At 45.6% G+C, this 144,179-nt stretch overlaps 1 protein-coding gene across 2 annotated transcripts; it reads right to left on the bottom strand.

The window, feature by feature from the left end:
• Positions 1-709: 709 nt before the first annotated feature.
• REEP4 (receptor accessory protein 4) lies at positions 710-115,012 on the bottom strand. 2 transcript variants are annotated; one of them, XM_078666371.1, is made up of 9 exons: positions 114,893-115,012; positions 105,071-105,108; positions 33,423-33,495; positions 32,324-32,400; positions 27,157-27,277; positions 17,990-18,103; positions 17,743-17,875; positions 12,947-13,128; positions 710-2,665 (listed from the first exon to the last, which is right to left on the bottom strand). In XM_078666371.1, exons 2-9 carry the CDS (start codon positions 105,100-105,102, stop codon positions 2,600-2,602), a joined length of 798 nt encoding a protein of 265 aa, XP_078522497.1. In that variant the 5' UTR covers positions 105,103-105,108; positions 114,893-115,012; the 3' UTR covers positions 710-2,599. The 2 variants fall into 2 exon arrangements, with proteins under 2 accessions (XP_078522497.1, XP_078522496.1); XM_078666370.1 differs by lacking the exon at positions 114,893-115,012 and adding an exon at positions 114,842-114,863.
• Positions 115,013-144,179: the final 29,167 nt, after the last annotated feature.

The raw sequence follows: 144,179 nt of genomic DNA on the forward strand, positions 1-144,179 counted from the left end.
GAAAACCACATGACCTACAGTTAGCATGTATTACCACACTTTCCAGAGTAAGCTCCAGTAGATAGCCGCATGTAAATGTATACTTGTAAAGCGCACTGTTACTTCATCTCGCAGTGTCCTGGGGCTGTATACCGATGGGGAACCCGTCCTGGCTTTCCCTGTGAGATGGTCCCTCCTGGGCACCCCCAAGGTGAAACCAGGCATCCCCGGCGCTGATAGGGCCATTGTGGAGATTAAGCAAGCTATTGCCCAGAGTTGCAGAGTGGGACCCATGGTTAGCGTAGGCACCTAGGCGAGAATTATCGAGTCCGCGGCCATTGACCCAAGACCCTGCCGCATCGGGAATTGAACCCTGGTCCCGGGCCGACCTCCGCTTCAAGGTCTGCCGCTTCTAACCAGTGAGCCACACTTCTCCACATGTTCACTTAACTATCATGTCTGAAGTAGCTATCTTTGTCACAGTGCAGAAATTATGAGGCACAGCCACAGTAGAAGAGAACAGTGACAAGACTACTCTTGAACACTGCTAACACTGGAGACAACTTGAACAGGTCATAAACATTTAAGTTAGAGAATCGCCTTTTTGCCCTCTGCCCTCTGCCCCCCCCACCCCCACCCAATCACACCACCTTAACCAAAAAAATAATCAACAAATTCTGGGCAGCCTTCGACCGATTACTCGATTACTGTCAAATAAAGGCAACAAAAACACATGAAATTTTTAATATTGCTTAAAAATGTACAATATAGACTTTGGCGTTAAAAAAGTACTGTGGTCCAAGAAATAGAAAGAAACGGAATAAGTCAGTCAAGTGTTCAATTTCAAGTAAAAGGATCATGTGAGAAATAAAAAGCTGGTGTAGAAACACACAAAGAGTGGCCTATAAAAAGTAAGGGTAGAAGGACACATAGAAGTCTCAGGCAGGCAGCACAAAGCTGTCTCGAGTGAGTGTGTACAGGACATACAAACTGTGTGTTTTGTAAATATTTTAAGACTGGATCGCTGGTCCCAGGGATGATCTCCTCCGTGGATTATGGTTGACCATGCAGTGTAGTAGTACTCTTCTGTGATGTAGATCAGGTACCACCGGCTCATCTCATGATGTCTGCATTAAAACGACAGTGCTATACAACACAGCGAGCCATCATTTCCACTTGGGTCAACATTTTCATCATACTCACAAGCTTCAGGAATTCGCCTGTAGGAGGCAGCAAGACTCCTTAAGGAGCAGTTTGCAGTGATACCATTCAGAAACTACAGTTTAGACCTGAACAGTAACTTCTTCCCTTTACATTTAGCTGGTTAGAGACATAAACGCATGACTATCTGTTTAACCCATATGTCATGAAAGAAACTCTGCCAGCAATTAAGTGAAAACTCAGGTCAACGACCAGAGCCTCCCCGATACTGGAGGTTTTTAAGAAGAGGCGTGGGAGGGCCCTTCCTTTAGAAACATAGGACAAGTATGCAACAGTCACATAAATGAATGGCCTCAAGTTGGAGTGCAACTCCAAACAAATATAATGGAAATGAGGTGATTTAGGTTCACAAGTGGAAAAGAGGAAGGGCACAAATGAAAGTAAAAGGGGTAGAGGTTCACAAGTAGAGAAGGACTCGTACATACAGTAAGGGAAAGGTAATGAAGGACAGAAATGCTGGAGGAAATTTCTAGAGAGCAGGTGGTGGGTAAATCTAGTTAAGGAGAATGAATACAGGTGCATGCAGGCGGCAATGAAGGGGAGGGGCTTGGAGGAGAAAAGCTGGTACAAAGGTTGATGCGCTGTGAACATGGTTTCATGCCACACCAGAAAACATAAGCATGTTTATACCCAGTTTCGTCACCATACAGTTCTTCCTACAGAGTGTAACAGATCAAGAGGGGACTGATGAGTACATGTGCAGTGCTGCACGGTTAACCAAACCAAGGATTAGCAACCCCTTCACAAAACACATTAATGGTGCCCCTGAGAGATTACAGTGATTTAGATGCTCCTGGATCCACAAATGCGAAGGACTGTAGTGTCAAAGTTCAAGTAGTAAAGCACTTGATTCCATTTTGAAGAGTGAGGCTAGCTGAGAAGTTAATTTGGGTAAAATATTGCTTTTTCAAGCGACAATGCTGATCTAAATAGGATCTTGTGAAATTCCTCATGTTGAGTTTGGCATCCAAACTAAAATGCTGGGGTGCCAAACTAGGAGTCCATTACTGTAGGCTGGACAGTCTGATTTCTTGAAGGGCATGGCGCAAAGGTGACAAGCAGATTATGAGAGGCCAACACAACCAGGGTCCAGCAGTAAGGGTGGGGCATGTTGGAGGAGGTGGGGTGGATCGAGACCCTGCAGAAGTTACCTCCCAAAGCAGCTCCACAGCCTGGACTACGGAGAGTAAAAGGCACCATCCAGGGAGGCAGAGACTTACTCAAACAGAGAAATTAAGACGGACAGAAATATTTTCTAGCCTCACAACACTCCTTGTCTTCAGTAACGGACTGGGAGCTTTTGTCAAAAGCATCAGTGCCAAGATATACATTTAACCAGGGGGCCCGGCCCATTCCCGGAATAAAAGCAAAAGTGTTCATCATAGAGGTCTCCAGACCACTAGCTGTCCTGGTCTGGCTGTACGACTTTCTTCTTGGTGCGCATCTTTACCATCCTCGTGGAGCCCTATAAACAAGAGACCAGGACATCACATTGCAGTGTTAGATGTAAAAATATCTTGAATAACATTTTTTTCTACAAAAAATAAAAAAAAATGTAAACATAAGTAAAAACAAGCACAAAGACGTGTAAAAAAAACCTAGTTGGTCAATAATAGAGCGGAACACTGGCAGAGAACAAGCAGGGTAGTAAAAAATAAGGTCTAAGTCAGGAAAAAATAGGGAGAAGGGAAGACCAGAACCATGCACCCGTAACCAACAGGGATTGTTAAGTATTAATACACAAACCTTCAGCCTTTCCCTCATATCCAAAAGCCATTTCAACTATCAGCTACCATTCCTAGTATCGGTTAATATAGTTTATTGTACAACAGGAATATCTCATGACATTCTCCTCTATTGGCAGATTTTGATGGTCTGTCACAGGTGGAGGATCAGGTCCTTCGTGTTCAGTGAGAGGTTACTCTTTGGTATAGGGGACACTCATCGGCAGTGGAACCAGGAATGACCACCTCTTGCAGGAAACCCACATCCGGCACAAACCCCCTCCATGGCGAACAGTGTTTGGCAATGGGCAGTTTTTGAAGTGAAAATGAAATTTATAGAGCTCGGCTATTACCCAGGGGTGTCTGGGCGCTGGCTCGCTGAAGAATTGAAGCCGCAAAAGAGTGATCGATTAAAAAGCCAAGTTTTAAGCACCTTCCTAAATGTCAGTAAGTTAATTTCCCGGTTCAATTCAGAAGGAAGAGTGTTCCAGAGTTTGGTCGTGCCAACCAGGAAACTCCTGCTGCCCCAACCAGCCCTTCTGTATTTGGGTACTACCAAAAAGTTAGCTGGGGCGGACGGAAGTGATTTAGTCGGAACATTCCATTGAAAGCTCCGCTTGAGGAACTCCAGGATGATTCCAGGGAGAGCTTTGAAGGCAGAGCCCAGAGCCTTGAAAATAATGCACTTGTTTTTAGGTAGCGTGTGTAGATGTTTTAGCGTGGGTGCAGCAGACTTTTGTTTGGGAATGCCTAGGAGTAGACAGGCAGCGGCATTCTGCACAATCTGTAATTTGGCCAGGCATTTCCTTCTGATGTTAACGAAGAGGGAATTGCAATAATCAACCCTCAATAGGACCGATGTAAACCTTACAATTGTTTAATCGTTTCAGGATGAATGCAAAAATCTTTTTTAGCAGCTTAAGCATGAAGAAGGAAGCCGTGGTTATGGTGTTAACATGGTCCCCAAACAAGAGGAGGTGGTCAAAGGTAACTTTAGCTTGGTTGCCGGTGTGGAGCTAGAATGAAGTGCTGGAGGCCAACATGACGAGCTCAGGTAACGCCCTACGCGCACGGAGAGGTACCAGACCTGAGAACACTTTGGCAGCCTGCACAGCAACCCCTGAATATCTTCCTACACTCTGCTGATGAAGGACAATAATCCTGAAACACCGGTGTCCAGAGTTGGCCTGCAACTTTGCATTTACACTTCGGAACTTTTGAAAAGCACACCCGCTTTGAGAATACTGCATTTACCATGATGCTCTTGGGGTATACCCGCTGGAATGGTGGAGTAGCGTGCGACCTATGGACCTTTAACGAATAGTTTTCTTACCTGTCGGTGTAGTTTTGCAGCTTGAAGATCTTTCTGGATTCACTATGCTGTGCATTATTCCGCGGTCTTGTGGTTGGGTCCGGATTCGTAGTCTTTTCTCTGTTTTTTTTTTTTTTTTCTTTCTTTTGCCCAGGTGGGCGTCGGCGTCACACCCCCTTTGGGTGTATTTCCGGTGACGTCGGCATGCTTCCTGCGGAAGCTCCCACTCTTGGGCGCCATCTTCGGGTTCTTTTTTTCCGTGTTTCTTTCGTTTCCGAAGTAATGGCAATGTTATTCTTAGTTTGTATTTACCGCTTTGTACTTTCAAGTCTATTCTTTAGTTAACCACCTCTTCTCTCTCCAGCCTCATCTTTCTGGCGGAGGTGGGTGGGTTCGCTAGTGAATCCAGAAAGATCTTCAAGCTGCAAAACTACACCGACAGGTAAGAAAACTATTCGTTTTGCAGCGTGAATCTTTCTGGATTCACTATGCTGTGCATAGATTTTGTAGCGGTTTCTCATCTCTGTGGCGGCTGGGTGGAAGATGAGCGTTGGGTGTTGAATATGTGCTGTAGCACCTTCTGTCCCACTTGAGCTTCCTTGTTCATTTGTATGTCCACACAGTAGTGCTTCGTGAACGTGTGCACCGAAGCCCATGTTGCCGCCAGGCATATGTCCTCTATGGGTGTGTTAGCCAGGAAGGCTATTGTAGCGCCCTTCTTCCTGGTGGAGTGGGCACGTGTCCCCTCAGCCAGTTCCTGTCCTGCCCGTTTGTGGCAGAGTTGGATTGTTTGTGCGATCCATCGTGCAATGGTCCTTTTGGTTACTGCTTTGCCCATGAAGCTGTTTGCGAAGGACACAAAAAACAGTTTCGTTTTCCTGTGCCCCTTTGTCCTTTCAATGTAGTGCATGACCGCCCTTCTGGCGTCCAGGGTGTGCAGAGCTCTCTCTGCGCTGGTTGTGGGTTTTTGGAAAAAACTCGGTATCTGTATAGACTGGTTCATGTGAAAATTGGATACCACCTTCGGCATGAAGTGTGGGTCAGTCCTCATCACAACTCTATCGTTGTGTATTTGTATGTATGGTTCTTGTAGCGTCAGCGCTTGAAGCTCGCTTACTCTGCGTAAGGACGTTATCGCAACCAGGAAGGCTGTTTTCATAGTTAGCATCTTTAGGGAGGCCTTGTGAAGTGGTTCAAAGGGCTCTTTCATGAGTTCCGTTAGGACTGTGTTCAAGTTCCATGCAGGTGGCGGCACCCGCTTGGGTGGTGCGATCCTTTTCGCTCCTTCTAGGAATCTCTTCACCACCTGTGATGTGAAGAAGCTCCTGCACGTTTCTCCCCTTGTGTAGGCTACTATCGCTGCCAAGTGAACTCTTAACGAGGATGAGCTAAGGTTCTTCTCCAGTAAGTGCGTCAGGTACCTTAGCACTGTGGAGTCCCTCTTCATCTTATTGTGGAGTCTTTCCTGTCTGCACCATATTGTGAATCTTTTCCATTTCGCAACGTAGCACTTTCGAGTGCTGGGCCTTCGTGCCTCCCGAAGTACCCTCAGGGTGCTTTCTGGTAGTCTCAAATGTGCGAACTCTATGTCCTCAGGAGCCACGCTACTAGGCTCATGCTCTCTGGCTCTGGGTGCAGTACCTCTCCGTTCTGCATGGACAGTAGGTCTTTCCTCCTGCTGAATCTGTGGGGTGCACACTGTGTCATCTCCATGATCTGCGAGTACCAGGTCTGCCTCGCCCACTGCGGTGCGACCAGTATCAGTGTCATGTTGCTCGCTCTGCACTTGCTCAGTACTCTGTGCATCAGTGGTATCGGGGGAAAGGCGTAGGCAAATGTCTTTGACCAATCTATCCATAGGGCATTCCCCAGTGTCCCCTCCTCGGGCTGCCTGGATGCGAAGTTTTGGCATTTTGCATTCTGGCGTGTGGCAAACAGGTCCACCGATGGTGTCCCCCACCTGTCGAACAGGTATCTTGTCTCCTGAGCATTGAGCTCCCACTCGTGGGATGCCGATGTCTGCCTGCTGAGCCAATCGGCTTGTATGTTGTCCTTCCCTGGTAGGTGTATGGCTAGCAGGTCTATCTTGAGAGGGATGGCCCATCTCCATATCTCCTGCGCCAGCGTTGAAAGCGGTGCGGACTGTGTGCCCCCCTGCTTGTTGATGTAGAACATCGCAGTGGTGTTGTCTGTTTGTATCAATACCTTGTGCTTGTACAGTCTTGTTTGGAAGGCCTTCAGTGCAAGGAAGATTGTCTTCAATTCTAAATAATTGATGTGCTTTGTGGCATCCGTCGGTGTCCACAGTCCCCTCACCTTGAGCTCCTCCATGTGAGCGCCCCATCCCTTCAGGGATGCGTCTGTGGTGATGGTCACTGTTGACGTTGGGGGCGTTAGAGGCTTTCCCCTTGCTATGTTCTCCATGGTCCACCATGTCATCTCCTTCTGCACTTCGTGCGTTACAACCACTAGATCCTCCCAACTGCCTGTAGCTTGTGACCATTGCTCCTGTAGCCATTCTTGAATGGGTCTCATGTGGAGTCGTACATTCGGTACCAGGTGGATGCATGATGCCATCATCCCCATGATCTTGCTCGCCGTTCTCACTGTCCGAGCTTGTCCCTTCCGGTAGAGGCGAGTTTCCTTCACCAGCGCCCTCGCCCTCTTCTCGCTGGGGAACACCTTGCCCTGTAAGGTGTTGATCTGTGCTCCCAGGAAGATCTTCACCTGTTCCGGCTCCATTGATGATTTCTTCCAATGGATGGAGAACCCCAGGTTTATGAGCGTGCTGGTCACTGTATGTGCGTGCAGCTTGCATTTCTGGTATGAGTTTGCTTTCACCAGCCAGTCGTCCAGGTAAGGGTATACATGTATTCCCTGCCTTCTTAGGTGCGCTGCGACTGCTGCGAGGCACTTTGTGAAAACTCTTGGTGCCGATTTTAGACCGAAGGCCAGTGTCGTGAACTGGTAGTGGCTTTCTCCGACGGTGAACCTGAGCATGTGCTTGTGCTTCCTGTTCATTGGGATGTGCAGGTATGCGTCTTTGAGGTCTATAGTGACCATGAAGTCCCCGGTCTGCAACTGTGGGAGCACCTCTTGCAGGGAGGTCATTTTGAACTTTTGCGTTCTTATGAATTTGTTCACGAACCGTAAATCGAGAATGGGCCTCATTGTCTCGTCTATTTTTGGTACCAGGAAGTATGTTGAGTATACTCCTGTGTTTCTTTCCTTGAAGGGTACCCTTTCTATGGCCTGCTTCCGCAGGAGTTCTTTTGCTTCTTCCTGAAGGCACTGCAGCTGCTTGCTTGCTAGCGGCTTTCTTCTTGGTTTTCTGCTTGTCGGCCTCGCCTCCAACTCTATGCAGTATCCGAATTGGATAATGTTGAGGATCCATTTGTCTGATGTGATTCCTCTCCACTCCTGGAGGTGGAATCTTAATCTTCCTCCCACTGGTGTCCTGTGGTCGTAGGTGTCTAGTTTGTCTTGACCCATCTGTACGTGCTGCCCCCTGGGATCTTTTTTGTGGGTGGGCACACGGATTTTTTTGAAGTCACTTGGAGGTGGGCTGCTGGCCCCCTCTTCTATTTTGTCCCCGTCCATTTCTCCCTCGAAAGGACTGGCCTCTTTGTTGGTACTGCCAGGGCTGTTTCTGATGGCCCTGCTGACCCTGCGAGTCTGCCTGGTGCGTTTGCTGGAAAGCCTGGTGTGATGTACCTGGCTGGTTTCCGCCTCTTCCGCCGGGCCTCCGTGACGGGGTGCCCCTCTTGTTCCCTCTGAACTGCAATGCTCCCATGGATCTTGCTGTTTCGTTATCCTTCTTAAGTTGGCTGAGTTGCTCATCAACTGTTTGTCCGAAAAGCGTACTGCCGTTGAACGGTGTGTTCAGGATGCTGTGTTGCACCTCCGGTTTGAAACCGGATATCCTGAGCCAGGCGTGTCTCCTTTCCGTGACGCCCATCATCATGAGCCTGCTGGCGGTGTCTGCCCCATCCAGGGCCGTCTTGAGGCAAGAATTTGCAGCATTCTTCCCCTCTTCAATTAGCTTTTCGGCTTTCTGCTTGGCATCCTGGGGCAAGTCCTTCACCAACTGCCCCAGTCCCTCCATGATTTGGTACATGTGTCTGTTTACCAGGGCGTTGGAATTAGCCATGCGCCAGTGGGTCGCGGCATTCCGTTCGATCCTTCTGCCCACCAGATCCATCCTTTTGCTCTCTTTATCCGGTGGCGGGCCCGAGGTAGTGGGTACGTTAGCCCTCCTCCTTGCTGTGGCCGTGATAATGGAGTCTGCGGAGACCGTGCCCTGAATGTAGGCCGGGTCCTTTGCGGCATGCTTGTACTTCTTCTCAGTTCTGGGAGTTACTGCCTTGCATGTTGCGGGCTCCCTGAAAGCTTCCTTCCCCTGAGCCAAGACGCTCTCGAGCATCGGGAGGAACTGGCTCCTCGTTTGTGTTGGGAGCAATGTTTCCAGAAGGAAGTCTGCTTTCTGCTTCTCTTCGTCGAGCTTGAGCTTGAAAGCTGCTGCGGCAGATTGTATCACCGCGTTGTAGGCCCCGATGTCGTCCGGCGGCGAGGGCCTCGAGGGGTAGGTGTCGACCACCTCCTCCGGGCTGTCGGTCTCGACATCGATGTAATCTACATCCTGAAGGTCATAGGGCGCCGACTCTGTCTGTCCTGCCCTCATCTTCCTCCCCATAGCTGTAGCTCTCGTGGGGATTCTCGTACTCCTCCTGGTCGTCGAACACCTCGACGTCCTGGTCTTGCTCGGTGACTTCGGCGACCTCTTCTTCTTCCTCCTCGACCGCCTCCAGCACTGGTGGCTTGGTCTTGTGAGGGATCGTGAAGGCCTTCATCCTTGCGTCGAAATCTTTTTTCCGCTGCATGAAGTTCTCCATTTCTGCCTCGAGGCGCCTTCTTTTCTTTTCCATCTCGGCCGCGTGTTCCGCGTCGGATGGTTCCGCCGCTCTCTTCGACGGATGGCTCGTCCCCGTGCCTCTCGGAGTCGAAGCTTTCGACGTCGAAGCGGATATCGGGTCTCTGGTCGTCGTCGACAGTTTCGGGTCTTTCTCCCTCGTCGATCGATCCTTTTCGGGGACGATTTTCGACGTCTTCTGCTGATCAGCAGCTCTCGGCGCCGGGGACTCCTTCTCTGAGGATCCGCTGGGCCTGGGAGTAGTCGCGGACGCCGCCTTTTTTGGCGTCGGCGCTTTCGGGGTCTTGCCCTCGATTTTTCGAGACTCAGAGTCTCTCGGGTTCTTGGGGGCCGAAGAGTCTCCTACCTTGTCAGAAGTCTTCGTGTAATCGGTCTCTACGACCGTGTAGCTGTCGTCTTCGGCGGCAGCGTTGTCTTCTTCCTCGGAGGACATCCCCAGCTCGTAGAGCGACGGGGTCGGGGCCTTCCCCTGCAGGGTGGCGTGTGCTACCCTCTGCCTCTCTCTCACACGAAGGGTCTTCGGGGTGAAGGCGGAACAGGCGTTGCAGTCTCCGCTTTCGTGGTCCACCGGTAGGCAAAGGTTGCATACCGGGTGCTGGTCTTTCTGCGCGTACTTGTGGTGGCAGTTCCGGCAGAACTTGAACGGCGTGTTGTCCATCCTCGAGCGTCCAGGGCCTCTCTGGTCGCGTGTTCGTCGACGGTCGTCGAAGATCTGGATGGAAAACGCCTTATCTTGCTTGTCCTTCGTCGGTGAAGTCCCCTGGAGTCTTCAGATGACTTCTCCTCGTCTTTTCTGTATTTTCTTTCTTCTTTCTCCAAAAATGTCTGGAGCCCAAACGGGAACGATCCAGACCCGACCGCGGAAAAAAAGAATCTGAAGATGGCGCCCAAGAGTGGGAGCTTCCGCAGGAAGCATGCCGACGTCACCGGAAATACACCCAAAGGGGGTGTGACGCCGACGCCCACCTGGGCAAAAGAAAAAAAAAAAAAAAAACAGAGAAAAGACTACGAATCCGGACCCAACCACAAGACCGCGGAATAATGCACAGCATAGTGAATCCAGAAAGATTCACGCTGCAAAACTTTAGCTTGGTTGTCGTTGTGGAGATAGAATGAAGTGCTTGAGGCCAACATGTAGGTGCCCAAAAGGAGGTATTGCTTCTAAAAAGAAGGACCTCTGTTTTATTAAAATGGAGTTTCAAGCAGTTTGAGGCCATCCATTTCCCAACTACAAGCAAGCAGTTGTGCAAATGCGTGGTAGTATCCATAGGGTTACTAGCCACAGATATCAGGATTTGTGTGTTGTCAGCATACAACACTACCGAGAGACAAAATGATGCAATTAATTTGGCCTTGGGGGCACATACACATTGAAGAGCATAGGGCTCAGTGAGGACTCCAAATCACCTTTGTTTTCTCTTTGTTGTGAAGTCCTCCAGTGCCACAAATAGTTCTTTCTCACAGGGGAAAGATTCCAGCAGTAGTAATGCTCAACCTTGTATTCCAATCAAGGCAAGTCGATTGAGTAGACTGATTAACAGTGTTGAAAGCCGTGGAAAGACCTAAAAACTCCAGGGTGGCATTCCTTCCGGCATCTACTGCTTGTCTAACCTGCTCTAAAGCAGTGATCAAGGAGAGTTTGGAGCGATGACAGATTCTAAGGCCTAGCTTAGTATGGTCAAGATGTCCATGAGTCTCTATAAAGCAGTCTCTGTATTCATAGCCTTTTCTGCTATTTTGGCTGGGAAAGGCTGTCTCGATATGGGCCTATAGCTGTTGGGATCACTCCAATGGGAGGGGAAACTGCCCAACTTCAACATTAGGTTGAAAATAGAAGGTGTGGCGCTATGACTTTGGGAGCCAGGTAATAAATCCTGGGAGGACGGGGATCAAGAGGGAACCCGATTTAGTGCAGATGTTTCATAACTAGAATGAAAGCGAGGGACGAGAAGGAATAAAGGGTGGGTGAGACCGCAGAGATTATCTTGTACCGCTGTGTAAACTGTCGGTGGGTGATCTGGCTCAGCATTGAAAAGTAGTGCCTATCCCACCAAGACGTTACTAGAGAGGTTGTGGTACACAGTCTTGATCTTATCCTGAAAAAAAAAGTAGCGAGGGAGTTACAGAACGTTTGGCTGGAGTTAGTGCTAGTATTGAGGAGAGGGTGTGAAAGCTTGTTTACCGTTGCGAATAGCTCTTTGGTTGAGTCTTTAGCAATTTCTATGGTGTAGAATCGGGTTTTCTCAGCAAGGATAAGTGCTTCATAGGTGGTATGTGTTTGGCTATATGTCTCCCTATCAGTGGAGTCATAATGGAGTTGCCATTTCCTTTCTTGTCGGTGACAATTGCTTCTGCTCCTTTGAGAACCAAGGCTCTGAAGGCTTGGTTCTTTGGTTTTTATTTAAAAAAAAAGTGTCTTGTTTTCAAAGGTGCAATTGAATCCAGGGGAGTGATGATCCAGTGGTTAAAGGCTACTGCTGCTGAATTAGGATAGTCATTTAGCAATAATTCGTTGTGGGAGAGGGCTGACTTAGGTCTCCGATGAGCAGGCTCGCCAGGGGCGGAAAGCTTGTGGCCCTTTAGATTACTGAGCATTATGTAATTTATGCTTTGCCTTAAAGATGACCGACCACTGGATGGTCTGACCAAATCGGAGGAAGAAGTGGTAGGGTTTGAAGAGCGTTGTAGTTGGAAAAAATGCCATCCAGTAATTTTACAGAACCATCTGCCTTTCAACTCCATCTCCACAAACATACAAATACAGGCAAATCACTAACTATCAGGTAAGGCTGACCAATAAGATCCCCCCTATCCTGGGCAGTAATATATGATTAGGCCAGAGCTCTGAAGAACCCCTACCATGGAGAGTAGTAAGGGACCCAACATTTTCCAAAAACCTCTTACCTAATAGCATTAACCGCCTATGCCACTGCTTCTCAATAACACTGCATCAGCAGCAGTATGCATTCAGGCCTACCTTCTGTTGGAGCCTTAATATGGTTTAAAGCACGTTAAGGCCCAGTGCATGTGAAACGCCTTCCTAGGGTTGGCCGTAATTGTCTAATTGAACCACAGCTCTTACATGCCCTGCCATTGGTAACAGTCCTGTGTATGGCATTATTTCACATCGGACCCCCTTCAATCAGCAATAAGTCTAATGAACATTGGTGTGTACAGTAGTATGAATCACAGCACAGCATGTGTAAGAGTTCAACCAAAGGTCTGAGCACCTCAATGTCCAGCTCAACTGTTGTTCTCTGGCAGGAAGTCTAAGCCTAGTGATCTACTGAGCTGCAATACAAGGAAGAGGCCCAGAAACAGGAGCCCCCCACGAATGGGACAAATCCCCTAGCTAAGGCAACCTTTCAAGAAGGACCCCATAACTGGCTTGCTCAACCCAATTCGATCAGTTAGCTAAGGTACCAACTACTATATGTGCCTTCCTATAGACAACAGTTAACCATTCAGTACCTGGTAAAGGTCCAAGCTGCCTATGATAACCTCCTCCCATGAACAGCAGTAAATCAATAGTGGTTAAGGTCTTGAAGGGTAAATCACAAGGACAGCACTACATGGATGAGGCACTACATGGATGAGGATCAGATCTTCTAAAAACCATTTCACAGGCAGCAGTATCGTAAAAAGGCAGCTCCGACAGGAACTCTTTCATGGCAACCAAACAGGGATAATAACTTGTATTCTGCAGTCTACTGCCTGTGATCCCAAGCCCCTGCAGGTTAATCTCAAAGCCTAACTGGCAAAGCCTTGTAAGCTCCTCACCTCTCGAGCCAGCGGCTTCTTCTTAGACACACGCAAGCTCTGGCTCCTGCTCAGCGGTTTGGAGACAGGCGCTTCACGGGTTCGAGCTGTGGTGCGGGCATCCATCACCTCCGAGTCAGACCAGTGCTCGTCCATGGAGTCGCTCTCCTGCCCAGAGTGCCGGCTGGTGGGACCATCATAACCTAATGGGGCAGAGGATATGGTAATCAGAAAGATGGTAAAGCCACAATTACCTGCCCACCCCTGGCATCCACTTCTCTACTGCAAACCCACCTTTTAAAAGAAATAGTACAAAACAAGTCTGAATTTAAAAGATGTGGTGACACACTGGAATTATTAGGAGTGTAAAAGGAAGGGGTAAAGGTAGAAATTAAGTAAGTCTGTGGGTTAGTTCACTTAACAAGCACTCGGAGGTATATTTGTGAACTGAGCCTGGAAGTATCTCAAGTAGTGGTGAAAAGCAAAAATTCCGGCAAGATAAAAAAAAAAAAAAAAAAAAAAAAAAAAAACCCACAAGAACTATGAAAACTTTGAAGTATCATGGCGAGATGGAAAGAAAGCGTGCAAATAGATCTACATGATAGAGATAGAGATGACTAATTTGTTCTGTTGGTTTATTTTTCTGGTTGATACAGCGGTCTTGGTGCTACTCAACTATATGGCATATCAGAACTGTGCCGAATGTGTTCTCAGTGACCAGTTAATATGTTCTGTTCAATGTTGTATTTTACCTTAGGGGACTATTGTGTGCATAGCAACGGCTAAACATCAGTCATATTCGGATAACTCTGCACACCCAAGTGCAGCAGCAGGAAACATGCACAATTGTGTCTTTATTCTTGTGTGTGCTGTTGCATTCTTGCTGATACTAAATTATATAGAATATCAGACCTGCGTTAGATGGGTCTGATGGTACTTTCTATGCGTTATTGCTGGAAGGGGAGTTCGGTTGGGAGCACAGTGATACCACCTAGATTATGTATCTGCACAGAGTTGAATGCATGCTTTGTGTTAGGTCTAACATTTCTTATTGGATGCATGGTACAGGTGTACGAATGCTCTGCTCCACCCTTCTCTCCTTTCCCGGTAAAGGGTCACAGTAAGCCCTGCCATTCTTCTACTTGGATGGTGCGACAGCACAATTTTCTGTGCATGTTTGGAGCAGTCCTCTTTTTCCTGTACACAGCTCTCTCAAGTTAGAGTTGTGTGTGCAGACCCATGTCTTTTCCTCTGCATTCCCAAAATTGTTAGCCTTGCCAACCCTATTTGAGCCCTTGTTCACTGTGAGAAGGCACCCTCTCCCACATTCAGAAGATCTAAGAAACCAGGACACACTTAAAGACGTGTTTGAAGAGCTTTATAGGCCTGCGCAGAAACATGTGCTAAACCAGACTACCTTTACTGATTTAAAAATGGGAGTAGACCTCCAGATAAATGTAGGAAGGTGCAGAAACCCCACATAATGACACATCCAAGGCTTCTGTAGTTTTCCAATCTACTTGTTGCAAAGAGATCTAATTCTAAAGCCGTTTAAATCCAAAAACATGCTACAAGTGGACATCTGGTTTCAAGATTTGACTGTATATCTATAGGGAAGTAACACAAATGCTAACAAATTTAGGCAGCGTTCGAAGACTTACTAGTGTATTTGCTGGGTGTCTCTATACTGAACTAAAATACAGGGGCTCAAAGATTCTCCTTTTTTTATGATGACTCCTACACAAGGATGGGTGAAAGTTGGAGATTGTCATAGAGCTCATTTAAAGAATCCCACAGTCAGCCTAGTTTCCGGATATAAAATATGGAAGTGGGTTTGATGATTTACCCCAACACATAAGAACACATTTGAGGAGCGATTCAAGTGGTTAAAAGATGAAGCTTGGGAATAGCTTTAGGTCGTAAGCCATCATAGGGATAGTGCCAGGTTTTGGGGAAATGTCATCCGTTCTCTTTTCAGGACCAGCTTGGTACCCCCGCTGTAGCTTGCCATCTTGCCTAGTGTTTGGATCGGTCCTAGGAAGCTTGAATCCGGTCCAGGGAAGGCATGGCTTGGCAGTTCGGGCTGGACTGTTCCCATGAGGCACAGGGTCAGACTGATTTGCATATGGCCATGTCTGAACTGGGGTGGCTAAAGAACGGTGATGGATTAAACCCAGATCTGTTGACTGGGTGCGAGTGTTTGATTGGTTCAGATGCTCCGTCCATCACCACCCCCTTTTGTACCGAAGTGTTTGGATCGAGCACTTTAAATCTATTTATTATTTGCCAGTTTCTTCACTTACAGTCAGGCTACACGCTAAAGTGCTAACCCCCATCAGTTTAACAATAGATGAGGTCTAGAATGCTATTCGTGTACTCCCTGCACATAACGCTGCCAGTCCTGATGAGGTCCCACTTGATTTATTAGAGTCCAACTTAGACTTTTGGGCTCCCATTTTAATATTCCATTAAAACACAGTAATGAAAGTTTACATCTTCAAAGCCTGTCCACTGATTGTACCTGTTTTTAAGAACGGTAACCGTTCAGACTTCTAAGTCCTATAGGTCCATTTCGCTGATCATCTCTACAATTAAGATAGGAAGCTGTATATTGTTGGACAGGCTTGTTGAATGGGCAATAGAGTAGAATGTTTTAATTGACTCAATACGGCTTTCCCCCACGTCTAGACACAACGGACCAGAGTCTTAACCTGTATCCGATTGCTGCAAAGTACACTATTGCAAAACAAGGAGGGTTACATTTTTAATTTATGGATCTCAGCATAGCATTCAATAAGGTCAACAGCAAGAAACTTTGGGCTAATATGTTGGAGATGGTGGCTGATCCACAGTTTATTTTTTGCGAGACCTCCTGTTTAACCTTACAGCTTTCATGAGATTTTGTTAGGAGGGTTAATGCACTGAGCACTTAGCCAGGGAGTTCGCCAAGGCTGTATTTTGGCCCGGTTTTTATTTATATTATATATTAACAGACTAGAAAAGTCACTAATAGAGGTTGGTAGGGACATGCCTACTAGTTCTCGTCCAGCCCGGTTCTGCTTTCAGCAGATGGCGCTGTCCTTATTTTGCGCACCGCTTTGGGTCTAGACAGTTTGGTTGATCAATTTGTGGAAATAAAGTATAGCATTGACCGAAGTACAAATATTTCCAACTCTAATATGATAGTGGGCCCATGATCTGTTAAGACTAGATTCTTCTGAGTCAAAGATAATCCTTTTAGTCATGTCACTGTGTTTTCTTATGTGGGAGTTTTATTAGGGTATATATTTTCCAGGAACATGGCTTCAATGTTCGGCTTTATTTCCAGGCTGAGTCGTAAGCCTATTAAAGCCATGCTGATATCTATAGAGCAAAATGCATTTCTGTGCAGCCTATGGTAACAATGTGTGGTGGTATGCCAATGTGACTATCCTGCAAGTGCATGAAAATAAGTTTAAGAATACGCATTTCCCTCCCCCAGAGAGCATCCTCCTTTACCATTCGTGAGGAGTTGGAGCTTGATTATTTATAGGATGTATTGATGTTGTGGCCCTTATTCCTATGAGTTTTGGTATGGGTCCGCCAGCTAAGCATTTTAATATTAAAGGACTATTTAGCCAATGGATTAGTTATATTAAGTGTGGTTTTATTGAGGTTTTTGAACATTCAGGGTCTCTAGTTGTGGAGGATTATACTTGGCCAGAGAGGTTTAATGGTTTGGAAGGCAAGTGAGAGAACACTATTGATTATGGACAAATGTCTGTCAAAGCCTATTTCCTAGGCCAGAGAACAATGTTAATTGAACTATACCTGGTTTACAATATGTCTGACCATCATCGATTTCTTTTAACATGTTTTAGACTGAACATAATGCATCACTCATTAGCAGTTCCGCAAGGTAGCTCTTATGACGCTACTTTCATCCCACACAGCTGTGACAGTATTTCGATTCTGGACACATTGCACTTTCTAGAAAATACTTGGAAAGCTTTAAATTGTTCTGTTGCTTGCCGATAAACATTTTTCAAGTTCAATCTGCCCTGCTTTATCTAATAATATTTCCGGATGTGATGACTTGATTTAAGATAGCTAACTTTGTATCTTGTGAGGCTCATGAGAGGAAGTTTTTATTGACTATATAATGCAATGTTAGAATACTCGCGGTCAGTTCGAGAACGTTTTTATCCTGTATTTTTAAAGTTTTGGGCGGATTTTAACTGTTGTGTGTATGTGTTCTTTTACTGTTTTCCAGCAAAACCGAACAAAGATTGTTGATGATGATGACCCCAACATATTTTTGCCTCAAGCAAAGGAGAAAGGTCTTCTGCTCCACAGTGCACACACCAAGCTTCCACTTACGAAACGGACTACAACCCTAGAATGATCACATGGAGCACCTGATCCAAAATATGGCAACACTTAAGGGGCTCCTATCTCCAGTCTTTGTGGCGTTCTCACGATGGAGAACCAAGGGCTGGGAATGAAGAATGGGTCACCAAGCACAGGAATTTTGAGATTCCACCCACTAGTGGAGTTTAGTCTTCACACGATATGGTACCAAATTCTACCTCGAAAGGGTGTCCAATTAAACACTTGTAGCAATTTCTAGAATCATACATAATGTGATTTTTTTTACCAAAGGGGTCCCAACTATCCAGGGAGGAGAACTATTCATTCCATTAATTTCGTATTATGGAACTTTTACAACAACTTAAAGAAATGGTATGTAGGACCTCTGCCCTTTAGTAATTCTCTCATTCTTGGTCTGGGCCTAGACTGGGCAGCACAAATAGTGGTAAGAAAGATATGGAACTCACCCAGGGGTCTTCGTCTCAGGTCTTGAACATCAGGGTACAGTGGGTCTCTGTAGTGTATTGGAGTATCATCCGGCATCGCCCGCAGGTCCTGCATGCTGAAACTGCGCAGACGTCCAACTAAAGCGCCCTGACCCTGAAATATGAACAAATAAGCACTCTGCACATAGCTGTAGCTCCAAGTCCACAGCAATATTTAATGCAGATGAAAAAGCACCCCCCCATTTGGTAAACAACCCTATCCGTGTACCTTAGATGCAGCCTGCACGGCTGCTGTAGCTGCAATATTCAGTCCTTTCCTCCCAAAGTTCACCATTGTCTCATAGCTCCTCTCCTTAGCTTGGATTATGTAGGCATCAATCTCCTGCAAGACAGCCCCGAAAAAGTATTAGGACGTAGTCTGAAGTTTTAATTCAACAGAGTCTATGAAAATAAACTATTTGATTATTTCTCCGACCGGGCAAAAAACGTTACAGCCCAGTAACTCCCAACTTATTAGTCACAGAATTATTCATAGTGCAAAATCTTGAGAATAGCCAATTCAAGCATTAAAACACCTAAAAGTGAAGAAAGCAAAACATATTGCTGGGTTTGAAGCAAATGTTGGGAAAAGAGTTTTACCCAATGATTGTAATTCTTACAAAATGTAGACAATGATCTACTAGCCCTCCTGGGCAATTTCCTGAAATCACCCACTGCCTTATTAGGAAAATTAGCAAACCTTGATTGCAGAAACAACGAGGTGATTTTTAAAGCACAGACATGCTGTACATCATGGGGGGTGGGGGTCCATGTAGGACAACATTATTTTCCTAGTAGCTGCTTTTCAGTCATTTCTGCCTGCAGATTGCAGACAAGAAGTGTAAATAATATCAGGTGAGAGGACACGTATGGAATTCACATCTGCCGAAGCAGACAAAAGCCCTAAATTAGCAAAGGTCAGAAATAGGGAACGCTACTATACCTGCAATAAGAGCGTCACTAAAAGAAGTCGGGGAAAAGATGGAATCCTAACGACGGCTACAAAGCCTATTTTAAACAAGCAATCCAAGCCAAAAAAATAAATCTCCACAAAACTAATTGACAAACTGTTGCTGCAATGCAGAGTAAACCGGACAGAGGGGAAAACAGCCTTCTGGGAATGGAGGCTGGGAGAGCGCAGAGGCACTTTGGTTTTTTGCACTAAGTCGGCCATTCACATACGATAGGACACCCCACATAAAAAAATTGATGGGACCAAGACTGGTGTACTTACCTCTTGAATCAGTGCTCGAATCATAAGCTTTGCACAAAGTATTTAATTTTGTAACAGATCAAGAACCATCCTCCAAAGATTGATGACAAAATAAAAAGCTTGCTGAACATTGGATTGGACTGTGCTTCTGTAACTGCAAACAATAAATAGGTCAACCGGTGTCACATCTGTCCTTTAGATTATGTTCCCTCATCAGATTCTTTGGACCAACGCCTGTGGGTATTCACCTTAACCATCACAAATGCTGCCTCTTTGCAGAAAGGGCCCAGATAGTTGCAAAAAACATAACCATACAAAGCTTCAATAGGGAATTATTATTGAACAATAACAATTGGTTGGCAGTTTACCTTTATTGTAGATTAGCACGCTGAACCTTTTTCTCCACAATTAAAAGTAGGATGGAAATCCATGCGGAGAAACCTGGCATCAGGAATTACTGTTACCAGCTGGTATTTTCTGCCTGGAATTCCAACTATCAGAAGTTAGAGACCTTCAATGCAGGAGAACCTTAGATATGGTCTTACTAGGTGGAATTCTGCTGCATTGCCTAATCAGAGGGGTTTAACTCTCCCATTTACCACTTGCTCCAAGGGACATAGGTTCTTCTCTGAGAGGTAGGGGTAGAGGAAGGTGAAAAGTTCTCTGGTCTCAGTGGGGCGTGGAGCACTGCCTGCTCTATGCTTGTATCAAAAAGTGGTATGCTGGGTCAGAGACAGGCTTGGATGCGGTTGTAGGCAAAGTCTAAAGCAATTTAACAGGCCACAATTTGACTAGTAAAATCCAGTCTGTCTTTCCTGCGACACAAGAAACCAGGTGTCAGAACAATAGGCCTTTTCTAATAAAGCAGGGCAGAACTCCACATAGGAATTCATTCGACTTGACTCGCAATCGGGCTCTTAATGTTTGCTCTCTGAAAGTAAAACTCATTATTAGCAATATTTTTTTGAAAATCGACAGCAGGAAGGCATCTTTAAAATGTCCGATTCAGGCAACTACAAGGAACTAAAAATGCATCCTACTTTCAAACTGGTCTATTTTACACATTGTGTAAACTGACAGGTTGCTGATGTGAGTCTGTCATTACCCGTTATTTCACTCCATAGGAAGGCTCACATATAAATCTAAAAATGGGACAATGGTTACAGGTAAGTAACTTTTTCCTTTTGCTGCCCAAATCTACTCTACATTCACAGACTGCATTGATTAAGTGGTAACCAACTCTCCCATACCATGGTCTGGTTAAAAAGTGGAAATAAATGTAAGAGGACATATTCAAATCAGCTCTTTTTCTTGGCATGAATGTTAATACCTAAATGTGGACTACGCCCATCTTCTACCTCAATGGTGAGATTACGCATTGGGTCTATACATCTAGTCTAAACCCAGAGTCACACAAGTCAACACATCTGACCTATGACCACTAGCGTACCATAAGTATCTGCAGCATCTATTGCAGGCTAGATTGCCATGTGAAGGTAGGACAGTCTCAGATGACCGAGTTGCCACGCTTTTAAAGTGCTAGAATGGAAAGAACAGGAGGACTTCTTCCATTTCCACACACTGATGTCAATCGGATCTGCTCATTCCTGAAGATTAGCAATATGCAAATTTGATTCCAGAATTCTTTTGTGGCCTTCAATATCTTGCTCTACTTATTGGAAGGTAGGACATTTTTGTAGCTCATGGTGATTGGCCACTTACTAGTTATGCACCCTAGTATGAAATTCACCTCCAGATGACCCTCAACTTATTGGGATTCCTGGGAACAGACTTGCATTGAGCATGATATGTCATCTAACCAACCGTGTCTGGACAGGTCTTTTGAAGTTCCTTTAGAAAGGTTTTTAAACTGCCTTAAGCATGAGTATACACAAACTGGTCCTTTGACTTTGGGATAGAGACACTTGTTGAATAACTGTTAAACACACCTTTTTGATAAATGGTAGTAGCGTAACGCATTGACAGTCTAATATTTTCCGACTGGTGAACCCAAACCTATTTATAATATTAAGTCCTCGCCATAGTGGCTGCCCATTTCCTATGAAAGGTTCATGGCCACAACTGTAAAGCACACGTTTACCAAACCACCACAAAACGAATTACTGGGCATACTGACAATAGAGGAATTAAAAACACCTTAGCGTCGGGGAGAAGAGACAAAGTAGAGCCGAGCGGTGTTGTCGATGCCAGAGTCGGCGCCAACTGATCCGATATCAAGTGTAAACCCAGAAGGACTGTGCATCGGAGCCGAAAGAAGTCAAAGACGGATTCAGAGGGCCCCACTGACAACAAGGGAGGTCCAGCTGGCGTGAAGTCAGTCAAAGCCTCATCGACCTCCTCAGGGCTGAGAGGCGCACCAGAGGGAGGCTGAGCGCCAAAGTTGGCATGAAGGGAGAGATAGTAGTCCCTCATCTGAGCCACAGTGACATGGGTGTCGTGAAAAACTAGAACGAGTGAAACAGACACCCACTCCGATATCCGAGGAATAGGAGGAGAGTCAGGGACACTGCACGGATGCAGTAAGGTCTGGGAAGGCCGCAGCGTTGACCGCCTAAATTACCAGGCGACAGCAAGGACGAAGGACTGGAGGAGCTGGCCCTCAGCGGAAGAGATGACCGCGACCAACGAGGGGCAGTCGACCATCTTGCAGCCACCAGCGTCATGCAGCGCTCCTGTAGCACTGATGACCGAAGCTGAAGATACGAGCTGCACCGTTTGGAGTAAGGGTGCGTAACTACTCACCACAAGGAAATAGGATGAGGGCTTGACATTGTAAACCCCAGGGCATCGAAGATATCTAAAAAAAGCAGTGTGGCATCAACGTCGAGAGCGTCCAAAAATGGCTAGAGGTACTGCACTCCAGATCCACATGGAAGTGCGGAAAGGAAGAAACTAACATCAGGGAAGGGTTTATATGGACTCTAATGACGTCACATCTGGTGGACAACATGGCTACGGAGTCGCTCGGCACCCTCTACCGACAGCACAGAGGTGCTTCTGTAGAAAGATTTTCGGATCCAGTCAGATGCCTGGGGATAATTCTAGGGTAAGGAATCGGCGGCTAGATGTCTCTATCAGGTACAGATGTGAATAATTAGAAGTGTACTCCTGGGTGTCATGCTGCAGAGTTAACAAGTCCAGAATATGAAATAATGCTGAAATGGAGGTATAATCTAGCTTTTGAAAGTGTCTTTGGTGCAGTAAGTGAGTTGGCATTTTCTTCAATTCTGAGAAGCAGCCATCTTCTGAACTGATCATCTTCTTTGATATTTTAGAACTCTGGAGTTCTGGGAAAAATGTGTCCTCCAAAGAGCTTTTCTGTAGTTGAATGGTTTGATGCCAAAGAGTGTGAATGTTTAACTACTCATTTTTATGTTTACTATAAGGGGTTTGGAGCCCGCCCATTGCTCTTCATTTGTTGACTTTGTCAATCTTATTTGGTACCTCCTAATTGACAAGCACTTTCAATGGCACTACCTGCTCTTTTGAATATGGGCCAAGTGCAGAATGATTTACTTTGATTAGTGCCCTTCCGCTGTCCGTCCACTGTGATTGAGGTACTAATTTCTTTAATCTTCCCATCTGTGTTGTTTCTGTCCATCGCAGCCACTCCATCCTGTTGCTTCTATTCCTCCCACCCTCCACCCATCGTCCATGTTGCTTCTTCCCTTCCCACCCCTGTCCATGTTGCTTCGTCCACTCCCACCCCTGTCCATGTTGCTTCTTACGTTGCAACCCCACTCTGGTCTGTGTTGCTTCTATACTCCCACCCCCACCCTCCTGTTGGCTGTGTTTCTTTCCTCCCACTTCCCCACTGTGTTTTTATATTCCTCTACTTCTCCCTCTACACCTATCAAAGTCTCAAGCGGTTCCTCCTAGACAAGCTCTGAGTATATTGCAACCACATATTCCTCTTGTGCTACCTCAGTAAAAACATCACTGCTTGACTCCACAGCATGGTATACCCAGAGCTTTTGATTCAAACTCATTATAGTATCTCATTATAGTGTTTTCCCCTTTTATATTCTGGCTGGTTTTACATGCTGAAATTTAACTGAGGGTGCAAATTTCACTTAAAACTGCAACCCCTACCACTTAAAATTGCAACCCCTGTGCAAACAGGGGTTGGCGTAAATTTAAAGGGCATGCTTATTATGCTGACATTTGGTACAAAGGGCCGCAATTAAATATTGCACAGTCTGTCTCGTATGACCAGTAACTGCCGGGTTCTGGGGCACAGTGCGGATAGTAAAATATAGTTTTGTCAGCTATGCTGGCATGCCGGTGTCCTGGCTTGCTGCCCGTGTGTGAAAAACATATCTTTGTTTCCAGTCAGTCTCCCATGACAGGGTTTGCATCGGAACACAATGCTGGAGAAAATAAATGAAAGTGGAATTTACCTTGGGTGCATTATGGGTTTCCAGTCCAGGCAACAACACAGACAGTCCTCTCCAAGAGTCAAACAGTAAAAAAAAAAAAACTTTGATTTGGCAGAATCATCATGGAAAAATCGCATTTGGTAGTTCCTACAGATCGAGGTTTGTTGGGTCACACCCATTACTTAAAAAATACCAACTACTTTATTTTCCTGATTTGCAGACTTAAAACTAATGTATGTGTCAATGTCAAAGGTTCTTATATAGCACTTTATCACCGTAAGGTCTCAAGGCGCTTGCTTTGGGAACCAGTCCTGGCTTTTCCCTGTGAGATAACCCATACTGGGCATCCCCAAGGTGAAAGCCAGGCATCCCGCCGCGCGGGGGGGGGGGGGGGGGAATTGTAGTGGAGATTAAGCAAGCTATTGCCCAAAGTTGCAGAGTGGGACCCATGATTAGAATAGGCACCGAAGCGAGAATTATCCAGTCCGTGGACATTTGGGCTCAAGACCCTGCCGCGTCGGGAATTGAACCCTGGTCCCTGGTCTGACCTCTGCTTCAGGGTCTGCCCCCTCTAACCATTGAGCCACACTTCTCCACTTCTATGTGGGGCGACTTTTCTTTTTAGCTATCTAGCACACCATACTTTTTTCAGTTACCAAATTTCTTCCCTTTGCTCCTCTTCACTCTAGTGGCACCTTTCGGTTTACTTTACAATTTCAAGGTGAAAACCTCTACTTGTAGCCTGAAACTTCTTTCGGTTGCTGTTGTAAGAAAATGTAATACTTCACCTACCACACTGCAATCTCCTCCTGATGTTTGAGTTTTAGGTAAAAATTATAAAGATTGTTTAGAGGCGCATTCAACTATCTATAGACCATTCTCCATCTCAGTTTGCAGTTTATTTGGAGCATTCACATTTCGCCCCACAAAGCTTTGGTATAAGTGGGCTCTGCTAACATAACATAAAATAAAACATTAAATAAATAAACGCAACATTACACAAAACTGCAGATGTCTCCCGAAGTGCTGGGAGTCTACCCAAACGCAGTATCTTAGGGTAACAAAAGCCTTTGGGTCAAAGTTATGCAAAATTAAGCATCTAGCAAGAAATACCAGAAACCCGTTTGGGTCATATTTCAACCATACTAGGTTTAGTTTTACCTTTTGGTTATTTTCGTGTTAATTTTACCTGCTCTTTTGACCTCACTATACATTTAGGTCCTAGAGGTTTTTGTTTTTTTTTAACCTCAAATCTTCTAACCCTACACAAACTTCCAGAGTAAGGCATGACTGCAAACTTGACCGGAAAGTCCATTTGTGCATTCAATTGAAACCATATTGGTGGCCATGGGACAGCAGTGGTAACAAAGCACCCACATAGGAAAATTCTCAGTTAACACATTCTTTCCCCATTTGACCGCCACAGTAATCCATAAAAAGGCCTCAAACTGTTATTCTTCAGTTATGACAGACAATGGTTGCTTGGCTTTGGATCCTTCAGAGTTTCTGTAGTTCTTTGTTGGGAATCTGTTTATAAGATAATAGCCTAGCTCTGCCGAAAAATGGACTGTAAGTAGCCACAGGATGTTCTAGAATCTCATGAACTGCAGGTCTGAATTCAGCGGCAACACATTTGTGGACCAAAAGTGGGTCATGGATTGAACTATCCAGAGCATTTACTTTCATGCGTCCTGCAGCAGCTACCAATATAGTATCATGTCCAAATTTGTGCGTCTCAGAAGGAGGATGTAAAGCTTCAGATCTATTCAGGCACAGCCAATGTTCTTCCATTCATGAAACACTTGTGGTGAATCCCTTAGCCAACCACTCAATGCAGGATAACGCAAAGCACGTAATTCTGTAATGGAGTCACAATGTAAAATTTGCAACTAGAAACAGCAGAAAAGAAAATTATATTTCACAAATTGTATTAAGTGATAAAGATGGGAGGTGCCAGAGGAATGTAACCCACTACTCATAAAAATTAGACGTGAACCATCTTAGGAAGAGAGTAGGTTCTCCTATTTTGTAAACTCCCCACTTAAATGACTAATTTATGACAAATTTTCTAAAAAGTCACAAATTTCATTTCTCAGTCAAAGTTTTCAGTTGGCTGTGTTGGCCAGTGAATTCAGCGATAAAGTTAGAATAGTTGGGATTTTAGGGGTTTCCTGAATTTGCAGTAGTTTGAACGTGTACGAACATAAAGTGGCAACTTGTTCCAGTAGTAAGGCGCAAGATAAGAAAAGCATTTCCTCCACTACGTGACAGACGAATGTGAGGTACGCTTAATAAGGCTTTGTCCCAGGATCTAAGGCAGCGTCTTGGGGTGTAAGTTTTACTTTTTTGTTGCAGATATAGCAGGCCTTTTCCATTAAGGGCGTTATAGGTAAGGCAACATATCTTAAAAAAAGACCTTTTCTTCATTGGAAGCAAGTGCAGTTCTCTCAGCAACGGTGCAGAGGATGTGCCAGACGGGCGGATAAGAACAAGCCTGGCAGCAGTGTTTTGGACTACCTGGAGTTTGGCCACTAGGGTCTTGTTGCTATCTGCAAAAAGGGTGTTGCCGTAGTCCAATCTACGTATTACCAAGGCTTGTACCAGTCTTACGGGCAGAGGTTGGTAGGCAGGGGAATATTCTGCACTGAAGGCGCATGTTATAATAGCATACTCCAGAGGTGGTCAGAATGTGCTCTTTCATTGTGAGAGCTTGGTCAAATTTCATGCCCAGGTTTTTTATGGCTTGTTTAGGCACAGGCGTAACGAGCAGTTGGTGAGGCCACCAATCGTTTGTCCAAATGGAGGCTGCTTTCCCAAACAACATAATCTCCGTCTTGTCTGTGCTCAATTGGAGATAATTCCTGTTCATCCACTCAGAGATGGCTAACATGCCCAGTGTGAAACAGTTTTTGGCCGCTTTCAAGTCCTGGTCAAAAGTAGTAATGTCTGCCTACCACATACCTACATCCAAGAAGGCTAGCTGTGTCTTCAATCGCCTGGAAGTCCATAAATCGAGTAACTGTAATTATGTATTTTATTTCTAGCACTTAGAGGCAGCAGAAGTGTGGTATGACGACAAGACTCCAAACCTTCTGGTATGCACATAGAATTTGAAACACCATCCCACTTCAGGTCTTGCAAGTACTGTCCAAGAAGCTGACAAACGCACATCATTATCTCTTGCCCATACACTTGTTTATTCACCAGACACATCCTCACCACTTGCCTCTCCATTACAAGCCCATGCCTAGCTGTAGTACTTGCATCTTCTAAAGTGCTGCACTGTTTTGTGCTAGTTCACTCAACTTAAGTCATAAATATACACAGTGCACCTTGTGTAGGCCTCAGTGCAGGAATAGGATGGAGCATAACAAGAATGAGGCATAAGCTGAGCTATGTAAAATGCGAGGTGGTGTGGCTCACTGGTTAGAGGCGGCAGACCCGGAAGCAGAGAACAGCCCTGGAACAGGGATCAATTCCCGACGCGGCAGGGTAGTGGACCAGGGTCAACGGACTCGACAATTCTCGCCTCTGTGCCTACTCTAACCAGGGATCACACTCGGCAACTCTGGGCATTAAGCTTGCCTCAACTCTACAACGGCCCCCCACAGACGCCAGGGATGCCTGGTTTCACCTTGGAGATACCCAGAAGGGACCATCTCACAGGGAAAGCCAGGACGGGTTCCCCAGCGGTCTTCAGTGCCGGGACGCTTACGGGCAGCTGTGCGCTTTACAAATCCCACACATTTACAAAGAAGGTATGACAACCTATGTCCATCTTACCTTTTCTCTTCTGGACAGCGCCGGGTGGATAAATTTGCGGTAGAGGAGACTGGCTCCCTTTGTGTATGGAGAAAGAAGCCAGATAACAAATGCCATCTTTATCTCATAGTAGAATGGAAACCTGGAGATGCAAAGGGGAAAAGACAATCGGCATTCTGAGGAAGAAATAAGCGAGGCAAACACATTCAAGGGGAAACAATCTATGCAAGTGAGGAGTAGGCTGGGTAGGAAGAAATTCTTTGCAAAAAGAGGATATTGATGGACTACACAAGAGACGTTGTCATGGCATCCAGAGATTATCTGCACAAGGAACAAATGCTAATCACTGAAGAATCATTGCGGAGAATACCTCAAGGAACGAAAATGGACCAGGAAAAGCAAAAAAGAAAAAGAAAAACAAACTTGCCACTGTTGCAGTGGACCGGAGCGCTAGCATCGTCCCTGGACCTCCCCCAACCAATAGAGTACCTGTATTGTACAGTCTTCAGTCCCAGAGCAGGAAAAGGTGCTCTGCCTTCACACCTTGACAATAGGTTCCTTAAGCTGGAGTAGGTCGCTCCGACTACAGAAGAGTTTGAACCACCCGTCTAGAACTCTAGTGATACTGTCTTTTTATCTGTAATTAATCCCAAAGTCAAAAATCCAGTTTGCATTGGGAACTGGTAACGCTCTATGGTCCAATAGGTTCCCCACTTGCTGCCAGGAATGCTTAACTGTGACAAGTAATTTCAAGGATAGAGGACATTAATAACAAGTCCTCTAGGGTACTTATAGAGGGCCTTGCCTTAGAAATACATCTATTTCCAACAATTGAGAAGATGGTACACATGTTGGTTGGAAATTAAAAACAAGCGTAAAGCTCATCAGACTGAGATCAGATAACATGTAATAAAGCTATGTGAACCAGAATCCATACTAATGAGCCAGACCAACAACGTGAGCCAGCGGGAGTACAGAAAAAAAGAATAAACAATTCTCATTTAACAAACTATGTTACAAAATTCTTTCATTTGTATTAAAATTTTATGGAATCACAATTTAAGCAAACTACTAGTGATCTAGACCCAGGGCTATGCACACCCATATCCTTGTACATATATTGTCATAAATAACAGGTAGAGAGCCTAGCCTGTAATAGGTGTAGTAAGCTGCCACTTTATATAATGGACCAAAAAGAGGTACACTTTGCAAAGAGTCCAGGCAAACCCCAAAGGAATTAAAGAGGCACAAATGACACCCAAAATGCTCTTTTGTGGTAGTGTGGGCGGGCAAGTTAGGCATATCAGAGGGTGCTAAGCGTTTATTGCACACAAAGGCAGTAAGTGAGAGGCACTCAAAGATATTCAAAACCAATCTATAAAAATAACATACTTTTATACTAATAGATACCAAGATCATCAGAATCAAGTAAGTACCTTCCGAGTTGTACAATTTTTACAGTTTTCAAAAGTTGACAGTGCAATGTTCGGGAGAGGTAAGGTTATCCCATGTGGAAACACGTACTGCATTTGGGTACTTCACAGCGACTTATGGGACCAATCTCCTGGACTTACAGTGAGTATTGGGCGTGGTCAAAGGCAGAACCAACAGGTCACCTAGGGAGGCTCTGGGGGCGTCCAAGTGCAGAGGTGTGTTACAGCGCCAGGTGTCCCTTTCACTTTAATGGGGAACGGTCTGGTTGCAAAGAGGGTGCAAGCTGAGACTGGGAGACCAACAAGAGGGCTCAGGTCTCACGATGCTCGGGACGTGAGGACACGTTTGGTCCTCTTCTCCTCGGGCGAGGGCAGCTGGGGGCAGAAGTGTTCCGTCAGGTTTTCATCACCGGAGACACTCGCGGTAGAGGAAGCCTGCACAAAGAGGCTGCAGGCAGCGTGGGGGAGACCACTGGGGGCAAACACAAGGTGGGCTTTGCCTCTGGAGGGTCAGGAGGAACATGGGGGACCACGCTGGTACCATTGGCCCACTTCAACTCGGGCTAAGGGGCACAGGTGCAGTGGTGCTTTCTGGGGTCAGGTTTGCAGCAGTCCGGAGTCCTCACAGTTCCTTTGGAATACCTGCAGGATGTACGGAAGCAGCACAACTACTCAACAGGAGTTCCTGGGTCTTTGTTGAAGCCAGGCAGACCTTCCATGCTTTTGGAGGCACAGCACCTACAGGACGAGACGACTTTAGCGCAATCTGGCGGGAATAGCAGACAGGCCAGAAAGGTTGGCGCAAAGTCAGTTGCTTCTCCACACTTCTTGCTTCTCGAGCTCTGTGGTTTTTTTCTTCTTAGGTCGGCAGGAATTTGACTTCCTGGTGCCAGGGGCCCCCTAAATACTAAATTTAGGGATGTTAGGGGAGTGTAGGGTAGTAGTCAATGGGCTACTTACCCCTGGTGTCACTACGCCCCCAGATGACCACTGCCTGTGGGAAATGGGCATAACCCTGTCCCAGAGTTCCTAATTCGGCCATCAGACTTTTAAATTGTGCATCCCCATCAGATAGCCCATCTTAGGGGTGGAACTATCCTGAGGGTAGACCCTCCTCTCTAACTACTCATTTTCCTGCCTGTCCTTGTGCTAAATTGGCCCTGGTCAGGGGGTTAGCAGCCCTCACCTCTGAGGGAAGCCAGATTTGCATACCAAAGGCGGTGGGCTCTTTGAAGGTCCCTGCCATGAAATACTAATTTACCAGCTTTCCCGTAGGAGGTGTAAAACATCTCCCTACAGAGCAGGTATTGTTCCTGACCTCCCGAGAGCATGGACTCTCACCCCAGGGGGTCAGAAACCTCGCCTGTGATGGCAGGCTGAACTGGACCAGTTAACCAGCACACTAGGGGGCTGGTAGGTTTCAGGGGGAACCTTAAAGTTACCCTCTTGGGTGCATGTATTAATAAATCCACCACTGGAATGACTGTGGGTTTATTACTACAGGAGCTTAACTACTTTTTCACTTTTTTTAAACTTGCACTGACAATGCAACTGTGACAAGTAACTGGTCACCACTTACTCAAGACTACAAGACTCTGAATGAACCCTTAACTAAACAAATTGCTGCACTGGTTGGCACTCTCTTTATTGGAGTGATGGTGTTTTGCAGTGAGGGTCATTTTACCTTTGGTGGATTGTTCAGCCGTGCCCAAAAGAGCCCTATATTTGGAAACAAAAGGCCAAATATATAAAGACTGCTACATTTTACAATTTGTGTTAGGCACCTTTGTCCAATGGACTACAGAGTGAAACAACTATTCGTAAACCTTGCAGCAAAAGACTTATGAGGTTCTCAGGTTGCCGAAGTCAAGCAAGACTCGTAGGAGAATACTGGCCACGGGACAGGTAAAAATATAACACACCAAAGATGTAAAGGTTTTGGTGGTCAAATTACAGCCCCTTTAATTTTCTGTGTAGAGCACATTTATCTAATCTTTTCAATTTTTTGTAAATAGAAAATTCATTTGTCTTGGAAGATTTGGCAATGGCTGAACATTGAGTTTATTGGGTGTTATTTACTGTGCTGTGCAGTCCCGGAGTTTCTAACATCTACTGTCTCCTTGGAGAGGACTGCTCAGCTTCGCTGCCCCAGGGGAGTAACATATACAAAGGAAGAAATTTGCGTATCCACTCAAAATGCACAAAATGCAACAGAAACAGTCATAGCAAATACAATTCATAGCATACAAGTTACTGCCAAGTAAAGCCAAATTGTCCCAATACCACCCATATCTCGACAGCAGCAGATATCAGGCCACAATGATCACACCTTCAATGTTAATAAACATTTCAACATTAATCCCACTGACATCAAACAGCAATGGTGAGACAGTTGGTGTTTCCCCAAACTCCCAAAGTGTGGTCAGAATGGACATGCATGTGGGGACCTAGCAACAGACGCCCTTTCTAAACTTAATGCTGAACTGCCAATCCAAAGCAGGTTGCTGGTCTTGCTCTCGGCCTGATACAGCACAAGCCCATTGGTTCTGCACAAAATATTTTGGCAAAATGACAGTCAACTACTGTGCGGCGACCTGGAAAGTCAGAAGGTGAAGGCATCATCTCTTCGACATTTTGGCTTGAGTGGAAACTGAATCCGTTCTCTTTCCAGGAAGGCAATGCATAATCAGGACTCAAACTCCCTCCTTGTTTTTCAACTTCTCACAGGGCACCTCATGGGGTACATCACTCTCCTAGATGTGATATTACAGAAGACAGACCACTAAGTTTGCCTATCACTCATGATTTTTCCACCACAAGACAGCACCTAGTGTATCAAGAGATATTTTTATGAAAGAATAAAGGGGGAAAAAAACCTTACCTCAAGAACAGTTTCCATTTTTACAGCCGACATCTTAAGTTGTTAAATGCTGCCAAGTACTTAAAAAATTATTTCTCAGTCAAAAAAAGGGGACCACTGCACAGACTGTGTTGTGTTCCAAGGATACCGGTTTACAAAGGGGGGAAATTAATTGCCAAATAGACACTGCTGTGTGTTCTTAGAAAGTGGAGCTTTTTGGAATCCATACAGGCGCACAAACTGTACACATTTCCAGAAGTAATACTTAATATCAACAGGCAGAAAGCCTGCACTTGCCTGGAGAGTTTTAGAGTAGTTTTTCCAGGCAAGCAGGCAGCATTTACAGTGCCAGTATATAACACCAATTAGCTCTGTTTAACAAAAAGAAGAACATTTTGTATAGAAACTGATTCTGAAAAATGATACTTCGATTGATTCATTCCTGTTCAGTGATCTCCTACATAGATGTCAACTACAGAGAACATTTTCTTGCCCAAGCCATTACTCTACTCAACCAGACCAGCTGTGGAATTAATAAATGAGGCTTTTAAGAGTCACTAGCATGTTCTTTTTGCCCTTGGAGATCATGCAACTGCCTTCCACATCATGTCAGATATTATTAGTTCAACAATGGACCTTCACCAGCAGATCGAGGTGTAGCTGCAGACAGAATTTTGGGGCTCCTAACTTTGTATTATACAAATCTGAGGTGCCACAAGGGTAAATATTCTCATTGTCCCAGGGTGCAAGGGTGGCTGTAAATAAAAAGTCTGCAACCTGCATATTTCAGGTGAGTTAGCGAACTATAGATACAACAACGTGGGTCGACGGTCTTTTATCCCAGGGACAATGTCAGCAGAAATCACAGTCTCTCACAAACAGTCCAACATCTTACCAGGCAATTAGCTGGTCTGTGAAGGTCTCGACAGCCATGAAGAGGGCAAACACAATCCAGTACATCATCCATCGAACCTACAATGGAGTAACAGAAAAATGCATTACAATGTGGGATGAGAATGCTAGTTAAGCCTGGCAGAAATTTTTATTACAACTGTCAAAATTCACATACTCTCCAACTTTTGCTGTGTGCATAATTTTTCAAAATTGCACATTATTCAATGTTGCATATTTTTTTGGGGGGGGGGGGGCAAGCAGGAATTGTAGTTGGCTTGAGTGAGAGCTTGTCTGTGCCAGGTGGCATCTCAATAGGCTTTTTTTAACTTTTATTGTACGCAATATACAAAATGCATGCTACATTGAAAATCATTAAGCGGGATACTCAAAAGCCATACTTCGTTCTATTCGAGTAATTTTCCTATTTTGTGAAGTTACACTATAAGTGTCATGTAATTTAACACCCCCTTAATTCTAGCCCACATAGACGTTCACTGATTAAGTGGGACAGAAGCACAGAGGGGCATGGACGAAGGTAATAACCCTTAGGGGGTCAAACCAGCCTTAGTAAAGATAACAGCAGAAGGACTTTAGGATCAAGTACAGCTGTTACATACTGTAGGTGCATCATGACTCATGTGAAGCCAAGCTGGATGGCTTAACAGTCACATGTTTTGAAGCAGGCGCCCCACCCTTCCCTTTGGCTGCCATCCAGGGGTTTAGGGAAACCGGTATGACAACCTGATCTGGGATCACCTTGCAAGCATATGCTCAAATGTGTTTACATGCAACGCTCCAGGCAAGCTTCAACCAACCACAATGGGCTGCCTCATGAAAAGCAGAAACGTCTGCCAGCCTGAGTCAGGGTGCGTACATACTGTAGGGTAAATGCAAAGTCATAATTATAAAGCCACAACAGTACAGCAACAACAGTGGCAGTGGGAAATGGTGGCAAGATATTCACTCCCAAAGCTCTCACTCGAATTAAACGCCTACACAGTCAGACTCATTAACTAAACTACTAATATTACAATGGGTTCAGGAGAGGACGTATGTCTAACTGAACCCAAACAACCACCCAGCCACCCACTTATACTTACATAGTCTCGGACGTTCTTGGTCTTTACTGCTTTGTATGAGGTGTAGGCAGGGTACAGCAGTCCAAAGACGAGGCTAACAGAAGATAGAAAAACTTACGTCAGAGGACACCGACAATAGGAGACCGTGGAGAAACAAGCAATAGTAGACATTTCAGAAGAACGGAGTTGAAGGAGACAGACGAGTAAAGGAGACCAGGCCAGAAGATGAAAGGCAGAACCTTTGTTACTGTACATAAGGTGAGAAAGGAAAAGGATCAGGTCAGAAGTGAAAGATCCAAGGAGTAGTAGATATAAGGCTTATCAAAGGAGGGATGTAGGCAGAATCATAGGCCTCCAGGGTAAAAAAGTAATTAAAGGAGAAAGGTCAGACATTAGGTTATAATCAGGAAAAAGAGGAGAGATGTAGATTCTGAAAACATGGATATAGATAAAACAACGAACCGGGCCAAAGGCACAGTAAAAAAAGTGAGGGATGAAGGAGAGGACAGATGATTCTGGGGAGAAATAGAGGACATATCAACCAGGAAGGACAAAAGCAGAGATAATTCAAAGAAAGAGAGAATATCTGTACTCGGAGAAAGACAAATATAGTAGAAAATAGACAAGTCTGCGAAAAAAATATAAGAAAAGGGATATCAGCAGATTAGAGTACTGGGGAACAAAAGAGGACACAAACCAGGAAGAAATGTTCAATACACACCATCTTTTGTTGAGAATGACAAGAGAAACAAGTAAAACCAAACTTAATGCACAGAGCACATAAACTAACACAAATTAAGAACTTGGACATCACACTTCCCGAGCAGTTTAATGGAGAGCATTTATTTTTTATTTTTTTATTAATCTGTTTTTTAAATTGGTGACCAGAGAGGTCTTAACCAGATGCCCCATACTGTGTCTTGTAATTTCCCCAAACATTAGGCAGGTTTTTTCCGAAGTTATAACTGGAGATCGACTTATAGAGGTAAAAGTTTCCATTATTGGGACTCCGTTAACCAAAGCCCATTGAATTCTCCAAATATCAATGTGTGGATATCGAGGTCCCTGCCATCATATGGTGACACTAGCAACTGCTGCAAAAGGTTTTAAAACAGAGGTGTGTGTCTCATATGCAGCATGCCTACCTTCCCTACAGATACCACACAACCTCTTCAGTTCCCTTCTAGAAAATAATATACCAGTTAATGTGTATTTTGAGCTAAGAGGCTGGTGGAAGGGTGCTGATAATGCAAAAGAGCCTACACTTTTGAGGTAGCGGAGTTCTAAAAGTAACTTTATTCATCGCCTACTTCATGGCGCTGCTCCATTTTCAACGTGCAGGTAGATTCCACAGCAACTGATAATGAAAAAGCATTTGCAATGCAATAGGTCTCGCATTTACGAGAGTTTAAGCTATTGGCATTGTAAATGACAACGTGTTTTATTTAGGTTTCAAAAACCAAAACATAAATAAAAAGGCATTGTCATTTACAATACCAAGAGCTCAAGCTCATGTAAATGCGAGACCTGGCTGCATTTATTTCAAGTACTGCGGTGTGCCTCTACCATTCCAAGCCATCTGCAACTGCGGACGACCAGGAAAGGGATAGGGGGTGGGGATATATATATATATAGATATATATATATATATATATATATATATATACACATATACATACATATATACACACATACAGACACACACACACACACACTCACGATTCAGCAGAGCTAGGAAGATGAATGCAGGCAAATAGCCCCTTTCATTCGTGGGGGATCCTCTGAAATAACTTTTCTAATCAAGTAACTTTCTGATATTGGGTTTGAATCCCACCATTTAGGTCTCCTCCTTTCATCATTCTAAGGTTGATAACCGGGTTAGCTGATCATAAGAACACCAATTATGCACGCACCGAAGGCAATTAACTTTACTCCGTGTGCGGGGGCGTGGCTAGCCGAGCTGCGAAATGGCCGCTACCTAGGCGAGCTCCGCCAGCTAGTTGATTAATCCTGCAGTTATCCTGCTCCATATGTGTCAGAAACGGAGTATTTGAAGTGTACTGAAGAGGTGAACCTCGGGGACATCGATGGTGTAAGTTCTGAAGGCAGAAGTGCGGTGCCTGTGGAGCTATAGCCGAAGACCTGTGACGTAGGTTGCGACGTGCGGGCTACGGCCGGAGGACGCCGGGCAGCCTCGTACATAAAGTCCGCGGCGTCGGAGGCCTCGATAAGCTAAGGACTGACAATATCTGTTCTCTAGTAGGTGATACCGGGTGGCGCAACGGCGTACACTGAGGGAGGTGTAAGATTATTTGCGAGACTGAGGAGACGCCGAGGCCCTGGGAAGAGGACGGTGGGCGAGTGTGCGAGTGGACGTGAGCTCCCGGACCAGAGGCCGCAGTTGCACAGAAAATGGTGGCATAGTATGAGACGACCGTGCTGCTTGATTGCGGAGGCTGTACACTCAGGGGAGGAACACCGAGACTGTGTTGTAGGTCTGGCTGCTTCTTTTGCCTGCCTCGGAGCGAGTATGTGATTACTGCGTCCACCGTAAACTAACATTGTGAGGCGAGGAAGCAGAGCGAACCGGGAGCCCTCCTGCCTATTTAAGAAGCTACTGAGTCCTGAGGCGTGTGGGTATGGATGCCGTGCTCAGCTGTGACCCTGTTGCAGAGCGTGAGGTGCGTTCCTGTGCACGGCGGAGGCAGTGCACCGACCCGCCGTTTGTCTCGCGAGAAGGCCATGCGTGGAGTCCGGCTGGGCGCATTGATGTGAAACCTTGGCGCGCGGAACTGTGTGCCTCCCTAGCGGTTACATTGGACAGCTCGAGTGGACATCGTAACTGGCGCGGCAGTGCTGGGTCGGGGAACACCACATTGAGAACTCTGTTTTGCGAGTGGGGCTGCCCTGCGCTGGTGCCGCCATTACATGTGGAAACCGATGAGACGATGCGGGACCATCTCTCCCTTCCACGAATTTAAGCCCTGAAGGTACAAATACGGGGAGCAATAGACAGCGCGATGAGGTGTGTTGAGGAGGGCACGAAATCAGTGTGGCTCAGGGGTTAGAGGCAGCAGACCCGGAAGCTGAGATCGGTCCTGGACCAGGGTTCAATTCCCCGCCTCGGCGGGTCTTGGGCTAAAAATTCCACGGACTCGATAATTCTCGCCCCGGTGCCTCCTCGACTCACGGGTTCACACTCTGCGACTCTGGGCAATAGCTTGCTTAATCTCCACAACGGCCCCTCGCGGCGGGATGCCTGACTTTCACCTTGTGGATACCCTGCTATCTCACAGGGGAATACCAGGAAGGGTTCCCTAAGCAAGCGCCGGGAAACCCACTGCGGGTAGCTGTGCGCTATATAAGCTCAACTACATTTACACACCTATCATCTGTTGAGTGACGTTTACAAGCACCGATACAACAACCCCGCACCCCTGAACGCTAATATCTGCAATGGGGAAACAGGAATTGAAGCAACCTAAAATAACTTTCAACGCCCGCAGGTCGACTAGGCAGGTGGATTCAGACACTGGTGCGCAGGGAGGGCCAGACACTGAAACGCAGGCTGGTGCGGAGGGGGTAGACGTGAAGGCACTGTTGGCGGAGGTGCGCACCAGCCTCAGGAGTATAGATTCCAAATTGGATACGCTGAACCAGCAATTGGGCACTGTAAAAACCCAAGTCTCCGCGCATGAGACTAGGCTGGATGGGCTTGAAAAATCGACACGTGGAATTTCATGACTTCCAGACGGAGACGAAGAGCCAGATACTACAAATGGATAAGATGTTGGAAGAAATAAGACCTAAGAACGATAATTTGGAGGCGAGGTCCAGAAGAAGTAACCTCCGAGTAACGGGAATTCCAGAAACAGCCATGTCCAAGATGGAAACGTACATGACTGATTTCCTCCACAAGCTTTTTGACCCGCATTTATCGAACATGTTTATAATAGAAAGGGCGCACAGGACACTAGGCCAGAAACCGCCGGTGGGCGGCATGCCTCGCCCAATCTTGGTCAAGTTATTGAACTATCAAGACAGGGATGTCATTTTACGCCTGGTTAGGGAGAAAGGTCAGATAAACCATCAGGGAAACTCCATTTCCTTCTATCCGGACTTCACACCGCTGGTACAAGCTGCAAGACGCAAATTCATCCCGGCGAAGCGTCTGCTGTTGCAGGCAAAAATCCCATACTCTTTTATATCCAGCAAAACTGAAGGTGTCTCATGATGGCACCGCACATTACTTTACGGATACAAAGTCTGCATTGAAATTCGCCAAACATATCGCTGGAAAACCGACCAAGAAAAAGGGAGAAGTGGATCAGCCCGCTGAAGACAGGATGAGTGACAATGACCAACTTGTTGGGTGTTATTGTACCTTTGTTGGGAACTGGTCATGAACATGAGTTAGTCTGGTGGAAAAGTGCTTCCTGGGTCGTTGGGACCTGAGGGATAACCTCATGGGAACTCATCCCGGCAGGGGTGGGTGTATATGTGATTGGTGTGCTCCCTTATAACAGATGGAGCACTATATGTAACAACCCTAGCCACCCTGCGAGAGCGGGGTGTATGCTGGTCTATCCTCGCCCCCTTTGGAAGGATCCCTATGCAATGTTTGTTTTCTACGGTTAAAGGTTCTGGGGGGATATACTACAACCTGATTGGGGGTTGGTGTGGGTGGAGGGTGGGGAATTGTTTTTTTGTTTCATAGCCATATTTCCATAGCCACATGTGGTGGGCGGTACTTATGTCTGCTTTCGAAGGTGTCGGTGTGGGGAGTAGCAGTGGGCACCTAGGATTTTAAATGATGTTAAACATTATCACTTGGAACGTAAGGGGCTTAAATGATGGACGAAAAGCGAGACTGGTGCATGCATATTTAGCATGGCATAATATAGATATTTGTTTTCTTCAGGAAACGAAAATTAATGTAACACCGTCCCAGAAGCTGAAAAATACCAGATGGGGGGAGATATATTCAGCTGTATACTCAAGTTATGCGAGGGGGGTAGCAATTCTTATCAAGAAAGAATCTGATTGGAAGTGTATACATTCGTACATAGACCCTGAGGGGCGCTTTATTTTGTTGAATGGGCGTTTATGTGGGCGTGAGGTGACATTTGCAGCAGTTTATGGCCCTAACACGGATTCACCCAATTTCTTTCGACAAATGTGGCTGCAGATTGCGGCGTTTGGCTGTGACACGGTTATCTGGGGTGGAGTCTTTAATGCTGTTTTGTCAGATGATGCAGATAGGAAGGGTACAGCGAGGACACTGCACCCGCAGGCGAGGATGGCCCTTGCGGATATCATGACAGATGGTAATCTTTTAGATATCTGGAGAGAACGAAATCCCACACTGAGGGAGGGTACATGTATTTCTACACATCACATGGCCTGGTCCAGATTGGACTTCTGGTTGGTATCTAGTGAGGTGGCTGCCTGGACGACGGCGGTGTCGCACATGGCAAGGTCCCTGTCTGATCATGCGCCCTGGTTGCTCCAACTGTCTATCCCGGGGGTCTCCCCGCGCGCCTTCACCTTGCGACTGCTTCAGAATGCACTATTAGATGAGGCGTTTAAAGAAGAAATAAGGTCAGATATCAACACATTTTTTTATACGAATTCAGGTTCAGTGGACACTTAGGCCACACTGTGGGATGCATTCAAGGTGGTCATGAGGGGGCAATGTATAGCTCGGCAGGCGGGGGGTGTTGAAAGCCATTAGGGGGACATTGGCGAAACTAGAGGTCCAGATAATAGATCTAGAGGGGCTGATGTATTCAAATGCAGATGCTAACACGGCGGGCCTTCTCAAAGCCAAGTTGTTAGAATTTGAAGGAGGCGAACAGAGAGGTTACATTTCTGGGGAAAAATGCAGAGGCGAGGCGTTATGGAGAGGGTGACAGACCGGGAAAAACACTGGCGAACATGATTAGAGTCACTAGAGATGTGTCGTTTATGCAGGAGATTAAGGGAATGGATGATGTGCTGGTGAGAGGGCAATGTGAAGTGCTTAACGAATTCCATAAATTCTACTCTTACCTTTATGAATCACGTGGGGAACCACAATTTGACAAAATGCTTGAGGTCTTTGAGTCCGTTGCGCTTGCATGGTTCAATGATAACCACAGGTTATACATGGACTTACCCATTACCAAAGACGATATAGCGCAAGTGATAAAAAGCCTCCCGCTGAACAAAGCTCCGGGACCAGATGGCTTGACCACTGCTTTTTATAAAGCCTATGTTGATGAGTTGTCGCCCAAACTCCTGGCTGTGTATGAGGAGGCCTTGGAGGCGGAGGTCCTGCCACCCTATATGCGTGAAGCATTGATTATAACATTATTAAAACCCGACAAAGCAGCAGTAGAATTAGACTCCTACCGCTCGCTATCACTAATCAATGTGGATGTTAAGATATATGCCAAACTTTTGGCCAATCGACTGCAGCCAATGCTCGCCCTTCCTGATCAGTCCGGCTTTATTCCGGGTAGATCAACGTCCCATATTTTGTGAACGCTGTTCTCAGTAATACACTACCTACACCCTAGTGTCCAGGCTTTGCAATCTATTTAGATACTACAAAGGCGTTCGACTCCTTGGAATGGACGTATCTCTTCCAGGTGTTGCACCGCATGGGTTTCAGTATGCTTTTTGTAAAGCGGATTAAGTTGTTATATGCTCTCCCCACGGCCCGCGTTAGAGTAAATGGCATGGTTTCGGAACCGCTGCCCATCACCAGAGGGACACGACAGGGGTATCCGCTCACGCCTCTGTTCGCCATAGCCATGGAACCGCTGGCGGCAAGAATACGGCAACACCACACTGCTAGAGGCATTGGGTTTAGTACACAAAGCCTTCTAATATCTATGTATGCGGATGTTGTTACCCTATACATACTAAACCCAGCTGTAAATCTTGACCCAGTGTTGCGGGAGTTTATACGATTTGCTGGTATAACCATAAACTGGGCAAAGTCGGTGATTTTCCCACCGACGGACGATACAAGAGAGATCTCATCCGAGTTCCCGCAACGGTGGGAGGCAGCGGAGGTGAAATATCTTGGGGTGTGGCAGAGTAGGAATCTCCAGGACATCTGGAACCTAAATTCTGGCAGAGCTTATGCCTAACTGGAGGGGAAGGTCGCTATTTGGTCCAAATTACCTCTATCCGTGGCAGGGAAGGTGGCACTGACAAAGATGGTAATCCTGCCTAAATTTCTATATTTATTTGTGAATGTGCCCGTTCCTCTGACCCAGCATTTTTATGGACTCTTGCGCTCGCAACTGCTATCCCGGATATGGGCAAATGGACAGGCCAGGGTGTCCTGGGATCTCTTAACCCTTCCGCTGCGACAGGGGGGACTAGGCGCCTCTGATATGAAGCTATATGCCCTATGCGCGCAGGCCCAGTTCCTCCACTTTTGGGTACACGAGACTCCATTCCACCCACATGTGGCGGTTGAGAGGGACATTATGGCCCCGGTGCCGCTGTCCTTCGCTCTATATCACAAGGCGAGACGTCTAAGAGAGGATGTGGACACTGCTGAGATGGTGAGGTGGGCATGGCGCGAATTGCAAAAGAGGGCGGGACTGCTGCTACTCTATGCGCCATCCATGTTGTTAGAGAACAATCCAATGATGCCGTGCATGGAGGGAGGCAGTGGCAAGGTCTTGGCTGAGCGCCTGAAGTTCAGGACATTTGCGGATCTTTACCCGGATGGCGAGTTTGGGCCTCCCCTGCCTGAAGGAGACGAACAGAATATGTCCTTTGCGGATACATTTTTATATCACAAACTGCGCGCTACATGTCGGGCGCTGAGCGCAACTTTCCCCGAGGCCCCCCCCCCCCCTACGCTGCTACCGCTCGAAAATGTTCTTAAACTGCCTTCGGCTAGGAAATTGGTTACACGTTTATACACTGATGCAGACCACCTACCCGGTTCTAAACCCCAAATCCATGGACCTCTGGAATGGCGAGTTAATAGCGCAACTTACAGAGGACCAGTGCGGCCAACTGGCTGAGCTATCACCCAACTACCTCCTGAGGCTCATCCACTTTAAATTTCTGCACAGATACTACAGGACACCAATCAGTCTACACCGCATGCACTTGAGAGATGATGATGATAGATGCTGGAGACGTGGGTATGCGCAGGCGACGTTCTTGCATGTGGCTTGAGACTGCCCGAAATTGAGTGTATTTTGGGGTGAGGTTTTTGATGCTGTGAATAAGATAGTTGGCAGGGCTGATTCGCCATCCCCACTCATGGGGATACTGGGATATGTACGAGAGACTGTGCCAAAGAGTAGGAAATTACACGCACTCTTGCTACTTTATGCGCGTAGACAGGTGGCAATCCGCTGGGGCAGGAAGAGGGTGCCGAAATTTGCTGACTGGCTATCCGATGTGACATATGGCCATACTCAGTTGAAGCTGTTCTGGGACCAGATGCCTTCCTCTTCACATCCACAGGAAATATGGGAGCCAGTCCCAGAGTGGACGAGATTGACCGCAGAGACCCCAGTGTGTGATTAGGACTTTCTAGGTCATGGTAATGGAATGATGGGACCAGAACTATTGGAGAATGCGGATTTGGGCGTTATGTATTCCGTGAGATTGAAATAGGTATTCACAAGTCTGTGTTTGTATACTGTACAAAACGGCCGAACCTGATATGCCAAGTGATATTAACTGTGTAAGTATGTTTTCTGAAGATATTTGCTGAACTGGCATCAACTGTACACCCGCCCGACCTATATTCTGTACATTGGTAACTGTATATGGACATATCAGATTTGTATTGAACTATTATGAAATACTATGCATACTATATGGGTGCTGGAAACGGCTATTTGTTAGCGGTTGGTTATGTAAGGTAACATGATTTGAATGTTGAAAAACCAATAAACATCATTTTAAAAAAACAAACAAAAAAAAACTTTACTCTGTGTACTGTATAATTTATCGATATAGCGCTGTGGATGGTTAGCTGTCCTCCTCCCCACAGTTTTCCACCAATGAGTGTCCAATGACGTCCTAGTTTTGTCAATGGCCTGTCTGTGGTGTTGCTCGGAAAAAATACCCTTGCGGACAGCTTCCCATCTGTAATGTCTGTTATATTTAGGACCCTTACACAGTTGTTTGCTGCAAGGAAGCAGTCCTTCCCCACGGAGAAAGATGTGCAAAGCGCCACTGGAGGGAACCTAGTTTTCCCGAAAATAAATATGGACAGAGCCACAACAATCCCGCTCTATCATCTTAACATGACACGTTGCTAATCCGTTGAAGGCCGTACGCCTCTCCTGTGGGCACAAATTGCCCCTCACTGATTGAAAATCTCCTCTGCCCCCAACATAGGCCTAACACTGAGGGGTACCAGGCGAGCCAGTGCCTGCGCGTTCAGCTGCAGCCTGGTAAGAGGCCGGGTAATTGGAAATCGTTTTTCAGAACATCGCGAAATGTGACTTAAATGGCAGGGATTAAATAACATATAAAGCGCACATTAAAGCACACATTAAAGGGGTCCGGGCAGGGGAGGAAGGAATTCCGCTCCTCTCTCCACCCTTTGTCTTCTGCAGAAAAGCAGGAGGAAAAATAAAGCAATGACTTGATGTAAAGGCTAGAAACAGGACTCCTGCTGTCACAGAGAAATCGAATCTGTCAGCAATTAGTGTGATCTTAGGAGGTAAAGAGCTTCTCTGTGTTGAACAGTGAATGGAGGGTTAGCAATTATGGGAACTGATAAAAGAATGCGGGTTTTCAACAAACAGGTTAACAAGCGGTACCCCTCCAGCCCCCACCCCGAGTTTTATCCATAACTTGCTGCAGATGTGGATAATGCAGGGGCTGTGCCCAAGCCTCCTGGCCAAGGGTGCACGATTATACAGTGTTTTAGGACAGCGTTGTCAAGGGGGGAGCCCCGGGGAGTAGACACCTAAGGAGGGTGATCGGTTGGGGAAGAGGACACGAGAGTGAGAAATGTTCAAAGTGGGAAGTATAGAAACAAGCAACGCTCGCGGGAAGCCTCGCGTCACCTCCTGGGGTCGAGCGGTGGCTGTGCGCGTCGCAGCGGATTCCTCAGCACGTCCGCCTGGCCCTTCAGCCTATCTGGGACAGCGAAAGCACGCGGTCATGCACGCGTAGGGACAGAAAAATGCACGTGCGTGTGCAAAAAGATGGCGTTGGGCTGTATACATGCGCGTGCATTTTTTTGTCTCTGCGCATGCATGTTTTAGCTTTGCGGCTGGCGAGAGCAGCCATCTTTTTACATCTCCACGCGCGTGCATTCAGCTTTGCCTGAATCAATTTCAAAAGGTCCTCTCCATGGTGAGAGCAGCGCGTGTGCTGCTTTCGCCAGGCGAGACCTAAAAAGAGAGGTGTACAAATTACCATCAGGCAACTTAAGCTTTCACAAATGGGTTGTGAAGTCTACTGAATTCCTCATAGAAGAAACCTTGACAACATAAGGTTGGCAGAATGCATGCGGTGTAGCCCATCAAGACACCTTACATAGATCACTAACAGGTATGTGCTTGAAGAATATCACAGAAGCTGGATAAACACTTTGTAGAAGACATTGGACACTGGCTGGAGAAAAGGATCCTGCAAAACATTGCAATGATAATCTAGGGCGTAATCGAGCTTTCTACTATGGCCTTGCAGATGCTCGTTTGTCATCACTACCCCAAAAAATTGAAAAGAAATATATATTTGTCTGTATTTCTATAAAAGCCAACCTGACTTCCAAACTGGGAAGAGCCTTCACAGCTGATGAGGTATGAGAAAAAAAAAAGAATGGAAGGACAATTCCGCCATTTAAACAAAACTAAGGCCACCTTTATTCCAAAAATTGAACTATAAAGATCACCCTGTTCTGATACAACATAGCTTTCAGTTTAAAAAAGCATGCATCTTGCAGATCAGTTACGCACCTAGGGAAGGTTATGGCAACCAATAAAAACAACTTGGCGGGGGGTGGGGGGGGGGGGGGGAGTCACACAAGACATCCTCATTCTTAATAGAAAAGAACTTGAAACATTGCTTTAGAATATCAAAGTGAAATCAATGAAGGTTACCATTTGTTCACTTAACAGTGTTATGCTCCATATCACCAGGCGGCTTATGCGAACACATGCTTAGCAAGTGCCCTTCACATAACTTTCAGCTAGACTTCAGATAAAAGGAATTCCATTGTCGACTGAGCAAGTTAGCAGGTACATCTCTTGAGAAAGGACATGATATCGGAACCACAGCCATTGCTTTTTTACAGCACTGTGGTGGAGGGCTTTCTGGCAGCAAGTACGAAAGCCAGCTTTTCTGAAGAGTCAAGGTAGGCAAAGAATTTGTCTTCAGAAACCATGTGCTTGTGTTCAATGATGGAGCTGCGGGTTATGCAGCACAGGTTGAGTCACTCGACTTATCTACCTACATGGTCAGGAATGTCCCACCAATCCCTGTCTCAAGGAAGGAGGGCTCTCCTTTAGGGGGGTGGGGGAAAGTGAATTGCACTCTTCCAAAGTGAATGATGCAGGTCCGAGAACCAAACTTAAGGAGGCCTAGTAGTAGCCACCAGGATCAACAGATATGCCAGATGTGCAAGAGAAACTTTTGGATCAGACCACTGGAGGCAATAGATGCAATAACGCCACTGCCAAACCAAAAATTGTGCTATTTCCCCAGGAACTAGAACCCTTGCCAATTCAGACGGCAACTAGGTGCATCTCGAATTCAGGCAAGTGGCAAAAGTCTATGGTGACAACAAGCAGGCAAAGTTGGAATCCAACACTTACCAGTCAATATTTCAATGGTGAGGACACCCTTGTGATTTGATCGACTGCTGCTGAGGGCTGAGGGCTCTGTTAGACCCGTTTTTGCTTTACAACTCGCGGAACCCGCTCCGCGGGTCCCGCAGCGCACCTTTGCCACCCAGGAAGCTTTGACTCTGCTGCGTGTGTCGGACTAGGGCTGCGAGCGAGCGGGGCAGGACTTCCAGGACCAGAAGCCTCTGCAAACCGCGCCTCACGACACCTGGCCGCTCTCCCTGTCCACCATGCCCCGCCTGCAACCTTGAAAAGGCTGGGGAGGAGTAATCGACGTGGGACACCCTTGTGATTTGATTGACTGCTGCTGAGGGCTGAGGGCTCTGTTAGACCCGTTTTTGCTCTACAACTCGCGGAACCCGCTCCGCGGGTCCCGCAGCGCACCTTTGCCACCCAGGAAGCTTTGACTCTGCTGCGTGTGTCGGACTAGGGCTGCGAGCGAGCGGGGCAGGACTTCCAGGACCAGAAGCCTCTGCAAACCGCGCCTCACGACACCTGGCCGCTCTCCCTGTCCACCACGCCCCGCCTGCAACCCAACAGCCCACCTATTTAAGACAAGGGCATCACCCGCGGCGCGGGAGCGTCCCGGGACAAGGGCGGGACAAGGGCGGGACCGTCTGTGGCCGTCCGGGGACGTACGAGGACGGGACGGGCCACCATATTTTGACATCTGCGTCGGACTCCAGGAAACACGGAGAAAAGCAGCAAAACTTCATTGTAGGTCGTGGAAAGAACTAAAGGTACTACCGTGACCAAAACACAGGTATACGAACAGGGAATAGTCACTGACCTTTGTGATTACTAAACCTACATCTTCAGTAGACTTCTAACAGTCTCTTAAGATAACTTCAAAAACTTCACCTACTGGAGCAAGAGCAATCTCACATTCATCAGTGGATATCCAGGCAACTTCAATGGCATTAAAAAAGTTACGATCACGTACAATCTTTATGAGACGTATGGGCACTGAGGAAGCAGTCAGGAAATCCTGCGATAAAGTATTAAAACACGGCCAAATATAAAGTACCCCGGCAATTAGCAAATACTTTTCTGCTTTATCACCGAAAAAACAACTATCTATTATCAACTCTGAAGCAGGAAACAACTCTGACCTCATGGAAATTAAGGAGGAAAAACAGCAAACAAAAGCAACCAGCAGCTGACCAAGGTTTCGCACATCCACTTTGTCTGTTTCAAAATTATTAGGCGGTGCGGCTACTCTCACCATCCGCTGCCAAGGATGTAGATCAGACCAATAGTTATGTAAGAGCAGAGAGGCGCACTCAGTGAAGTCAATAGTATACGAGAGTCCAAAAAGAATTGTAGATCTTCAGTTCTTATTTGTAAAAGTTTTCTTTATTTTCGTGTACAGCGGCACAGCCAACGCGTTTCATTCCCATTCGTGCCTTGGGAATTTCATCAGGGCATATATACAGACAATCTAGTCTATGCGGTGTCTCTCGACGTCGTACTTCTTAGAAAACCGTTTAGAAGACAGTCATGGTAGGTCACTGTGTGTACCTGCAAAATACTCCGTGTTAGGTTCCAAGTGGAATGAAGATCCAGGTCCCCCCGAAATGTCAGATTACTGTTGCTATGGCAAGTCAGTGAGGGTAGAGGTTCCGGACCCCTTGGGGGAACTCCGGCGGGTAACAGGAGTCCAAAACGCTCAGAACAATATCCGATTTCAATATGAAACTGAAGAGGCGTAGTGACGCGACGGTGCCGTAGGTATGGCCCCCGTTCTCCGCTGCTCCTCCTCCCGGAATACTGGACGCCTTCATTCCACTTGGAACCTAACACGGAGTATTTTGCAGGTACACACAGTGACCTACAGAACCTCTAGGTAGCCAAACCTGTTTTGAAGATTCTATGCGCAACAACACGAAGTCAGCAAATGACAAATCGGAATTACCGTTAATTCAAGAAAATCTATTTATCTGCTCTCCGCAAAAATCACTTCATCACCATTCAGTACATGAGTCTTTCCCTGATCCTTTTTACCCAAACCTAAATTTTGCTAACCCTGCAACACCTATGTCAAAAGCCCTTTTTTCCTTGCAGGAAATACTGGAATCGGTCCTCACTCATCTAGGTCACATCTTAGCAAACTCGGATGATACCCTCGATGTTCAAACAGGTATACTTAAATTTTTGGTAGAGGAAAAAAAGGAAAAAAGACTTAATTAATGTAACGAAAAAACAACAAGAATCTGACAAGATGTTAGATCTGGAAGGTCACTTAACAAATTGTACTACAAATACACAGTCTCCAAACAAACGTGATACAAGTACACAAACATCTGAAGTAGTAATACTAGAAATAAAAACAAAGGAACCAAGGAGAAATAACAGATAATCAATTACATATTCACTTAAAAAGCTATTCAGAGAAGAATCAAAAAATATAACCAAACACTATTCCATTTTTTCGAAATCTACCAAAAAAACAGATTTATACCAAACCGGGTGTGATAACAAGGCCCAGGTAACAACCACCCAAAATGATCTTGAAGTAGACCATAAGGACGAGATCTCTAAAACAAATGGAACTTTAAGTGCAAAGGGGAATAAAAGGAGAAAAAAGCCACTAAGAAGAATTCACAAAAAAAAAGTGCGCAAACTCAAATTCCAAAAACCAACAATTCCGACAAAAATTGTAGAGGGCAAAAATTCTATAATAAACTAATACTTCCATACTCGAGGTACCTTCAGTTAATCAAACTAGATTGAATGTGAAATCTCTGAACCCAAAAGCAGATGCATATCTTCCGGTTTCATCAATGCATAAAACTGGGCTGACAACTAATGGAGTAGGAGAAAAAGACATCAGTAAATCCTCGTCTGGGGTAGGAATATCATCAAAGCATCTAATAATTGAAGAACTCTTCCCCACAGACAATGTGCCACTGAATCGAGGAAGAATAATCAATCTTCTTCAACAAATATCTTCCCTACATTCTCTTACAAGTAATGAAATAGACTTGGTAACTTTCCCGAAAAAAGAAAATAACAAATTAGCGCTGGTATCACTCTGGTCACCAGTACTTCCAGAGATAATTCTCAGAGAGAAGGAAATTTTACATAAAAATGGCTATGATGTAATTGCAAGAATAGAACCCAGGAACATCATATATAATAAAGGATTCAACGGTCTATTTAATACTGTTACACAAAACAAAAGTCAGCACAATAACTTCACTAACTGGGAAGAGTCTGTACCATATGTTTTGGGAAATTACACCTTAAAAATCCAAGTGAACAAAGGTGAAAGGACAGTATGGAGTCTTGATTCAGAAGGAAGCGATGTCGAAAAAACAATAAAATCTTGGGCTTGGATATCGGAGACACTAAACAGTAAAAAAATCATTAATCACCACAATATACTGTTTAGTAAAGGCTTGAGCATCACATCATGGAATATGGCAGGGAAAACCACTAACAAAATGACCGATGCCACAAAAAATCATCCAGATATCCTGGCCCTCCAGGAAACCTGGGCAACAAATTCCTTCTACCAGAAAGGATACTACGTCTATGACATCCCTGCAAAGAAATCGAATCGGGGCCACGCAAAGGGTGGATTGGCAATTTTGCTAAGTGAGGAATACTTATGGTCTCAAGAAAATATCGAGACAAATTCAGAAAACTTGCAGTGTATCAAGGTGGCATTGAAAACACAATCTACAGCTTCCTGCAATGCAATATTGCTTTTTAACATTTATGCCCCACCCGGCAATAATCATGACGCCCTTTTTGGTGAGATAATGGAAACAATCACTCATATACTTGACGATCGCTCCCACATGCCATATTTAATCATGGGTGACCTGAATGGAAAAATTTCAAACAGCGAAATTGGCAAATGGGCTAAATTATCTAAAGAAGAATCACTGGAAATGTCCTTCCCAAAATTCCCTAAGGGTAATAAATCGGATAAGAGAGGTAGGTCGCTACTATCACTACTACCAAGTATAAATGGGACAATACTTAACGGAAATACGGAAGGTGACATACCAGCATCATATACCAGACGGGGAAATGTAACTTCTTCTACTCTCGATTATTTAATCTGTGGGATGGATATAAAGGAGTCAGTTTTGTACCTGTATATCTACTTTACAGAAGAGAGCGACCATGCTCTTTTACATTTAACTACCCTCTGGATGGCCTATACCTCCTTTACAAACCAGCCAACATTTCATAAATCTACAACTGAAGTTAATATCAACCAGAGGCGGATCTTTTGGAATTCTTCCACCTTGAACAACATAACTACTCTGGTCGCTCATACTCAATTGTTAACTAACATCCATTCAGATGACCCCATAACGAATTTTGAACACATAGTTAATAACCTTAAGAATGCGCTCATAAATAAATCACAACTGGCCAGTTATGGAAAAAGCATAACCACCAATAAAAATAAAAATCGGAAATCGCCCGCTGCAAAAAAGCTTAATAGACTCATTCGAGCACAACATTTGAATTTCTCAATAACAACTAAGGCAGAAATCAATAAACTAAAAAACCAAATACGAAGAGAGAAAAATAAGCACAAAAAACTGATGCAGGACTGCAATTGGGTTGATATCCAAATAGCAGCTAAATATCACAATCAGCGAAAATACTGGACTCTAATTGCTAAAATGACTGGATCGAAAAAGAAACTTGAAGCTATCCCAGTCTCGCCAGAGGACTGGGAAATATATCTGCACGATTTATATAAACCAAACCCATCTCACCTTGAAGGGAAGGATTTCGATACTATTACGGAAAGGAATGACATTAAAATCATTAAGACCTCGTCAACGTCCATCGCAATGCATATCAGAAAAGCGAGAAACACTGGCACTTCAGGCCCTGACCAAATTCCCATCAAGGTCCTCCAAACAGACCCCAAGGAGTGGAGCCAGATGCTTTCTCCCCTTTTTAATTATATCTTTGAAACCGGAGAAATACCGAAGCCTTGGCAGGGAAGCACAATCATTCCAATACACAAAAAGGGGAACAAAAACATAGCCAGTAACTACCGGCAAATAGCGCTGATGGATGCATCTGGGAAAATATTTGCAGCAGAAGTATTAGATCGATTAAAAACTTGGGCATTCTCACAGGGTCTAATACCAATGTTTCAGGCAGGATTCCGACCCAACCACTCCGTCATTGATAATATAGCAACACTTCAGACCATTCTAGACAAATATATAGTGGGGAGATCACAATCAATATACGCAGCATTTATTGATTACTCTACTGCTTTTGATCGGGTAGACAGACCGACTCTGTGGAACAAATTGAGGAGGTTGGGTATCCCCGAACAATTGCTTCGGGTTGTTGTTAATCTTCACAATAAGACATGGTGCCAAGTTCAAATGGGGAGCGAACAAGGTTTGACTCATAATTCGCACGTTCAATGGCCTCAAACAAGGGTGCCTTTTAGCACCGATCTTATTCTCACTGTATCTTAGCGACCTACCCCTTCATTTGCAACAAGGCTCTAGTTTGCCACCAAAGATCGCTGCACAAAGCATACACGCCTTATTATATGCTGATATAGTAATGTTGGATCTCACGCCCTTCGGATTACAAAGACTTCTCGACATTCTATACAAATACTCGAAAGATAACTTTTTAATTCCCAACTTAAATAAAACAAAAGTGGTTTCATTCTCCGGTAAGAAGAAAAAAGGTGTAAAGTACTGTTGGAGGCTGGGTGGAGAACGCATTGAAGAGGTCGAGGAATACACATACTTAGGTAGGATTTTTTCAAAGAATCTGCAAAATATTAAGCAAATCAATCATCTAAAAAGGAAATCCGAATTACACGCTGGGGCCCTTTTGAGATTGTATTCGGCCACTGGGAATAGGCATTTTTCCACATTACTAAAAGTGTATAGAGCAAAGATACCTCCTGTTTTATCGTATGCCACCGAACACATTGCTATAAAACAGTGGTCCTACATGGATCTAAAAGAAGGAAAAATACTAAAGAAAATCTTGAAAGTCTCTGCATCAACACCAGTGCAAGCGCTAAGACTTGAATTTTCGATTACTAGCGCATATGCTACAGCGGTAGCTAACATTATCAGGTGGGCTTATAACCTCCTTCATGCTAAAGAAGGCTCTTTACGATTTATGTTAAAGATCGAGACTCTTGATCAAAACGCTTCATACTCTACATTCTTTAGAAATATGACAGTGGCATTTCAATTAGCTAAAATTAATTCTGAAATTTTATTGACTTGGTCACCCTCACAACTCAAACTTTTCCTAAAATGTTTTACCCCTAAGCTGAGTTTCGACCTTGATTACTCACATTGTAGCAATTTATCTCTGTACAACTCTTACATCGAGTCATTGGAGTATAAGCAAGAACAGCCATATTTAAGTTTTTCCCTCACTCATGGCGCAAGGAGAGCAGTCACAATGTTGCGTTTGGGAATTTTACCAGTGTCAACTTTTACTTCAAGGTGGTCTCCAGGCAGATCCCCGTTATGTACTCTTTGTCATGGGGGAAATCAGAACATCGAGCACCTCTTATTTATATGCCCATATGCTAATGTAGTAACAGCACGGTTAAGATATTTAGATCCTATATATCAGAAGTGTAGACTTGTTACTGCAAAAGAATTGCTACTTGCATGTAAACAGCCTCCCAATGAATTTGTTTGTTATAATTTTTATAAATTTTTAAAACCTTTTTTGACATTATACTGATTTGTAAAGAAAATTGTGTTTATATAATATTGGTGGTCCTCAGTTGAGTACCAAATCAAATAAAAACTCTTTTGACTTGACTTTGACTTGTGAGGACAGTGCACAATGCTCCTAAAGGTCTCTGACTAGATATTACAGAGTCCTGCAGTGTGAAACACCAGCAGAAACAAGACACTCTCAATCAACTGTAAAGCGCTCTGATACCAGATATCTTCGGGTCTAGTTCAAGCTATATAAAAAAACTTTAAAAAATTAAAAATTAAAATAAAAAAACTACTTCCACATTTTGCTGCCACCTGGAAACGATGTGTGAATCTGGGCTCCTTTTGATTTCTCTTTCACCTAGAAGAGAATTGCGGTTCTGTTCACAATATTACCACAACAATGGACCTGACAACTGTACTAGAAAAATAACTTTCTGTTCTTATACATTCAAGTGGAAGGCTAAATCTGATCTGCACGACAATACTCTAAGAATTAGATCTAAACACATGCTCTGAATAGTAGCTTTGCACCAAGAGTTGTAGAAAGAATCACACAGAGGATGGAGAATACGGGGAGGAGTGACTATCACAAGGTTGGAACCGCTGATGTAAATGCTGCACATCGGAATACTTGTTCCGCTGCTCCAGCAAATACTACAAGGAGTGCAAATGGGGATTAGCAAGGGTGGCCACCACTAAGCACAACACCTGCTGTTCCAGAAACATTTGAAACCACCGAGCGAAGTAGGGTCTGATCAACATTGTTCACCAGGAAACTAAAAAAAGGCTTAGATATATGCAACGAAGGCGTACCACGTGTGAAGCACGTGTCTAGTACTTGTACACAAAGCTCTATTCAAAACCACTCTGTATGGTTTCTGGTAATCTGCTCAAGTGAAACCCCATCCTATAATGTTTGTTAGGGAGTTAATGTGAGATTCCTCCCTAAGGCACTGTTACAGGATTACACCATGAAAAGCCCCGTCATATTGTGTTTGGCCAGGTTCTGCATTAGGAAACACTAGTTTACAGGCCTTAACACGGTTTCTAACAATAGACCCGTAAATGCCAACTAGGATGAACATATACTTTTAAAAATGAATTCAGACCTACTGCCTTCGTCACAATTTCTAATAATAACCAGAGCAGACCTACGGCATCTGACATAGCATCACCCAATGAACCAATTAGGATGAAGGCCTTGATCATTGGCTTGTCAACATAACCAAATCAGAACCACCATATGGAGCATAATCTGTTCATTTTCAGTAGAAGCACACAACAGTTGCCCAATCAAACATAATACAGAAGATGTGTGTGGGTGAAGCCAACGCCTCTCTCTCTGTAGTGCTTATTAAAGACATGTTTCTGATGATGACATAAGATACACAAGAGGTGTGCTGTTAAGCCAGACCTAAACAACAACAAGCACCAGAGACGAGTGTTTCATTCACTAGAAAAAACACCACCTCCTAAGTGGTTCTAAGTGAGACTATGCTTCTATCACCAAAAGTAATTAAAGAGAAAAAAAAACAGATGAACTACAAGTAATGGATCACAGTGCCCCAGCTCCATTCCAAAACATGTGTAGGTATCTTTTGGTTCATTTCAACCAGACCGTGTCATTGCACATAAGCAACATTATACCAAAACTTCCTTTCAAGTCGCGGACACCTCTGCTAAAATGCAAAACCGTCCTTCCTCCAGAAGTGCATTAATATCACCAGAATTATCAAATCTCTCCAATTTCTGTCTGTACATACTTGCAGCTGCAATGCCGTAATTAAAAACTATGCTTTTTAGTCACCAATAAGTTGATCTACAATAAAGAAGCTAAATGCTCGCCTTATCCGGGCAACCTCAAAAAGAAGCAGGAAGGGGCCTACTGTAAGTTACCAAGCTGCTGGAGATAGTAGTTAATTCTCACGTCTCGAATGAACCAATCTAAAGGACCTAAAACAGCACCCTAGCCCCCTAGAGAACAGGGTCTGACATACATTCTTATAATTGGAAGCCCTGGCAGCTTGCAATGTAGTGCATTGCAAGATTCTTCACCATGCTTCTCAGTGCCTATGGGCATTCTAGGACTCCTTATTCAAATAGCTTGCTACTATTTTTCTTAACAGCACCCACCCGGTTAGAATCACCAACACGTGGGAAATAAGCACTGGCAGTGCCAATTGGTCACGCTCAACTTTACATACAAGCAAAACCAACTGAAATTGCCAATGATTATTTATAGCATTCTTAAATGTCTGGTAAGATTGATGCTACATCTTCTACATTTATTATGCAGTTCCTTTTTCAGTGACCACTAGCTGGCACTGAAAAACAGCAAATTGGTGTTTAAACATGGATTTGTTTTCTTAAATACAATGCTGCGTTTGGAACGGGCTCAATAACAAATCTACTGACCCGCAAAACCAAAAGGTTCCTGTGGGGGGGGGGGGGGGCTCAATACAGAAAGGGAGAAAAGCAAAAAATAAGAGTGAAGCAACTGAGATGGAAACAAAACCCATCCATTCTTGAGCAAGGATTGGCTCTGTGGAGAATTGTATACTGTGCAGTCTCGGGCAGATCTGTCTGTAGTGAGACTGCAAAAAACCCCAGTATGGTTTCTTTTGTGGAACAAATTATGACAGCTTAAACTAACTGCACCAAATACCCCCAAAAAAGGTAGCCAGCACTGGAGGGTGAGGGCATGCAGCGTGAGGACCTCAGCATTTAGGAGGTTAAATAGCCCAGTGTACTTTATTTTTATTATTCTGTAAGGCACATTCTCTAAGCCAGCTAACGACACACAAACCTCATTCCATGTGTCATGGAGGGCTTTCTATTTGACCTGAAATGTGAAGACTTCCTCTCAACACTGGTATTGCTCTGGTTGATATTCTAGGCCATATGTCCTCCGTTTCATGGCAGACAGTGTTCAACAATATGCAAATTAGTTTTAATATTAAAAATAATTGCTTTCTTCTTTTTAGAAAGGCATCCGATTCGATCTTTAGCAAAAACGTTCTTGCATGGAGGTAGTGGAGAACAATATTTTATTAAAGTGAGTTACTCCATTAGATGTAAAGTGAAGATAAGCACCAACTAAAAAGAGTATGTTTCATTCATAATAGGATACAGCCTCTAATAAGTCTCTTCAGGCTCCATTTATGGCCTGAAGTAGCAGTGCAATCTCAGCCCAGATCTGTGGAAACGTCATAAATTACCAGTAGGAAAGGTGCAACCCTCAAGTCTCCATGTTCAACCTCTCCTTGGTGACTAAGCCATGGGACAGCCTCTCAGTCTCTATACCAGTGTCCATGGGAGGGTGCTGCTTCAGCTAAACCAGTTTAACCTTTGGCCTAAAACAATGCTATTTGGTCTGGCAACATATTTCCTCTCCACATCAGTTACATAGAAATACTGCTACAGGAAACCCAGGCCTTAGGTTTGATGTAGCACAGGTTAGATCGGATGATTAGGTCCATTCACAGTCTGCCACAGAAGGACTACATCACAACCTAAAGTTGTAAGCCACTGGCCTTCAGGGGTAATCTAGCTGAGCCATATTATACCCTAGGTGAGCACAAACCAAATTGGCTCATGTTTTTTTTAGGTCTTGCCTACATACCAATTTAGCTATCTCTTGTCAAAAGACCTATTCTGTCCAACATCAATAATTACTGTGGGCTTTGGGTCTGCTGTTTGCTCATCATAGGTTGGCTTTCTTGTCAATCCCTTTGGATTGCTTCTTACTGCATAGCTTTCTTTCCTCTTTTAGGTTTTCCCCTCAATTGGAGCGTAGTCTCTTTACCATCTATTTGACTAGATATGTTGTATCCTTCCACTGCTTACATTCCAGTAACTACTTTTTAGGTCAAGCCTAGACAGCACGCAGCGCGGCTCTAGGAGATGACCTTTTGGAATCGGTCAGCTCTTTTGAAACATTTGTGCTTGCATCCACCTTGCGGGACCGACCAGGGGTGCACGCAGGGGCCATCTGTTTTTCTAATTACCTTTCACTTTCGTGCTTTTTCGAGCAATATACAGCCATGCTCTAGTTTATCAATCATGCTTTCAGCTCACTCGGTGCCGCCTGACACTCAGGCAGGGATTGGTGACATTTATACAGCAGACGCTTTGCTTTTGCTGAAGTTCGTGCTTCAATATAATTGAATGCATTTTTTAAATACTACACGCACTTGGGAGGCAGAACCACTAGAAGGAAGTGAGACGGCAGCCGGATATAAATTGTATGTCACGGGAATTTCAAAAGGTGCATATTCGGTTTGTGCTTGTGCCTAACTCTCAACAACGCAACTTGGCGATGTAATGTCTTCAGTATGGCAAGGGGCTGGAGGGGGCTTCTCTGCATGTTTTATGCATACCTTCTCAGGCATAACGAGTTGTAAAAGTGCCACCTGTTGCTGCAGGCCAAAGGGGACATATGCAAACACTTAAACACACAACTTATGCTAGGATGAAATATATGGCTTTGTTGAGTAGGCCCTTGTGAACTTGGTCTAGCTAAAATGTGTCATTAATGTAAAACACAAACTTCTAGAACATTCCTTGGTTTTTTAGAAAAATTAGAAATGTCTGGCGCTTTTCCCAGTCGCACATAGAAGGGCAATTACTTTGGACACCGCTGAATGCCAATACGAGTGTCCGGTGTTATTTTGCCAACATGAAGAGGCCTGCCTGTTTACATTCCAGTCTGACGCCATGTCATTGAAACAGGAAGAAGGTGTTCTTACACACACGGATCATCCTAAGTGGACACAAGGAAAAACACAGGAACCGAGTCTGTCGCTGCTTTTTTCAAAGGTCGGTCCGTTTCTCCACAATCCTCAGTCTCTGCCACGCTGTTTTCCAGGGCGTCTTTCCATCTTTACCCGTTTGTCTTTTCTTCTGTGTCTATCTTTTCCACTGACTCTGAATGTCTAGCTTTTCCACAACTTGCCTCGGCCTCTCTGTGCCCCAGTTTCTCTGACTTTCACACTGTCCCAGTCTCTGCCTCCTGTCTGCTTTTCCTCTCCCTCTCTTCCACTGACCGTCCTTGCCTCTCTCACAAGAGCCTGTCTCTGCCTCTCCCTTTATCTTTCATATACGGCCATGGAACAACATGCCTGAACCAAAAACAAACTGCAGAAATATTGCCGAGCAGTTGAACAGCACTCCCATGCAACAACTGGAAGTCGCACAAACAAAAAGCATGGTCATAGCCAATAGGTCTCGCTTTTGGGACCTTATAAGTATTTAGTTATGCAACACAATATCCTTGGTGCAACATCAACTGTTATATGGCTAAACACTTATAAGATCCCATAGGCGAGACCCATTGGCTATGTCAATGCTTGTTTTTACCTCGGTTCTTCAGCGTTCCACACAGGTGCATGCGTTTTCTTTGTCTCACTTCTGTGTGCTTCTTCCCACTGAAATCCCCCTCACTTTTCTTGTACTCCGTGTTCTCCCAACCCCAATACCCTTAGCTTGCACGTGGCTTCCTCTGCTAATTTTGGAATTTTTGTTAGCATTCAAGCATGAATAAGCCTTCCTTCCCACTTTTTTCTTCCCCTTCGACATCACCAAGCATTTTTAGGTTGGGTTAGTGATTTACATAAACTTCAAATTAAAGTACCAAGGATGCAGACCTGGGGACAGGACTCCTCGAATAGTTGGTAAACAAATGATATGCAGGAATGCAAGATGGTAAGACGTTTGCCATTGGCTGGAACTGCCAGAGATTTCGGTCAGTAAATTCAGATAAAATTGTGTTTGACCTTTATTTTGACATGTGCAAGACATTCTGGGGAAGAAAACGTTCTAGGATTCAAGCAAGCCAAGCTACTCATGATTTCCTACTCTAGTTTCAGAAATGTCCAACATTTAATTCAGGGATTTCCCATGGCAAGTGAAAGGAAATTATAATCTCTTTTAGGTGTGTTCGTCATATATAGGCCAGCAGAGAGGAAGTAATCGCCCCATTCTTCTTCTTGCACCTGTCAGCAGAATACGGTTTGGTGCCCAGGGTCTAGCCAGATGCAAATCTTCTGAGTGGGGAATAAGCCTACCAGAGACGAAAAAGAATTGTGAGGTTGCACTTCCTGGCATTGGGCTGCACCTTGCCCATGGGCACCGGACTGTCTTTCTTCACCCTTTGGCCAAATTACATGGTTCATGCCTCAAGGAGTCAAGCAGCCCACTAGACAGAAAATATTTGCGTCCAAAAAAGGAATGGTATGGAGTGCTGGCCCATCTAGTCATCAAGCCCCACCTCCAAGCAGAAGGAAGACTTTCTGCCCCCATCCCGCCAGACGTATATTGAGGTTTCAAATTACACCCCACCCCCCAAAAAAGAAAAAAATAACCTGTAACTTGACATGAATAGCCGACTCCCCGTTATTTATGTATGTATTTCCTCGCTGGTGTCTAGTGGGCTTTATGACTCCCGACCCCCTGACAAGCCCCCCATACGGATGGGCAGAAATGCTGCCTACAGCAAGGTTGGAAGGAGTGGTCTGATGCCAAGACAGGCCAGCCCTACCATTTTCTTTGCTAAGTGTTTTGCTGGTGTCTGGTGGGGTCTCACTCAGATCCTCACGCCCCATTGCAGCATGCATGGGATGTGGGATGTGGGAGCGGGGATGGGGGAAGGCGGTGGAGCGGGGATGGGGGAGGCAACCAACATATTGGCACCTTGGGTGGAGGGCGCTACTGGCTGCCGCCTGATTCTAGTGGGTTGATCCCTGAACTAGGATAACCCTCCTGTGGCCCAGAGCAGGGATACACTAGGGAGAGGAACCACAGAAAATGGGGAAGAGTATCCTCTTTCTAACAGTTCCTCTCCCTTTTAGACTGATCCTCGCGGGGTGGAGCTGTGCCCACTAGGGGCCGATCAAACTGACAGCAGGCCGAGTCTTTTGGTGGCAGAACATTTTAAGTGACCCGTAACACCCTTTCCCATTCCTAGAAAACCACTTAGGCTACCCTCTGGTGCAAGTGAACAAAAAGAGTTCCTGCTCCAGGCTCACTGCACTTAACACTAACAGACTCTCCTATCCTCAGTGGAACAAAACTTAAAATGTCACCCAACAGATTCAGCAGGGCCATGCATTAATCAAGAACTCACTCCTACGTCCAAGTCACCCAGACTCAGATTCTGACGAGGCCTGGATGAGGAAGCAATAGGGCATGGACGCCATAACAGATACTCGAGTAAGCAAAGAGAGGGCGCACTATAAACACTGTCCTAAAACATTCTAAAAGGATGCTACTTAGTACACCAGCACCCCCTTTCCAAGGGGAAACCTGTTAAACCGTTTATTTGATCCCCAAACGAGTGACAGCAACAAGTGCCAGGAATGCTTTGCCAAATCCTGTGTTCAGTCATTAGCATCCCAGTAATTGCAGGCTGAGCAGGACAGAGGGGCGGGCTCACAAAACCACATCCAAGCTCCAAAGAAAGGGGAGGATTAGTGAGAAGCAGTGAATCAATCATTAATGACAGCAAAGTCTCAAAATAGCGCAGCTCAAGTGCACAGACACGCCATAAAAACAAGACACCATTTAAAAGGATATGGGAGCATTACGACGTTCACCGCCGACAGCCAGGCAGGCCATCCGAGATGAACCAGGCATTTTGTGCAAGGAGGGGCCATCTTTAAAGTAGCAGACAACAGTAACCACAGCATGAAACACGAAGAAGCACTAACAAAGCCAATATGTCTGGGAAACGCTCAAGGCCTAAAAAGCTAGAATGCTCGCAAATTAGCACTGTGTGGTATTTTAGACGTAATTATGTAGCAGAATTGTTTAAAGATTTCAACTGGAATGCTTGTTTCTGGCTCCAACGAATACAAAGTTACTCAAACAAGTGTTCTATTTTTGTTGCAGCGCAATCGCAAATACTTTGCAACGTGTTAACATTAATTGGTCACCTGTCAATAGCCGATTGTTGTATTCAGGTACTAAACAGGAGCCTTATTACACATTATCATTGTTTGCACCCGGCGCACCTTTCAAAAGGTGCGCCAGGTGCAAACAATAAAGCGGCATATTATGGTGAATGCGCTGTCTCCAGAGCTGCTGCAATCTCTCGCTGCCCTAGAGGCAGAGCATTCATGTGGAAACACGGAGCAGCTGCTCTGTGTTTTCACTGTGCAGGCGGCACCCAGCTGCACTTTCAAAGGCGATTAGAGATCCCCTTGCAGGCGGGTGCAGTCAGTGACTGCACCCGCCTGCATAGGGATGTCTGGGGTCCATGAGACCCCCTTTACCCCCTGCAGAGGAGGGTTGCTCTCAAGGGGCACACTGACCGTGTGCCACCTTTTAAATGGCGCACTGTCAGTGCGCCTCCTGCGGGCTTCTTGGACTCTGCGCCTACGCCCGTTGCACCCCCGGGGCACCTTTTGCAATACGGCCCTGGGGCACATTCTGTAATATGGCCCCTGGGGGGTTGGGGGAGGGGCGTATTACAGAAGGTGCCCCAGGGGTTTAACAGGCATTTGCGCCCGCTATTCGCTCCTCGGTATTATCGAAGGGGGGGGCGGACGCTTGTACGTCCCTTTCTATAACACCGATAGCGCTGACGCACTTAATGCGCCAGCCCTACCTTTAGAGGGTATTCCCTCATTTGCATACAGAGGCACAGCGTCAAAGAAGTCCGCAGTAGGTGCACTGACTGCGCCATTTAAAAGGTGGCGCACTGTCAGTGTGTCCCCTGAGAGCAGCCCTCTGCAATGGGTAAAGGGGGTCCCATGGACCCCGGACCCCCCCCAGACATCCCCTTGCAGGTGGGTGCAATCAGTGACTGCACCCGCCTGCAACGGGATCTATAAACCCCTTTGAAAGTGCAGGTGGGAATGCATTTCCACATGAATGCGCTGTCCACAGGGCAGCGCGAGTTTGCAGCTGCCCGGGTGACAATGCATTTATCATAATAGGGCGCATTATCATTGTTTGCACCAGGCGCACCTTTTCAAAGGTGCGCCAGGCGCAAACAATGATAACGTGTAATACGGCCCCTGGTGTTCACCAGAAGAAATCTTTGCCCAGACAGTATTAATGTCCCCTGAGGATGTGCTTGTCCCAGCACGAAATAACTGACATATTTAAACGTAATTCAAAAGAAAATGTTTTGCTTTGTTATTCGTGAACATTTATCGCAGACATTATTTGAAAACGTTAATTGTGCACATAACATTTTCGTTGGCAGCAAAGTATTTCCAACAGTAAGTGGGGTAATATAACACTTTTCCAATATGTACCTGAGACAGAACCCCGGCACTCTAAAGATTCCGGGTACAATTTACAAATACTTTCTCTAAAGTAATGATAACCCCATAAAGTGATGAGAGAAACTTTGTCACAGGAATTATATGTAAAACTGGATTAGATAGTTGAACAATGATTTATTTCCTCAAAAACAAATACATTTCATTTCCAAAGTCTTAAAATTCACAATGGACAGATTCTATGAGGAGCTTAGAATTCCAGTTCCTTGTCTTTGTAGTACGAAAACAGCCAACGCACGTTTCGTCACCACCGTGACTTCAAGGCTTTTATCGTAGTAACACAGGAGCCTGAGAAATTGCTCTTATTTTAGCACGACATATTGAGAATCCTTTGCCCTTATTCGAAACTTAAGGCGGACAGATCGTGATAAATGCTTCAGATCACTTTTCTTGTTGTGTCCTGGGCACGGAGGTTTGAGTTCAAATATTTTTGATGGGCAGCAAATACTCGCAAAAACTGTCAAATTAATATCTCCTTGACTGGTTTTTCATTAGATATTGAAACTCAAATTTTAACCATTTTGTAAAGTTGCTAAAGGAGAATTCACTAGGAACAAATTAGGATCTGTTATAGTTGTCATCCGACAGTTAAAGGTCCAGATCGTTAAGATATCATAGTAAGACCATTCAAAGTGTAGTATTCATTTCCCTTTGGCTTGATCTGGAGACAAGATAACTCTCAGTATTCAGGGTACTGTGATAAGACCCTGTAGAGGTTGTCGATGCGACCCCAGCAGCCCGCGTCCGTCTGTTTCCCGCAACTTTTCCAATGTGTATGCCATTCCAGTGAAATTTGCTGAATTGTTTTGCGTAAACGTACATTCTCTCACTCATTACTACAGCTTAGAGGTAAAACCATCACCACATTACACTAAAATGGACACGAGAAAAACAGTTACTTGCCTCACAATTTGCATGTTGCAATGACAAGAACTGGAAACAACTCGAATAGTCACAAAACGTCTTCACTGTGATTTTTACCTCACTTCACTAATACAACCCAGAAAATCCTGCTTTTGCTTGTTTAAACAAATACACAAGAACAAACGTCATTGTTTAAACAATGTCTGCAGATATACAGTCGAATATGCTAATTATTACCACTGGTTAGGGAGAAGGGCATGATGACCCAACTCCCCACAATCAATACGTGTAATAGGTAAATAAATAAATCCAACAGTCGCTTCAGAGCTCAAGTTAATTTTTTATGGACTGGCTTGACAGCACAGCTATTAATTATACGAGCATCACTTGAGGGGCTGTGGCTCCTCCCACATATTGGGGCCAGGAGCACGTTTTGATTGGGCAGAGGTTGTGTGCTTCCACAAAGTACTTTCTCTCCACACGACTGTGATCATTTGGTTTATTTATTATACTGCCTGAGCTTAGATTTTAAGGGGGGTGGGGCGGAGGGTGCATAGGACATCCTAATGCTTTTAAAGTCTCAGATAACGGGGAGGCCAAGATGGTGGACGTGTGCTAGGAGAGCGCCGCTTCTCACATTATCCAGTCTCATCCACCTCAGAGGGCAGCCATCCGGCCCCAAAGTCATCTGTACGCATTGTGGGTGCAGCTCTGGGCCGGTTCCGTGAGAAGTAACCATTTGCAGTCAAATATAGATATCTCTGGACCCCTGTGTTGGCCGCAAGGACGCTTCGCACCCATACCACACCCACCGCAGACATCCTGTGACTGCACCGCTTGACTGTGATGCCAGAACTCACTCATTGGCAGCGGTGAGTCGGAGACACGTCGTACTTACCCATCTAGCACTAGGGAAGCCCCTATATACTCCCTCAGTTAGTGAGTGACCCCGGTTGTTGCCCTGGCCCTGTTGACACACTGCCCGAGGCCCAACTGCCAAGCCCCCCTCGACAGATAGCCACTGTGCGGTCTCCCGAAGCTGTTGGCAGTTATTGAAGAGGGCAAACACAAGGCGATAATGGACGGAGTGCTAAAACATTTCAGACACTCACCCCCAGTCACAGATCTGAGTTGAATCCATCATTGTTCTTTAGCTCACTTTACCACCCCAGTTCAGACACAGCTATATACAAATCAGTCTTTATCCTGTGCCTCATGGGAACAGTTCAGCCTGAACTGCCAAGCCATGTTTTCCCTGGACCGGAAACAAGAATCCTGGGACCGGTTTCGGGCTACCAGCCCTCATCAGCCAGGCTAGCTTGAATCCAGTGGCAAAGTGAGTTATCCAAGAGGCACAAACCTTTAGGTCCACTGTACCGGGCGTGGTTGAGGCGAGGAGTATCTGCTCGCCTTCGCCACAGAGCCGTGCGCACAGGCCTTTGATGAGTGGCTGAAAACATGAGGAACCCTCTGCCAGCTCGCCATGTCATGCTGGCTCTGGGGTGCCGATGATTGTTGTGCCCAGAAAACCGACGGCAGGGCATGTGCACCTACCAGGGCCGCTGGCAGTGATTGGAGCGGTGCAAAAACACTCAAGCTGCTTGCGGGGCTGCCCCACCCGCTTGCGGCGTCGCATGCGGCTAGGAGATACCGACCGATATTTGTGACTCTGGTGGCTCCTGGAGACATGGAGGGGTGTCCACCTGTGCTTTGCCATTATTGCCTACTTGCACCATAGAGCAAGAGGGGAATCACACCCTAGAGACAGCTTACTAACCGGTGTGCGACGCCATGAAGCAGCCATCGCGCCAGACTGAAATGGTATACTAGTGGGTCTCTGGCAGAGTGCATGACAAGGTGCCATGGGCCTGATCCATGCCGTTGCCAAGACCTCCTCCACTAACCGCATACCACACCACAGACTGTTTTTTTATCACTATGCCCCACCTGCATTTTCTCCACCTGTTTGTATGCTGTGCCACTGTTCCCACAGACCGTACACCAGTTGGGTAGCTGCTCGAACGCTCCTCTGCACCGGTTACACTGTTATATACCAACCTCAGGACCAAGGTACCTACTGGTGGTCGCATCTCAGACCCTATCAAGATACGAGGGACCCACCAGGGATGTCCACTGCCCCCTATTTTATTTTCTCTGGCACTTGAACCTCTAGCACACCATTTTTGAGCACAAGGCCAGAGCTGGGTGATTCTGTTGGGACATTGTACGCATTTGGTCTCACTCTACACTCTATGCATACGATATATTCCTCTACTGCAAAGATATGAGGGCAATACCCCCCCACTATAGCAAATGTTTGAACCGTTTTTCTGGACTTATGGTTAATTGGTCAAAATCATGCTGATTTCCCTTCACCACTCATACTCCGAACCCCGCATATGCAGTAAACAGAATAGAGCTTGAATGGCAGACTGCTATGTTTCGCTACTCGGGAATCCGCATATATCCCACATCAGAGATCTTCCTAGAAGGCAACCTGGTCCGTGCGGTTTCAGTGATATGTGCACAGATGTCTTTCTGGCAGACACTAGCCTAGTAAGTGGTAGGTCGTGTGGCCCTGACGAAAATGTGTGTCGTGCCGCGACTACTATACTATTTCACCAACCTCCCGCTCTTTATACACAACCATTTTTTTCGCTTCCTGGAACGCATGATAGGTGACCTCAAATGGCACAATATGCATCGCAGAGTAGCTCTACACAAGTTCTGGCTCCCCACGGATAATGACAAACTCAATGTCCCAAATTTAAACATTTACCATTTAGCATCACAACTACAATAGGGGTTGCATTGGTTTGTGGACCAGAACCTCGCTGACACTGCATCACTTCTTTCTCCTGGAACATGGAGTACATTTTAACTTTATTTCACCCACTTGCTAGGGCTCTGCCATCAAACATCTCCCTCCTCCAAGTGGCTTACTGGTGGTTCAGTAGAGGCCGTAGTCATCACCCGATCGACAACACCATATGCCCCAGCACTGCCGCTGCTTTGCATGCTATGGGGGTGCATATCTACCACTCTCCGAGAACAAACACCATGTTATGAGGCAGGATTGCACACCATACGAGACTTGTACAGCAACAAATTGCGCCTTCCACTGGACGAACTAATGGCTAGTACTAAGCACCGACCTGGTCAATTGTTACTATATGCCTCCTTGATCACCATACTGACTAAGTCATGGGGGGAGGTACATTTGTAATCTGTGCAACATTTGGTCATACAATATTTGCACATACCCTGTACAGGTGGGCATCAGACCCACTGGATCCCAGCAACTTGTGCACGCACACTGACCGCACTTCCCCTCGCCACACAGCAAGGGCACTGGGACACATATCTTGGTCGAGCAAGGACAAACGATGAATGGCAAACTATTCAGCAGTATCCTTTCCTAGTGTCCGGCAATCCCGCTTTAAGCTGATCCAATTATAGCTTTTGCATCGGACTTACTTAGCTGCATGTAAAATCAACTGCTACTTTCACCACACTGATGCTGCTTGTCCCCGTTGCCGGACTCAGGAATAGTGCATATGCTCTGGTCATACCCCACACTGGCCATATATTGGAGGGATACTACAGCACAACTAGCACACTGTACAGGGACTATCCTCCCTTATACTTGGGAAGTATGCATTCTGGGGCTCTACCTGCACACCAAAAAGTACAGGGCTGTGATGAGATTCGCTGACCTGGCTCTCCTCGTGGCAAATCGACCTCTCACTCGAAGATGGAAGGCGGCGAACCCTCCAATAACCTCTGCATGGGTCATTTCTATGCTAGTATGGGGCCTGGCTAAGAGTGAATTGCTGCACGGGGAAGAGGTAAAGGGTCTCCCTAAATATCCCATCACAGAGCTCTGGGATACCCTTCTAGAAACATTCAGCGAGGTAATTCTGTCCATTCAACCCACTGCTTGACCACACGCAGATAACAACTTTCTTCTTAACCTTCACTGACACTCATCTTGTTTGGTGTTTGCCCCACCAACCACTGCTAGCCCGGTCTGTCTCAGCGACACTTGTTTTGTAGTATCTTTCATCAGGAAAGAGTGCACCCACTGTTTTTTGTACCCCCACCCTCATTTTTCTTTTCTATAGGTTATGGTGTTTTCAGAAGTGGTTTTTACCTTTCTACATTTGTTGGCATCCTTGTTGCTACATTTTTCCCCTTTGCAAGATATTTGCTACAGATAATAGCTGCCCACCTTACTGCTGATATTACAGAATGTTCTAATTGTTTTCCGTACACGACAGGATTACCTATATTAACTGATGCATTTCACAATGCTGTATTACTCTTACTCTATGTACCTCTGCACAAAGGGTATTGTGATGTACCTCTGCACAAAGGGTATTGTGATGCATCATCTGCAATTTGCTAGATACGTACTTATGACAAAAATGGCAATAACAATTTTTTTAAGTGTCTTAGATAACTAGCTAATTTACGTTGTCTTTCTTTGGCAGCAGCACAGGTGGGATGAAGGCAGTCATTAACCTATATGGGCCGTTAAGGTATATCCTGGCATTGCACTGGTCATCTGACCTTTTCACCCTTCACCAATATTATTCTCTAGTTATTTGCTTTCACATAATTACATAAATTCTCATGCTATTTGTAAGGCTTCACATTACCAAACAATATTCCTTTAAAGCCAGATCTATTGGCATTGCCAATGCTTGTCCTGTTCATGTGAGAAAGATCCCTGAACACATCGAGGGGTTTTACCCCAACATTTGGGTTATAAGAATTCAAAATACTCCTATTTGGATTTACTTAACATATTTGTAGTGCTTTCTGACAAGCGTTTGTGAATGCTTTCCATCGTTTTCCACAGGGAACAGCAGATATGCCAACACTCTCTGTACTGCTACCCATAGGCTTTAGATGCAGTCTGCCTGTCGCATTTCCACAATGGAGGAGTGCCCTTTAGGCCAGAAAATGTCTAGGATATTCAAGGTAAGTTAAAGATATATAGTTAGAGAGGCACAGGAGCGCAAACGAACAGCCAGTGAATGGTGCCTTCGATTTGGACACAGATCTCTACCCTGACTCAGACACAGGATCTTAATGGGAGAGGAGGAGGCACAAAAGACAGACATTACCACTTGAAAGATAGGTGCTGCAATCGTTTAACGTCAAGGGCTTAGATTTAAAATGGTGATGCACTCCCAACCAGCTCATAATTGCAATACATCAACATAGAGCAAAGTCATCACAATATGCGGGAGGGTAATCTTCACACCATTCGAAGTTAGGTCGTTTGAGCTCATGACATTTGATGCAAAGACAGATGTCTTCAACATCAAAGCACAAGTGTTCTTTTTCCTTAGGTATCAGAGTTTGCTGAAATAGTTGGAAAAACCTTTCATACACCTGCAACCACTCGGGCAGATCAAAACCTTCCTAAACATAAATATATATACCGCTGAAGCAATCCACCCTATTCCTTCATCTCAAAACAGGGAAAGAATTATAGTAAATGTAAGAAAAACAGGCTTGTTGCAGGTTCCACCCACTTTTTGCCCCCATTTGGACTGCTAGCTGCTGGCTTTTTGACTCCGAATGCACCGAGGCATGCTAATCAGACCCCAGTGACAGTGTTCAAACCCATTACAAAGTAAATGTTGAATTAGCTATCCCCAATTGGCAAGGACTTACTTACATGTGCCTATAATATAGTACCCAGAGTATGCAAGGCAGAGTGTCCACCGAGGGCTGCAGTACTGTTTGGGCCACCCTGTATTTGACAATGTACAAAATGCCTCCCAGCCTGCCACTGCAGACTGGAAGGGCAGAGGTAATACAGCTAGTTCGACTTTGCCATTCAAACTAATGGCTAAGGCTCCACTTCCCTTAACAATATATGCAAGTCTCCCCTAAGGAAGTCCTATAGAGCCCTAAGGCAGGGAGCTGTAGGTTATTAGGTAGGACATATTTTTATATATGCCTTAACAGCAACCCTTTGTAATTGTCCTTTTGATGTGGAATAGCTAGCAGCCCCATTGGTTAACACTGGGTTACTGGCGGACTCCTCAGCCCGGCTAACTTCTGCAAGGGGTTACCTAGCTGGTAACTGCAAGGTATAAAATTAATAGTGGTATTAAACCGGACCTGATGCCCAGGACGAGTTTAATGTCACAATTTTTAAAAAGTTGCCACTCTGTGATCCAGTAGCCTCAACAGGGCACTGGCCACACACTTGATTCGACTGGGGAGTTGTGTGAACGACTGCCAGACTTAGGAACAAAGCATCTGGTACAGCGCACGATGTTACCCCCCCTTCACAGAAAGCCACTAAAGGTGTTCGCCCAAAAGGCAAGCTTCTAAGGCGAAGCCGCCTTTGGTGGGAAAATGGCAATCACACTCCTGAAGGGCTGCCCTTTGTTCAGGTAAACAAACTGGAGACAGGGCCAGAGAGGGGAGACCAGTGCCCAAACAAGTTTTCCTGTGTGTGGCTCACAGATAGCCACATCTTTAGGGTGGGCTACCAAGCTCCCGACATTCGAAGAAGGGCCCGACATCTTGAGAGGGATTGCTAGATGCGACAAATAGCCGGAAAGTCATCAGCAACAGAGAGGTGATCTGGTAGCCTATTGGCTAGTGAACGCATCATCCACCCAGGACACATTTTGAGAATAAATATGGCACCTCTCGCACCCAGCACGTCATCACAGGAACTAGAACAAGGACTGAAGGACTGCTCTGCTGCCCCATGGACTGCACAAATAAATAAAGACAGCACAGTCTGCTGTACTGCACCTTGGACTAGCAAAGAAAGGACTGTCTGTGGCTCCGGTATCGTGGAAAGTTGAGCCCCTGCCCCAGACCAAAGGAGTGACTTAAAGCAAACAGTGGATTGACCCCATGAAAACACCACAAGGATCAGCACAGAAGTAGTCCACTTCAGCAAGTTGGTAGCGACAACAGAATATCCGCTATTAACTTTCGCTGCAGCCCACAGTCAAGAGACCGATCTCCAACAGCTAAAGCTGCACCAGAGGGTGCCATATGATTCCAGAGTGGTCACCCAAGAGGGACCCCAGTCACCGCCACAGGATATTGCTGGGACCGCTGTACAAGGAGACCGGTAGCCCTGCCACAGCTAGCCTTCTATGGTCTCAAAGAAGACTTCAAAGGACCCAGACCTCTACAGCCATAGTCGCCCCACCTGAATGTCAGGCCGAGGAAAAATCGCAAAGTAACCCCCGTCGACCGCAAAGCACCTGGAGCATCTTCATCTCCTGCATCCACAGCATAAGGACCACTCCATTGAAGTCTATCGCAGCAGGGCTGCAAAGTTTGGAACTTGCCTGGAAAAAGCACTATTGGGCAGGTAACTGTCCAAATCTACCCCACTTGCCTCCCAGATCTTCTTCCTATCGGATTTGGTCACCCAAGCCGGGCTGGAGTAGCCAAATAACTTTTACAAACTTTTCAAGCTTTACGGCTTCCAATGCTGGTTCGCGGTTGGATTAAAAAATTAAGATTTCTTTAAAAAGCTGTATCTCAGGAACCCTCTAGTGGATTTTGCTCATCCTAGATATATTTTTAAAGTCCATTTTTATAAACTGGTCTCCCATTTCTTTTGTGTTGCTTGGTACTGTTAACTGGTTCCGTTGTTCAAACATTGCTGCCTGTCTACCCAGGGTTGAGCTTACGTTTGAACAAACTACATTGAGAGGTCTAGGTCTCTGCAGAGATGGGGGTGGCTGTGCGACTCTAGGTGATCTCTACCCTAAAAGAGTTATAACACTAACTGACACATTTGAGACCTTTCTGCTGGACCCTGGACATTATTTGCAATACACAAAGATTGCGGCCACCGCTCGAGAGATCTGGCTATCGTTTCCTGATGCGCCATCGACTTCCCGAATGCTAGAAGTGATGGCAGGGGGCAAACTGTTGATTTGACATATATACAGAGCCCGGACAGAGGATGCCCTTAAAAAAGCACTTTCGATACAAGAGCGGTGGGACCAGAGGTGGAAAAGCTCCTTACGGAACAAGAATGGGAAAAGATCCATGAAGGGGTCAAGAGCACATTTACAAACAAAAGGTTTATGCTCCTTCAATACAATGTAGTACATAGAGTATCCCTGGCTCCCAGTCGGCTGAAATACATATATCAGGAGCACTCATTACAGTATTCTAGGTGTGGGGGGCAGCCGGCGGACTTCCTGCACATGCTATGGAGCTGCCCAGACATTGATGAGTGCTGGCAGACCGTCCTTCTAAAACTTAACACGTCACGGGTGGGAGACCCCGGAGGAACAATCACAGTGTTTACTGGAGTTAATACCGTTTTGCAAAAACGAAATAAATAAATACATTTTTTTTTAAATTTAAAAAAAGGAAGTTATGAGGGGTGTGGCTAGCAGCCAACGATGGCGGCTGCTTAAGAGAGGAGCTCTGTGGTCGGAACGGCCCCTGAATTAATCCGATCATTGATCCGAGCACCACAACACCTCACGCTGGAGAGGCTGATGCCTGGAACCAGGCAGAACAGGCGGCGGTGATTCAGGCTCAGGTCCGAGGCCGAGCAGCGAAGCAAGAGCTCCGACGAAACGCGGCCTGTGCCGCAGCGACAAGCCGGGAGGTCACCTGTCAGCGCGACCCGACAGGAAGTGGAGGCGGCCCGGGTACGGCGCGCCGGAAGCACCCGGCCGCGATCTGCGGCAGCGCAAAGGCCCCCCTGAACCCCACCCCGAGGAGCACGGGGGACTGGGCTGAACGCCTAAAACTCTGAGTGTACCCCCAGGAGGTGAGTGGCGAGCTCCGTGGACGCGGGGGGGGGGGCGCATCCCTCGCCGTTACGGATCCGCCATCTTGGCGGTACACTCTTCGGCGCCGGTCCCGGGAGGGGACGAGAGGGCGCAATCAGCGCAGCAGAACCGGCGGAAGACCCGCGGCGGCGGAGGACTGTCCCCCCCCGGCTGGGACTGTCGGGAGCTGCCTGGGAGTGGGGCTCAGGACAGCAGGTCACAGAAGCAGGGCCCAATATAACGGCCCGAGAGCGGGATCCACTAGAGGAGCCCATATGAGCCCTGACCATCGGGCGGCGGCTGGACGGAGGACCGGAAGGTAGCGAGGGCCCCCACCCCCCCCGCTCTCTGAAGCCTTGTGTGCACCAGGACGCAGGCTGAGCCTAGAGGAATCTCGCCAATCACATCGGGATACAGACCGACTGACCGGTGGGGAATCCTTGTCATACCTGAGAACAACCGGTGACGCACTGAGACCTCAGACCTGTGGTTGTAGACGGCGGGTGGCCAGGCGAGACGGCGACGCCGTACAACGACACACGAGGCCGGGAGTCAACGCGGTTGGCCCCGGCTGCCCCGTGGCCCCCCTCCCCCCCGCGTTGCGGCCTGCTGTGGAAGACCTTGTGAGGCGAAGCCGGTCGAGTGAGGGACGCGGACACTGGCCCTAAAGAGGAAAATTGTCTCGACGTAGCACCACCATGGATGGCTGGGAGTGCTGCTAGGACAACTACGTTCGGGCCCCCTCCGGTGGCCGGCCACGGGGGTGGTAAGAAGGGCGAGGCGATGCTGCGACCTGCACTCTGGCACAGAGACGGGCGGATGACAATTGGGAGGAGGGACACCTAAAAGAACAGTAAAAGGAAGACAGGATTCATCCTCAGAGGTACCCTTGCATATATTACTGGACACGACTCGGACGCTGTGCTCGAGATGGCGGGTAGAAGCAACAAAGGAGGCAATACTCAATCTCGCCTCGAAAAGTACGCATATGAAAAAGGAAACACTTCCCCGAATGCCAGCAAAGGGGCGGGCGACAAATCTACAGAGGCAACTGGGGGGAAGAAGGCGACGCTTGACGATGTTATGAAAGCGCTGGCGCAGGTACAGACCACGGTCGGAACGATCTCGACCGAAATTACACTGATCAGGGCTGATTTCCATAAGATGTCTGAGAGAGTCAGCTCCATGGAAGTGGTCACAAAGTCATTGGTAGAAGACGTGTCGGAACTGCAGACAGCCATGGTAAAGTTATCAACGGAGAACAAGGTTCTGAGGGACAGGCTGGATGACCAGGAAGGACGCTCGAGACGGAACAACGTCCGCATTCTTGGAATTCCAGAAACGGAAGGCACTAGGGCGACGGACCTGTACATCGAAGACCTCATTAAACAAGAACTCAAACCTAAAGGGCTGTCTTCCTTTTTCTCAGTGGAAAGGGCACATTGTGTCCCGGGAGGCCGACCACAAACGGGCGCTGCCCCGAGGCCTATCATAGCTCGCCTCTTCAACTTCCGCGACAGGGATGCGATACTACAGGCAGCGCGAGTCTCTCCTCCGGTCAGGATCCTGAATTCAACGGTGTCCTTCTTTCCGGACTACACGGTGGAAGTTGCGCGCAAAAGGAGAACGTTTATAGATGTCAAAAAAGAACTCCGGAAAAGAGAGATTCCCTATTCGATGCTCTTTCCAGCCAAGTTACGTGTTGTAGCGGACAATAAAACCTGGTTCTTTGACACCCCGGAGATCGCCCAGGACTGGCTGGAGGGATGGAGACCAGCCAATAGACAACGTGGATCAAATGGGACTCGGAGACCACAGAACGACGGTAGACAACAGACCTCACGACAGTCAAGGAGCGGCAGTGAAGAATTGGCACCAGAAGGATCGACCATAAACGGACAACTACTTGTTGACCAATGATCGCCCGGCAAACACAAAGATAAATGAGACATATGCCCGCCTGTAATGACTGCCGATGGACACTGGGCAGAAGTCTTCCAGAGAGGGGGAAAGGGGCCGACGACTTCGGAGATTCTTCCACCCCGACGAGCAAGTAAATTGTATTGGGGATGGGTCAAGCACTCTGCTAAGTTGGGGGGGCGGGCGGTTGGGAGCCCGTACGGCAGGGAGGCAGGGAGGGGGGGGGGGGGGGGAGTTGGGGACGGGGTTGTTTTACTTTTTTTTGTATTGTTGACTCGGATAGGTGGAAGGGGAGGAACAGGCACACTGATATCCAAAAGGATTCCCGCACGATGCAATAGTAATGTTTCGTATGATACTCGGGGCACTCTTGGCCCGACGACACAGACTCCAGGAGGACATGAAGCTAGAGGGGATGGGCTGGAGAGGAGGGAAGGGTTAGGCCGACTGCCAGCGCTCCAACAGGAAGGGTTGATAGGCACACGTCACTTCATACAGGACACATGGCGCAAGATTCACAGGTTAGTGATAGAAATGGTGAGCGGCAAGTGGGACTGATAACGCCATTGACCCTGTTATTGTGGAATGTTAGGGGTCTGGGAGACAAAATCAAAAGGGGATTGGTCCTGCAAAGCATCCGGAGGTTTAACCCAGCCCTCGCCTTACTACAAGAGACACACTTGCAGGGCACAGCTACACAGGCACTAAATCGGAGAGGCTATCGTATGATAGTACACTCCGCCTTTACATCCGGGTCGCGTGGGACAGGGATCCTGATGCGGAGATCATCACACTTCATTGTCCAATCCACTAAGACAGACGACCAGGGCCGCTTTGCGGCAGTGCATGGACACTGGGAGGGTAAGCCGGTCAATATAGTCTCGGTGTATATTCCTCCAGCGCTCCACGCACTTGCTTTTCCAGATTTAGGGGAGTTCCTACTTGCGTTGCCAGACGGGGACCTCATCATGGGAGGGGATTTCAATGCAGTGGCACAAGACACACAAGACAGATTCCCGAATCGGGTGCAATCGGTGAGACCTTCTAAACTACATGACTTTCTAGAGGCTCAGGGGCTGGTAGACATCTGGAGACGGTTGCACCCAGAAGACAAGCAATACACATATTACTCTACAGTACATAACAGCATGTCACGTATTGACTATTTCCTCACGCTAGGAGGGGGCTCCCTCACCATAGACAACGTTCACATTCATCCTAGGGGCGTATCGGACCACTCGCCGCTTACAATGACACTGACTTGCCCAGAAAAAACCCGTAAAAGAATCTACTCGATTCACCCGGGATACTTGCAGGTCAGGCCCATACTAAAAGAACTGAAAAAGGTGACTCAACACTACTTTATAGAAAACACAAATTCAGTCGCATCACCTACGATAGTGTGGGAGGCTTATAAAAACGGTGTTGAGAGCTCAGGCCATAGCAACTATCACGGGACACAAGAGGGAACAGAAAAGAGAATTGCTGGACCTAGAGACGCGACTAAACAGTGCAAACCTAGCTCACATGAGTAACCCGACGATAGACACATTACACACGTTGCGACTGACTCAGCGGCTCCACACTGATCATCTGAAGCGCAGAGTAGTGGGAAATATAGAGGAAACGGCACATAGAGTCTACAATATAGGGGACAAAGCAAGCAAACTTCTGGCGTGGTTAGACAAAAAGCAGACAGAAGGAAGGCATATCTTGCAGCTCCGTAGCGCTGATGGTGATTTACATACGCGACCGTCCGAAATAGTTGAAATTCTAGCGGACTACTACCTGAAGGTATATACGCCTGGTACCAGGGTAACTCCTGAGATGGCGGAGATGGCCCTTGATAATGTACCTACGCAATCCTTAAGCCGAGAAGCAATAGAGGAGCTTGAGGCAGACTTAACGCTGGAAGAGATACAGCTAGCAATTAATGCGCTCCATTCCGGGAAGGCGGTAGGCCCCAATGGTATCCCCGTTGAATGGTACAAAGCCGTATCTGAAATCATCAGTGAGCCGCTGTTGGCTATGTACACTGCCAGTTTGGAAAAGAAAATCCTACCCTATGACCAGAGAATGGCAACAATCGTGGCTATCCCAAAACCGGGCAAGCCGCCAGAAGAGTGTACCTCCTACCGGCCGATATCTTTAATGAACGCAGAGGCCAAAATACTGGCGAAGCTCTTATCAAACAGACTGATGCCCCACCTAGAACAACTGATTCACCCGGATCAGTCGGGGTTCATGCCGCATAGGAGTACGGCTCTTAACCTTAGAAGAGTACACGGGGCACTGGCTAGGGCCCCCCTACTGACCGGACCGGCGGCCATTCTGTCATTAGATGCCAGGATGGCGTTCGACATGGTGGAATAGCTGGTATCTCGTCAATATTTCGGCTGGTGCAGCTTAAAATATTGCATAGGGTCTATTACACGAGAACTACTCTACACAAAATGCACAGAGCTGATCATCCCACCTGCATAAGGGGCTGCGGAGAATTAGGCACACTCTTTCACACACTCTGGGAATGCCCGATTATCGCCACCTATTGGCGGCAGGTTCTGCGCACCATCTCACAAACATTGGCAGTATCCGTAACACCGGACCCCCGGATATGTTTACTGAATGTCTGGAACCAGAATGATTTGACTCGTCAGGGGCAGCAATGGGCAATTGTGGGGATAATGTTGGCCAAGCGGGATATAGCGCAAAAGTGGGGGGCAGTGGAGGCTCCGACACTGGCACAATGGTGTAGAAACATGGACTTACTATTAGTGATTGAGAGAGCAGTATATAAAATGAGAGCGAACCCCAGGAAGTGGAACAAACTATGGATGCCATGGAACACCTATAGAGGGGATATTTGTGAGCCCCTATCAGAAGAAGATATAGATAGCTCTGAAGAAGAGGGAGATGTCGAATGAGGCGCAATAAGGCCGATTTGACATGTACAAATAGAGTTGATGTGGCGTGGATGGGTTGATCGCACGTCCCGAAATGGGAAATTTGAGATCTGGGAGTCTTGAGATGTGCAGGGTAACTAATTGCATCAATTAACGTACAGAGAAATAATGAGTGTCGAAAATACGAACATCTGCTCTACTAGCTGAGTCACACGTTTAGTTGAAGTTATAAAATATAAAATTAAGACTGTTAAACTATTTGAGAAATTTATCATATACTTTCTGCTGATTTAAAATAAGCAATGAAGGCCAACGACACTGCAAAAAGAGTAAAGTTTGAACTGTGTACCGGAATGTCATTATATAGCAGCCGGCCTCAGGGTTGTAGGTAAATGCTGTGTAAATGATGCAGATTGAAATAAAAGTCTTTAACCCAAAAAAAAAAAGGAAGTTATGCAGGTGGTTCAAGGTTTTGGGGCTGCTGCTGGCCAAATGCTAGATTGAGATTGGATGGATGTTCCCCATATGTCCGAAGATAGAGGATTGGTTGAAAGATATGGCTGAGTGGATAAATGCAGAGGGTTGTCACATGAAGGACACACAAAGGAATGAAAGAGTGAGCGAGGATTTGAGGGCATAGGCGGCAATGCAAACGGAGTTACTGACACAGCCAGATGAATTATCCCCGTAGACTAAGGGGGACTGATGTCACTTAGCGCAGCAAAACCGCAATCACACTACATCAGGGGTCTCTGGATGCTGGGGTGACAGTGTGCCTGATATATATATATATAGATATATATATATATATATATATCAGGCACACACACACACACACACACACACACACACACACACACACACACACACACACACACACACACACACACACACACACACACACACACACACACACACACACACACACACACACACACACACACACACACACACACACACACACACACACACACACACACACACACACACACACACACACACACACACACACACACACACACACACACACACACACACACACACACACACACACACACACACACACACACACACACACACACACACACACACACACACACACACACACACACACACACACACACACACACACACACACACACACACACACACACACACACACCCCCCCCCCCCCCCCCCCCCCCCCCCCCCCCCCCCCCCCCCCCCCCCCCCCCCCCCCCCCTAGAGAAAAGCGTGCACTGACGGCTGGTGGTGTGTGTTCCCAGTGGAAGCTTGCACCGACGGCTGGTGGTGTGTGACGGCTGGTAGTGTGTGTGCCTGGTGAAAGTGTGCACTGACGGCTGGTGGGGTGTGTGCCTGGTGGATGCGTGCACTGGCGGCTGGTGAGGTGTGTGTGCCTGGTGGAAGCATGCATGGACGGCTGGTGGGGTGTGTGCCTGGTGGAAGCGTGCACTGATGGCTGGTGGGGTTTGTGTCAGGTGGATGCGTGCACTGGCGGCTGGTGAGGTGTGTGTGCCTGGTGGAAGCGTGCACTGACGGGTGGTGGGGTGTGTGCCTGGTGGAAGCGTGCACTGACGGCTGGTGGGGTGTGTGCCTGGTGGAAGCGTGCACTGACGGCTGGTGGGGTGTGTGCCTGGTGGAAGCGTGCACTGACGGGTGGTGGGGTGTGTGCCTGGTGGAAGCGTGCACTGACGGCTGGTGGGGTGTGTGCCTGGTGGAAGCGTGCACTGACGGCTGGTGGGGTGTGTGCCTGGTGGAAGCGTGCACTGACGGCTGGTGGGGTGTGTGCCTGGTGGAAGCGTGCACTGACGGCTGGTGGGGTGTGTGCCTGGTGGAAGCGTGCACTGACGGCTGGTGGGGTGTGTGCCTGGTGGAAGTGTGCACTGACGGCTGGTGGGGTGTGTGCCTGGTGGATGCGTGCACTGGCAGCTGGTGAGATGTGTGTGCCTGGTGGAAGCGTGCATGGACGGCTGGTGGTGTGTGTGCCTGGTGGAAGCATGCACTGTCAGCTGGTGGTGTGTGTGTGTGTGTGTGTGTGTGTGTGTGTGTGTGTGTGTGTGCCTGGTGGAAGCGTGCACTGACGGCTGGTGGTGTGTGTGTGTGCCTGGTGGAAGCGTGCACTGACGGCTGGTGGTGTGTGTGTGTGCCTGGTGGAAGCGTGCACTGACGGCTGGTGGTGTGTGTGTGCCTAGTGGAAGCGCGCACTGACGGCTGGTGGTATGTGTATAACCGGTGAAGCGTGTACCGACTGCTGGTGGTGTGTGTGCCTGGTGAAAGCATGCACCGACGGCTGGTGGTGTGTGTGCTCTGTGGAAGCGTGCACAGACTGCTGGTGGTGTGTGCGCCTGGTGGAAGCAGGAGCATTCAGTGATAGAAGACACAAATGAAACTGACGGAGAGGGAGAAGGGAGGGGGAGTGTGAGCAGAGGAGCAGGATTCACAGCTAGAAGACACAAATGAAACTGACCAGGAGGGAGGGGGAAAAGGGAGTGGAGGAGCCTGATTACAGCAATAAAACCACAGATGGCAGCTGTGCACGTACACGAGCTCGTGACGCAAGCTGTAGGCCAGCAAAAGCCTCTGGTGGCACTTTTAAAAGCCACTTACTAAATGTCTCGAAGAGACAGCATGCGCCGTTTCAGGCGAGACCTAAAAAGCATACACATAAAACATGAAAGCTTTTAGGATTCAGTCTCATCATCAAATTATTTCCACAATTAAAGATATGGGGCTTGGTGTGTTCAGCGAAGATGTGTATCAATTCTAAGAAAACACTGGAAGTTTGAGTTTTTGCGATAGGCAAACTGCATTATCAGTACAGAGTCCTTCCTTTCAGGATAAAATAACCCCCAGAATATTTTCTGAGGGCATGGTTGTTGTCATAGCACAAACGAAGAAGAGAAGAAATTGCATCTACCCAAAGCTAGATGACTGATTGATTACAACAAATAGGCCTCAGTAGTCGGGAAGAGTTTCAGACCATGTTGACGCTAAGCAATCTGGGGCATCAGGTCAATTTACAAAAAAATAGATACACATGCCAATCCAGGTTTTAAACTATCTGGGACCCAGTCTAGACAAGACGCAAGGAAAGTGTTGTCTAAAGGAGAGTGTCACCTAAAATTCTCAAATGTCTGCATCTATTCTGAGCTACATGGCCTTGTGCACTTTCACCATTCCAAATAGCAGGTTGAATACAAGACCTTGGAAGGGCGGCTTAGAGGACCAATGGAATCAGAGGACAACTGTAAGAAAGACTGGAGTTCAACTATCTTGTGTACCAATTTAATAATAATAATAAAACCATTTATAAAGCGCCTGGTTACCCAAAAACAGTGTGTCCCCGCGCTGAATACTGCAAAAAAGCTAAGAGGAAGGAACAGAGGTGGGTCCGAAGGGAACAGAGGAAACAGGATTATGCCAGAGGAAAGAGGAAAGTTTTAAGTTTCCTCCGAAACATATTCTCAGAGGGCTCCATACGGAGACCAAGCGGGAGTTCGTTCCAGCATTTGGCAGCTAAAAATCTGAACAAGCGTCCGCCCATCCTGGCTCTGGTGATTTTGGGAAGTTTAAACAACATTGTACCAGCTTATCTCAGGTCTCTAATGGGACGATGTATCGTGAGGAGATTTTGAAGATACTTCGGGCCTTTGCCCTGAGCGATACGATGTGCGAAACAGAGGGACTTAAATTTTATACGCTCTTTTATGGGAAGCCAGTGGAGTTTGGACAGAGCGGATTTCCCTGAAGCCCTGCGGGGTAGTTTGAGTACAAGGCGAGCTGCGGCATTCTGAGCGCACTGGAGTTGGTGTAGTCCTTTTTGGCTCAAGCCTAAAAGCAGGGCATTCCCGTAGTCAAGGTGGGGGGTTACCAGGGCATGGACTATGGTTTTTCTAGAGTCAATGGGTAGGAGGTCAAGAACCTTGCGGAGAGCTTTCAGTACACTGAAGCACCTGGCTGTTACTTTGTTGATTTAATCCCTTCATCGGTGGTGAGTCAAGGTCGATCGCCTGCAAGAGTTTTTCTGTTAAAATCTCAATGCTCACTAAAGTGCGTCAGATGCCTCAATAGTGGGATGGAGAGCCTGACTATTGAAGGAGTCTGGTTTACAGTGCACACCTTAATCCTACTTCAATTTGCAGGCACTCTGAGTTGCTCACTTACTCATTCATATTCAGATGAACATCATAACCACCATTAATTACCCCAACTAACAGGGAGATACTAGACCCAGAACCTTACTGAGGGAAGCCAAGGCCATTTGTATATTCCAAGGGGTCGGTCAATCAACGCAGTGCATTTCTCTGGGTTACAGAACATCTCAACTGATGCACTAAACCACTCATACTCAATGTACGGCCTGTGGCCACAAGCAGCCTGACCTTCAGGACTTTTGAGAAGCATATTTGCTGCTATTGTTAATCCAACAGAATGAAACCAGCTGGTCTCCTTTGCAAGCCAACACCAGGTCTTGTGTAGAAGCATTAACTAAAGCAAAGAAACAATTCTGAAGTGGAAATAATATTTTGAAAAGTAGCCATTTTCCCTTTTAAAAATATACCACTGCTGTATTTATTGTGCAATGTGAAACTGCTTTATATTTGAGCATGTAACATTGTCTTGGAGTCTTTCCATTCATACGCTATGATTTCATTAATCTCTTTGTTTATGTATGAGTGAATGATGAACGGATGGAGACAGAAAGGTAATAGGAGAAGCTGAGATGAAAAAGAAGGTGGGGGTGAAAAGGAGAATGGGGAAACCATTAAATCACGCAGAACTGTGAATAAGAGGGGTTAGCCGCCACTCTACCCATCCTCGTTTTTATTTGAGAAAAATACAGACGTTTCTTAAATGCTTTTCCGTTGAATACATTCACAGTTGAGATGGATTGATTATTCTCTTATGAACCCACAAAACGGACATGCGAGTGATGCCATGCGGTTGTATGTCCTTACAACGAACTCAGTTGTAACGCATGCCTTTACCACGCATGCGTTACAACGGAATGCTATTTTCACGCTTATCCTTCTCCACGTATTTTTCCGTGGTGACGTCATACGTTGTAAATAAAAAACGGCAGTTTCCTTCGTCTGCGACGCCAATTGCCTGCACATCTCGACTAAAGGTTAGTGTTTTTATTGGGGTGAAGCCCCGCCCCCCTTTTTTATTTGTACCCTTTACCACACATGCTTTTACTACGTACCTCGTAGTAAACGTATGCGTGGTAAAGGCTTTCGTTGTAACCACGCATGTGTTGTAATGCATGCGTGGTTAAGGTTTTCGTTGAAACGGCTGCGTTGTAGTGGCCGTTTCCCATGCCATGCATGATATCACCAGCCACTCTATCCTTTTTAGCCAATGGCATATTGCCTCCTAGAAGCTGCAGGTTTACTTTTAACATTGTAAGTATAATCTCAAAATATCCCAGCATGCAAAGAGCAGTTGGATAAAAAGCCAGGAGTGGCTGAAGGGGGTTGCACGCGGCATGGGTATCACTTGGCAGCTATTTGCTTATGGTGGTCCTGGGCAACTCTTCTTTGCAGTGATTGTGGAAGAAGTGCAAAATTAACCACCATCAGCAATATCATTCCCCCGGCACAAGGGCAGCAGTTGTGGACTCTTTCCTTGCACAGAATATTCATGGGTTTCAAGTGGCCACATATCGTCTGACACCTTTAAAGACGCCGACTTCGTATTCTGGCATTTGTAGAATTGCCTTTAAATATTTTAAGTATGGCTCTAATTCCCACATGAAAAATACTGTTGGCTAAATCCGGGACTGGTAGAAGGTTATGCACATGATATGTGATCACTCAGCAGCAGGTGTTAACAGATATATCTTTGTCAGAACCTGTACGATTTTCAAAGTACTCTAGCATAGGCGCTTCTTAGCACTCAAAAGTATATAGCATGTATAAGGTGACTGGGTAGAAGTATGTTTGGCAAGTTCTGTTGCAGTAGGTGTGTAGTGATTTAAGGAGTGCTGGACAATGTACTGCTCAGTAGTTGGTGCCTTTGAGAGATGTGTCCAGTGTGACATTGGGCTACAGAGTCTAGGATGCTGCTTGACAGATGCTACTTGAATGCAGTGACCAAGATACTGCTGATGCTTTCCAGCTACCCTGTCTGCTGTATTGCAGCTAATGCAAACAGAGGACTAAGGTGCCAGCAGCTACACATCCTTATGTGCATCAGACATGAGGCAAAGTGATGCAGTCACATCCTGGGAGAAGGTGAAGACTTCACTAGCAGTAGGTATTTGGTGCAATTTCTCATGGTGTTGCTCAGAGGTTCTGTACTACGACACAATGAATGATAGCATCTGCCCGGTCAGGTTTTGGATGTAAATCCAGTGTAAAGGTAGGGTTTGTGGACTGGTCTTAGATGTGGTAGAGGTGCCTCTGGGTGGTCCTGGGAGTGCTTGAGTGCATGGGGTAAAGATCCTGCTGATTCGCTGGTGTTTGTGACTGTCAGGAAAGCTGAAGATTGAGAAGGCTGGTCAGTGGGTTTATAGAGGAGACGGAGCCTGAAGCTCCTCTGTGACTCACGACTTGGCAGCATTAATTGTAAAGGGTTTGTAATGGCTCCCAAAGCCAGCACCCTCTTCTACACCCCTGGGTGCCAGTGTACCATACAGCTGCCAAGTCAAAATCTTCTATAACTATAGCAGTGGCATCAAGCCTTGAAAGGGGGGTTGGCACCCCTGCACAATGGCCTGGGATAAATCTGGTACACCCGCCTGTCAAATGCCTTAAACATAGAGCCTGGGTAAAGAGATACCTTAAAATGTATTCCTTTAGGACCTCTTGCATAGGAGGTCTGGTATAAATCTATCTTAGACTGGATACGTGCAGAGCGCACCTGTCCCTGCCTGGAGTCCTGGGAAACCTCTAGATAGTGAGAGCTGCTGATAGTGTAAACTTTAGCTGTATGTATTTTAAATGAGGGTTCCAAACTTGCATTTAAAAGTATATTTAGAGATCATTGCATTTTTGAACGATTTGTTAAGCAACGTATACTTTTGCAATTAAACTTGCAAGAAATTCCTTTAGATTACACTTTTGAAATGTTGTCTTCAGCCAATGTCCTTGAAGTACTGGTACTTACAGAAAGCTATACATGACCAAAAACATCTTAACATTTTGTTTCAAGCATGTGCCAGAAGAGTGCAAGCGGATAATGCTTTTGGTCTTTTGTTGTTTATTGTAGTGGAGTTATTTTATTATTTTACTATTTTGGAATGGCCCTTTGTCAAACTCCAAAACACAATTGTTGGCCATTCATGGAAAAGTATCTGAACATCCCTGCACTAAATGGCACACAACTTGATTTTGGACAATGAAGTCTTAAGAGACATTTATGTGGGTTTACAGAAGTAGTTCTGTTTGCCGCAGAAGAAAAACGCTACAACTTTGTATTCAGGTATCACGAGTCAAGATCGTGGCAGAATGGCCTTTTGATGAACTGCTAGGGAAGTTTTCTGTATGCTTTCCCTACCATTCCACAGATAACGACTACTTTGATAAAGCTGAAAATGTCCTGGCCAGGATGGTGCCCTTTGCTCTACGGTGGACAAAGCAGTGGTGGCTAACCAATCTATTTCTACATCCTCTGTTGGTGCAGCTTCAACAAGAAGCTGCAGTGCCAACCAAACATTCTGTTCAAGTTCCAGGGTCAAGTTGTCATCCTAGTTTATAACTTGGCAGTACAGAAGCCAAGTAGTTGCAATACAGTCACTTGAATCAGCCAAAAGACTGCATACGTATTCTTAAAAGGGCAAAGAAACTGGCCATCGGCGAGACCTGCTCCTTCAAACTAAAAAATATTGTCTATGGTGCCAGTGAAAGAATAGTAGGAGTATTGCCTTATCCTCTACAGGTGAAAAAAAAACAGCAACGAGTTTACCTCCATCAGGGTATATTCAGGAGGAAATCCAGCTCGCAGCAAATGTCAATCTCAGAAATCCTTTTCACTATATCAGTCAGCCCTGGGTGAGAATAGCTCCTGACATGGGTGTCTGCAAAGATTTATTTTCCTTTTCTGCCCACAAAACGCAAAAGTTTAAACTGCTGCCGCAGGACAGGAGCACTTTTGTTATTGACGGCTCACACCGGCACCCAGGATGGGTGTTGGAAGGAGAGTACTCATTGGTCGTGTGGGCCTTTGGGTCTCTCCCCCCCGTCCACCCAATTATACATAAACTGGGGATGTCCCATCTGGGACACCCAACATAATATTTAAAAAATGAATAATAAAAAATTAGTATCAGGGGCCACTGATTTATTATTCACTGCTCCCAGCTAGGAGCACCCCATAATGCCCTGCATATTTTCCCCTGTTCTGTGATACCCACATCTGGCCAGATGGGCATCAAACGTGTTACAAAAGTGTTCTGGGAGGCTACAATGTGCACTTTAGCTCCCATTCTATTTTCTTTAATATACAAAATTGTAAGTCTCCTGGGTCATATTTTAACTGGCATTTCCATTCAACTATAATATCAATGTAACCTTTGTTTCAGTGCAATGTATATCAGACCCTCCAGTTTATCGCGATTTCGCGATTCACGAAAAAATCGCGAAATTGTCAGATTACCGCGATGGCCGCGATAAAAACCATATTGGCCGCGATATTAACAAGTGAGACAGCAAAACAAAGAATGCCTGGCTGTGCACGCCGCCCCCCCCCGCCCCCCCCCCCCCCCCCCCCCCCCACTCGTGTGTGTCAGCAGCTTCCCGGGACACACACAGAGAGTCAGACTAAGCCTCATCAACAAGTGAAAGGTCTTTAAATGACCTGTGAAGTACTCGGGTGCGGCTGGCAGTTCAAAACTGCCAGCCGCACCCGAGTACTTCACAGGTCATTTAAAGACCTTTCACTTGTTAATGAGGCTTAGTTTTTCACGCCCCCGCCTGTTGGCTCTGGCAGGTGTCAGGGGATTGCGGTGGTGCAAGCTTTCATCAGACAGTCGGCTTCCTGCACGGAGGATCACAGACCGGAGGGAGAGAGAAAGAGGGGTTGGAGGTACGTGTGAGGAGAAGAAAGGGGTGAAAGAAAGGAGGAGTGGCTGGGGGCACATGTGTGAGGAAAGGGGTGAAAGCAAGGGAGAGTGGGGCGTTTAGAAGGAAAGGGAAGGGGTAAAAGAAAATGGGAGGATAAAGGTGAAAGGTGGAGCGCAAAGGTAAAGAGGGGGGCAAGAATGAAAACTGAGGGTATGGGGCAGGTGAGACGAGAAAGAAGGGGTGAAAGAGAGGGGGAGTGAGTAAAAGAGGTCAGAGAGATGGAGAAAGAAGGAAAGGGTAGGGGTGAGAGAAACTGGGAGGATGAAGGTGAAAGGTGGAGCGCTAGGTAAAGAGGGTGAGCCAGAATGAAAACTGAGGGTATGGGGCAGGTGAGAAGAGAAAGAAGGGGTCCAAGGGGGAGTGAGTAAAAGAGGTCACAGAGATGGAGAAAGAAGGAAAGGGTAGGGGTGAGAGAAACTGGGAGGATGAAGGTGAAAGGTGGAGCGCAAAGGTAAAGAGGAGGAGCAAGAATGAAAACTGAGGGTATGGGGCAGGTGAGACGAGAAAGAAGGGGTGAAAGAGAGGGGGAGTGAGTAAAAGAGGTCAGAGAGATGTAGAAAGAAGGAAAGGGTAGGGGTGAGAGAAACTGGGAGGATGAAGGTGAAAGGTGGAGCGCTAGGTAAAGAGGGTGAGCCAGAATGAAAACTGAGGGTATGGGGCAGGTGAGAAGAGAAAGAAGGGGTCCAAGGGGGAGTGAGTAAAAGAGGTCACAGAGATGGAGAAAGAAGGAAAGGGTAGGGGTGAGAGAAACTGGGAGGATGAAGGTGAAAGGTGGAGCGCAAAGGTAAAGAGGAGGAGCAAGAATGAAAACTGAGGGTATGGGGCAGGTGAGACGAGAAAGAAGGGGTGAAAGAGAGGGGGGTGAGCAAAGAAGTCATAGAGGTGGGAAAGAAGGAAAGGGTAGTATGGGGTGAGAGAAACTGGGCGAATGAAACTGAAAGGTGGAGAAAAGTAGAGAGGAGTGAGCAGGAGAGAAAGAGGGAGGGTGAATGCGCGAGAAAGAGGGCGAGAGAGGAAGGGGAAGAAAGACAGTGTCTGGAAGAACGAAAGTATGAGAGTTAGAGAGAGAAGAGAGGGCGAGGAAGGGAGAGAGGGAGACAAGAGAGAACTAGAGAGGCAGGGTGCTAGAGAGATCCGAAGATGGAAAGAGAGAGGGACAGGGGATAAGAGACTGGGCTGATGAGAGAGATATCGATAAGGAGAGAAAGATGTGTGTGTGTGAGAGAGGATGAGTGAATGAGGCACAGAAAGGAAGGGGCATGAGAAACAGAAAGCTGAATGGGACAGTGGAAAGAGTGTAACAGGAAGGAAGCTAGAGGAGCTAAAAGCGGCAAAACACAACTAAGAGAGGGAGAAATGGGAGGCAGAAAGAGTGTAAGGAAGGACGGGTGACAAATGGGGTCACTGGAGGCCGCTTTATCAAGGTCCAGGGCCAAATAAAATGCCGCAAAATTGCCGCTAAATTTCCATTTTTGTGCCGCTAAATTTCCATTTTTGTGCCGCTAAATTTGCTAATCCATGCCGCTATATCCTGGGGGGTCTGGTATATGTAAACACACACAAACACCCCTGAGCAACTTTTCAAATGCTAGTTTCTCAAAACCACAGAACGTTATTACACCAAATCAACGAAACCACAACCTTGAAGTACAGCTCTATCTTTGTGCTAAATTTGGTGCAATTGTGTTCATACCAAAGAGCAACAAACCCAATAGGGATTAAGATGGGAAATTTTAATTGGCACCCACTGGACAGTTCTGCATTAAACTAGCCATGAAGAACCCAGACTGAACGAACTATTTTTTTTTTTTATTGGAAAGTTTGATGCAGATATTTTAAATGGCTGCAAAGTTATTAGGAAATGCTTTGCCTATGGAAAATCCGTCTAACGAGAAGTACGCTGGTACTATTGATACCAGTGTGATATAAACACACACACCACTGTGTAAGTTTGCTGAAATATTTCCATCAAAAAGAGAAGCCGGATAGTATTTTTAAACCTATTTGGAGGAAGGCAAGTTTGGACAACTCAGCTTAACATAAACAGATATCTGCCTGAGAATGTCCCATCAAAATGTGCTCTGGGGAATATGGCAGCAGTAGGACAGTCCATATAAAGGGCAACTTATCTTACTCTTACAGCTCAGTCTCGGATGGAGGTTTTTTTTTTTTTTTTTTAAAGACCAGAGTAGGTTCCTTGCCTCTTCAGTCTCAAAAATGTAAATGTGGTCTCCTAGTTCTGAGCACGACAAACATGCGTGAAGTAGTTTCAAGATTTGATTTTTTTTTCTTTGCCCCCCCCCTCACAAGATTCCCACCCAGTCTGAATGGCTGTATAGATGTGCTCTATATTAATTAACAGCTTTTTTTCCTAGCATCATTCACAAAAAACGCGATGGGTCCATGAAGAGGAGCTTCCTGCGGTCATCGAGAGGACATACCTTATTATTTCAGAGGCGGTTGTCAGCTCCAGCAGCTCCTGAATTGGTACTTTTGCCACTGATTCGAGTTACACTTATGCTACATAGCCCCTATCAATCCGATACTGAGAGATATTTTGTTATCAAGGCACAGACGAACTGCAAACATTTTTCTTCACAATGGCTTATTATTAGGGCTCCCTGTTATATGTATTTATTTTACCATTTCAGTCAGTATTCATCCATATTTTTTTTTTTGCCATCTTATTAATACTTATCAGTATTTATTTTGTGTTTTGAGAATAAATGGAGTCGTAAAATGGTACAATTATTTAACTGATGACCATGCACTCTTTGATTCCGGTCTCGTTTTAGAAAATTGTGCAGCCAAATAGAGCAAGACGTTACACCCTCGGGTACATATTATCATTATACTTCATATATACCTGAACATATGTGTGTATTAAAACAAATCTCATCCTGTTTAACCGCATGCGTGCGGGCGGAATTCCGCCCGTACGCTGAGATTTTGAAAAGCGCATGTTACGTGACGAGCTGGGCTCGTCATCAGCGTGCGAGGAGGCTACTTGATGACGAGCCCAGCTCGTCATCAGCGTGGAAGGGGTTAACTACCCATGGTGTCTGCCTGCTCAGCTGCTGGCTTGGAATTAAAAAAAGACAGCATAGCGAATCAATCACAAGAAGCATCATTTTCAGTATTTTTCTGCTTTTAAAAATAAATACACACAGGAAACATGGTGTTCGGGCTGAATTTTCTGTAAAAAAATAAAATTACAAATAAAAAAAAAAACGGAAAACTGGGAGCCTTCCTTATTATTCATCACAATTCTGGCGAGATCTATACACTAATTGTGGACTGCTACATTTGCACATCAGTCAACAATCAGAAATCTAACTCCAGATTCTAGCTTCCTCGTGAATTAGTTAAGTATGCAAAATTGGTGGGCGTAGCAGTGCTGCTTGTAGCAGGCGTGTACAACATAGGTCCAGAACGGTCAGATTCTGCCTGACTATCACCAAAATAAATGAAGTGTTCATACTATTGATAGAATTAAGCCGCACTCCGCATCTAACAAGAACCCAGCGCTCCAGGACACAGGTTAAAGACCCTAGTTTAAAGGAGGTCTATAATGTTCTATATGGAGAATACTCTTCATTTCTATTCTCTAAACTCATTTACAAGTAGTGAGAGTCTGCACGGTATTTTCCATTCATAACTTTGTTACAACGTTGTGCCCTTCACCTCAAATACAGGCCAGGGTGAAATTTACATTTTGCTGGTGTAAGTCAGTTAAAGTTGGGAATTTCTTGTCGCGTGAAATTCCCAAAATTATGTCACTGCGCGAAATTATACACTATTTACCAAGAATGTCCCAATTGGAAATACTAATTTACAGTGAGCACATCGAAACAGCGTGCAAGCAATTGTTCCCAGCTTTCTTGTTAAAATGAATCCCTGCAAGACGCATTTCATGCTTTTTGTGTAATTACACGAATTTTGCACACCCATACTTGATTACCTAGAGGACACAGAAGCTCTCCGATAAAGCTTTATTAACCGCATGCGCGCTAGCGGTTTTCCCCGCTGTGCGCTTTGTTTTTCTAAAACCCGCGGTTCATGACGAGCTGAGCTCGTCATGAGCGTACGAGAGGCGTAACTCATGACGAGCTCAGCTCGTCATGAGCGTCGAAGGGGTTAAAGGCTTCAAACTGCCTAAGCTCAGGGTAAAGTGCCTTTAAGAAGCCAAATAATGACTCCCCCCCCCCCCCCCCCCCCCGGCGCACACTTTCTCACTAGAACTTGCACATCTGTAATTATTTCATGCCCACTGAAGTGACATGTTCGTGAGGATTACATTGAATACCAATGTGGCGTGCTTCAAAAAAGAAAGGGATTTATGCTTTAAACTGCGATTTCCCAAAAGACAAGACATTCTCAGCTTGCTAACCTTTAAGATGGCAGAATTTATTTGTGCATATGTTGGGTAAGGGGTAACACTGGCCTACTTAAATCCTAGCCAAACTATTAGTACATATCTCAGTAACCATCTGGGATCCAACAGCCTGTATTCTCTTTGGCAGGTTGGACAGAAAGTAAAGCTTTCACCAAATCCTGATTTACCTTGAAAATTAGATCTCTGGGGGGGCACCCCTTCACATGTAAACCTAAATGATGCGGGGGACAGTGTAATAAAAATTCATCACAAATACATAGTTCAGCCTGCAGGTCCAGCCATGTTCCACCATGCTAATTTGGCATAAGAATTAGGGCTCCTAGTTTTATGGTATTTCTTTTTTTGACATTTCAGTCTGTATTTATCCGTATTTCTTTTTTTGATAATTTTATCTGTATTTATCCATATTTATATTGTTTTTTGGGGGGAAAATGAAGCCGAAATTAGTATATTTCCATGTTTATTTAACCTGTAAATATGCACTCATGTTTGAATGCCTACTAGGCTTCAATGCTGTAAAACACTCGTAGAAAATAAATCAATGCACTTATAAGAAATTATGCAAATTTCCGTATCAACCGTGTGCATTTCTACAGCTGTTAAAGCCCCTTTACTAAAAGTCCTGTCTTTTTTAGCCCCCTTACCTATCAATCCACACAGCTATGGGCCTGGCAGTTATGGCAGAGTATTTAGAATCACCCAAAAACCAACCCAATTTCCGTTTTATCCACATTCAATAATAAATACAGATAAGAAAATAAATGTCTTCTGTCTGTATTTATCTGAGAAAAAAAAGTAAAAAACGGAAAACAGGGAGCCTTTATAATAAAGTAACCCAAGGAGTGACACCTCCATGGTCAATTGAAAGCCCACAATCTATTTTTAACCCCTTCACTGCGGGTGGCGGCGCGCACAGCGCCCCGGTGCTCATGACGAAATCAGCTCGCCATGAGCCACGGTGCTCCGGTGCTCATGACGAGCTGAGCTCGTCATGACCGCGCCCGTTTAATGAAACGCTCAGCACAGCAGGGGAATCAGCCCAGCGTGCGAGCGTTCCATTAAACAGACGCGGTCATGACGAGCTCAGCTCGTCATGAGCACCGGAGCGCCGTGGCTCAAGACGAGCTGAGCTCGTCATGAGCACAGGAGGGGTTAAAAGAAAATGGCTTAACACAAAATTATTTTCTGGCCTTAATAAGCACACATAGCAATAGTAATCCGTGGCACTTTAAAGATCTACTTAGTCTGTGGATGTGCTTCTTGTGAAAGAACAGAATGTCATGACTCACAGTAAAGTCAGCCAAAGGTTGAAGTGAGCTGAACCACTGCCTCATGCTGTAGTGGGCAGAAGAAAAATGTGAATGATTAAAGAGCAGAACAATGGACATAGAAGGCTGGCAAAACCCATACAAAAGTGTATTATGCATATCATTTTAGTAAACTGCCAGGAAAGAGATGCAAGCAAGGATTTTCATGGTCAGTCACCAATTTTCCTTAGGAGTGAAGGGGGTGTGAAAGAAAAGGCTGTAATTTTTTCTAGCACAATAAAATGTAAATAGATGCAAATGAACTGTGCTTCAGCATAGATCAGCCATTCGGAAACTAAAAATTAAGCAGCACTGTTAGACCCGTCAGCCCTTTGGGTGGTCCCTCCTATTTTTCTTTCTTTTCCCTCCTTTCTGCCTCCTAATTCTTCTTTTATTTTTGCGTCCACCACAATTTTTTGTGTTGTCCCTAGAGTTCTGAGTGCCTTCTTCCCTATAACTTTGAGGCCTTGGTGCTTGCTTAACATGGTAAAAATATAGACACACAAAATGGTGGCTTGTAACTGCCACATTTTTACCTCAGGGACCTGTGCCATAGAACCACACTGGGAAGGCTCTAGAACCTTCCAGCTGATTCCAGTAGCCAGGGCCCAGTCTATAAAAGGACCAGAACCAGGGCGGCCATTTTAGAGTGACTAGAGAGCTTGAGTGGAGCCTGGTGAGGAGCGAAGCATTAGTGTGGGGAGGAAGGCGCACTTAAAGGGGATAGATCGTCCTATGGGCCGGCTGCTCTACCTGGCTTACCCCCTACCTACTGACTAAGCCCTGCCATCGCGTTATCTCCAATAACTCTCTAATCCTATTAGTATTCCTGTGAGGAGTATATATAGCTGACCTGGGAATTCAACAGAGAGGACATCTAATTGTAAAGGAGATTGTCCAGCGTTCTTCACCCCCCCCCCCTTCATGACTCAACCGGAACTGCTTCTCCGGAAAGTGTGGGGCTGGTTACATCACTGCAACCTCTCATAAAGGTTCTCTGTGCCCACACGATCATAGAAAGAAACCTACCTGGTTGCGGCTGGCGGTTGAAGTTCCTGCCACTGGACCGCTGCCTCTTAACCACGGGCCCCCGTTGAGAAGATCCGGCGGGTAGGGCCTGGTTGGTGTCAGACGGGCAGCGGTTGTGAAAGACGGCATCACGGAGGCAAGTGACCGCGGACGGGCGTGAACCCGGAAGAAGGGGGCGGGAATTGAGAAAGGCTGGCCCGCGTAAACCCTCCCTCTCTGACAAATGAGGTGAGGGCGGGACGCAGAGCTGTGAGGAACGCCGAGGGAGGCGAGGCGTCGCTCCGACCCAGTCAGCTGTCAGGAGCGGGCAGCACTGAGGGCCGGGATTACTCCTAAGCATAGATAGTGTGATCAGTGGAGCTAACGCGACTGAGCTAACAGACCGGGCTGAACCAATCCAAAACCCGGTAAGGCCGCAAAAGTGAAGAGCGGGGCCCCAGGGGCTGAGAGGGCCTCGCTACTCCCGGCGGAACTGTGGAGGGAGGGGAGAGTCTGGCTTACCCAGCTATCAGCCCGAAATAGAATAACTGTCGATCATCGGGAGGGGGCCAAGAAATAATCATCAGACCTTGGGATATCTCCCATCTGTTAAACTGCACCCTGAACAGCACTTCATAAGTGTGCGACTCTATGAATATAGCATTTCCTCTGTTTGGTGAAAGTAGCCTGAAGGGAAGAGTCTTCTGAATGAGGCTTAATTTTCTGCTCATAAAAGCCGAGGTAACAGGGCCGTTCAGGGAGTAAGGAAGCATTGGTTGGGGAATTACTTCTGTATGCAGATCAATTAGAGACAAAGAATGTCACCGTGAAAACCTGTTATTGTACTGTTGTTTTAGAGCAATCTATATAGCTTAATGAGAATGATAAAAATATTCTGCCTGTCTTTACCCAGATATCCAGCTGCTTGAACCATGGTACTAGTGTGCTATGATTGAAACCTGTAACTCCCTGCTTGTAATAGCATTGAGACCTCAAGGGTAATGTGCAGCCCTGCCTCATTGTAAGGAGATTTGATATTGGTGTTTACTTTAACTAGGATTGTGGAATATACACTATTGGCTGAAGGGGCAGGAGTTACCTCTGAGCCCCTCTCTTTTAGGGGGAGATAAGTATTATTAATGCTATGTAAAACGGTGCATATGTCAATAATTGAATACAGAGAAATGCAACGTGCTGAATGTAAACTCTGCTGAAGAAACAAAGAAACACTAAATATTTTTCATAAAAGCAGACTATATTTTTCTAAACTGGTGTAGAGTCATTCTTTTTGTGGATGGGCGCTGAGTTACTGTGTGTGGTGTGAGGCAAGCTTAACACAATTTGCCTCTGAGTTTAGTCTTACCTACTCTGTGCCAGGCTACCCTATGTGGACTGGTAACCCCAGGTCCAACAAGCACGTTTTTTGTTTAAAAAAAAAAAAATCATTTTGATAGGATCAGAGCAAATCAAGACATACTTATTTCCTGAAATCCAATTTCCACACATTATCCTTTGTGTAATTTTCTAAGTAAAACTGTTAGTGTAAACGTAGTGGCCATTTCAATGGAACATATGCGGTCTGTAAAACATACTGCATAACAATGCTTTAGTGATATATTTGCCACAATTTCTCCAAAAAGCACCACCGCTGCATACTACACCCATAACTCTCTCCTGCTAAATGTATTTGTTACACTTTGCTCCTTGTGCGACGCTTCCATTTTTCATTCACCATATGGGATCGCACACTGCTAAAACACCAGCGGGATCGCCCCTAAGGTCCACGGTAATTGTAGTTCAGTTTTCTGCGATGCATCTTCTTTCGAAATCTAGCGTACCCGCTGGTGTATTAGCAATTTGCGACCCCATTTTGTGAAAGCTTCCATTTTTCACAATGCCTAGGACTTCAGTGATGTAACATTGAAGTCAGCACACCCACTCGGTAAATTGTTCCAGCACCACTGCACGGTGAACAAAATAACGATGGACTGGGATGCAGCCTCGAATAGTTTACCAGTAGCTGAGATTAATTCAAGCATTCCATCCCTCACTTTTTAAATGCTTCAGTGGTAAAACCCAAGTGGGATGAGGATGCCCAGACGTCAGTCCAGTCTACACTGTGCCACTGGGGCAAAGTTAAACTCAACTGATGAGACCGAATAAGGGCAAAACCGGTCTTGGGTTGCTTGTGTTCATGTTCAGGGAGGAGCTTGTCTGGAAGTTTGGGCTGTACTGTTCACATTGGAGCAGGGTCAAGACTGATTTCCATACAGCTGGGTCCAAACTGAGGTGGCTTGGGGTGCAAAGCAACGATGGGCTGGATGCACACTGGGTAATTACTAGTGGCAGACATTAATTCAAGTATTCCAGCCATCACTTTTTGTACATTTATTTGAGAGTTTTATGTAGCGCTAGCTAGACCCGATGGTATCAAAGCGCTCCACCAACAATAAATGTTCACATCAAAGATAACAGGTCTATACGAAGCATCTGACTCAGAACGCTTTACAACCGTAAATTTCACAACATAGATAACCAGTATTGTAGACCGTTACTTTCGTTTACCTTATAAATGGGCAGTGAAATAGGTATTGAGACCTTGTTTATGGGCTACATACAACTATATGAGAGTCGTTACACATGCCCATAGCATCTCTGTACCTGCCTTGAAGATTAATAAGAAAATACATTTTAAAAAGAAAGGAGGCGTAAACCAAATAAAGGTGCAGGAACCTTAAGCAAATTAAATATCCCAAGTCTCTTCTTGGGTCAGAGAATACAGGCAATAGGAAGACTGCAGGCTTTAGCATGCTGAAGCTGTGTATTGCTGATTCCACAACAACAGAGGCACAGTGCCATCAATGTCACATGAAGTCAAAACAATGGGACTATTCAGTCCTGGTCTGTGTACTTCTTGACAGGTGTGCCACAGATCCATCTCTCTCCGTTTATGTCATGTCCTTCAGATGACCACTTTTGCTCTAGACCAGAAGATCTTTCAACTGCGCCGCAGCCCCCCAGGAGGCCTTAACTGGACATAAGAGGGAGGGGTGGAGGGAGGGGGGCCCAGACTGAGCAAATGGAGCTTCTAATTATGCTCTGGGGAACGGAGACAAAACACCATGCAGAAAGAGTATTGCAGTTTTTAGTGGAAGGAAACGGAGTGAGTGGCCCTAAGGTACTCTGTAATGAGCCATAAGTAAAGTATTTTGTCGTTCGCGTCCTCGCTGGGAGTAACTGTTAAGTTGGGAGTTCCAAATAAGCTTTAAAGTCCTTCCCCTATATTTCTGATAAAGAAACACACTGGGGATACCATTACATTTTTGGTATGACCGTGCTGCTTATAGAATTTTGAATGTAGAGTCCGTTATTGCATTTTTAAAGGAGATAATTATGTTTGGCTTGAACATGTCTAGAGCTCCAGGTTTTCTCAAATCATTGTGAGAAAACAGGTTTGCAATTCAGGAGGTTCCGATATTTTTATTATTTTATTTCTACCAGGGACACGGGGAGTGGGGGGGTGCAATCAAAAGGTTAAGGCCACTGCCCTATTCCGAGTCATAAAAGTGAATATCTCCAGAAATATAAGGGTCTATGAAGCAACATCACCCCAAGTGGTATGTGGGCTCGAGGCATGTCCGGAAACTGCGAGCGCGGTCAGAGTGCAGGCCCACTGCGTTTATTTAGAAACAAAACACTCCCCGGTGCTCCCGCCCAACCCTCCACGCAGCGCACTTGCGGGCATTCCGCAGGCACATGCCAAGCAGGTTTGGGCCGCCTCGGCAGAGCCAGGCAACTCGAGACATGCAGAGAGACACCAGGAATCTTCGAAAGGAATCTCGGCGAAAAACCCCTCAACGCCCCGCCCTTCAGCAATAACTCGCACCATGACAGCACGTCTACCCGGACAGTCGCACCAATCCCTAGCAGGAACTCGGCTTGTCTCCTGCGGAAATAACTCCTCTTATGGACACACTCCCTCCAGGCGAACACCTACACACAGCCTCAGCCTGCTCGCCCCAGTGAGAATTATGGACACAGGCACCTCCACAGACAGCCAGGTGGAAATACGTCATGTTATTGAAACGCGCCCTCAATAAGAACATATGAGCACAGACCCAGTTTCTCCGGAAATAATTTCCATTATGGGAGCACTCCCTCAATGCCAACATCTCTCCGCGGCCCCAGCTTGATTGAACCTGTGGAAATAATTCGCGAAATTAAAACGCCCCCAGGATAACATCTCTCTACATCCCTCGGAGGTTGTTCCCTGGTAAAATAATTCCTATTGAAAGACTCAATAGAACAGCTCTCTACAAGACCCATCCCATTTCCTGGTTGAAATGATACGGTTTCTTTGATAAGACTTATACGGACTCTTTGTTCAAGTGGTCCTAGTTTACCCAAACAAAAAAAATAAAGTAAATCAATAAATACATACATACTAGTGTAACTTCTACCCAAAGTCCTCCGAGCAGGCCTCTAGCAAGGCATGCCAGAAAAAAGTAACCGCGTGACAAACCCTAGCAAAGATACAGATCTCACTCTTACTGTAAAAGGAATTCACACTATGACAGTAGTGCACTGATCAGAACATCTCTACAAAGCTCTGGCGTGCTCAACCCAGCTGAAATAACTGCGGGTATGGAGACACTCCCATTAAGGAGAGCTCTCCAAAGTCTCAGCTGTCCCTTCAGTGAGAAGAGAGTGTTGTGCCAGTTACGAGTACATCTTCGCCCTAAGCCAAGTGAGTCATGTCCAAGTAATTCCTGTTAAAAAGAAAACCTGCACTGAAAACATCTCTCCAAAGTCCCATAGCAGTCAAGTTTACCAGGCCCACACGTGACTAGTTCGTCCTCGCCTAGTTTTAAAAAAAAAAAAGAATTATGGGATTTATATTGGGTTAAATTAGATTGGGCTGGCCTAACTAGACACACATGGGCTTAGGAAACTGCAGCTCGAATGCCAAGCGGTCATTGTATGTTGAAACAAACCACGCCATAAAAATATAATCGTGCCACACAAACAACCCTCCCATTACAAAGAAGCAAATATTCTAGCTGCATCTATGCCGTACACTAATAGATAATCACCCCAAGGCAAAAGTGCAGCCATCACTCTTGCTTTATTAGTAAAGTACACCAATATAGCAAGTCACCAATTATAGCATACATTCATTGCAGCTGTGCCCGAATCTGCACGGGGGTCTGGCAGCATATAAGCAAGATGCCTGCCCTCTGCCCCGGCGGGAGGGGTTAGACACTTGCTGTTTCACATTTTCTTTCGGGCACTCCCTGTGGAAGGGAGTCATTCCCAAAGAGATTTTTAGGTAAGCAGCGTCCAAGGAAAAAGAAAAAAAAAAAAAAACCACACACACACCCGTTCGATTTGAGGTCTGCTATTGAAATGTCACAGTGCATCCCCCACAAACCCAAAAGCTATGGTAGTCATCTCTATTTAATGCAAAAGATGGAATTTTAGATCCGCCTTCCAAGCGACAACCCCGTTTCTGGCATTCTAGTAAAATAATGTAATAAAATGTAGGAGCATATAGACTTACTTTTAACTGGTCACATTAACCACTGGGCTAGCTTATCAGCTATGTATGCTGACCAAGTATATCTCCTTGTTAAACGGCCAAGGAACCTGGTGCATATGCTGTGTAGTTAATGCACTTCTCACAGACTTATGTTGAAATAGCTGGTCACAAGTTTGAGTCCTAGCATACTCAAAGGATGAATTTGTCTTCCTGTGAAAAATGCATATACCCTGCATATTATAGGTTTAGAACCCTTGGGGAAAACTAGTATGAGAGCCGTGGGTTTAACGGTTTTGTTCCCAACAGAATCTTGTGCAAAACAGTAAATAGTTCACTGGTCCCTCACTCCTCCAACCGGCTGCAAGGCATAAATGTGAGGCCTCTGAAGACTAGATTTCTTCAGAGGTCAATAAAATGAGTACCATTCAGCTAGCTAATAATTAAACAAACAATTATGAAGTGACTGTTGCACAAAGTGCAACATAATCATTATTGGTATAATTGTACATAATCGCCTGCATATATTTGGTACATTGAATAATGTGCGTTGAGTAGACATGCTGTTTTTGGACTATACAGATTACAGGACACAATAAAGTTTAGGAAATTTCTTAGCAGTCACAATCCCCGAGTGGGTGTGCGGACCCCCAGGGGTCCCTGGACCACAGGTTAAGAACCACTGCTCTAGGCCACAAACAGAGCACTTTGGTACTTAGGGAGGAGAAACACAAAACCTGGACAGCAGTCATCACTACACCTACCAGAAGAGCACCCATCATAAACACAATGAAAATTATACTCCTATTGCCTCTCATTTGCATCATGCCCTGTAAAGAAGGTTTTTGAATCATTTGTAGGTTTCGCACTGCGAACTGACCGCGAAGCGATCGTCGCTGCAAGACTCTATTGCAATCCTTTCTGCTTTCAAGGAGTCAAGGGAGACAGGAGACAAGTGATGTGCACGCGCGCGTAAACGGATCAGGTCACACGCGCTTCCTGTTTCCCATGGCTCCTTGGAAGCAGACTCACAGGCACACGCACACACACACACACACACACACACACACACACACACACACCCCCCGCCGCGCATACACAGTCACACACACATAGAGAACCCGCCGCGCATACGCACACACAGAGAACCCCCCCACGCTGCCGCGCATACACACACACACACACACACACACACACAGAGAACCCCCCCACTCTCCCGCGCATACACACACGCATGCACACACACATACATACAGAACCCCCCGGCGCTTACACACACACATCCCCTACCTCGGCGTGTCTTCTCATCACAGCTTGCGCAGGGACAGCCAACGCGCACGGCGACGGCGTCTCCTGCGCTACAACCGTGGTTTCGGTTTCGCAGCCTAACCTTGCCATTGGTTGTACTTGCGCCAACCGGCACTGGATTAGCTTCGGAGCAATTACACAGCTTTGTCCCTGCTTCTTGAAGAGTTCCCCGAGCGAGCAGTATAGCACACAGGTCACTTAGGGACATATTGCTTGGTGGGGCATGAGTCTAATGTGGGGCATCTGTCTTTGCGTATGACCGACTACTGGTTGGAATCCGGGTGGGGTAGGTTCAGTCTTTTATCATTCACAGCTAATAAAGTAGTATCGAGTTGGCTAAAAGTTATGCTTTATATTGGTAAAAGTGACCTGGTGTTCACAGTGCGTGGGGAGCTGCGATCCTGTCAGATAAATATAGTTTATCGAAATGATAGATAGATGTAGTGATTCGGTGTTACATATAAGTCATGTATGAAGAAATCCCCCCCCCCCCGAACCCAATGCACATATAGTGCTTTGCTTTAGTTGCCCTCCTGAACTCCCGCCATACTCTAAAAATCCGGTAGTAAATCTGGAGCACTGCAACAGTCAGAGGCCGCAAAATAAGTTCACGCTTCTTCCCCGCGGACACTGGGTGCCCTTGGCACAACCCGTGGCCTCGTCTCTCCCGGTGCCCGGGCTCCTTTCTACCCCAGGGTGCTTGGCAGCAGCGGGCCTCGCCCGCTATCCCCTGTGCCAACCTCATCTCCGTGGGACGCCAAAACTACAGTCCGAAACCAACCGGCCTGATCTCTGCCCCTCCATGACACCGGTATTGTGCGCTCAGTTTCAGCGCCTCTCCTCACATTTTTTTCTCTTTAAATCTGTTTGTTTTCCATTTTTTCTTGGCTCAGAGCCAGGTGCTGCCTTCTTGGGTTTGAAAGAATGCAAACTTTTTCGGCGCCCGTTGAGTTGTCATTTCACTCATTTATTACACTTCACCTGACCATACAGTGGACACATTGTTAGATGAACACCATGTCAATCGAACCCCCCCCCTGCTTTGATAGAGGTTTGTGCTCCCGTATTTCTTTTACGTTAAATGGGGCGAGTTTAGCGATTCAAAGGAGAATACCACAGGTGAAGGCATCACGGGCATCTATTTTTCCACAAATGGTTCTGGGAGATTTTGATGCGAGGGCTCCTCTGATTAGTGTTTTTATATTTACAATAACGCGGTTATGTAAAAAAAAAAAAAAACAGGCATATTTGTAGGATATAAAACAACCTTTCAAAAGGCACCATAACACCCCGCACGGCCCTTGGGTGCCCCAGGGTGGGGGGGGGGGGGGGGGGGGGGGGGCGGGCGTACAGGGGCCAGAGAAATATGTGATCAGAAGTTGGAAGCAGCGCCTCACTCCACTTCCTGTAACAGGTTCCTTTTTACGGTGACTGTGGCTCTTTCTACAGTCTGCCCCGGCGTCACTGCACCTGCTACACGGATAACTTTGTCCCTGTGAATTATCGGGGCAGCGGCTGACGTGCCTCTGTTCCAGCACAGAACACACCTGGTTGTGGTTCGCCCAGAGAGCAGACTGCCACCTGCCCCACCCCCAATCAAGCTAATTAGGTCAGAATAATTGTGCAGCTACAGATTAAGATGCTCATTTAGACTCCAATGAAAACAAGCATTTGCAATGCAATAGGTCTCGCATTGACACAAGTCTGAGCTATTGACATTGTAAATAACGATGCCTTTTATTTATGTTAAAAAAAAAAGGCATTGTTATTTGCAATGTCAATAGCTCAAACTCACGTCAATGCGAAACCTATTGCATTGTAAATGCTTGTTAATTCAAGAACTGAACAGCTTGCTCAAATGAGTCACCCCTCAGAAATAGTTTGTAATGGCACTGCCTCCAGTTCCTGGAAAAGGCAACAAGACTAACACATTCTTCTGAGCCTAAAGACATAATCAGACTCCGAACAATCAGTCAGAGCTGCAGACACCTTAAACAAGCTCCCTATAGAAGAAGTTCCCCCCTATGTTGAAACAATATTTTAAATAACTATTTATACAAAGCAAAGGAAAAAATACGATCTCCAATAAATCTTTGCCCAGCCAATCCCATCAATTTTCAAAGAAATCCAGGAATAACCACACTTCAGAAGCTGCACATAGTTAATGCCTTGAACACTACTGACGTCCACCACACAGGACTACTGGCCATACTCTGGAATGTGGGCATTCACTGCAAAGTCTTGGCCTGGAAAGTCTCCTTCTCGGCTAACTCCAACTAACTCACCCCTAAGACCTGGCCTTTCAATTTGGACATTTAATCTTAGCAACACTTAACTCTACCCTCCTTAGTATCTCTCCAGCACCAGGATACCGTTATCGTGACTGATAGGCTTTACAAGTCCCACCATATACACCAGTATTTTACATTACCTCCATACCACCATAAACCTCCCATCTTTATAACCTAGGCGCAACGGTATTTTAAGGCTCACTCATCAAATCTATGTTAGTGTTCTCCCTGGATTGATTAAATGCTTTAGTTTCAATTACACACATTAAAGAGCTCCTTTTCAAGTTCCAGAACACCAATGATACCATGTATTCAATACTTTCCCCTTGCATGATCACTGCCAAAGGTTAGACGACTTCTAAATTAATTGAGGCATATTCTAAAAAAATATTTGAATGAACTCCCTTATCTTGTTTACAAGGATGAGCTTTCCCTACGAGTACCGAATCTCCTCGAAGACAAAGTGCAGCAAGCTCAAAATTTAGCAGCCTGGCTGCTCCTACATCTGGGATCACAACATTTCCAGCCCCCTTGACATTGCACTGACCTCGATTCTCCCACCAGATCACCGATAGGCCACTATGCCCAACGCATCAAGGTCTCCAAGGAATCATAGCAAAGTAACACCAAAAACATTTCCTGATCCACCACCCTAGAGGAAGCCTCTGCTTCAACACTCAAATGCCATGTTTCAACAAATCCCCACTTGTAGGTTGTTCCTTCTCAGTCTAAGCCACCAAACGGTTGACTCCTCTCCTCATCCAGATAAGGACTTTACAAAACAACTGTGTTCCAAAAGGCAAAAAGCAGCTCTCTCAAGCTTAAGACCACCTGAGAGATCCCTATAAGATAACAGCTATCACGAACAAGCGATCTTGATCACTGGCAGAAACGAGAGTGTAATCACCCACTCCGCTGAGATTCGCAACTATATATCTATCTTTATGTCAAGAATGTTTTATCCCTCTCACATACCTTACTAATTTTCGCATGAATAACAGCAGCAACAAGTTTGTCATGATACGACTCGGCTATGTAACATGACCTTAAACACTGGTTTCAAGTGCATACCAATGGAAGCCACAAGCTACACAAATGGAAGCTAACATAACTTGCACCATGGCATAATGCGCGACAAAATGCATTATTTAATGCCCTTCAAGTCACAGGGGGCTGCAGGACCTACCACTTTAGTGAAACAAAACAGTCAGTTTTGAAGGGAAAAGCTTGCTCCAAGAACCCAGATATGGACTAACAGTTTGACTAAACTGACATTTGGGTAACCAGACTAAACAACGTAAATACAATCACCTTGGTCAAAATAGATACAGGTGGAATCTCTAAACTAAACCCACCAAAGAGACTTATCCCACATGCTATCCTCGTTTGAACTTCATTAAACACTCACATAAAGAAAGATCACTTATTTATTATTCCTATCCCACCAAAGACCTGGCTATTTCAGTAGTGGAACACAGCAGAATTTTGAACATTTTCATACACGTTTTTGTTATGTGAAAGACTAAAATTTGAGAATATTTTTAACTTTTCAGACATCTATGTGAAGTAACGGAACTACTAAAGGACTTATTTAAATTAAAAAAAGGTTTTTTTAAGTATTTATTTTTAGGTCAAGAAATGGGCTGGTAGGGAATGTGGCATGCAGGGTGCAAGGTCGTTCCACGAAAGTTTTGGGGACTGGGGCTATTACCCAAGTGCAGCAGAAGTGGGCGGCAGGGTCACTAGTCCCTGGTATTTATGCTACCTGTCCTTTTACCAATACAATCTTCAAGTTTCTAAATATTAATTTCACTGCTCATTATTCTACTAATACGGCTTTTTTCTGGGATAAATGTATTAAAATATATATACATGTATCTTTAGGAGATGCTCTTCACAACCATATTAACTATGTTAAGAAGCATTTCAATCCGGGTACAATATAAATAAAAACAATATCACAAGGTTACTTACTACGACATTCATTACACACATTACATACTCCGAACATAATAGTAAAAAATAAACCAGCTATTTCAGCACCATGGACCCACATAATACCCTGTCAATGCAATTACAATCCTGTTCAATCACTGGACCTCCTGTTAAAGAGCCGAAAAATACACAGCTCGGTCCACTAACTTCAACTATTAACTACAGACGACACCCAAATAGTTTTAATACGTTGACACAACGTTCTTGCAATACACATTTATCTTGCCCTCCAGCTCTTCCTCCCTTTGCACTATTGGGACCCAAACACTGCAGGTGCACAAAAATCCTTCTAAAAACATAAAATCATGACCCTTCCTAAAAGTTCATTTGATAGGAAACACAACACCAACATCCAAAGCATAAGTATTCTATTCCTTGATTGAGTCAAGATAAAAAAAATAAAACAATGTTTTGCTTGTTACTACACGCGTTGTCAAGGGTGTGATAGGGATCAAGGCGTCATGCAACATGTTACCCCTTAAATACACAAATACTTCAATGCAGTGGCAGAAAAGTGCAGCTATCCGTCTGACACAGAGGCAGAACATGTATGTAGGTATTTGTGTAACACAAATCTAGCCAAAAGTAAGTAGAGTGACAGAGTCATATACCTCACACTTCAATATCCATTCATAAATAAAATTTCCAAAAGGTGTGCAACACTCTATTGTTGAAATAAATCGCACCATATAATTCCATTTACAATACATTCTTAAATGTTTGCTTTTTTAACATTACATATTAAAATTACTTAATAATCCAGTTTAAGACATTAGAAGGCACTAGCCTCATTACAATTCAATCACTTAATTTTCTTCTCAATCAATAAGCCAATTTCTTAGGATTCCAAATAGTCACTAATTATTTAACACATACATTAACCAACTTAACATGGTCTTGGAAAAGAAAGGTTGTATATCGATATTGGAACATGACATTTATTGCCAATATATCTGGAAATGTGTTAATCACTCTAATTGTATGTTTAGTTTATCTTCAAGAAATTGTAGAGCTTTCAATAATGTATTGATAGTGTTCACTGCATAAAGGATTAGTTACAATGTATACGATTCTCTCGTCCCCATTGAGCAAGTTAAGCAGTATCTACTAACCAATAACCTCTCAAAAAACAAAATACCCGGGACATAACTTTCACCGATAGAGGTTTTAAACTCTGCTAGAAATGTTCCCTTAATAGAACATAATTTAGGCTTGCCACACAATGTGGTTTTATGCATAAATATTTCACTTGATACAAAAGTGTTCTGCTGCTCGAATGAGGGCAATACCAGCGGTTAAAAAGCTGTTCCCAGAGTGTGGCCCAGGACTATTAAGACAGCAAGGGCATCGGATGACCAGCCAGTACACACCTTGGCAGAAGAGCTGGAATGTATGCCTAGCAATTGATATGTTGCACAAGTACCCTACAGATTGTATGAATGTGTTATAGTATTCAAATGACGATTTTTCAAGTATGAGTATGCATACTTATACTCTAATTCCCCAATCTGAAAACCCAGAAAACGTTTTCACTATGTTAGAAGGGAGGAGCTTGAAGAGGGTGCGAGGTTTCAGATCCTCAGTCTAAAGAGCCTTGGAGGAGAAACAGGAAGACAGGGCTTTGAACCCATCGCAGCCAGTGACGCCTCTCACAACCTCCAGAAAGCACAAATGAAAGGATTCTGGTCCCGCCTCTGTCTTAGAAAGGATGAAAAACCTTTAGATGTACTATAGGGATAGAATCGCCTAGCTCACATGCTGGAAAGCTACTCTATTTAGGGCTTTCCAGTTCACTCTCTGCTCATCCGCTCTGCACGGGGAAGACAGCGGATATTGTGTGACAGTCACAACAAGAAAGCCGGTACGTCTACATTCGCCATCACGAACATACGTTTAGACCATCCTGTTCAACTCACATGAGGAACAACAGAAACCATTGCGCACTTGTATGGTTTCAAATTTGCAAATATAACTGAATTTGGGTTTGAGATCCAAGAATGACAACCAAAATCAGCTCAGCAAATTACCCTAAACCCACACTTATTTAATCCTGTTATTTCAATAACTAGTATATTTCATTTCACAGTACCTTTCATTTTGTCCCACTGCACTCTGTACTATTCCAACACCAAAGCAATGAAAGCACTCGGTTACAGTGCTGTTATACTGATCTGCAACACCCAGCAATTCTAACCTTGGAAGAAACAAAATCTTCCATTTCACCTCCTTTTTACCCTGGTCTAGTACTCTGTTTCTTAAGCAGTAGGGCTCACATATAGGTCTGTAACAACAACTCACTCCGGAATGATCATCTCTTGCTGGTCCAGAGATTATTACCAAGTACTGCTCTGATAATCTACTTCTAATTGGAGAAACAGCACTCCTCTGTAAAGGACTGTGAAAGATGTTTTGTACTTGTTACCAGCCAGGTAATTACTGTTATTGTGGCAAAAAATACTTACATGACCACCCGGGATATCAACGAAGAAACCATTGTGACCTTAGAAAAGAGAAACAATTATGCACATTAGAGATGTAAAATACATCAAGTGTTAATTTATCCTTGACTTAGGAATTGAGCAGGTGTACAAGATCAGAAAGACAGACCAGGATTATAAGGTGAGTGAACAAACAGAGAGATGGTCAGCGCAATGGCACAGAAAGGAGGCAGATTTATAGGATCAAGAATGGAAGAGGTTTACAAGCTTAGGATACTAGCACAGTAAGTGGGCCGGAGTACATTGTCAAACGATCAGCAAAAGAAACAAGCATGCACTCAGAGTAAAACAGCAGCAGGAGAGGGGAGGTCTATTTTATCATTTTATTTTCATAGTGGATTTATTAAATACAAATGCAAAGGTAAAGAGGGCTGTAAAAGCAATGTAGTGGAGAAGTGGGACAGTAAAACTTGAGAACTGTGGAGGCTGTACAACAATAAAAAGGTGGTTCAAAAATGATGAAAGACTGATCTAACCAGTGCCTGACCTCGTGATCGCTGCCCCCGGCACTAAACTATCCCCAACAAACAAACTACATAGGTGATCCACCAACTATCCACGTGACACAGCCTGCGGAACTATCCTGGACCCAAGAACTAAGAGGAGTGCAGTGCAGGAGAAATGTGTCATGGGAGTGCTTTTGTGTGTTCGTCTGTGCATGTATGAGGGGGTGTGTGCGGACGCACGTGTGCGCGCCAGTGCGGGTATGAAAGACTATGTTCACATTTGTGTGTGCTTGTGCATGTGATGGTGTGGACATGTATTTGGGTGTTTTTGTATTAGAGCATGTGATTCTGTGTGTGCTCATGTTTGTGCGAGCAGATGTTTCTGTATGTGTGCCTATGTCTGTGTGTGTGGTGGTGTGTGCATATATTTGAGTGTCTTTGTATTAGAGCATGGGATTGTATGTGTGCTTGTGCGTGTGGATGTTTCTGTATGCGTGCTTGTATGCGCCCTCTGTTCGCATATGAGAGTGTGTGCGCACATTTGTGTGTGCTTGTGCATGTCTGTGCTTGTGATGGTGTGTGTGTGTAAGAACAACCTTGGCGGATGCCCGGTGGAGCTGTCCTATGCAGCTATAAAGGAGTCTGGCCCCTCTACCGTCATCTACCCAGCCGGACATATGACATTGTTTTCCGCGTCTCCCCGTTTGGTCGCCTTCCCTCCCTCTCCTCTCTGATTCTCTTGATGCTAACTGTTGTAACTATATATCCTGTAACTCACTGTTTCAACTGATGTAGATACCTACAGCAGAGCCTGAGCAACCTTGGCTGATGCTTGGTGGAGCTGTCCTTTGCAGCTATAGAGGAGTTTGGCCCTGGTTCTCCCCCTAGGCCATCACCTACCCAGCGGACATCTGACATTGTTTTCCTCGTCTCCCTGTTTGGTCCCCTTCCCTCCCCCTCCTCCCTCCTCTGTGATTGTCTGGATTCTAACGGATGTATCTATGTATCCTGTAACTCACTGATTCAACGGGTGTAGATACCTCTTGCGGAGCCTGAGCAACCTTGGTCGATGCCCGGTGGAGCTGTCCTATGCAGCTATAGAGGAGTCTGGCCCCTTGGCCGTCACCTACCCAGCCGGACATCTGACATGGTCTTCCTCGTCTCCCCGTTTGTGTCTCCTTCCCTCCCCCTCCTCCTCCCTCTGTTTCTTTGATTCAAACAGTTGTAACTGGTAACTCGCTGATGCAACTGATATAACTATGTACCCTGTAACTGCCTGATCCTTATGTAAAGTGCTCTGATACCTCCGGGTCTAGCCAGCACTATATAAAACTTTGCAAATAAAAAATAAAAAATAGTTCCAATGAAGATGAATGAGAAAGAACGGAAGCAAGAAGAACCAGGAGCAAGGCCCTGTGATCAGAGAGCTAGAACAGCTAGGGCAAGAACGGAAAAGCAAAAGTACTTTGAGAATACAAATTTGTATGTAATTTCAACAGAATTTGATGCAATATTTAGGTCTTTGGAGTGAGAAGTAGGAGCAAAAAAAAAAAAAAAAAAACTGAAGATAAGTAGTGAGTAAAACTTTTTAAAACTTGGAGGAGAGAATGATTAGGCGAGCAGGTATTGGAGAAGGAAATTACCATAAGCCATCCATGAGAAAAATGACTAAAAGAAAGCTCTTTAGCTGAATCAGCAGTTAGGAATATTTGAAAGCAACAACAATAGAAAACCTGGTATCGGCAAATGAGAGTTTACTGGAAATGCTTGTTGAGACATGACAAAGTATTCAGAGTTTGCAAACAGAAGTGAAGAAGGATACAAAGTACGGGTATGTGAAAACTAGTACATAACAAGCATTGGCAAAGACAAAGCATCTCACCCATTGCAGAGCTATTGGCTTTGCCATACTTTTTTCCTAAATAAAAAGGAAACATGTGCAGCAACAATCGTCTTACGGGAAAAGAAAACCATTCTAAGATAGACGCAACAAATGAACAGTAAATGTTATGTAATGATTTTTCTTAAAAGAAATAAACCTGCTGAGATGGAAAAGTCTGCTGCATGGTAATGGGCATGCACCAAGCCCTTGGTGCCCCAACATCGCTGATGTTTGGATCCCTAATGCTGATTTTTGTTGTCAAAGGCAAACACAGATCATGCGTGTGCACCATAACATAGCCCGTCTTGTGAATTGTGGTCTTGTTGGACCGGGAGGGTTCTCAAAGCGCTACCCTCATAGTGGTGAAAGGCTACTACCTTTACCAGGAGCTAAGCAGTACAGGCATGATGGTGGCAGCATACAATGTAGTGATCAGTAAGAGTGAACAGGTCCTTTTGACCTGTGTCACTGGAGTAAGGCCTGCAGGCTCACTCTTTTAATGTTCCACTGCTGTGTGCTTGACTCACCCTTGCCCTACAGCGAGATGGTGTGTAGTGCTGCACAGTGCACGTGTGATGTACATGTGCTGGGTGTATGTATGTCTGTGAACGATACACTACAGGGATAATGCAATACTGTGCAGTGTGTGTAAGTTATATGCATGTGATGGTGTATGTGTGTCTGTGAGTGATACTATACATGAAGGATGTAGTTCTGTGCAGGGTGTATGTGTTATATGCATACTATGGAAGTGAGTGGGCCTGCAAGAGGCACAATACATGGTTGACTCTGGGTTCCATTTTGGGAGACCAGGAACTGCAAGGTGAAACATTGGAAGAGAAGGTAGGGAAATCACCCTAAATGTGTGTATTGCTGCATTCCAGTAAGCTGGGTGGGACACACTGAAGAGAGGGAGAGCCATGCTCCCCCAGTACACTTCAAAGGGTGCTTTTTTAGGTCTCGCCTGTCGATGCGCATGCGCATCGAGCAAGCGAGACTATAGGGGCTCATCGACTCTTTATCTAACTTGCAAGGAATCGTGGCGATTCCTTGCAGTGCCCGTGACTTTTAAGCTCAATGCGCATGTGCATTGAGCTTAAAAGCGCGTGCACAGCCGCCCGCATTCCTCCGACACCTTTGAAGTGAAGCTTAGCTTCACTTCAAAGGCCCGGCTTCTTCACACCCACATGCCGCTCTGCCCCGCTCCGCCCCCTCCCCTGAGTCATCCTGCCTGCCCCTTCCCGCCGTGTCGCATTTCTCCTCCCCCCTCCCCTCTCTTCCCTCCGTCTTGTTAACTCTGGCTACTTTTTAAAAGTATATATACTCTGTGTGTTCGCTCCTTCCCCTCAACCTTTAAATATAAACTTTTGTCTTGGTTTATTAGGCTCCGGCAATGGGGAAAAAGAGAGTTGCTTCCACGGTGACTGGATGTAACCGGGTGGCAGTTAAGCTCAAAGACTCATTTCGTAAGGGAAGGCTGAGCCCGTTTGATTTGCTAAGTCAAGCAACTGATGCGGGGTGGGGTTTCTTAGTAACTGTCTCCGGGCATGTGATTAAGTCTGCTTTCATGACGATGGTATTGTGCAGTTGAAAGTCTTGAATGTTTTTCTCCACGTTACCAAGAAAAAATTATTTTCCGTTTTCGGGTGAGTGATTGCTCCTCAAAAGCCAGGGGGATTGGGCATTGCTGCGGTGGTGTTCATCAATAGTCACCCATGGTTAACGCCAGAACACTGATGGAAAAAAAAAAACCATCTACTTAACTAATGCCCTCTCTAAGTTGAAATGACCATCAGCCACTGCTAAGCCGCTTTCCTATTTAATCACCAGCCTCCTTCTATTTAATCACCAGCCGCCTTCTGATCATCCGTTCATGCAGTATATTAACTGTACTTGTCAAAGCACTGCGGCTCCAACACTGGGATTTCTTCATCTCCCTAAGGGCCTTGACCGCTTCCCTCGTTGCAGAAAGCCCCTGGGTCTGGGATGATCATCACACCAAAGGACATCTCTTACTTAAAAACATCGCCTTCACTGGCAATGGTTTCAAAGCTCTCTCCGAGCTCGGTGCAGTAATCAATCGGAAACGACATGCATAGGACTAGCAAACGGATACATAAGCATGTCCGTTATTAAAGGCACACAGCACTCAAACGGGGAACCTAAAGATGGGAAAATTCATGCTAATCTGCCCCTGAACAATAAACAAGCCGCAGAGGGGCGCTTTCATGGTAAGGAGGGTGAAGGGCATTTCCCAGCTCACCAAATATCTTTACAGTTACGCATCACTCCTAGGCGCTGAAAGGAGTAGCTTGCAATCTGATTAGCTCCATAAAACAAAACAGTAACAAAACTAATAGTTTGCATTTTCATACAGATTAAACGGTTTCCTAGGCGTCACAAGCACACACAGGACAGGAACAATATATCAGCAGCAGTTCAAGGTTTCCTCTCTCAAAAAATGGTACTACAAAGACCGCAGCACACACTCACACACATGCTTCTACACACACATGCACACACAAACACCCTCATCTACCCACCTAACCATACAGAATCAACAGAACACATGAAAAAGAGCGAGAGGTCACACAAGCACAGCACTTCTCTGGGGCTGCACGCCCAACCTAAATATTTTCACATTTGTCAATAAATTCTATAACCCATAGTAAATGACAGTGCCTTTTATTTATGTTTTGAAAACCTGCAAGTGGTGCGTAAACACGCACTGTGCATTTATAGTCCTTGCTTACGAAAAGCAAGGTTGGCGGTAAAAGCCTTCCTTCTCTTAAGCAAGGACTACATGTACAAAGTTCTTTGCTTGAAGTTTTTCAAAACCCATAAATAAAAAGCATTGTAATTTACAATGCCAATAGCTCAAACTCTCGCAAATGCGAGACCTATTGCATTGCAAATGCTTGTGATTAAGAGGCATGGGCCTGGGTACATCTCAGGAAGATGGGGCTGATAAGAGAATCACAAAGTGTAGGGCTGAGGCCAGTGGCTAACCTTTTGATCTACATATCAATGTGGTTGAAATCCAGGTGTGATCTCCCAATCACTCCCTTGGCCTGTGTTGTGGGGCCATCGGCTTTGGAGTCGCTCCTACTGTGATACCGCTTTCTGGGGAAAGACAGGGCAGAGGAGTGTGCACTTCAATAGGAAGAACACTCCCAACATAAACTTCAAATACTCAAGACTCTAAATTACATTTGCTATCTAGAAATGGACTATAAGGAAGCTTGAGATTCCAGATATGGTCAACCATCAAACACCCAGTCAGGCTGTGCAAGGAGGAGAAGCTTTGCAAGACTTCTGCCTGTGACCAGGACTGGGGGCCAAGCCTGCTAGTCTCCCAACTTGAGGAGGGAACATCACCCAGGGATTCCAAGACCACCTGCCTTGGAGCACCAGTGCCTGCCAGCTTGCCATGACCACTGTGCCCTTAAAGGAAGAGGAGAGCATTGGAGGGAGCAAGGTTCCATGGAGAATTCTGTTGTGTGTATTCCCTTACCAAGATTCGAGCAGATGGCTGTTGCACCAATCAAGTCATTGCCCATGTGCATGGAAAGTCAGTGACCTGTGTATGCCAGAGGACGGCGACAACTGTTGCTGTGCCAAAAGGGTCATCGTCTGTGTACAGTGAGGAACTAGCAACCCTGTATGCTAGAAGGAGCCTCTATGAGTAGATTGAAGTACTGAGAGGGCCGCAGCTCATGTGTGGCAGAAAGACGGCGACTGTGTGCCAAGAGGGGCCGCCGTGAAAACATTTCCTTGATGAGTGGCCCTTAGGCTGTGCGCGGCGGTGAGCCAACAACCCTGTTGCAGAAGGGGCCACTGAAGAAATATGCTGTGCCGATCAGGTCTGAGCCCATCCAACCCCACCCTGGGACGGACCAAAGAGCTTACACAGCTTGGAGGAACCACAAAGTACATCCAGTCGCTGCAACTGTACAACTGCGCGTGAGGAACTTGAAGTTCACAGAGTACAGCAGCCTGGGCCCCATGCAAAGAACTTACTGGAGACAGATGATCCAACTCTAGCGCCCGCAAAAAGGACACACTCAAGGACTCTGATCACCTCTATATACTGATTAAGACTGATTTTGAGCCAGTCAGCCCATCTTCGAATTATTTTTCTTAAACAAGAAAAATCATTTTACAATAGTAGCCTGCCAAAACCGTTGCAGGCAGCGTGAGGGGTGCAAGTGGACGTGAGTAATTGCTTAATGAAGAGGCGGGGTGCAAAAGTGCCAATAAGGGACAGGGATCTAAAAAAAAAAAAAAAAAGAGTCACTCAAGCACTGGAATGGAAAGCAGTGAAAGGATAAAAAAGTCATCCAACCAAAACAAAGGAAGGTCAAAATGCTCCTTGTGCAGGACTAACACTAAAGTCGGGAAGAGAGCCATTCAACTTAGAGCACGGAACTTAGACAGACAAGAACGCAATTGAATTGTTAGCAGGGGAACATACACGAAGAGGAAGAATATACAGAAAATAAGGTAGGGCCAGATACTAAACTATGTGAAACTCCAAACTGGGAAGAGTCTCTTGGAGAGTGCAAGTTAAGCCTACACTACACCAACTCATGTTACCTTGGGAGTTCATTGTTACACACTGTTGCAACCCCAGGAGTTTAACAATGCAGTGGCCAAGCAAGTCTTGAATTTAGACCTCCCTCTGTCACCGTATCTCTCCAGCAAAACAAGCCCTTCCAGTCAGAGAACAAAATCAAAAAACTGCTTCACACAGCAGGTTATCCACTGAACATGGATCTTTTTACCTTCAACTAAATCAAAGTGATACAACCACAAGGCACCATCTAAATAAAACCACTTTTCAGAAAAAGCTGAATCAGCAATAACTTAGTACAAGAAGCCACGCTTATCGACAACCAACTTGAATTAGGAGAGTGGTAAAGGACCGGCTGTCTCCCAAGCGGATCACATTGTTATGCTTTGGTTCCCAGAGGGAAATACGTTACTTTTGACCTACCCATCCACCCAGTGCCACTCTACCGGAACAGAGTGGCAAGCACAGCCGCAAGTTAAGTATGTGATGAGGTGAATGTCCTTCACACAAACAACAACCAGTACAACCTACTGCCTCAGGACTCAATGTCAATTCTTACTAAGAAAGTAAGGGAATATCTTTGTACACAACAGTCTGAAGACGGTGAGCAAACATAAATACATCTCAAGCATCTTACACCTGTTACACCCATGCTTAATTATAGCTACAAGATCGCAGCAAACATTTGGAACACCGACAGATCTCGACACTATACCTCATCACACAAAGGCAACTATACACAGAGTATGCCCCCCACGCACAACAAATGGCATATTTTCCCATTTAAAGATAGTAATAATACACAAAAACTATTGTTCCTTGCAAAACCCAATCACATTTCCATTAAAATGTTGCCATAGGTTTACAACAACATGTTTAGAGCACCTCGCCATCCTCCCCAGCCTGCAAGTTCAGGTAACAAATTCACTCTACAAACTATCAAATATGCACAAAAAAAAATACAGAGAAGCCCAACCACTGTGTAGTGTTTTGGGCATCATCATAGGTGTTGGGCGCAAACACAGTACAAGAACAAAAATGAGGATGGTTTGCCGACAGGAATTAAACCAGAAATGGGCAATTTCAGACACAGTAAGGGAAGAAAATGTGAAGAAAAACAATGGTCCACCAAGTTGAAAGCCATCGACAGATTAAGGAGAATAAGGGAAGAAAATGTGAAGAAAAACAATGGTCCACAAAGTTGAAAGCCATCGACAGATTAAGGAGAATAAAAAGGAGTGAAGTTATTGTGATGTTTTGGAGTTAAGAAAGTAGGGGAGGCGAAGAAAATACAGCATAGATAAAATAAATTACAACAGCACGATGAAGTTGCCTCGAGACTTGCACAGGAAGAGGGTATGGGTATAGAATCGGAGGCCTGACACAGGAATAGAGTGAGCCACGGTGCACAATGCGTACAGTATTTGAGCATAGAAAGGGTGGATATACAGTGTCGTAAAAATATGAAAGGAAGGGAGATGTACAGGTTTTAACTTAATAAATGAAGCTACACTCTACAGATTCTACATTGGCAGAGGTCCGCACAAACAGCTGGAGATTGGCACAAGTACGGAGGAGGAGTATGTATGTAAACGGACATAAGATAGTAATGAATACGGTTTAAAGAATGACACGAAGATGGAAAGTCAAAAGTATCAGGATAACAGGTCATAAAGGAAGAATATGCATACCACATAATCCAACATCTGATGCATAATCTGCAGATTTTGCCCCAAAATGTGTTTCCATCTCAAACGGACCTCAAGTTATTAAAAACACAGCAACAAGTCTTACAGATAAGTGGAATGCCCTATGCAAAGGTTGACTGATCATCTTTCTGCTGCTTATTTTTGTATTTCAGTGTCAGAGTGGCACTAATGAGGTGAAACCTTTTCTCGGAAAGTGTTAACGTGCAGGAATGACAAAAATAATAAAAGAATACTAACATAAAATATGTTGCATTAGGCCACATAATTTGCCTTTGCTTGCCACATAATTTATTCAACCATGCCGCATAATTTGTTCCTTACTGGTCACAAAATTCCAGTGGCTATAGCTGGTTGGAGACACACAAAAAATGAAGGCGCAAAGGGTGAAATAAGAGATTTTATAAAACTTTATAAATAAAATAAATGAAGTAAAAGGCTGGTACAAGTAGAGAACAAACTAAACGAGTAAAAAAAAAACAGGAATAAAAACACAGCTTGCATATATTACCAGGGAACTGGCCCAGGTATACGAGGTCAGCGACTGATATACGCAAGGAGACCAAGAAACGGAGAGATACAGGGTCAGAAGTCGTTGACGAAAATGGAAACACTTTATAGGACCAAGGAAGTAGTAAAGAAAGAAAAAGGTTATATATAGAGGTTGAAGACCGGCACTGTTAGGGAGGAAGGTGTTTGGATTTAAGTCACCCGAACAAGAGGAAAACAAGTAGAACTAGACTATCAACACACGGGCTCGGTGTGACCCACAGAAGGAAAGCAAGTGTATAGGGCTGAACAAAGAATACATGTTTTATTTATTTTTATTTTTTTAAATGACGGGTACAGCTATATTGGACTGGAAGAGCAAGGGTGCAAACGGTAGTCTGGAGACTTACGAGTCGAGTAGAAAGTGTAAAGAAGAAAGCGTGTGCCACAGAAAACTAGCAGGTGTATATAGGGTAAAGAGGGGGGGGGGGGGATGAAGGTGTGCGCATATGTATACTGTCAGTGGCTAAAAAAAACATACATGACAGAATATAGAGTAATGGTTCAGGGGATCGGGAGAAAGGGGGTCGGAAGTACGTGGCCGAGAAACGATCAGAAGAAAGGAAAAGGTGTATTTACCTCCATGTCAACCCCCCACCGAATCAGGCCGGTTCGGATCCCGAGTCTTACCTTCAGTCAAGAGCTCATAATAGATTGGCAAGACTTTGCATCCAAGTTCCAAATGTAACCGACGAGAGGAAGTTCTCAGAAAAGCTAGTTTTAAAACTGATTGGCAGGTTTTGGGGCGGTACTAAGAGTGTCTTTGTGTTTGTTCTTCCCAGTAAGCGCTGCGATTGGTTAGAAAGGGTATGACCCGCCCAGAAGCAGACGGTCCGCCCCGCCCTAAAGAAACCTTGCTGACCCGGAAGAAACTGTACCTGCTACCTCCCCGGAAAAGACCTTCCCTCTGCTCCGGTAAGCATGGCCCAGCCGCACGTGGCGTGGAGCCGTGGTCCAGCCAGCGGTCTGTGACGACACAGGTGTATTGTTTGATAGACGGAGACCCCGACTATGACGCGTGAGCTTTTTTGCCTACCGGTAAAGGACAGCGCAGCTGCGTCAGGTGGACTGGCACTGGCAGTTAGTCTCTCGTTGTCAGGCTGGCGCGGGGACGCTGTTACGTACCGGCCTCTGTTTACCCGTGAGCTCGTAGACGCCTTAAAAAATTATGAGAGCATTTCACTCGCTCCGGTCCTTGCTTGGAGTGCGCCTTGGGCGAGCGGAAAATTCCGTCCTCGGTGCTGTTGGTGTAAAATGGGGCAGTATGGGAGCCCTTTTCACAACACAAGCGGGCGCTTATTTTATGGTCAAGACTGGCCAGGGTACTGTCAGTTCATTATATATTTTTGTATGTTTCTGTGTATTCGTGCTGATGCCAATAAAAAGCCTTTTTTAAATAAAAAAAATATCTATCTCAGATCATGGCCCAAAGACACGATGGCTTAACTAGAGACCAAGAAGTAAGTTCTGATAAACAGACCTCATAAAATAGCTTGTTAGCATCAGGAAAAACAAGCATTTGCAATGCAATAGGTCTCGCATTAGGAAAGTTTGAGCTATTGGTATTGTAAAGGACACATTTTTTATTTGTGCTTGTTTTGAAAATAGCGAAAGTAATAGCTTTGTTATTTACAATGCCAATAGTTGTATCTTTCGCAAATGTGACACCTATTGTAACACAATATGTGTTGTAGCACTGAGTGGTGTGAGGGTGAGCGGGGGGTGTGAGGGTGAGGGTTGTGAGGGGTGTGATGGTGAGGGTGTGTGAGGGTGAGAGGATGTGAGGGTGTGTGATGGTGAGGGTGACTGAGGGGATGAGGGTAAGGGTGTGTGAGAGGGTGACAGGGTATGAGGGTGACAGGGTGAGGGTAAGGGTGTGTAAGGGTGAGGGGGGGGGGTGAGGGTGAGGGGGTTAAATGGCCTTGGTACTGTGTGAAGCAACATCTAGGTCCCTTTGGCTGTATGCAAAAAATAACACCTCAAATGGCTGGGCTCCGCGGTTGCAATGGACTGTGCTTACGACACAATTCAACAAGCACTGGCAAAGGCAGAAGCTAAACGGCTGAGAGAGGGGCCACATCCTGCACAGCAGGGCACTGAGCTGTTAAGAGGTGCAGAATGAACTGTTGCACAGGGAAAAGGATCTTCATATAACCTCACCCTATCACAACACCCAGCTGGAAAATAATGTCAAACTCATGCAGCCTTCCTTACATTGCCATGACTATCGTACCAGCGGATAAAAAAAGTCAACAGCAAATGGCTGGATCAAAAGCACACTCTCTCTGTACTGTGTGGTAAAATGGCATCTCTGATGAATAACTACAGCTGTCTGTCCGCAAGACCTAAAAACATTAAAGTGCACAATTCTGCAACACTGATTAAGAATTCTATTTTCAGACTGCCATGTGATGCTAAAAAGAAAGAAAATGAACGTTGTTATCAGGTAATTCGTCCCAGTCATCGATTTCAAACAAATTAAATGCCTGTTTTGAATAGGTTCGTTTTGGAAAGCGCACACTCACTAGATTCCCCAGTGACGCATGAAAACGTCCTACCCATGTGTTCCAAGCCACTCCCAAACTCCAGTTTTATGATAACGGCAGCATTAGTCCAGGGCAACACATATCCGTGACGTCCACCTCACTGCCAAGTCACCCAACCGGAGGGCGAACTGGGCTGGGCGTCATGCTCTCTGCAAAGCAACTCACATGACACCAAACCAAAATAAAACAGCAACAAGAAAACAAACAGAAACACAGGAGTGTGGAATTTTCAAAATAATCTACTTGGCCAAAGGACAAAATGCCACTGTGATCTACATGTCCTGTAAAATCAACTTGTCCCGCCCACTCCCGTCCGTCCATACATCAAACATAAGGGCTGACAGAGAAACGTAATATATTTTTGTTTTATTAAAATTAGTAAACCATTAAATGCTTTGCAATAATAATGCGAAAAAAAACTTGACAAGCAATATTATCCCATTTATCCAAACATATAGAAATACAAGTTACAAGATAAAAATGAACACCCTTTGGCTTGCCTACAGACAGACAGAAGCACCATGCCCTGCCAAGGATCTAGAATCTCACTAAAGTATGTATCTGTCTAGAAGGAGAAAACGGAACCCTCATGATCGATTTGCCCGCGCCTTCAGTCTTGACATTCTTGAAGAATGAACGATGTACCGTACCAATGACAGTGCCATTAGTGAACCAAGAGGCACTGCAGATGTGAACACTGTATGTGACAAGAATATAGAGCAACATTGTGGTCTATATTAATTCAAAAACGGGTTTTTGTACAGCTTGTATTCTGAATGCATGCATTTGAACGTGCTTCTCTTGATTATGAAGAAAAAGTTAGTTTTGGTGAAATAAAATATTTGCCTAAGATCACACAATTTAAGCATGGAAGCAAATTTTTAAGTAGCCAGGTTCTCTTTCACAAACTATGAGTATTTAAATGGAGGCCCCCCGGTTTCACACAAGCACAGTCAGTGATCTAGTTGTGTTCATTGGCAGAGCTCTGCATATTTGTATAGACTAGCACATACCAACTGAACAAACCACCAGATTGTTGTGCTGCTGCCAAGTGAAATCAGCATTTTCTCTTCTTTAATAGCACCCTTAATATCTTCCTCACCACCATTTCACTAATCAAGTCATTTTAAGACTTGACTAGTTTACTGGACGGGGATACGTCATTCTGATGAATAAAGCAGTTTTAATGATTATTTTTAATCAGACACAGGTCAAAGATGTCTGAACAATGAGAATGCATTAAGGCAGCAAGTCAGGTCCCGGCTAGAGTGAGAAGTTGCAAACAGGTAGCAGTGAGTTCCTGCTCCACTATGTAGTTCTGCTCTACCCTTAGAAGCTAACTTGGGCCGGCTAACATTTCAGTTATTTGGGGCACACAAACACTTCACTACACTTCAAAAACTGTAGAATTCATTGCTCTTTATTTTGAGGCTGACATGCTGAGTGGGGCTCAGTAGCAGCCCTCGCTCCCTCTTCCAGCTGACAGAGCGGGGGAGGGTGGGGTTTCACCACACCACTGAGTTACAGATAAGAAGGTGAGGAAAAAACTGCTTCAACCTTTTGAAATGCATAGAGTCATTGCCCTGCCTGTTCTCGCCCGGGTCAAGTTTCCCCTTTTCTGCTGCTGTGTGCAGATATTGTGGAAATACCCGTGGGCGGTGAGGCTTGCAGAAATGTCCCTCATGCAGACCCCTGTGTGGTTGTCTCACCTTGGGGCACAATAAAGGAGAGAAAGAACGTTCTTTTTCACCCTATGGAACAATGTGAATTTTAATATGGCCTGAATAAGCTTGCGTAAGACCTTGAGTGCTAATAAAAGAATGGCATTGAGGTTTTATATAGCGCTAACTCGACCTGAAGGTATTGGAGCGCTTTACATGAGCGCCAGTTACATTTACACATGGACTGTCACATTCATTTATTTCTAAAGTAGCACTATTAAATTGGCACAGCTGCACAGAAATTCAAATGTGTTATGCAAAGGGAACATTTAGGTTGTTGATTCCCAAAATGCGCCTTCTAATCCAAGCTCGCGTCCCCACTTTACCAACCTGGTGTAATCTGGACAACCGCTTTACCTATTAATTATCCAGTGAGTGTGTCCTTTTACACTTGGCAATAAAGCAAGCCTGGCAGCTCAAGAAAGAAACTGCAGCGCCGCGGCAGCTTAAAAGAAATGCGTACAATAGGCTTAATTATACTCACTAAAATACTCGGCACTGGTCAATTGAGCAGTTTCTCACACAAATGGGAAATATATCGCCCATTTGTGAGGGGAATTGCCCAATATGGCAATTCTGTGTCACACATCTGGTGTGAAAGGGAGTTCTAATCAGGCTCCATCAGCAGCGGTTGGTGGCATCTGTTGGTACTTCGAGTGTGGAATTAACTGAATTCTGGGGCTCCCGGAGCTAGGGCATTTACACCGAACACCATGGGCAACAGAGACAATCGTTGTCAACAGCACAAATTGGGGGAGGGGCAGGGGCACAGTGAAGTTGAAATGCAAGGCCGAAAGTGCTATACATTAATATTCAAAACCCTACAAACAGAGGCAGAGTAGTACTGCGAGAATTTGTTAAAAGGTCACAAGCCATAGTAAACAGGCAGAGACGGGGCCCCAATAATAGGGACTCAGTGGGTTCTTGGTCAGGCCAGGCTTGTCTTTGAAGTGCAATATCCACCCTACTACCTCGCCCCCCCCTCCCTTCCCTTACATTAACCAAACGCATCAGGTTCATTTAGCTCCAGGCTAGACACACTCCTCCCCCGCCCCCGCTTGCTTTTGGGTGTTGCTCTATTCCAGTGACTTGCTCTTTAGAATATAGGTGACGGCCCCACCTCACCCCCTGGCGTGCACACAACCATGGAGGTGTTAGCTGCCTGCAGTCACCATGTAGTTGTTGGACAGGCTCGTGCACCCCATCATCATCTTCTTATAAGTCGGTAACAGGAAGGTAGGTGGAAGAGGGGGCTGGGGGAACAGGGGGGTAGGGCTGCCGCCTCAAAGCACACAGATGGAACCGTCCTACCCGGACCGATAAGACAGGGGCAGCAGCGTGAAGAGCTGTTGGCTGATAAGGCCGATCAGACTTACCTTGTTTGATGCAAATGCAGCGGTATCTGGATCCTTTGGCGGGCTTCTCTGGAAGTGGAAAACAGTTATGTTTATAGTGGTCTGCTAGCGCCTCGGCCACAGCCCCTCCAAAACACTGCAGTCGGCTCTCGCTTACTCAACCCCGAAGCAACGAGGATAGAAAGCCGGCGGCAGCAGTGATCTCCGGGGGCCCATGGGACAGGAGGACTAGGTAGAGGCGGAGGCAGGGTCCTGCGTTATAACGACGCCTCCTGTAAACAAGTGGGGGCAGAATGTTATCTGATTTGCGGATCCCTTGGATTGTTAGGGCGCTTGATAGTGCCACAGTGTGTGGAGTAAGTTGAAGTTAGCGTGGCTGTGGTAAAGGGACAGTGACTTCTCTTGGACAGTGGGATACGGCCTCCCAGATAATTAGTCCTGCAGTTTGTTTCCAATACTTCGTTGTCTCCTGCCCGATCGATCAGCAGTCTCTCCCAGGCCCACAGGTCCGTGGTCTGGGCGAGTTACCTCTTTATTCGGATCCCCCGGCACTGCGGCGCCGCTTTACTGGGCCCTCTGCTTCAGCGCCCCTACGTTTTATATTATCTAGCACTCCAATAGCAGAGATGAGAGCCCGCGCTTTCTGGAACCACAAGGTTATACGCGGTTTCTCACAGCAGGCGCACCAGTTCTATTCAAAAGGGTTATATTTTGCTCAGATCACTCTGTAATTAGAACACTCTACAAGTGCTATGGCTGGCATTATGTCCGTGCTTATTTTACCTTAATGTATTGCCTCGCGGCCGCCGCGAACTCCTGCTTGCTGAGACTGAGTGACGTTTCACTCCCTCAGCCAATCCCTGTCTAGAGCCCAGTTATGGGCTGCTAGCCAATCCGAAACCTCCAAAGGCTCCCGGCACGATTCTCTGATTGGCTGTGAGCCCCAGAGTACCCACAGCCTGTTTTATTGACGTGATTTGATGTCCACTTGTCCGTCGGACAAAATAGACATTAAATCTTCTTGCCCACTGATAAAAACAACTTGGTTCGGGCGTCGGGCGATATGATTCCCCCACCCCTGGAAACAAGTCGGGCGGCACAACAGGGGCTGAAAAAAGGGGAGGCTGAAATAAAAGGGAGACACGGCCTGGCGGCCGTGAAACTTAAAGTACTGAGTCAGAGCGTGTGTGCAGGGAGAGAGAGGGGAGGTGCTGGCGGTTGGGGAGGGGGAAGAGAAATGCGAGTAAGGCTGTGTGCGGGGAGAGAGAGGGGAGGTGCTGGCGGCACCAAGCTGGGGAACAGATGGCGATGGCTGGAGATTTGATGCTGTGCACGCGCATTTTAACTCATTGCGCTTGCGCATTGAGCTAAAAGCGCACATGCACTGCATCAAATCGCCAGTCTAGTTGAACTCTGTTTAAGCCCCTATATTCTCGCTCCGCTCAATGCGCATGTGCATTAACAGGCGAGACCTAAAAAGCAACAAACAGTTCGTCCCAGCACGTATGTCATATGATAAGAAATAGCTAACTATCATAGTAACCATGGGGAGAGGAAGTACAACAAAGCATCCTAGAGTCAAGAGTTGGGGTAGCAGGCAGCCAGGTGACTAGTTGGGGGTTTTAGGATTCAGGAAAGGGTAGTGTTATAGGATTGTAAGGAGGATACATGGTACACGAAAGGGTAATGTCAAACTTTTAGGGGTCAGAGAAGGATAGCATTAAGGGGTAATAAAGGTTTTTTGAGAATTCAGAGTACGTTAGCACTGTAAGGGATTTTAGGTTTCCAGGAAGGGTGAGTAAAGGGGTAGTAAGGACATTTTAAGATTCAGAAAAGGGTTTTTCTGGATTCAGGGAAGGATAGCATTAAGAGAATGATAATGTTCAGGGATAGGTAGCATTATAGATGAGGGATTTTAGGGTTCAAGGAAGGGTAGCGTTCAGGGGTAGTAATGGGTTTTCAGGATTCATGGAAACGTAGCTGTTGGAGCTGACATCTTTGGCATTGTTTTCCTCCAGCTTTTTGCCTTCCATCCTACTGCTTTTGTGAGACCTCTTTTTGCTGACTTCAGGACTCTGCTTTCTTTACCACTGCTAAACAGTGCTAAAGTGCTTGTGCTTTCTCCTTTAAACATGGAAACATTGGCTTGCACCCAATTGGCACATTTATTTGACCTGTAAGACCCTAGTAAAGTGGCACTGCATTTACTGCCTGTAAATGAAATACTACTACATACAACCTATCGCAGCCCAGATTCAGAACAGCTGCAGCATGATACTTCCACAATGCTCAACCTCGCATCTCAGCCCGCATTCTTCTCGGAACCGCTGCTGTGTGACGCATCCTCGATGCAGGACTTAGCATTACAACCCCTCAACGACAACCCAGGATTCTGCCTCCAAGCCACGCTACTTCTTCGGAACCCCGTTGCTTGACTCATCTTTGTGCAAGCCCTTCATGGATGGCATCCTCAACAATGAGGCACAACTCTGCATCACATCTTCGCATCCCCTCGAACCCACTGCTGTGTGATGCAGCCTCGACGCGGGATCTCTCACTGCTCCGCAAACAAGTCTGTTCAGCAGGCCTAACTCAGCCCCTGTATTCAGCCCATGCTCCATCATAGTCAGCCTGAACTTGTGGCATTGTCCAGGTCCGGCGCGACCAGATAACCACAGTTGGTGCTTTGTGCTTCTATGTACTATTTTAACCTGAAACTTTGAATTTGCTCATCTCTGGTTTTACTCAATAGTTTTTTGTCACTTTGGTCTCAAATAATTAATTAAATATTACTCTTGTTTTCTAAATTGGTGTGGGATGTTCCTTATGTTGTGTTTTCACTTTCAAGTGTTGCACATATACTTTACACAATGCCTCTAAGTTAGATTGATTTCTACCAGACACGGCACGGACACGGTCGACCGACCATTCCATCCTTCTCGACCGTGTCGAGGGCGCCGGCATCCGGGGGTCCGATCTGGCCTGGCTCACCTCTTTCTTAGGAGACCGGACACAGGCCGTCCATCTGGATGGCTTCTCGGCCTCTCCCTGCCCGGTCACTTGTGGGGTCCCCCAGGGTTCTGCTCTTTCCCTCCTTCTCTTTAATCTCTATATTCACCCCCTTATCTCGGCTTTACAAAACATGTAGGTGTCAGTCTACAACTACGCAGACGACCTCCAGCTCATTTTCAATCTTTCCCCCTCCCATGACTCCAGGTCCAATCTCTGTTCTGTCCTTACCTTCATATTCGACTGGATGAACTCTAACCAGCTCAAACTAAACCCGGACAAAACAGAGCTGTTACTCACGGGCAGCCTCCCTAGTCCTTGGTCTCCTGCATTCTGGCCCCCTGCCCCTGGTCCCCCTCCTTCCCCTTCCGCTAAAGCTAAAACCCTGGGTATCTTAGTCAGCCAAGATCTGACTGCACCCTCAGATCAGCGCCGTTGTCTCATCTTGTTTCCTACCCCCACGCATCATCCGAAAAATGTCCCGTTTTTTTTTCTGTTGAGGCCCTTAAGCTCATTGTCATGGCCATGATTGTCTCCCGCCTGGACTATGGCAATGGACTTTTTGTAGGGATTCCGGCGTATGAGCTCCGGCGCCTCCAGCTCATACAGAATCAGGCGGCTCGCCTGATATACCAGCTCCCTAAGTATCATCGCGTCACCCCTCTTCTTAAAACCCTTCACTGGCTCCCCATCTCCCAACGCTCCCTTTTCAAGTTGGGCTGTCTCACCCTCATGGCTCTTGCAGGCACTGCCCCCGGGTTTGTCAAACCTAAAATTCAGCCCTATCTTCGTAAGAGAGACCTTCGTTCCTCTACCCTAGTCCTTCTGGTAGTCCCTCGCTTCAAGAGGAAAAAACTCGGTGGCCTTCGGTTCTCCACCCTTGCCCCCACCTTCTGGAATGCCCTCCCCTTTTCCATCCGGTCCATAACTAACTATATGGATTTCCGGAAAGCTCTTAAAACTCATCTTTTCTCTTTAGCTTTCCCCTCACAATAATTCTTTTGCTCTTCCTCTCTCTTTTCCTTTTGTCTTAAATCTGGTCATAGCGCCATGAAACCGCCTGGTGTTAGCGCGCTCTATAAATGCTTTTAACTTCAACTTCAACTTCAGACGGTTAAGTATAGGTTAATTTGGGTTTTGCTTGTGTTTCACCTTGAAAGATTGTGGTTGCTGCTTGAGTAGGGATTCCCCACCCCCCCAATCAGTAACCCAATTTCCTACACTAGTGTTGAAGGGTAATAAGGGTTTATAGAGTTCAGTGAAAGGTGTATAAAAGGGTTGTAAGCGATCATCAGAGTTTAGTAAAGGGAAGCCTTGAAGTGTAATAAGTTTTTTAGGTGAAGGGAAGGGTAGCATATAGGGTAGTAAGGTTTTTCTGGGGGGGGTTTGGAAAGGGGTAGGAATTTTTTTTAGGATTGAGGCAGGGAAGGAAGGGTTTAGGGATAATAAGGGAAAGTGAGGGGTTTGTAGGTTTGGAGATGGGTAGCATTAAGGCACGAGTACTCGCATTTTCCCAGGTGCCCAAGTTTGGTTTGTGATGTGATGCTAGCGGTCATGAAAGGGGTGTGGGGGGGTGTTATGTTAGGAGGGTGGGGAAGCATAGCATATACATCCAGAAAACCTGGGATTAATCCTGCCTTCCCCACTTTACCTAATTGTGTGAACCTAGGCAATTGTTTTATTTCGCTTTCCCTCCTTTTTCTTCATTATCACGTATAAGATAACCTCAAAATGCATGACTTCAGTATCTACGCTTTATAAAACTTTCTACTGTGGTTGATTTAATAAACTATAATGTTTATGTATAATAGAGGCCACCCAAAGAGTGCAAATAACTGACTTGCCCCTTAGTTCAATATTGGCATTGTTTTCAGGGTTGGAGGAAAGAATGAATGTTTCTGAATTTTTGTTTGAAAACTATCACTTCTCAATGCACGGATATAATCTCATATACTAAGGTGAAACGATTCTGCATGTTAATAAAATACACTTTTTGATTTTTGAAGAGAACGTATCATATTTTTACACTTTTACTGCTATATGTCCTTAAAAATGAAGGTGTTCCTAAAGTTAAGCAGTGCAGGACAACCTAGTTACTTCCTTTCCTTAACACCAATTAACTTTAAATAAAGGATTGCCTGTTTATTTAACATCTTTTCAATGTTAGTGCTGAGTCACTAAACAGCAGCCCTGTGCTGCCGTTGCCAAGGAGGCCGCATGTAAAGGTCAGGAGGGCCGCATGCAGCCACCGTGCTGTACTTTGAGTATCACTGCATTTAGGGATAGTAAGGGGTTTTTAGTTGTTTATGGAAGGGTAACAAGGGGTAGTATGGTTATTTCAGAGTTCAAGGAAGGGCATATAAAGAAGTATTAAGGGCTTTTAGGGTTCATGGACGAGGTAGCATAAAGAGTTGTAAGGGGTTGGAGAGTTTATTGATTGCTAGTGTTAAGTGTTTGAGGTAAAATCGTGATGAAAAAAGTTGCCTTGAGTGTCAATGCTTTTAATGGCGCTGCGTGGAGTGGTGTGTGGTGGGCAGTTGTGTGGAGTGGCGCTGTTTGGAAATGCGTTGCATGTAGTGGCATTGTGTGGAGTAGTGTTGCGTGGCGAGCTGTGGAGTGCACTTGCGTGGAGCAGAATGGGGCTGCGTGGAGTGGAGTTCGCTCTGTGGAGTGGCGCTGCGTAGAGTGGCATTACCTTGAGTGTTGCTGCTTGGAGTGGTATTGCCTTGAGTGTCATTGCTTCCAGTGGGGTTGCGTAGAGAGGAGTGGTGCTGCGTATAGTGGTGTTGCCCTGAGCCTCACTGCTTGGAGTGGCATTGCATGGAGTGGGTTGGGTAGAGTGAAGTGCAGTTGTATGGAGTATAGTTGTAATGTAATGTAATGTAATGTGTATACTTGTAAAGCGCACTGTTGCCAGCCGGCGTCCTGGCGCTGTATATCGCTGGGGAACCCGTCCTGGATTTCCCTGTGGGATGGTCCCTGCTGGGAATCCCCAAGGTGGAGCCAGGCATCCCCGGTGTTGATGGGGCCATTGTGGAGATTAGGCAAGCTAATGCCCAGAGTTGCAGAGTGCGACCCCTGGTTAGAGTAGGCACCAAGGCGAGAATTATCGAGTCCGCTGACCCTGGTCCACGACCCTGCCGCGTCGGGAATCGAACCCTGGTCCCGGGCCGACTTCTGCTTCCGGGTCTGCCGCCTCTAACCAGTGAGCCACACCACTCATTAAATTTGCGTTGTGTGGAGTGGCATTGCATAGAGCAGGGTAGCGTGGCGGTGTATGGAGTGACAGTGTATGGAGTGACATTGTACTGAGTGGCATTCCCTTAAGTATTATTGATGGTGGTGTGTGGAGTGGTGCTGTGTAGAGTGACTTGCCTTCGGTGGCGCTGTGTAGAGTGGCGTTGCCTTGAGTGGTGTTGGATAAAGCGGAGTGGGACTGGATGGAGTGGAGTTGCGTGGATCAGAGTGGCGCTGCATGGGTGGCGTTGCGTAGTGTTGCATTGTGTGGAGCGGCGATACCTGGAGCAGAGTGGCGCTACCTAGAATGACATTGCCTGGAGTGTCACTGTTTGGAGTGGTGTTGCATAGGGTGGAGTGTGAGGGCCTTCTGGCTGGATTGGTAGGGTAAAAGAGGCTAGAGCAGAGAAAGGGAATGAGGAAACATCTATTGAAAACATTGGCCAGGGCATGCAGTGGGGCTTTACAGACCTGTTTATCAGCTGAACCCAAGGACAAGGGAAAAAGGAGGTAAGAAAGGGATAACCACCTGTACATGCCGCTGCCAGAGTAAACCGAGGTACGGAGTTGGGGAGTGCTGGTGCTGGGTTGGGATTTGCAGTGTGAGGTCTCACTGCAGTGAGAAACCCACAGCTGGGTGTGTGCTTGGAGGGTGGGGGAGGGCTCAGAGCGTGAGGAGGGAGGGGGAAAGTCACAAACAAACAGGCAGACAGAAGGGAATATCAATGCGTCTGTGAAGCTGTGCTGATCAGCGAATGGAAAGGAAAAATAGAGCGTGCAGGAACCAACATATATTAAAAACAAAGTACTGCCATAGTAACGGGGGCAGTCGACTTGGTGGCTCAAACGCAGGACTAATTTAGCATATCCACCAAACAAAACCAATGAAGGGCAGTAACAGAAGTAAATAGGAAATATGGGAGGTTCTTCAACCACACATTCCAGCTACAGTATGCCTCATAGACCAGCTCATGCTCACTGCGCTAGGCTCAACCTAAAAATATTGAAATTGATTTGAAAAAAACAGCCATTTGTGCCTACGTTAACACCTGTAACTTCTTCTAACCATGTCAGATTTTCAAAAGCAATATACCGATACGTGCACTGGACCTTTCTGGTTGCGGGGATATATAAGGCTTGTAGGTTCACCAACAACCTATGGTACCCAGAGCCAATAACTGAACTGCACCATAAAAAGACTTTTATTGTATACAAGGTCTACAGCAGTTCATTTGGTAAAATACAGTGAACAATATGTATCAAGGAAACCTATTTATTTTCAAAATGGGAACGAGATATGGAGTTTAGAAGCAGTGCTTATTTGCACATCGCTGAATATGTGGGTACGTATACTAGCATGTGAATAAGATGGCAGTTTTCAAAATTGTTTCATTTTTTACACAGTCTTAAATTTGGAAGGCACACATGCAGAAAAGGACAATTGATAACACTTGTTCTACTATTCTGTGTTCCTCTAAGTCTCCCGATTAAAAATAGTACCTCTCTTGTGTTGATAGGTCTAGTGCCCGAGACAGGAAATTGCCCAAAACGCAACGTTGACACATCACATTTTTACTCTGAAGACTAACCACACTCGCGGCCCTGTAGTAATTCCACAAACTTTTAGTAGCAAGGCTACGGGGCAGCATACCCGTGCCCTAACAAGATTAACTTTACTAACTATTAATCCCATAAACGTGTGAGATGTGATAACGCACAGAGCTAAACATTGTAAAGCTTAGAAAGCAATTTTTAGCATTGACGCCTGCTCAACAACGTCCTGTTTTTCCCCCTCAAAAAATGTCTTTGTGCAATGTAACTGGTAATTCAAATGCAGTGGTCAAAGTGTGCGAATTAGCAAAGATTGGCATCACCCTACTTATTTCATTCCATAGAGTTCGTTCCTCTAATTTCTATTTTAAACATAGCTCCATAAAGGCTCAAATGCCAAAGCCAATAGTTAAAGCTCTGCTTTTTATAAGGGGCCGAATGGACAAACAAAAAAACAACTCCGTCTTTTTATTAATAATCATACAAACAAGGGCAATGTCCAAATTTGCTCCCCCCCCTTTGTTCCCCCTCTTCCCTTCCTTTCTATCACGCTCATCTTCATTTACGGAAACAAAGACTTCAACAAACAAGTATTTCCTTCTTTTTCCTCCTTTTGTTTAGTTGCTCGCCTATAAAATAGATCCAAAAAACAAAACCACTTTTTATGGCAGCATCATCTTTTTCTGCCACTAGAGCATAACAGTAACAATATACAATTATTTAATCTATGCTGTACTGACAGTATAATAACTTTTTCTAACTCATAAGCAAGTGAAAATATATCATTTTTATAAAAAAGAGCATTTAAAAATTACTAACAGAGTTCAAACAAAAAAATAGAATGCATTTGTTAAGAACTGAATGTGCATTATGGAACATGAATATACAACTTTCCAGTTTCCAGACAATCGTTTAGATGCATACAACAATGGCCCATACGCCTTGTGACGACATCGGAAGCGCTGCAATATTTTTTTATAAAGATAATAAATGTACTTAGCAGCTCTGTTGGAAGAGCCAGACTGATCAATAACTGCTTACAGAGTTGTTAGTGAAGCCATCAAACTTCGTTGCTAGGGCACTGTGTGCAGTGCAGGCACGGGAAGTAGTTCATGGCAAAAGGCACAGCTGCCATGCAGCTGTAGGAAGTCATGCACACCATTGCGTTTTTTTGGTGTAAGAACTTTCAGTTTATGCAGAAAATGATGGAATACTGGCAACATTTATAATTATGTGGAAACTGCCACAAAATTCCAGATACTTCGCTGTTTATGCTCTATAACGTTGCTTACAAATATTGCCAAAGACAATAGCTCTAGCTAAACACTTATAAGGTTCCAAAAGCGAGACCTAGTGGCTATGCCAATGCTTGTTTAAAAATGATTCAGGGCAGGCAGTAATGGTTATTTCAATATTTTTAGGGTTCAGAGATGGGTAGGGTGAAAGAGTAGTATGGGATTTTTTAGGTTTCCGGTAAGGGTAGTGTTAAGGGGTTTTCGATTTCACAGAATGGTAGCAATAAGAAGATTTAAGAGTTTTTTTAGGTCACAGATGAGTAGCATAAAAGTGTGATTAAATATGTTTAGGATGGATGGGGTAACATTAAGGAGTAGTTTAGGCTTTTTAGGGTTCAAGGATTAATAGTATAATAGAGTAGTAAGGAGTTTTTAGGGTTCAGGGAAGGATAGCACTATGAGGAAGTAAAGGGTTTGTTAGTCTCAGGGATGGGTAGCCGTAAGGAGTTGTAATGAGATTTTAAGGTTCTTGGAAGGGTAGCATCAAGGGTAGTAAGACGTTTTTAGGGTTCTGAGAAAAGTAGCATTAAGCGTACTAGGGATTTTTTAGTGTTCAAGTAGGGGTAGCATTCAGGGTTATTGAGGTGTTAGACCTGACAGCCATGGGCTGGTCATTCTCCAGTTTTTTTGCCTGCCTCCCTACATTTTCCCTGGCTCTAAGACTCTACGCACTTTAGCACTGCTAATAATCAGTGCTAAAGTGTGTGTGCGCTCTCTCTCTCTCTCCTAAAACATAGTAACATTGGATCATACCTGTGACACGGACGGAGAGTCAGCCAGGAACGACGACCGGAAGTGGGGTATTTCGGGAAGAGACACCAGCGCCCACCCGGAAGCAATTGAAGGTCTAGCTGTTGTTCGTGACAAGTGGTCATGGAAAGAGAGGTGGGACGATAAAAGCCTTCCCCAACAGAGGACGGGCATCGTGAACAGGAAGCGGTATCCTGGAGCCCAGAGGAAGACGGAGAAACTGAAGGAGCGGAGCCCAGCTGTCCCGGCGGTGGAGGAGAGGAGCCCAGCTGTCCCGGCGGTGGAGGAGCGGAGCCCAGCTGTCTCGGCAGTGGAGGAGCGGAGCCCAGCTGACCCGGCGGTGGAGGAGAGGAGCCCAGCTGTCTCGACGGTGGAGGTGCGGAGCCTAGCTGTTCGGGAGGAGGAGCTGAGCCAGGAGGGAGCAGGTTCGGCGAGGACCGATACCCAAGGGAGAACCCTCCTCATATCTACAAGGCGCACACACCCGGTGGCCCTAGGAAGGAAACAACCGCCCCGGGTACGGCCGCCACGGCCCTTTGGACGGGCCGTGGCCCAAGCCAAGTACCGCTAAGGGGTGCTTTCTGGTGGGGGTGGTGGGGTGGCGAGAATTAGCTCACACCAAGTCACGTCGGCCCCTTTCCTTCACGAACCCTTCCCCCCCCCCCTTCCTTCACTACGTATGGTGGCGGTAGCACCAGTATTGTTTTAAGAGGACGGATGTGACTTTTCTTTCTGCCCTTCCGAGGAGTCCCGAGGAGTCCCAACCGGAAGAAGACCTACCTGAGGACAACGCAGAACACCTCCCCGGGGGAACATCCGATTATCATTTTATGTTTCATCCATTCTTCTGTTAACCCTGATTGTGACTAAAACAGTCTACTTAAGCCCTTAAGAAAAGTAATAAAGATACCTGAAACAAAGACAACCCCAGACATCCCTCGACTCATTGTTAACCACTCGGACCAACCTTACAATACCCAATTGGCATATTTAATTTGGTTATAACTCCCTAGTAACGTGCACTACAGGTGCCCCAGGGCCTGTAAATTAAATGCTTCTCGTGGGCTTGCAGTACTAATTGTGTCACTCACATAAGTAGCCCCCTAACCTTGTCTCAGGCCTGCCATGGCAGGGCCAGCACATGCAGTTTGCTGTCACTGTGCCTTGGCAGGTAAAACTATTTGCCAAGCCCTGAACTCCCCCCTTTTATTACATAGAAGTAACCTCTAAGGATGGCCCTTGGCAACCCAGAGGGCAGGTGCTATGTAAGAATAGGGAAGGACATGTGCTTGTCTGCTTTACATGTCCTGGTAGTAAAAAACAGCCTATTTAGTTTGTCACTATGGCGAGGCCTACTCCCTTCACAGATTAGCTTTGGGAATTTCCTTACTTGCTTCTAAGTGGTAATTCCTGACCCCAGGGCAGTAGCTTCATCATGTTTGGTATAGGTGTATTAATAGTGATAAACGTGCTCTGCTGGTAAGGTGGAATTTAACACTACTAGTGCAGAAATGCCACTTTCCGGCAGTGGGCATTTTTCTGCTTTTAACTTGGCTCTATGTGACTTCCAGCCTGTCTCCAATAAACATTTGGACGGGGTGACAGTTCCCATTCATGCATTCCTCCCAGATAGCCATAAACCCAGTAAGCCAAGGGTGGCTGAATACTCCTTGGCATAAATCTGCATTCCAATGGCCGGCCTTGTCAAATGGTAGGAAAGGGAGCTCACACCGGCATATCAAGGAGTAAGGACCTGAACCCGAACAAATGTCTGGTGATCCCCATAGATAACCTTGCGGGAAGGTCTAGCTTGAAAGGGGTGCTCGTGCACTTCAAAGCCACTCTTTGAAGGTTACAAGGTTCCCCCACATCAAAGACTCATATGGGTATGACTACTGGGTCTCTGACCCTCCCAAATCAGACACTTCTGGACCTACACCAAATCTCCGTCAGAAGAACTGCAGTGCTGCTCCAAGGACTCAACCGGGCAGTTTTTTTTTTTTCTGGAAGGACTGCTTTTCTGTTTGTTGCCCTGGTACTCGCTGCTCTCTGACTCTGCTGGAAAATTAACTAGACTCTGCCGGAAAATTAACTAGACTCTGCCTTCCCTCCAAAGAGATTTCAATGGGCTTGTTAGCATGCCTCCTGTTTCTGAGGTCTGAGGGGCACAAAAGACTTCTTGCAGTTCTGCTGGTTTTGTTGGAATCTGTTGTCTGTGAGTCCTACCCTTGCCTCAGGTGCCCATTCACTGGTGATAAGATAACCCAGGCACTCAAGCAAATGGCACAGGGTAAAACTCCAGTAGCCAACTGCTGGCCGGTGGAATTATATTCTGCTTCGCAACGCAGCTCACCTCACACCTGCACTGGGTTTTCTATCCAGCATACTCTGCTGGCATACTCCCCTAATCCCTATGTGACACTTTGTTGGTGGTCCTACACAAACCATACATAGACCCATTGGTTTTGGAGTCTACCCCCCCTATATCTCTTAAACACCGATCATAAGATCCTTGGGAAGGTTCTCACAGACCGATTGATATCTATAGTGCAACGCATGGTAGATCATGACTAGAATGGTTATATACCCGGCAGGAACACCTTTTTAAATCTACGTCACCTTCTCATGCTTATGGCCTGGACAAAAACACCAGGTAACAATCCATAGGTTGCCTCCCTAGACATAGAGAAGGTGTTTGACACCCTGAGATGGAAGTACGTCCTTGAGGCCCTCAAGAGATTTGTAATAGGACTGAAGTTTCTGAAATGGGCTGCCCTACTATATAACATAACTTGCATGAGTGATGTAATCGCGAGCCGTTTCGAATTTAGCGAGTTACCCTAACAGGGCTTCCCCTTGTCCTCGATTATTTTCGTGCTAGCCATGGAACCTCTTGCATTTGCACCAGACTGGGGTATTTGGGTTGCTGATAGGTGGCATATTACTTCATTTGATGCTGATGATGCACTAGTGTGCCTCTGGGAAGAGGTTGGCAACATCCCTCGACTAATGGAGCTGTTGTGGCTCTTTGGAGAGGAATCTGGCTTGATGGTAAATTGGGATCAATCACATCTGTCCCCCATGACACCACTCTCAGACTAGCATTGCCAATGGCTCCCGACCGACCCACTTCCTTGGAGCCATGATACCTTTAGATATCTTGGGGTCAGAATATCCCACGTGGCAAACAATCTGGGGGACAGCAATATAGGGAGGGCCGTGGTGGGGCACGTAGTTTGCTGTCCTTTTGGACTTCCCTTCGATTCGCTCCCATGGGATGCATCATCATCATCTCTGAAATGCTGCTACTCCAGTGACTTTTGTACTTTTTTTCAGCCATCCCTGTCATATTGCCAAAGCGATTGTTCATAGAACTACGCTCACTCCTGATTGTGGTAGTATGGGGCAAGGAACGGGCAAGAGTAGTGATGTCAAAACTGTATGCCCCACTATAAGAGTGCGGCATCAAATTATGAATACATTCAGCTGCAGTGACCAGTGCGCTGGCTAGCCAGCCATAACTTATCGGTACTCAGACACTGGCCTGATGCTGCGTCGCCCTCGGCAGTCCTACGATGGCTTGTCGGCTCTGACGAGGATGTCCCCAGAGAGCCCATAAATGTTTTCATAAGGACCGTCAAAGCATGTTTGCAATCCTACACAGCTCCACACCGCACAATTCTCCCATATGCAACTGCATTATCCCTGTGTTCCTTGCTCCATACAAGACAGGATGGGACTGAGTGGACCAAGGCTGGCCTCACTACATGGGGTGACCTTTTCAACCATAAGATCCTATGCACTTTTGAGTGCCTAGTGGACAACTTCGGTATCCCGCCGGGCTCCTTTCTTATTTTTCCCTCCCTCACGAGCCACCTGCCCCAGGTCTGGCACAAGACACATGACGAGCCAGAGACCTCGCAGTTACTAAAAATACTACTTACATAAGGATGCGCATGCAGCGCAATCACATGCCTATATGGCTCCTTATGCATCGACACAAGTATCCCACTTACAACATTGCACACCTACTGGGTTACCACATTGACGATCACGCTCACTGACAAATAATGAACACAGTGCATGGGCATGCCTAAAATAATTCCCGCCAATGCTTAACTTAAATATACCCACTTCAACTTCCTCCACCATACTGGTCTTGGACCTGCGGCATAGCGCCTACGTATCAAGGCGCTAGCGATATCTGCCACAGCTGAGCCTCCGCAGACTTCATACTCATGGTGTGGTCCTGCCCTCTTATCAGCTTTTATTGGGACACAGTGCTAGATTACATTTCAAAAATCATGGGTTCCCCCTTCCTAAGGGTGCACCTCATTGCCTGCTGGGCTTCAACACACGCATAGTAGAGCGGAAACCCTCCAACAAATTTTTGGACGTGGCCCTGTCCTTGCCAAATAAAAAATAGCCATTAGCTGGCAATCGACCCTCACCCCACCCCTAGCATTGTGGCTCACCGATTTCTGTTCTACTATATTGGCTCAGAAAAGCTCACTACACAAACTAGGCGTGGGGCCAATTTGAGCATCTCAACTAATTGATTGCTGGATACTTTATTCCATGTGAACCAAACAGACAGTGTGACTTCCATTGGGGTCCCTTATTATATTTCCTTCTGCAACAATTTTGTCCTGAGGATTGTCTCGCTGATTCAGTTCAATTGAGACCGAAACGTCAAAGGCATGTCCATCTTTCCTTCTTTACAAACTGTTTCTCTTCACTTATGGACTATTCATGCTTCAGCGAAGATCAATACTATATATCTCTGAGAGTGGACATTACCTATATGAACACATGTTCATCTGTTATTTTCAACTGTGAAGGTATAGTGTTTTCTTTTGTTTAAAGGCTTTATTTGAAGAATAACAGAGTTACAGCAAATCAGTAATGCATAAAGAGAAGTTAAAATAAGAATTATAACAACAAAGTTGCTGCAGCTCAAAAAACAGAAGAGAAAGCTATTTTATACATTTTAGTATGGGAATAGAAAAATAAGAGGGGGGAGGAAGAAGGAAGGAAAGGGAGAGGGAAATTCATAAGACAGATAAGGCATATACATTTGGGATAAATAAATAGGTGCATAATGCAAGAAAAGTGAAAGATAATTTCAACAATTCAATAAATACATTAAACCAATAACATATAAGAATAAAAAAACAGAAAAACATTCAAGGCGGTTTAACATTTTCAGCATTTGAACGACAATTATGTGGTAACTTTAAACTATCTAAGTAAGTTGTAAGAGGTAGGCAAAAGAGATCTCTATTAAGCTTTGGTGTGCAGGAGGAGGCAAAAGCAATATCAATTCAATGAAAGTGACAGAGACTGTTCCACCAGTGTTTGACAGAGATTTTTGAGTGTTTTCCAGTTAAGTGTAATATGTTGGAAAGCCAAAGCAAGCATGAGGTCAAAGAGACCGTGTGTGTGGGGGAGAAGATCTAAAGAATCTGACAAACTACCAGAAAAAAGGAGAGTGATGGAATAAGGAATGGAAATATTAAAAATACGAGTAATATAGGACCAAGTTTTCTCCGAAAAAGTAGAGACTGAAGAACAGAGGAAAAGAAGGTGTAGATGATCAGCGTTGGAAGAACCACAAGACCAGCAATTAGAGTCAGTAGAGCGAGAGAAGCGAGCCAAGGAAATAGGAGTGAGGTAAAGTCTATGATATAGAAAGAACATTGATTGAGTGAGAGATGCAGAACGAGAGATTTTAAGGGAACAAGACCAAAGTTAATCCCACAAGGAAATAGTGAAGGTACATTGTTGATATATTCATGGAAACTGCTGTTTTTCTAAACGGTACGTTGGTTTTTTAACCACATTACGATATACACCTGCGTTTTTCTGTTTTGTCATGTGTTATTCGTATCATCTCTACTTTGGGACATTGATTAGAACAATACAATTGTATACTCTGTTACAAATCATTTATACAATTGAGTTGTAAAGAAATCTTTGTATAAGTCGTTTGGTTAAAGACTCTCTTGTTAGCCCATTTACCTTTCTGTAGTCTGACTAAGCCACTTACAACTAGCAGTTTACAAAAAGTTTGAGTCAAATGTAATGAAAGAAAAATCTAAAACATTTTGAATCAAAGTGCTAGGAGTGGAGTTTGAATACAGGAACACAGACGCCTTGTACAGTCAGGTGGCGCTCTGTGATCCCTAGGTAAATCAAATTGCAGTCCACTGCGTGTGCCGGTACACTGTTGCTGGACTGGTCTGTAAACGTGTTAATTCATGTACTCCTAGGAGATTGAGAATTGAGCAATTGGGGGGAACTATACAGCTGGGTATCTCTTGAGGAAAACATTTAAAAATATAAAGTCTGCTCGAAAGTAACCCAAAGCAACGGGAAAATAAGCAGGGCCACTGGAATTACACGGCAGGGGAGCACCAAACGGACTAAATTATGCGGCCATAAAAGGAAAATAATTTGGCATAATGCTGCACATTTTCTGATAGTATTACTTCAATAGTTTTTTAATTTTTACACATGGCAATTTTATCTGAGCAAAGATTTCACCCCACTAGTACCAGGTTAACAGCCAAATACAGAAATAAGCAACTGTAAAATGACCAGTTAACCTTTGTGAATGGCTTTTCACTGCCTGCAAACACGTTGCCATGTTTTTAGTAACTTTTGATCTGTTTGAGCTAGAAACAAAATGTATTTTGTTAAAATCTTCAAATGATGGATTATGGGCTGAAAGAGGTGAATCCCTATCTATGGGAATATAGCCGGGGCTACAACAAATACTTTGAGTTTCCCTGAAAATAAGTTTGTATTTTTTATTTTACAGAGTTTTATATAGCGTGAAGTTGACCTGAAGGTATTGGGTATCAGAGCGCTTTACATAGCAACCAGTTGCGTTACATTAAGACACTTTAATTTTTTGTTAGGAATGGGGAGATTAAGTGATTTGCCCAGAATCACAGGATGTTCCGCAGTTCCCCAGATTTAAGGATGACTGCCTTAGCCGTTAGGCCAACTCCTCTCCCCAAGTTAGAGTGAAAGTGGTAGAGAAAATTCCCAAATGACATTCACCAAGGTCTACTCAGAAGTATCCCCATCACAAATGGAAAAGAAAAACTAATACAAAATCGCAACAGAGCGCTGATGGTAGTGAAGAAAGGGAAACATGAAACAGACCGCAAACACATGTTAAAAACAGAACTATCAACCGAGAATTAAAAAAAGGAAACCTTTTGAATTTAAGTTACCGAAAAGCAGTTTAAAATAGGAATGCTGTTGATTGCACAACACTGAATTAGTAAAAGGATGAAACATGAATGTATGGACTCAAAATCATGACTAGACCCACAAAAATATCGTTTTACCCGAAATAAATATAATTTTTTGTAGAGCATTAGAGCAGTATTAATTCAGTCACTAGCCCAAAATATGTTAAACAGTTTGCAAAAACAAGAAAAGGAATAGGCACAGATCCTGTGCAAAAGCTTGAAAGGAACTTGATTGCAAGGGGTCCCATTTTCGCCCATGTACACACCACCAAACTAGGCACCAATTGATGGTGCCACTGTAGTGATTTTACCAGGTCTGTAAGCCCCTGGCTGGGCAGCGTCCCCACCAATCACAACCCTATTGCAGCGATGTGATTGGCTTAGGGGAGGGAGGCTGCCTCCTTCCTGTTCCTGCCGGAGGCAGGAGAGCAGGAGCAAGCACCGAGCTGGACTGGCGCCTAGAAAACGCGGGACCCGGCCAGCGGACAGGTACGTTTTTTGTTTATTATATCATTAACCCCCCTCTCTCCTCCTCCCCGAGGGACTCCTCACCCCCTCACCCAAGATTAATGCCAGCCACGACTGGAACTGTCACTTCCCCCAACATGCTGTCCCCTTCCTTGCGCCCTTCCCAGAACACTGTCCACTATCCTACCACCTTACTCCCAAAACATTACCCCTACGTTGCCCTCTTCCCATCACTGTAGTAAACACCTGAATATGGATGAACAGAGGTAAGTAAACAATTAAATACATAAAACGAATTTTGTTGCGCGCTCTGCCCCAGCCCCGCTCCGCCTCACCGCCCCCACGGAACTCCCTTCACGGACAGCTACTGCCTAGATCTCCATGGCGCATTCACTTAACAAACGGTGGCGCTGCGTTATTTGGTATGGGAGTGCTTAGATTTTCATGGCACTTTCACTTTAACAAACCGCAGTGTTTACTGTCTGGTTATTACAGTTATTTTACTCAGTTTTTGCTTCCCTGCGCATCGGTGATGATATATATTGCGTTTTAGCCATCACTTTTGCACATTTTCCCATGCAGTTTTTTCTACAATTGTCACCTCGCCTCGGTTAAAGAAGAAGTGTACAAGTAATTATTTCACAATATAATTATTGAGGTACACGTGTGACATTCACATGGGCTCATATATATGGGCACTGTATCCACACGCAGTTAATACCGGCTGCTAATGTCTCCTCGTGCACGCGACAGCAGGGAGAAGGGTGGGGGACGCGCGTGCAGCTGTGAAAGGTGTTTCCTTTCGCGCCCGGCGTGTGAGGCTGCAGCCCCTCTGGAATGAAGGATTCCTCTTCCAAGGTCCCTTTCGGGTCTTCTCTGCCGACGCAGGTGGAAAAAAAACGCAGCTGGGTTTAACCTTGCTAAAATTAGGAAAACTATCTAGATTTGTGCACGATCAATAGAAGAAACTTGATTGTGAGTGAAAGATTCATAATTTGGCTATAAAAATGAAAAATATGTATTGAGATTAACTGTGCTGCAACATAACACATACAACAAAAGCAACTTTTCTGCAGTCAATGGCGCATTTACATGTTTCACTCAGTGCATACATTTTAATAAAGAGTAGAGGTGGACGAGCCAAGAAATTAACAGGGAGAGCCGAATTAAGGTTCTTGCTTGGCTTCTAGACTCCTGCATGAGTTGACCCCTGAAAATGTTTCCTATGTAAATAACATCACATGCATAAGGTAAAATATGATAATGTCTCTTCACAATTAAAAAAAGGTGTATTTCTTTAGCACACTTTGACATTAACACGTCACATCCTGAACAAACATATTTGGAAGCCCTTTCTTTTTTTTTTTTTTTTTTAATTCCGAAATTCTTTATTGTATATAGAAAAATATAATTTTACATACAGGGAAGAGGCTTATACATGAGTGGAAAAAGAAAGGAGAAAATAAGGCAAGAAAAGAGAAAAAAGGGGGGGGGGGGGTGGTAGTCCGTACTCTTGAGATCATTCGCCAGTTCGTAGTCTCATAGTCTCATAGTCTCATAGTCCATATTGCGTCCATTGGTGTTCCATGGCGTTTGTACGTCTCTGTGACCAAACATCTTGTGCCCCGCACCACCCCGGGGGGACAGTGGAGAGAGATATAGGTAAGTAGGAGATGTGCACGTTGCTCTGTTAGCACTAACCTATTTCAGCCCGCGACCTCAGATGTCTCTCGTTCACGCCTACGGTGGCTTGTGTGATGACAGGTAGTGGTCTAAAGATCCCCACATGGTCGACTGCTTGTGCGTCTTCGGTGTGTGTTTTGCTGTTATGTTGTCCGCCCCCCTAAGGAACGTGACCCAGTTGAGCCATGCCTGTGGAGCCGCCTTTGATGTGTCCTTCCAGTTAGTTAGGACTACTTTGACTGCGGCTGTCAGCAGGAGATCTATGAGGTCCCGGTCCTCTGTCTTTGTGATTGCCTGGGACGTGAACCCTAGGGCCAGACTTGTGAGGTCTGTTTGTATGTCTATGCCTGTGATCTCGTGGATGAGTGTTCTGATCTTCCCCCAGAAGTCCTTGATTTTTGGGCATTTTAGTAGGAGGTGTTCTAAGTCTCCCCTTTCTTTATCGCAGTTCCAGCACACGTCGCTGTCTCTAATGCCTACAGTGGCTAATCGGGCTGGTGTCCAGTATGCCTTGTGTATCAGCCAGAATTTTGTCTGGTTCAGCGTGGCCGTCACTTTTTTCCTACTAGTGGACCTCCATAGCTCTGCTTTAGCTTCCTCACTGAGTGCCTGACCTGCTGCCTCTCCCCAGAAGTTTATGACCTTGTCATTGAGTTTGGTGTGTTTGGGGCCTAGGATCTTGTAGAGGTGTGCCACCTGGTGTCCTAGCGTGTTCAGGCTGTTGGCCAGCTGTATTATCGAGGGTGTCTGGGTGTTGAGGTTCGCCTTCCTTATTGCGACTTTTATCTTCAGGAAGTTGTATAGTTCTACGCTGTTTAGGTTGTACTCTCCTTTCAGGGTGTCGAATGTTACGTCAGCACCCTTGTTCTTAAGGTCTCTGGCTGTGGATATCCCTTGGCTATACCAGTCGTGCATGTCTAGGACCTTACCCCTGTATTTTAGGGATGGGTTGTGCCAGATTGATTCAAAGGGCCCTCCTTTGATGCTCGTGTTTAGAAGTTTGTCAATTTTTAGCAGAGCTCTTTTTGTGTTTCTGAGTACCGGGTTGTCTTTGATTGCCGGGTGTTTGGTGGCCGTGAGGAGGGTGATGGGTTTCATACCTTTTAGCAACCCCTGTTCTAGTGTTAGCCATGCTGGTGTGTAGTCCTGTCTTGGGTCTAGCCAGTGCAGTCCCTGTCTAGCTAGGCACGCCTCGTGGAATCGTTTGAAGTTTGTTATGTTTAGCCCCCCCTGTTCCTTTGATAATCTGAGTTTTTGCAAGCTTATTCTGGCCCTCTTCCCTCTCCATAGGAAATCGTTCAGTATCTTGTCTATCTTTTTGTGGAAGTCATCTGTGTTGGTTAGGGGTAGCATGGCTAGCATATAGTTGACCATTGGTGTGAGCATCATTTTTATTGTTTCTACCCTCCCCCACCATGTTGTGAACTTGGGCGACCATCCGTCTACTTTGGCCTTGATTTTCTGGATTATAACCTGTTCATTATGTTCTAGTGTCGTGCTCAAGTTCCTCTCGAAGAGGATGCCTATATACTTAATAGGTTTATTTTGCCACGCTAGGCCTGACGTTCCGAGTACTGTACTTGTTGTGTGGATGTTTAGGGGCTTGCATTCTGATTTGTCCTTGTTGAGTTTGTACCCTGAGACCTGGGCGTACCTCTCAATTGTGTCTGTCAGTGCCTTGATAGATCTCTCGGGGTCTTCTGTCATTATTAACACATCATCTGCATATGCCGCTAGCTTAAATTTTTCTCCTCCTATTGGCACCCCAGCTATATCTTCGTTCGTTCGTATCATTGTTAGGAGCGGTTCTATTGCCAATAGGAAGAGGCCGGGTGAGAGTGGACAGCCTTGTCGCGTACCTCTGCCCAGGTTTAGTATGTTTGAGGTGCCGCCGTTCACTACCACTCGCGCCTTGGGGCTGTTGTAAAGCGCCATCACCATCCTCCTGTAGTTGGGTCCTAGCCCGAATTTCCCCATGCAGTGATCTAGATAGGGCCATGAGACTCTGTCAAACGCTTTTTCGGCGTCCAGGGCTATCATTACGGCCGCTTTGCTACTCTGGGCCGAGTGGTTGATTATATGGCATAGTAGTCTGGTGTTGTCATGGGACATGCGGTTTTTGAGGTACCCTACCTGGGAGTTGTGTATGAGTTTAGGTAGGTAGGCGTTAAGTCTGTTGGCTAGTATCTTCGCGTATATCTTGCAGTCTACATTTATGAGTGAGATCGGCCTGAAGTTCTTCGCCTCTGTCGTGTCTTTCCCTTCCTTTGGTATGACTATTATATTTGCCTCAGCCATTGATGGGGTCATGCGTCCTTTGCGGACGCACTCCTCAAATACCTGTTTCAAAGTGGGTTGCAGTGTTGTCAGGTATTGTTTATAGAACCCTGCTGTAAAGCCGTCAGGCCCTGGTGCCTTGTTTTCTTTGAGGCTGGCCGTGGCCTTCCTTATCTCATCCTCTGTGACTGTTAGCTCTAGGACGTCTCGTTCTCGGTCTGTTAGGGTGGGAGTGGCTATACTGTTAAGGAGTTTCTCGCCCCCGTCTGGAAGCCCTTTCATACACAAGAAAAAGGAGTTTTGGTGAAATGAAATATTTGCCTAAGATCATTAATTTTAAGCAAGGAAGTCCCAATTTATCCAGGTTTTCGGGTTTCACTTTGTAGAAATCAGCCACTAAATTTGTCTCTTTTTAGGTCTCGCCTAGCAATGCAGCGCATGCGCTGCTTGCCTTGGCGAGACCTATTGTCTGCGGTTTCTTGGCCGAAGGGGGACAGGACATGTGTACGCGTACGGACAGGAGATGTGTACTCCGTACGCATGCACATCTCCTGTCCCCGCATAGGGCTGGCGCGTTTCAACACAGTGTGCGCATGGCGCGCTTTCACTTTTCCTCCCTCCCTCCCCTCGTCGGCTGCCAGAAGAGCAGGGACATGTTGTGCCAACTGCCAAACAACGTTATGGTGACGCAAAGCAAACGGGGACCCAGTGTGCAATGCCTGCGGCCTGTACTATAAACTGCACAACATGAGTATGACTGCGGCAGTTGGCTCAGAGGGGAATGCACTGGGTAATGCGGCATTACCAGCTCGGGGCTGTGGTTGGGAGGATGGGGGGCACACCCATTCCCCAATAACTACAGGCGTATCCATCAGCGCCTCGTAGCGGCGTGGTGTTCACCAGACCTTATTGGCTTCAGTTTCTGTTCCATTCCCCCTGAGAGCCGAGGCTGATCTTGTCCAGGCAGTGATGCGGCCTTCCTTGAACTGACAAGGCATTAGTTTGGCTTCCACAGCTGGTCCAATAAGGCGACCTTACATACTGCTGGTCATCATTTAAAAATACACAAATGAGAAGATACTACTCTGGTAGGGTGACCAGATCTTGAGAACCAAAAACTGGGAAATTTGGCAACCCCCTCTAAAAACGTACCCAAATCTACTCAGACAGCTCGTGAAAAACCGGGACTGTCCGGGCAAGTCCGGGACGTCTGGTCTCCCTATACTCGGGGCTTATAAAATCCACCAAATATGCGCAGGGTAAAGCTAACAGGCAACAGAGCCCACACAATATTTCAGCCATACGAATAAAATGAGGAGGGTATAACAATTGGGGATGTAAGCATTGTCACACGAAGCAGGCTTTAAAACCACAAAAGAATAAAAACAAATCCAATGCAGAATGCGAATACCGTATGTTCAAGCAATGTAATTGCAGTATAATACATTTTAACTTGTAGCACCTGCTGCTATGGTCTTGTGGCTTCTTAGCCCTGTAGCTTACAAGATATACCATTGGCCAATTTAAGGGAACACATTTTACAGTCCCACAAAGCTGCAATTATTTCTGAAGTCACTGCTCTAGGCTAGAAACCTGTGGTCTGTAAAGTGCAAACAGATTTTGGAAGCATATAAAGAACCCACCGAGCTATCATACTGGCTATGTATTTGTGAAGCATGGTGAATAACTCAAAATGAGAGCCTCATATTGCCATATCAGAAAGCGCGTGCTTGCAAAAACATGTCCACCAGATCAGAACTGCGTCTCTGAAGATCAGTGGCACTGAAACGATTTTCAGGGTGAGGGATGCTGCCAACAATGTTGCAGCAATAAAGCATAGGCAGCGTGAACAACCCAAGCGTTTCATAAAGGACAAGTCCATTCAGGAGACTAGTCCAGGTGTGGTATGGAGCAAGGGGCGCATTATGAAGAATAGATTATTAAAAGCATCATGTGATATAGCACACTTTCATTTACAGACATCATGTTTCCATTGATAAGGCTGCAAACGTTGCACTGATGCAGTTTTACTGATTGTACTGTACAGCTCACATACAATAATGTGTAAAAATCTGGTTTCAACAAATGTTTATCTTTTAGACATCCCAAGTAAAGGGTCTTCATTTGTTTTGGTCCTATTAAATATTTGTTTCCATCACACTTCAGGTGTGCTTTCCTAACTGCTGATGTTGTACAATTGATTTACAGGTATTTACATTTTGTTGCGTAAAAAAACAAGCAAGCAATGCAATAGGTCTCACATTTACCCGAGTTTCAGCTATTGGCATTGTAAATGACAATGCCTTTTATTTATGTTTTAAAAATAAAAGGCATTGTCCTTTGCAATGTTAATAGCTCCAACCCGTGTAAATGCGAGACCTATTGCATTGCAAATGATTGTTATGTTAAGCCTTTGTTAGGGCTCGCGAACCGAAAAGCCCTTTTGGAGGGGTTTTAAAAATCGACCTGGAAATTCCACACGCATGCGTGTGCATTTCCTGGGTCCATTTTGATTGGGCTTTGCGTGCGTGCTGTTTTTTAACGGAACACGCAATAGGCCATAGGTGGTCGCTTAGGGGATTCAGCAGGTTGTGGCGAATTGACATTTGGGTGGTCTTTGTTGTTTAATGGTGTGTCGCTGAGACCACACCCAATGCTGGGCTCGCACCGATCAATGAATTGACATCTTTGCAAAGTAACATCGGGGTGGTGGCTTTAGAAAGGGGGTCGGGGGGAAGACGTGAACTCAATGTGTGATTA

Source organism: Lissotriton helveticus, chromosome 11, assembly GCF_964261635.1.
Source record: "Lissotriton helveticus chromosome 11, aLisHel1.1, whole genome shotgun sequence".
In the NCBI taxonomy this organism is placed as follows: Eukaryota; Metazoa; Chordata; class Amphibia; order Caudata; family Salamandridae; genus Lissotriton; species Lissotriton helveticus.

What these genes read in the sequence shown, in the direction of transcription:
- REEP4 (XM_078666370.1), bottom strand. An exon ending in TTGATATCCCGGGTGGTCAT is followed by an intron (nt 33,496 to 105,070) that starts GTAAGTATTTTT and finishes ATCTTCTGTTAG; the next exon opens with CCTCGTCTTTGGACTGCTGT. An exon ending in CCTGAGACGAAGACCCCTGG is followed by an intron (nt 13,129 to 17,742) that starts GTGAGTTCCATA and finishes CTGCCCCATTAG; the next exon opens with GTTATGATGGTCCCACCAGC.